The sequence below is a fragment of the Chanodichthys erythropterus genome, chromosome 13 (genome assembly GCF_024489055.1).
Source record: "Chanodichthys erythropterus isolate Z2021 chromosome 13, ASM2448905v1, whole genome shotgun sequence".
NCBI lineage: Eukaryota > Metazoa > Chordata > Actinopteri > Cypriniformes > Xenocyprididae > Chanodichthys > Chanodichthys erythropterus.
The window spans coordinates 47,441,683-47,585,861 of record NC_090233.1 but is presented as its reverse complement, the minus strand read 5'-3'; the positions used below and the strand labels follow the sequence as shown (position 1 = coordinate 47,585,861).

At 37.1% G+C, this 144,179-nt stretch overlaps 3 protein-coding genes and 1 long non-coding RNA gene across 5 annotated transcripts; 3 read left to right on the top strand and 1 right to left on the bottom strand.

The window, feature by feature from the left end:
• Nucleotides 1-83,784: 83,784 nt before the first annotated feature.
• Nucleotides 83,785-98,814, top strand: rgmb (repulsive guidance molecule BMP co-receptor b). The gene is made up of 3 exons (XM_067407716.1): nucleotides 83,785-84,244; nucleotides 92,437-92,963; nucleotides 96,083-98,814. Exons 1-3 carry the CDS (start codon nucleotides 84,139-84,141, stop codon nucleotides 96,755-96,757), a joined length of 1,308 nt encoding a protein of 435 aa, XP_067263817.1. The 5' UTR covers nucleotides 83,785-84,138; the 3' UTR covers nucleotides 96,758-98,814.
• Nucleotides 98,815-98,993: 179 nt separating this feature from the next.
• LOC137034628 (uncharacterized) lies at nucleotides 98,994-101,652 on the bottom strand. The gene is made up of 4 exons (XR_010896961.1): nucleotides 101,530-101,652; nucleotides 100,176-100,238; nucleotides 99,992-100,097; nucleotides 98,994-99,896 (listed from the first exon to the last, which is right to left on the bottom strand). It is a non-coding gene; the product is annotated as an uncharacterized lncRNA (long non-coding RNA).
• Nucleotides 101,653-105,430: 3,778 nt separating this feature from the next.
• erap2 (endoplasmic reticulum aminopeptidase 2) lies at nucleotides 105,431-119,922 on the top strand. The gene is made up of 19 exons (XM_067407234.1): nucleotides 105,431-105,544; nucleotides 106,998-107,584; nucleotides 107,665-107,803; nucleotides 108,457-108,591; nucleotides 108,731-108,851; nucleotides 108,962-109,116; nucleotides 109,202-109,315; nucleotides 110,297-110,428; nucleotides 110,529-110,660; nucleotides 110,746-110,814; nucleotides 110,978-111,153; nucleotides 111,297-111,376; nucleotides 112,431-112,614; nucleotides 112,755-112,911; nucleotides 113,112-113,296; nucleotides 113,396-113,557; nucleotides 117,525-117,665; nucleotides 117,764-117,845; nucleotides 117,936-119,922. Exons 2-19 carry the CDS (start codon nucleotides 107,091-107,093, stop codon nucleotides 118,080-118,082), a joined length of 2,805 nt encoding a protein of 934 aa, XP_067263335.1. The 5' UTR covers nucleotides 105,431-105,544; nucleotides 106,998-107,090; the 3' UTR covers nucleotides 118,083-119,922.
• A 1,481-nt stretch (nucleotides 119,923-121,403) lies between these two features.
• Nucleotides 121,404-143,273, top strand: lnpep (leucyl/cystinyl aminopeptidase). Of its 2 annotated transcripts, none has more exons than XM_067406108.1 (18): nucleotides 121,404-121,724; nucleotides 124,985-125,807; nucleotides 125,958-126,096; nucleotides 126,960-127,091; nucleotides 127,187-127,307; nucleotides 127,443-127,594; nucleotides 127,887-128,000; nucleotides 128,122-128,253; nucleotides 128,380-128,511; nucleotides 128,643-128,794; nucleotides 134,440-134,528; nucleotides 134,620-134,800; nucleotides 135,543-135,699; nucleotides 135,811-135,995; nucleotides 136,204-136,365; nucleotides 136,457-136,597; nucleotides 139,953-140,034; nucleotides 140,141-143,273. In XM_067406108.1, exons 1-18 carry the CDS (start codon nucleotides 121,706-121,708, stop codon nucleotides 140,270-140,272), a joined length of 3,045 nt encoding a protein of 1,014 aa, XP_067262209.1. In that variant the 5' UTR covers nucleotides 121,404-121,705; the 3' UTR covers nucleotides 140,273-143,273. The 2 variants fall into 2 exon arrangements, with proteins under 2 accessions (XP_067262209.1, XP_067262208.1); XM_067406107.1 differs by having other exon boundaries at nucleotides 134,437-134,528; nucleotides 140,141-143,272.
• The last annotated feature ends 906 nt before the right edge of the window (nucleotides 143,274-144,179 follow it).

Below are 144,179 nucleotides of genomic sequence, written 5' to 3'. Positions count from 1 at the left end.
TGCTGTTTGGCATTTTAGCAGTATGTAGGACATTGCAGTTTTTTGTTCAATTTTTATGTAAAGTTAACTTCAAAGGTTTCAAGCAGAAGGCCGTTAATCCTGACTGTTAATGGAAAAACATGAAGTGGCTGGTTTTTGAAGAGTTTTCTCAAGTGTACAGAATCCACTGGCACTCAGTTGAACAAAGCATGGATTGATATGGATTTGTAATCCTGCAGCAGCTGTATCCTCCTTCTGTCATCCCTGCTCATAGGGTGGAAAACCCAAACTTGCATGAGAGGATCCTTACAGATCCTAAACACTTGAGCTTCTTTAGCGATAAATATCCTCCCCCCCCCCCCCCCCTTTCCTCCCTCATCCCCCAAAAGGCTTTTTATAATGAACTGGATTTTCTGGAGGTTTAGACTCAGATCAGACACCTTATCTGTCAGAGAAGATCAAAGGATGAACTCAGGTTCAAAACTTGCTGAGCTCAACTTGAGGATTCAGCGTTTAATTAGGCTCTAATTGGCGAACGGCTAAACAGACCCACTGAGCAGGTGTAAGCAAGAGGGAATACGATCCATGTGGCAGCAGGGGGATCTCAAGGGGGGAAATGCAGGCCTGATAGTACTGGACTGACTGTCATATTATAGTTTTTAATGACTGTTTATTAAAAGAAAAAAAAAAGTTTATTTGTACAAAAACTGCATGCACATCTGTTATTCAGAGACTTAGAAGTGTGGTTGTCATGTAGATAGTGAACAATAGTGTTACAACACTTCCCAGCCTCCCCTATTATAATGCTGTAATGCGAGATGAACACGTCATGTGTGCTGAAAAAAGTCGGCTGGCTAATTAGCGAGTATGTGCTTCGCTATGCCTGGATTAGCACAAATCCGTTCCCATCATTACTGTTTTATTAAATGTTCAAAATGATGACTGTGAAATTTTTTTTGTTGAAAAGTCATCCGGTGTTTCCCAGTTCTCAGGTCATCAGTCTCTGCGTAAATCAGTGTTATTGTTAATTAAAACTAATGAAAATTGTGGTAACACTTTACAATAATGTTAAATTTGTTCTACAACACATATTAATATTAGTTAATGTTAATCGCAAGATTTGTATCTGTTAACATTAGTAAAAACATTTTTATTCACTAACATTAACAAAGGTTAATTAATGCTGTAAAAATGTATTGCTCATTGTAATTTGTGTTATAATGCATTAAAATTGTAAGATTATTAAAATAAAATTATAAGATTATTATTAGAAACTAAAACTTGTTTTTGACAACTAACTGAATAAGTTTGTTGAAGTAAAAATTAAATGAAAATAAATTAATGATAGATAGAAATTAAAAAATCCCCCAAACACAAAAAGTCAAAAGCACATTATAAAATTACTAAAACTTAAACTAAAATAAAAATACCTAATTCCTAAATATAATATATATAATATATACCTTACATAATTTTTATAATATATACCGCATACATAATTTTTGCTGTGAAAGTATTAAATATTTCAATTCAAATGAATCAATGCAGGGTTTTTCCTGGGTCAAAAATGGTAACAGTAAAAAGTGCCCTACCCACGTGATCTGCGAGCCCGATATTGACAATAAAGTACCCGTCACTCTCACTGTAATTCTTTCTTGCCCTCTTTGCAAAAAAATGAACAAAAGTGATTTTATACCTTTAAAAGAGAAGATGCTTTTTTGCTAAACCTGAAAAGTATTAAAAAGTAGCATTTAGAAGTTATTTTAACTAATAATATAATTTTCTACCATATACAATTGAATGCACCTAGCTAACAACAACTTGCTTTGTTCTGGTTTCACCTCACTCCAGTCTCTAACTGATTTTATAGGTAGGCCTAATTTACTACACATTGTCATTTAAATAACCTGAAAATATTGGGGATTATTAAGGCTAATTTTACTAACCACTCTTGCTAAATGGCGTAAGCACACTTATGTTCTCACTTCAGAGTTGTTTGAGTAAATGATTCATTATAGACCGTGTGGACAGATCTGTTGTTGTCATGATTCATTAAAATGAGTCTGTTCAAATGAGTCATTAGGTCGCGAATTGAACATTAGCGGACGTTGACGCGTTGCTTGTGAATCGCGACTGTTATTAGGACATCGCAAAAGATTTGTCAACACAGAAAACACTTCAGCACTGGATAGGATTTTCTTTTTGTTTACTGAAAGTGTGGTTTATGTCAGCTGCACGTGCAGCGCGCCTGTCAGAGAAGATGAGGTGACGTTCTTTTGAGCATTATTCACACTAGGGGTGTAACAATACGCTCAGGTCACGATACGGTACGTATCTCGATACGGAATTCACGATACGATACGTATCATGATATTTTGAACAAAATGAAACTGAAATTCAAACAAGATTTATTAAAAAAACATTAACAAATTTCAATAATTTTCCTTGTTGTACATACAAGATCACATTTCAATAAAATAAATAAATATAAAATTTTAATAAAAACCTTCTGTATTCAAATTAACAGTTGAATAGGGCTGTCTGTCACTGAAATTTTTTTTTTCAAATTTAACATGAACTTAGAATTATGAATAGGGGCCGTTCACATATCGCGTCTAAAAACACGAGGAAGGCGCGGCCGCACCGCTTCTCCTTCTTTCCAAAGCGCTTGCGCTCCCGTGGCGTCGGTCGTTGCTATGCAACCATGAACTGAGCTGTCCAAGAGGATCAGGATGTTTCTGCAAAGGATAAATGATTTCTAGCTCTTGCATTAGTTTTACTACGAGATATATTGTTGGAGATGAGATATTAAAACCACCATGTACAGCTATGATCAGCTGTTCGGCTGAGCTTTTGATGTTTTGTTACGGAAAGGCCATAGCTGATTGGTTGATTCTTGTCACACGACCTGCGGTGTGCTTGCGGCATTCTGAGAAGTTGAGAATTGCATGCGCGTCGATTCCATTATGAGCGCGCCTGCCGCGCGGCTACATTTGAAAATAATAACTGACTTGCACGCGGAAAAGACGCAGTATGTGAACGGCCCCATAGAACTTCTTAAAGCAAAGCATCGCAAGCGTCTTTTGCTTTTCAGTGAGCACAGCTGTTGCTGTGCACTGCGGTGAAAGAAAGCCACGACTTTTCTCACGCGACCATGCAAGAGACTGACATGAGAAATGTTTAAACCTGCTTGCAAGATTCAATGTGTGCCCGAAACACTTACTGAACTAGAGAGCTGATTGAGACACACCATCTACGATAAATCGTTACACCCCTAATACTTATAGTAATTTAAAAATGTGGTAGCATTGGATCTGGACAGGAAGGATAACTCTGGGAGTTGGAAGGGATGTGTCGCGATTCTGCCTTCTCACATCGCGATACAGGTTCGTGGACCTGCGTATCACGATTTCGGTTTCATATCACATATCGTTACAGCCCTATTACCCATCGGTTATTCAGGAAAAACATTCTCCGAATGCGCCTTGTGAAACATGAATTTGGTCTTACGAACTTTAAGCATTCTGTCAGTTGATTTAGATAATTATGTGTGAGGTAGAGAGAGTGCAAAGACGGTGCTACTTTGAAGAAGAAGAGAGCTCGCGCGCACGAGGGAGGAGTTCTGCTCGTTCTGTCCGTCAGTGCTGCAGTCATCTCCCTCCTTCATTTTACTGTCGAATGGTGGCTAGAACGGCTCCAGGTTCAAAGGTCAATACGGAATGGATTAATCTGGGTTATTTTTTTTTAACACGTTATTTTTTTCTCAGATTAATTAATCGAAATTAACACGTTATTTTGACAGCCCTAATATATATATATATATATATATATATATATATATATATATATATATATATATATATAGATAGATAGATAGATAGATAGATAAACATATATATATATATATATATATATATATATATATATATATATATATATATATAATGATAAAAGCTAATTCTAAATAATAATAAATACTGTAATATTATATTAATAATTAGTCTCCATGAGCTTGCTAAAACACCTCAGTGACGACCACTGAGGTGTTTTAGCAGTTTGATCGTTATTCTGGAATAATCTAACAGAGGTGAAAGGTTAAAAGCCCTCTTGCTTTTTGTTTATGGCTAACGGTATAATACAAGACGGTGATCTATTTAGAGGGCGTGAATAAACATCATCCATTGTCCTGACAAGGCTTAATGCAGACCAATCTCTTTCCTCAGTCTCTGGCTCGGGCTGAGGAAACGCTTTGAAGGCATACTTTTTATTATGGTTTGAAATGGAAATATATTGCTTTCATGAGGGATGAGCTAGTGCATTACTCAGCAAAAGTGGACAAAAGAAGTTTTTATTTGGATTAGGCCAGGTCATTTATTCGTTTTTGTGTTTAGGTAGTACTTTGGCATGATTTCAAAAGCTCTTTGGAGATTGTCCTGAGAAAGTGATCTGCATGCCAGCAGTTGAGCTGTGTTCTTTCTTTCATCAAAAGAGGGGGAAAAAAAACATCATGAGGGACACGTTTAGAAGGAAATTTTGACTGCCATTAATAATGGATTAAAGACCCATATGTTCACATTTCAATAATGTATCCCACCTAAAATTTTAAATAAACAGAATAGCAAGTAATAAACTGCAAGCAACTTTAGTTCAGAAACTTTAAAAGAGACTCATTTAGAATGAACAGCACAGAAATCTTAATTAAAAATATTTGTCTCTTGGGTCTAAAAAATGAATTTTAATTGAGGTAGGAAAACGTAGAATGGAGATTTGAATGCAAGGAAGTAAAATTAAAAAGAATCGTTTTTTTTTTTTTTTTATTAGACAATTAATGATTGCCAACATATGACTTGACAAATGTCTTGTTTGACAGTTTTGAAGGCCTAGAAAGTCTTGTGAATTGATTAGTGAAACCAATGTGAATGTTTATAGGTCATAGATAGATGATAAAAAGACAGATAGACAGACAGACAGACAGACAGATAGATAGATAGATAGATAGATAGATAGATAGATAGATAGATAGATAGATAGATAGATAGATAGATAGATAGATAGACCACACTTACATTTACTTACGTTTTCATGCACACAAAAACGTACAATATTGACGTAGTGATAGCACTAAAACATAAAACTGCTTACGTATTATAACAGCAATAATAGGTAAATCATTTACGTATCCAAGTGTGAATGTGTATGAATTCCCATGTATTACTATTAAAATCATGGCATTAATATTTTAAATCTGTTGTATTCAATTGTCATACCAATACATGTTTTTAGTTGAATTTATTGAATGCAGTTTATTCATCTACTTAATATGAAATAACATTTCTTTTTCGTGACTTGTGCTTCGGAGGATTACATAATGTTAAGACTACACTTTGAAACCTTAAAATGAATAAAATTTCTGTAATTGTTTAATCATTTTTTAATATTTCGTTTTTTTTGCTGTGCAGCACAGAAGGCTTTTTCTCCTATGCAGCGACTGACAATACAACCATAAGATCAAAACACAACATCAATTCACAAATCACATCCATTTTATTTGTTCACTGTACTCCAAATCTTTAGAATCCATATGTTTGTAAGGAACAGATCCAAATTCATCCCTTTATCCGGTGATCTTTATCTTTATCGTGCTCATTATGATTCATTAATAAGTTAAAGGGGAGCAATAATAACTGACATGATCCATGATAACATGATATTTTTAGTGATATTTGTAAATTGTCTTTCTAAATGTTTCGTTAGCATGTTGCTAATGTACTGTTAAATGTGGTTAAAGTTACCATCGTTTCTTACTGTATTCACGGAGACCAGAGCCGTCGCTATTTTCATTTTTAAACACTTGCAGTCTGTATAATTCATAAACACAACTTCATTCTTTATAAATCTCTCCAACAGTGTAGCATTAGCCATTAGCCACGGAGCATAGCCTCAAATTCATTCAGAATCAAATGTCAACATCCAAATAAATACCATACTTACTCGATTAGACATGTTGCATGATGAACACTTTGTAAAGATCCATTTTGAGGGTTATATTAGCTGTGTGAACTTTGTTTATGTAGTGACAGAGTTGAGAGCTCGGGAGGGGGCGGAGAGCACGAGCAATTAAAGGGGCCGCAGCCTGAATTGGCGCATTTCTAATTAAATGCCCCAAAATAGGCAGTTAAAAAAATTTATTAAAAAAATTTTGAGCTGCAACTTCACAGACACATTCAGGGGACACCTTAGACTTATATTACATCTTGTAAAAAAATGTTCGATGGAACCTTTAATGTTATATTTTATGTTAAAATTGTCACATTTCTGTCCATTTTGTTTTATTCTTTTAACATTCTGTATAAAATGGGTATATTTAGGTTCTGGATGGGGTTTAGGGATCTTACATTTATCTACAAAATTATAAAAGGGAAAAAATATATATATGTTTATGACATGAAAGATTTGTAAATATTTTTATAGCAAAAAAAGTAAGTATTTTTACGTTTTAGTGCTATAAATACGGCAATATTGTACGTTTCAACACCTTTATAAACGTACAAAAATGTATGTTTTGTGTCTTTGAAAGTTTACCTACCTACGTATTAACAATGGTGGATGGATGGATGGATGGATGGATGGATAGATAGATAGATAGATAGATAGATAGATAGATAGATAGATAGATAGATAGATAGATAGATAGATAGATAGATAGATAGATAGATAGATAGATAGATAGATGGATGGATGGATGGATGGATGGATGGATGGATGGATAGATAGAATGTTTGAAATAACACCTAATTTAGTTTTATCATATGTAAAAAATTAGGATATAATAAATTCTAGGTTGGTATTACCTGTGTTGCATTTCGTTAAATTACAATTCAGTAAATTCCTCTTCCTTTCATTCTTTATTTTGTTCATTTTGCACAACCCTGTTTCTACTAGACCCACAAAGTGTGATTTATTTATTTATTTTATTTTTTTATGGGATATGGGAATCTACAGTATGAAAGCTTGAGACACAATGCACAAAAAAACAGAGGTACAGGCATTAAAACAACATGTATTACAACACTCCCTGGTCTCTTCTACTTGTACTGTGCTGTTGTAATACTAGTACAGTACAATATTATTCAATTATATATTTCCTTCCCTCCCCAAAAGACATGTGCACTAAAGGAAGTCTGAAGCTCTTGTTCCCTGAGGGATTTCTTTCTCTTCCTGCTCCGTCAACACATTCATTTATTTGAAAGCCTGTGACACAGTAGCCTGAAATATCATGAGCTAATGAGTTTATTCACAACACTCCACTGCTCGTCATTGAATAATTTATTGTAAATGTGTCAGATAAGCACCTTGACTGGACAAGCATATCATTTTTCCAGATAGTAAGCAGATTCCCTTCACTTACTGTTTTGCTGATGCTGGTACTGTAGCATTTTGTTCTGAATAAAGACAGAAATTCATGCTGCCACTTCCCAGCCCAGTATATTTCAAATGTCCATTTCACAGTTAATCATCTGTAAAATTATTCACAGGACGATAGATTTTTTGAAGAAATACTTTCAGAACGTCGTTTGATTTCACTCATAAGAGCTCTAGGTTTGCCTGCAGCAGATAGGGATTCTTTTTTGATATCATTTCCAGTCACATTTGTATGCAGAGGGAGGATAAGTCTGAAGGTTTAAAGGGTTGAGTAGTGACTTAAACTCTTTGTACTAGTTGTCTCTCTTAACCCAACACTTGAAAAGAAGGATTAGAGCACTAGGCGTTCATCTGGATTTTAAACTGCTTCACACATCACAGTCACGTTGCCTTTTACACCTAGCTTTGACCTTGCAAGTGCTTTCAAATGTGTTTGAGAGTAAGTGGAGCAGACAGGGTGGTCCCCGCTTCACTCTGAGACGAGCATGTGACCGCAGCCACATGACCTGTGAACATGCGATTGCTGTTGCCCTGTAGAATCAATGTCAGTTAAAAGAATAAAGCTGTGCAGCTCTTTCTTCTTTCTTGAGAAGCAGTGTATGTTTTGTGGCTAACACTTTATTTTAATGTGTAGTTACACGTTACATGTACTTACTATAATAATAAAATTAAATATGCATAATTACAAGCAACTAACCCCAAACCTTAACCCTATGGCAATTACTAGTAGTTTGTGTAATTACATTGTAACAATGTCACCTTAAAGAAATAGTTACACTTTATTTTAAGGTGTCCATGTTAGAGTGTAATTATATATTAAGGGTGTGATGAGATCTCATGCCACGAGATCTTGTGAGATTAAAATGTGATGTGTGTGATGTGACCTGTCTCGCGATATTGCCATGACGGAGTGTAAGGGTGAAATTCGGAAAGAATATGCCACTGCTACATTTACATTATGCCTCCGCTGTCGTTTTGCTTTTTATTGAAATAAAAGCCATTTAATTCAGTTGGATAATGGTCGCTTTAATCCCATCCAGCTCAACCAACAGGAGATGCAGAGTCGTACGTAGTGCAGCAGAAATCACAAAATCACATGATGAGAGTAAGTGACGAGATGACTGACAAGACTGTGGCGGTGGATTTATTGCACAACAGAGCCTAATGGTGATGATACACGGGGCAACTTTTTGAGCAATGTTGCTGGGCAATGTTGCCGTCAACGGGCAACCTGATGAGACACAGGGCAACTAATTAGGGCAACAGACAGTTGGCAGCAACTAATCAGAGAGGAGCAAATCTATTGCTAACTCAATAAATACTTTATTATAAACACTTGTTAGGCACTTTATTTCAACTTTTCAAATATTTTCTTCATTTTTATTAAAAATAAATGCCTTTCCGAATTGATTTGTGACAGGAAAAGGGAGAAGAGCGAGTTCGGCAAAAGGCGGATTCGAACCCGCGTCGATCGCATCAAAAACTATTCAAATGTCAAACGCCCTACAGCCTACGCTACTAGAGACTTTAGAAATAATGCCGTCTTTTTAATATTTAACTGAAATCATTCAATAGCTTCATTACAGCATACACACATTACTTTCGGACAGTTGTTGGTATTTTAAGCAATATATGAGGTAAATTCCCTGTTTTGGGTTGACGCATGACAACTTACTAGCGTAAAAAGATAAAGGTTCACACTCCTTTTCTCCGCTCCACTGCCGCTGAGAGGCCGCCATCTTGTTTGAATTTTTTCTGAAATCTCCGAACCGGTCATGTGATCGGCTGCTAACATTCTGATTGGAGGATCTCAAAAAATTGCCCACGACCGATCTAACGTATCCAGATATACATTTGTTGCTCATTCTCAGTGGGAAAGTGCCCAAGCAACGTTGCTCGGCAACATTGCCCGGCAACATTGCTCAAAAAGTTGCCCCGTGTATCATCACCTTAAGCGTCTGACAGGAGCAACCTGTCTCATCAAACCCCTATTATATATTGAAGTATTGAGTAATAATAATTAACTACATGTACTTATTATAGGGTTAGGATTAGGGTATGGTTTGGGGTTAGTTGCATGTAATTATGCACAATTTATAGTAATTACTATAGTAACTACATGTAACATGTGTAACAAGGACACTGTAAAATAAAGTGTTACCAAATAAAGTGTGACCATTTTGTGTTAGATGATGCTAATATTTTTGTCTTCATATATTAATTGATTTGATACATACAGTGACACCTTCTAAAATGAACATGTTTTGAATTTCTGTATTGAAAATTATTATTATTATTATATTTTTTTGGGGGATTGGGGGAAGGCATGAAGTCAAAAATGTCAGAGTGTTGTCTTGATATCATAATCAAGAAAAAAGCCTCATTAGTATAATTATTGAAAATCGTGGTATTTTTTAATTAATTATTCATGAGATTTGTTACAAAAATGTTACTGTGAAAAATGTTTTTTAATATTTATTGAAAAAAACTTGATTTGTACACTCATGTATTCAAGGTACAAGGAAAATGTGTTATTACTTTTTACTTGATGGTTACACCACATGACATTTTTAGAGTCATTAAATTAAAACTTTTCTGGAAAATAATATACAAGTTTTTCCAAAACAATATAAAACGAACTTGAATACAAAGAGTACATTTCTAAGATGTGTTTTAAACTAATTTTTAAAAAGATTTTTCCTTCTTTTCATTGTGTAAACTCTTATTTGTCCCATTATCAGCTGGTCACAAATGCTTCACTTAGTTGTTCAAGAGCGTGTTTTTCCCCCACCAGTAAATATCTTACTCTGTGTATCATGTATGAGTTGATTTTGAGGCCAGCCCACGAGCAGCAGGTGATCCAGGAGCTGGAGGTGGAGAATATTCACCCATGTGGTGCCTGAACAGCAGGATAGATGAGATACACAGGCCCTTAACTGATCTGCCAATTATTTGGTCCTGATGGCCCAGCAGCAGGTGCATTTACCAGGAATGAGAGAAACGGAAAGAGAGAGGGAGAAAAGCAGAGAGGAATTGAGAGAAGCCCCTACCACCGAGTTAACATCTCTGCCTTTCCCTAAATCACTTGTTCTTTTTATCAGCATGGTGGCTTTGCTCCTGTCAGACCTCCCATTTAATTCCCTTCGTCTTTATATCGCTAGTCCTTAGATAGTTTCTCTTCTCTGTGGTAATCCATCCTATTCTACATGGTAATGGTCCATCAGTGGCAATCAATATTTCATACAGAAATAACCCAACTTGAGTGTTCTTGTCTAACCCGCCCTCCCCCCAGCCCCAGGGTCATCAAAACTGTTATTTCAGGAAAAAGAGCCCTGAGCATGCATTAGGACGTGGAGGAGAAGGGCCAGACATCAATCATTCATGATACACTGCTGCCTGCCAGGAGAAACACAATGATTTATGCAACACTTGTTATGACGCCTCGGTACAGTCCGGTCGCTGCGCTGCCATGCTTCGTGACTTGCAATGATGTTCCAATGAGGCATTTTTAAACACCTCTGATGACTGGCTCAGATCAGATGTGCTTTCTTTTGGTCAGAAAATTTTCTAAGTAACATTCAAGACCCCAAGTTTTTTTTATTTATAATGTTTTTTTTTTTTAAATTATTAGACCATATGTGCCATATGTTTCTTAAATTTTGTTGCACACTAAAATCATGCTAACACAAATCTTTCATTTATTATATGTGTAACCCAAATTTTATAGGGTATGTTTACATGACAACAATGTACTAAATATGAACAAGATTTCCTTTACTTTTTTTGCGTACATACAACGTTGTCAAAATGATCCCCGTTCACACGGATCCGCGAAAACGACTAAAAACGCTGTGCTATGCTTCCAGGCCAGTAGTTGGCGATGTTTGTACAGAAACACATGTGCCTTACGTAATACGCATGTACATGAGGTCACCGTTTTCACAAATTTGTGTTTTTGTTTTTTACATGGGGTCAATAATGGTATTGTTTTCAAAAACTTGCACTTTAAACCCGTTTTAAAAAACCCCCTCAAAAACAGTTGTTGTGTAAATGAATGGCCAAAATGCATAAAAATGTTTCCGTTTTAGTTGAAAGCAGTGTCACCCCAAGGTTTATTTTTTATTTTATTTAAATTAATTTTGATTTATTTAGCATTGTCACAAATGCTTTCAACTTCCTGTTTCAAAAGGTAATGCATGAGCACTGAACAGAAAACTGTGCTTGTCAAATAATTTCATGGGGTCTTTAAAGTCAAAACTTTCTTAGACCAACATAAACCTTCTCACACCATTATCCTTAGTTGAGGGCTATTAGGGAGTTAGCTAAGGGAATTTGGCAGGAATACTAGACCTTCCAAGAAAGCATCTCTCACAGATTGTATGATTCATTGCAAGGTAGCTCTAAAATAAATAATATTCTACACAATATGTATACAGTATGTATGGTAATAAATAAAATATACTGATAATATACAAACAATAATATATTATAATACTATACAATACTATTGTATACAGATAATAAACTGTACATAATAATAAAGAAACAAATATCTCCTCACACGTGGCCTTTAGAAGCAAAAGAAAAAAAAGAAACAAGGCGGGACTCAAGGTAAGATCCATCTGCAGGCTTTATTAAACAGAGTTCGAAGTTAAACAGGCAATGGTCAAACAGTGGCAAATGGGTATGGCAGAGAGCAGGCAGAATCATAGTAGAGGAACAGGCAAAGAATCAGGGCAGGCAGATAGCGTTCACAAAACCAGGAAACAGTAAACAATCCAAAGGTCCAAAGGGCAGGCGGCAGAGATACGACCACGGGGAACAGACAGGATCAGAAACAGGCAGACAGACAGGGTAAATAACGCTCAGAATTGTACACTGGGTGAAACAAGACCTCGCAATGTGTGTGTGTGTGAGTGAGAGTCCTTTATAGTCCAGGTAAAGAGCTTCAGGAGTATGTGGCAATAGGTGATTGGTGGAGTGAGTACAGGTGATAGGCAAGGAGGATGCTGGGAAGTGTAGTCTGGAACTGACAGGATTCGTGACAGGAAGATTGTTTTCAAATGAGATATTTGTGAGAATAGACACAGTTATCAGGGTAATTTCGAGTTGCACTTGTATTAACTCCAGAAGTTATGATGTCACTTTCTTTCTCAGTGGCAGATTTTAGCACCTGCTCAGATCTGTCTATTACTAGGAGTCCTTGAGAAAGTTACCAAAGAATTTATATGTGTGAAAATTTCACTGCAACCTTTTACCTCTATACAATGTGTTTTTTTAGTGACCATAATGCTTTGGGTCTTTTTCTAGAGTGGAAAATACTGTTTGTACTTCCAATTCCAATTCTAAGCACCATTATTAATTTTGCATATAATTGTTTTAGAACACGTAACTGTAAGTACTAAAGGTACTTATCAAAGGTACTAGAACACCTTATCAACCGCATAGCAACACCTTAGCAACACCTGATAAACCACCCAGTACATCTCAGAAACTGCATAACAATGTGCTAAAATCCAATAAAGACACCTTAGCAATGCACTAGAAACCACCCACTACACTTTAGAAACTGCATAGTGATGAGGCAAAAAAAAAACAAAAATCCCTCTCAGAACACCTTAGCAACCGCATAGCAAAGTCCTGCCAATCACCCACAATGCACTTATCAACACTCTAGAAGCAACCCAGTACACTTTAGAAAAAGCATAGCAACATTGCAAAAACACTCAAAAAACATTAGCAGCCCTGAAACACCCTGAGCACCCTAACCAGCACCTTAGAAACCACACAGCACTGTTCCAAAACACATTGGAAACCTCACAGCAACATCCTGGCAACCAGAACACCCTAGCAACACCCTATATAAACCACTCAGAACAACCTAGAAACTGGATAGCAACATTGAATAAAACACTCAGAACAACTTAGAAACCACATAGCAACACCCTGATAATGCTTTAGAAACCACCCAATACACCTTAGCAACCACAAAGCAACACCCTAACAACTCCCTAGAAACCACCCAGAACACCTTAGATACCACATCACAATGCTGAAAAAGACAAATCAAAAATCGTAAATATTAAACATGTCTGATCTGATCGGGGCGGCCCCGATTTGTGTGAGAGCAGATCAGGAGGTGCAAGATTCGATCTGTGAACGCCTCACATTACCAGATAATCTGCGCCGAACACTGGAACATGGAATCAGGGGAAATCGGCCTAAAACTCCTGTAGCGAGAGCCCGGCTTTAGCAACCATACGGCAACATGCTTAAAACTACTAAAATGCCTTATCATGGTGGTTTTGCACAGGTTTTGCATGAGCAAATGTTTTTTTTTTTTTAATTGTCACTTTTACACTCACATTGGATTGTAAATGAAAGTTGTACATTTCCAGCAGTACCAGCGGTATTAAGTATTAAAAGTATTAAAAATGTATGCCTTCCCAAGTCTGTAATCAGAGAGGATTAAAAACAGCTCATGTCAAACACCTCCACAGGGCTTTTTGATGTGGCAACCTTTTCTCTCCTTTTCCACATGTTCTTTCATGTATGTGAAGAGCACAGCTCTCTGCCACTTTCTGTCAAGTTTAGTCAAGAACTCTGGCAATAGAAGCCTATCAAAGTGAATTTCAGACTCTTCCTACTCTGCTCGCTCCAGACACTCGCTCACTGTTGCTCTTAAAATCTCAGAGTGACGAAGATGTTGGAGCAGTGCTGTCAAGGTCTTGGCTGTCTGACCGTCTGCAGTGAAATTAATGTCTGTGCTGCAGCCATTTGATGTCTGTCTTCTTTCAAAAGCTCGCAGGATGTCATCTTCTGCCCCATATACGCAATCCTACCCTTAAATGATCTTGGTCAGATCGAAGCTCTACAGCTGTTAAAGCAGACACATTACGGCAGACCAGAATGCACCTTCCAGAAGAGCCTGTTTTATCAAATGACTCAACAGAAACTTAACGAGTGTGTAACTTGGTTTGCATATAAACAGCCACTCGTGTCAATTGTGTGGCATTTTGACAGTGTGGTTAGTGATGTGAGTTTGTGGCATGGTGAAAGCATGTATGTGTGTGTGTGTGTGTGTTGCTCTCCGCTGTGGTGTGCGGTGATGTGGGACTGACAGGCATGGACTGTAGCCCGGACCTCCCTCTGTAGGAGGCTTTGGGCAGCATAGGCCTGATTAGGCAACATGAGGCAGGCTGAGTGTTGACATCATCCCCTTAATAACTCCTTCACCGCTCAGACACACCACCCACATGCACACATGCTTCCTGCCGATCATTACTGCATACGCCCTGGGATAATAAATGCGACACCCAGAGCCAGAGCATGGCTGATAGGACGACACCTGTCACAGATCTCCTCACTATGGCCACTATGACACATTCGACATGCAAAACCAGATGATGGACCTCAAATTAAAGGGATGTGATCATTTACTCACCCTCATGTCGTTCCATACCTGCTTTTGTCCATATACAATGACAGTCAGTGGGGTCCAAAGCATATGGACTGCACAGACAAGAAAACAGATATATATTTTTTTAAAGGTTTTTTTTTGTGTGTGTGTGTGTGTGTGTGTGTGTGTGTGTGTGTGTGTGTGTGTGTGTTCCATGAAAGAATGTACACTAACATTCAAAAGTTTTTTTTTTCTCTCATGCTCACCAAGGCTGCATTTATTTGGTCAAAAATACGGTAAAACCAGTAATATTATTACAATTTAAAATAACGTTTTCTATTTAAATATATTATAATGACAACATAAGGGAGAGTGGGGGACAACCTAACAGTATTATTAGGGGGGCAAGATCTGCTTGGTTGCAAACATTCTTCCAAATATCTTCCTTTGTGTTCAGTAGAACAATGGAAAAATGTTTGGGAGTGAATGATGACAGAATTTTCATTTTTTGGGTGAACTATCCGTTTAAAATGTTACAAGACAAACTAAAATATTTTGTACAATCATTAACTTTTTCATATAAAATAATGGCTACACAGCATAGTTCAAAGCATAATACTTATTAATCATTTCTGAACATTGATTCTCAATCTTTATTAACCGTTTTCTCATGATGTCTCAATAGAATTCATAAAAGTTGTTAATGTGAATTATATCGCTAACATCATAGAATAGAAAAGTTCTAATAGAGGCACATTGTAACGTAGTGTTACTGGGATTTAACCTCAGCTAGTGTCTTCTGCTGATTAGAAAAGCATTAAAGAACTATCTACACTGCTAAATAACAGACTGTAGATTAAAATAATAGCATTTTTGTCTCATTTTATATAAACACTAAAAACTACTTCAGGAAGAAATGTACTTTTGCTATATAAATGTTCAGTGATATCTCCCAAAGATTTTTTAATTTTGGTGCAGTTTTTTTTTCTATGAATACATTAAGTTTTGTCATGCTGGCATGTGTGGAAACCTTTAAACCATATGTGTTACAACTAGCTCCATGTTAAGTTGTGCCCCTCTCACCCCTACATCTGAAACAGAAATCTTTTGTAACAAAAATACAAAGTTCTGTCATGAAACTCTAGATGGCGCAGGCTAATAGGTCCTTAGCTCATCCTGCTCATAATCACATCATTATCTATAGGACACATATCTATTGGTTCCTGCTGTATCAGTAGCCAATGAGCTACTGAACGCTTCAGAAACCCTCCACCTTCCCCAGCTCCACCTGTATAGATCTGCTATGGGTAATTCATGTACATTATATTGTACAGCAGCTGTCACGATCACCAGTGAGAGTGCCCTATCAGCCACTAGAGGGCACTCCATCCCGGACTCTCATTTCCACCCGTTACATGGACTACAATTCCCATACACACTCACCCGACTCATTATCCATGTTCATTGCACCCAGCTGGACTGTATTATGTTATTAGTGTCTGTCTATTTATACTGAGTTGTGTCTGTCATTGGTTGTGGTTCGTTGTTTTGTTACATGCACGTTATATTTCTGGCTTTTGTTTGTGAACTGTCTACGTGGAGTTTGACCTTTGCCTTTCCGCTCCAGTGAGTCCGCTCCAGCCAGTGAGTCCGCTCCAGAGCCCGCTCCAGCCAGTGAGTCCGCTCCAGAGTCCGCTCCAGCCAGCGAGCCTGCTCCAGAACCCACTCCAGCCAGTGAGTCCATTTTGGGTGAGCCACCGCATCACCCTTGTAAGCGGAGGAGAAGGAGGAAGAGAGCTTCCTCCGTCCTACAAGGCCTGGAGACCACTCTAAGGGTGGTTCGTGGGTTCTCCAAGCGCCTTGCCCTGCCGGCGCCAACGAAGCGCCTTGCCCTGCCAGCGCCAACGAAGCGCCTTGCCCTGCCGGCGCCAACGAAGCGCCTTGCCCTGCCGGCGCCAACGAAGCGCCTTGCCCTGCCGGCGCCAACGATCCCGAGCAGCCCGAGCCCGCTGCCGTCCCAGGGCAGCCCGAGCCCGCTGCCGTCCCAGGGCAGCCCGAGCCCGCTGCCGTCCCAGGGCATCCCGAGCCCGCTGCCGTCCCAGGGCAGCCCGAGCCCGCTGCCGTCCCAGGGCAGCCCGAGCCCGCTCTCTCTGATACGGCCACGGGGGCCGTCACCGAGCTGCCCGCTCTCCCTGATACGGCCACGGGGGCCGTCACCGAGCTGCCCGCTCTCCCTGATACGGCCACGGAGGCCGTCACCGAGCTGCCCGCTCTCCCTGATACGGCCACGGAGGCCGTCACCGAGCTGCCCGCTCTCCCTGATACGACCACAGAGCACCCTTGGCTAGCCCTGCTGTCAACCAAGCCGTCTGTCCTGCCACCGTCGTCCAGGCTTCCTGCCCTGCTGCCACTGCCCCGGCCGTTGGAACCGTTGGAACCCGCCTGGTCAGTTCCGCCAGCACCGCCCTGGCACTCAGCCAGGATTCCAGAGGCGCTGGCACCAGCCTGGTCAGTTCCTCCAGCACCACCCTGGCACCCAGCCAGGACTCTAGAACCGCTGGAACCAGCCTGGTCAGTTCCTCCAGCACCACCCTGGCTATCAGTTGGGGACCCTGGATCTGGCCCGCCATCCCTCCCCCTAATCCTCCTCCTGTCCACCTCCCTCCTGAGTTTTTGTGTTTTTTTTTTTTTTTTTTTGGAGTGGTGGAGCGTCTGGTAGCTGCTCCTTTGAGGGGGGGTAATGTCACGATCACCAATGAGAGTGCCCTATCAGCCACTAGAGGGCACTCCATCCCGGACTCTCATTTCCACCCGTTACATGGACTACAATTCCCATACACACTCACCCGACTCATTATCCATGTTCATTGCACCCAGCTGGACTGTATTATGTTATTAGTGTCTGTCTATTTATACTGAGTTGTGTCTGTCCTTGGTTGTGGTTCGTTGTTTTGTTACATGCACGTTATATTTCTGGCTTTTGTTTGTGAACTGTCTACGTGGAGTTTGACCTTTGCCTTTCTTGGGATTTATGTTTTGGATTCACCAATAAATGCTGCAACTGGATCCTAACATCTTGTCTGTGTGCATCCGTGACAGCAGCAGCATGTATTACTTGCTCACAGCAGAGTGTCATGTATGTATTGACAGTAGCAAGTCTCGTATTTGCTCTGCAGCAGCGTAGCAGATCTTTTCCGCCAAGACCACACATATCATCATTGTCATACTCATTACCATGCCAAACACTCCGAGAGTTGTCATGACAGAAATGTTTTTGTTGTCGCTTTTGATCAATTTAATGCATCGTTGTTGAATAAAAGTATTAATTTCCTTCAAAAAAAGTTTTAGAATGACAAGTAGTCAGTAAATGTTGACAGTAATTTCATTATTTTGGCGAACTATCCTTTTAAAATGTTATTGTTTGTGAAATTCCTGCATTTTACACACCCCTCTCAGTTTTCACTGTGGCAATGCGATTACTTCCAGAAATAACAAACCCTCGGCCTCTGATTTAAAGGGATAGTTCACCCAAAAATGAAAATTTGATGTTTATCTGCTTACCCCCAGGGCATCCAAGATGTAGATGACTTTTTTCTTCAGTCGAACGCAAATTATGATTTTTAACTGCTGCCGTCTGTCAGTCAAATAATAGCAGTGATTGGGAACTTGAACAATAAGAGTCGAAAAAACTTCCATAGACAAATCAAAATTAAACCCTGCGGCTCGTGACGACACATTGATGTCCTAAGACACGAAACGATCGGTTTGTGCGAGAAACCGAACAGTATTTATATAATTTTTTACCTCTAATACACCACTATGTCCAATTTCGTTCAGCTTTCGGCTAGTGAGGTCTGATCGCGCTCTGACAACGGAAGTGATGTCTCGCGCTCATTGAAGTATATGGGCGAGACATCACTTCCGTCTTCAGAACGCGTTTTTTGACCTCACTAACAGGAAGCTGAACGAAGTTGGACATAGTGGGGTATTAGAGGTAAAAATTATATAAATAATGTTCGGTTTCTCGCACAAACCGATCGTTTCGTGTCTTAGGACATCAATGTGCCGTCACGAGCCGCAGGTTTTAATTTTGATTTGTCTAAGCAAGTTTTATTTACTGTTATAGTTGAAGTTCCCATCTACTGCTATTATTTGACTGACAGACGGCAGTGGTTGCAGTTAAAAATCATAATTTGCGTTCGACGGAAGAAAAAAAGTCACCTACATCTTGGATGCACTGGGGGTAAGCAGATGAACATCAAATTTTCATTTTTGGGTGAACTATCCCTTTAACTTGATTCACGTTATCGGCTCAGACTTGTCTTTATCGCATGTGCATAAAACTGATGTGTCTTGTTCAATCCAAAACTGTTTAATAATCCCTTTTACATTCCATAGCTCTCCAAGTCAAACATGTCTCCCTTTCTGCAGCTTCGTTGAGGTGGCCTGGCTTCTTTGGGCCCTTTGTGTGTGTGGTCCTTACCAGGGTGGCAACCGCACGGCTTGAGTCCGTCCTTTGTGGCGGCCCGCGTTCTGCTTCTGGGATTCGCCGTGGCGCGCTCTCTCCTGCTGCCAGGCCGCCCCTCCCTTCTCAATGAGAGACGTCGAAACCAAATATTTACACAAGGAACTGCTGGAATGCAGGGCTGTTGTAACTGTACGCTGTTCAAAAGCCTGTTGAAATAATAGCCAGAGGTGTTTTGACTCATCAGAGAACCTGAGCAGGGTTCCTTTGATGTGGCTGTGAATGGCGTTTTGTTAAATCAGCTGTATAACGTTCCTCTCTTTTGATTTGTTTAAAAGTGGTGCCCGTTTAAGAGTCTATCCTGTGTTGCTGTTGAAAAGTATCTTGCTTGTCCCTTTACAACTTTGACAATGTTTTTGACAATGAAATATTTGCAATTTGTACTGAAATCGTGCAACTGTGCTACTGACTGTATTTTATTGGTTACTTGGCTTCTATTACTGTGGTGATGGACTAGGTTGTCCTTACTTATTTTTCTACACTGTAAAAAAACCCCCCAAAAAACAGCATTTTTACAAAATATAACTGGCAGCTGTGGTTGCCAGAATAATTAAAAAAAATAAATAAATAAAAAATACAGTAAAAGTATAAATATATTTACATAACAACCTGTACATTTTACAATTTAAAACTGTAATTAAAAAGGGTAAATCCAACAGCCCTTTTCTGCTGAATTAGCAAGGCCATGCTGCAACTAAAATCGGTTTTGCACTTTTGACGTATACTCAAATCCACCATAATAACACTGCCGGGTAAAGAGAAAAACCACAAGATGAATCAAAGTTTAAAAAAGTAGCTTTTCCTCAAGCTGAGGTAAATACTAAGAAGGTGCAGACAGTGATGTCATACAGATATGACACTAAAATAATGCAGTAAACATACATTTAACAACATAAAATTTAACATAAAACCCTAATGTAACTGATGAGAAAATTGAAATTTTGAAAATTGAAAACACACAGAGAATTGTGGGATTGTCAGTTTATGGGTTTTCACTGTAAATTATAAGTTGATTTGTTCTTTTTATTTAAAAAGTAAATTTCCTGTTTGATCTATTTTTTTCTCCATATATAATATGGGAACTTACTAACCAATTACCAGGTTTTTACTGTTGCATTTTAACAGTATTTTACAGTTAAAAGTAATTATAGTCATTAAAATCATACAGTCATTTTTACAGTGTATATATAAACACTACTGTTGAAAAGTTTGGGTCAGTAAGATTTTTAATGTTTTTGAAGTCTTTTATGCTCACCAAGGCTGCATTCATTTGATCAAAAATACAGTAAAACAGTAATATCGTGAATTATTATTACAATTTTAAAATGTAAATTATTCCTGTAATGGCAAAGCTGAATTTTCACGTCATTGCTCAAGTCTTCAGTGTAACATGATTCTTCAGAAATCATTCTAATATGCTGATTTGCTGCTGAAGAAACATTTCTTAACATTATCAATGTTGAAAAGTTATGCTGCTTATATTTTTCTGGAAACCAGATTCTTTGATGAAAACAAAGTTAAAAAGAACTACATTTATTTGAAATAGAAATCTATTGTAATATTATAAATGTCTTTACTGTCACTTTTGATAAATTGAATGTGTCGTTGCTAAATAGAATTGACTAATTATCCAACAAACTCAAGGGTAAAGCAGAATATTTATATTCTTTTGAATATATAAAAATACAATGCAATGGTGAGTCTGTGAAGCAAATATGACTAAAGTGTGATTTCATGCTCCGGTCTATACTTCAAATCAGGTGGCCGAGTTGCATATCCTAATGTATTATTGAGCATCATTTACTCCCCCTCAAGTTGTTCCAAACCTGTATAAATTTCTTTGTTCTACTGAACACAAAGGAAGATATTTTAAAAACGTTTGCAACTAGGCCACTTTTGGGCACCATTGAATTCCATAGTATGAAAAAAAAAAAAAAATACTGTGAAAGTCAGTGGTGCCCAAGAACTGTTCGGTTTCCCACATTCTTCAAAGTATCTTCCTTTGTGTTCAACAGAACAAAGAAATGTATAGCGGTTTGGAACAACCGGAGGGTGAGTAAATGATGACTGAATTTTCTTTTTTGGGTGAACTATCCCTTTAAAGCCCCATCTACACTTGGTACTATCCAAATAGAGATTCAGAAAGAGATACATTTTGTCATTGCAATAGATAAAGGTACAGATACAGATAATGGTTTCATTGCACATCCTTATTACTGTATATGAAAAATCATTCAAGTTTCACAAGTTAAACAATAAAAAGTAGGCTATGGCTTCTGCAGAAGCATCATGAAAGTATAAGTTCTTAGTTTAACGCTCTTCAGCTGTGCAGTGCATTGTGTGAGAAAGAGAGCGGAGCGCTCACACGGTTCTGGTTGGCTGTTATGATGTTGCTTTCTGCGTAGACAGACAATTGTGTTTCATGAGGCCTGAATGAATAGACAGCTACCAGGCCAGACAGAAAGTGGCTACATCTGTTGGTTTATTGAAAAGCATTTTGCTCATTGGAGTCTGTCAGAGTCTGATATTACCTGAATCCCTTTTTTCTTATCTATGTGAAACATTGGTAGGGTACAAAAGGGGCTCAGTGAAACAATTTATGCTATAACAAGATAATGTCCCTCTCACTACATTCATTAAGCTTCATGTGTTGGCTGTATCTCTCCACGGCATTCCAACACAATGCTTTGTGTGTCGGTCAATTGTTCTGCTGTAAGTGACGGCAGTGACCTTTGTTATCAGCCTATTATTCCTTTGTCTTTTACCTGCCATCTTGTAGCGCTGGGTCTGACAGGAGTGTGTGGCCTAAACCATTTAATATCAGATAGTGTACCGCATTGTTATGCCACCAACTTGACATACACTCAACCAGGACTAACTAGAAATAAACTAGCCTGGAAAAGTCATGGTCTTTTCAGATAGGAAAATCTGTTTTTATTATTTTACATGTCATCTTTTGGAGACAAAACTGCACTGATATGGAAATTTTCCCCTATGCTGATTACTGATTATTTTATTTGTGTTTAAAAATAGAATAACGTGGGATGCCATTTTGATTGTGGCTATAATTTGTTGCCTTTAAAGGTGCCATTGAATATTTATTTTTGTACAAGATGTAATATAAGTCTAAGGTGTCCCCTGAATGTGTCTGTGAAGTTTCAGCTCAAAATACCCCATAGATGTTTTTAAATTAATTTTTTTAACTGCCTATTTTGAGGCATAATTGGAAATGCGCCGATTCAGGCTGCGACCCCTTTAATTGCTCGTGCTCTCCGCCCCCTCCCGAGCTCTCGACTCTGTCACTGCATAAATAAAGTTCACACAGCTAATATAACACTCAAAATGGATCTTTACAAAGTGTTCATCATGCAGCATGTCTAATTGCGTAAGTATGGTATTTATTTGGATGTTTACATATGATTCTGAATGAGTTTCAAGCTATGCTCCGTGGCTAAAGCTAACATTACACACTGTTGGAGAGAATGAAGTTGTGTTTATGAATTATACAGACTGCAAGTGTTTAATAATGAAAATAGCGACGGCTCTTGTCTCCGTGAATACAGTAAGAAACAATGGTAACTTTAACCACATTTAACAGTACATTAGCAACATGCTAACAAAACATTTAGAAAGACAATTCACAATTATCACTAAAAATATCATGTTATCATGGATCATGTCAGTTATTATTGCTCCATTTGCCATTTTTCGCTGTTGTCATTGCTTGCTTACCTAGTCTGATGATTCAGCTGTGCACAGATCCAGACGTTAATACTGGCTGCCCTTGTGTAATGCCTCGATCATGGGCTGGTATATGCAAATATTGGGGGCTGATACCAATATGGCTGCCAATGCATCTTGAATCATTGTGTAAAACAGAAAATATGTGCTTTTAAAAATAGTTCATTCAGACTACCCCCATTTCCTTCCTTCAGTTTGATTCAAACGAGGCCCAAACCTGGGATCTATGACATTCCAAACAAATGGCGTTCTACATCAGAGTGCTTTTCATTTATCAGACCCTCATTTGACACTCCCATTTCCAGAGGCCCACTCTTCCCCTCCAGCAGCTCTCACAGGACAGGAACAGGGCACATTCACCCTGCATCAACTTTACTGTAAGCCTTCTGCTTCAGTTATCTGTCAGAGAAACGTAAACACTAAGGGAGGCTCGCACGCACGTGGAACACGCTGGGAAAGCAGCTCCGCTGTGAATGTTTATAAGTGCTTATTATGGCGGTTAATGCCCCTCTGTGATTTACAGGCTGTTCTTGAAATCGAATGTTTAACTTTGGCCAATAAAGCTGTGTGAATCAGCTCATGACTCACCTTTTCTGACTGAACATATATGAGCAAATGTGTGTTTAGAGTACTTTTGGTTTACACAGCTAAGACCACCATCACATAAGGAGATATTAAAATACTGAAAGGAGTGTAAATATTCCAGAAGTTTCGTATTTGTCTTCTGTGTGTTTCAAAAAGATGGTCAGAGCATAATGGAAACACATGGTATAGTGTTGCTGTGGTTTTGCCCCTGCAGTGATGAGCTGAAGAACACCTGTATTGGGGAGTAACTAACTAAAAGTGTTGATGATATTAACAGCTACATTTTTCAATAGCGTGACAGCACTTCAGCTGTTTTCAGAGTAAACCTGTATATCTTCTCTAACAAATTGTAGTATAGCAGCTTTAATGAGACAAAATGCTACATCCTTATATTTTTAAATCTACCGCACACACAGCTGTACAGTAGAGTGTGCATACTGTCCTCTCATTTACAACGCTGAAATGCCTGATTCACTTTACTGAATTAGTTCATTCGGACACAAATTATTTTTAAAAAGTGATTCTAATTCCTGCGATGCATTTTAGATAAATGCTTTTTTTTTTTTTTTTATAACAAAGTATTTAGTTAAATTCTGCTTTTAAATGATCATATTTTTAACTTAACAATATAAATTATGGTGTATTGTAGTTTACCTGTTTAATGCTGTCAGATAACTGAGATTTTTTTTTCATTCAAAGACTGAAAAAAGTTAGTTTATTCCTTTTTTTTGTGCCATAAAAATTTGACTGATGAAATAAAAAATATATTATCTGTAGCTAAAGATATTGCACCCTTTTATAAACTTTAATGTATACTTTTATACTGTAGGCAGTAAAATTGTAGACAGTTATTGACAGTAATAAAGGAGGAAGCTGCACGTGGTCACTAGGAATTCACAGAACAGTAAAAAAATATTTTGACATTGTTTCTGGGATGACATATCAGTGCCTGTATATTATAACTGTATATGTTATCAAGTGATATAATGTTAATATACCAATTTTGAACTAACAAAATCTTATTTTTTACCTTAAAGAGGACCTATTGTGCCCTTTTCACAAGATGTTATATAAGTCTCTGATGTCCCCAAAATGTGTCTCTGAAGTTTCAGCTCAAAATACACCATAGATCATTTATTATAGCTTGTCAAATTTGCCCTTATTTGGATGTGAGCAAAAACACACCATGTTTCTGAATTGTTAGTGGATAAATATGTAGTTGCCGTGGAGTCGATTCAACTCATCGACTAGCATGTGCCGTCATGTTAATATTTTGTGCAAATCCAGCATTGATTGACCCTCGTTTGTGAAGCAGTCTGGCGTAAAATGATGGCAACACTCTACTACAACAACTCTTCCTCTTCTCTAAAGCAGCACAACATGGCCTCGCCCCCTTTGTTGTGTGTTCCTGGGGGCAGGGTTTATGTCAATTTTGGGGTTTGTGATGTCACCCCACCCCACCACAAAAGTTAAAAAAGTGAAATCATAATCAAGGACCCCTTTAAAATGTACTCATAGCCATTATGATGATACAATTGGTAAAACAGAAAGTCACATGATGAATCATAATACATTGTAAATGGCCTCTCCATGAAACATGACCAACAGTCAAATATACGGTAAATAGGGTCAAATCTGACAAAGACAAAACAAACAAGATTAAAATAATGCAATATATATTAAAGTGTAACTTCGCCGTATTTCAGCCCACTTTGTATTGTTACAATGTTGGTAGTATATGTAAATGAACAATCTTTACTCATTCTCTGTGTTACCCGGACAGAGAAATTTATTTTTTCCCCTCTGTTTTGCCTAAAGGCAGGAACACACCAAGGCTAAAGTTGGTCCTCGTTTGCTTTTTTTCAGCCGATTCGACATGTTGAATCAACGTCGGAGCTCGTCGGTCTCGTCAGTTGGGCCATCTGATCATTCTGATTAGCTGTTTAGCTACTGCCTCCTGCTGGTACGGAAAGGCATTTCATCTTGCGCAGGCGGAGAACGGACGTGCTACTTGGTCGTCGGCAGTCGAACGTCGGTTTGGTGCGTCAGTCCAAGTTTGCTGCCGACGTGAGCCAATCCCACAGTCTGCTTTCGTCGCCACTAGTTCATCGGCGTCGGCTGCCTTAAAACACTCGCAGTGTCGAAATCAAATACTTCCCCACTATATAGTATGTGAAAAACAGTACTCCAAGAGAGTAGTATGTCCGAATACATAGTAATCGGAAAAGTACCTGAATGACTTAATACTTCCGCAGAGATTCTTAAATGTGCATTTGATGGACACTTTACTATCCCATGAGGCCATGCATTCTCTCCATATTTATGATTTTTGCAGCTTTCAACCACTGCCTACTATGCATCGGATCCTTCACTGGAAATGGACAGTAATTCACTCCAGTTAAATGTTTACTCTTTAAATTCTTGCACCCGGATCAATACAAGTCAACACCATTATAACTAAAAGTTTGCTAAGAAGTATTTCCTATTAAAGCAAAATGGTATTTGACTCTGATCAAGCGTATACAGCAGACTGGTGGGAATGACCTTGGACAGCAACATTCCCAGTGCATTATGGGTGTTGTAGTTTTTATATATTCGGCAAAAGGGAAGACCATAGCCATTTTTTCTTTGTTTTCTCGGTTGCACTTTATTTTACAGTATGTGTACTTACATGTACTTACAGTGTACTTACCTAAGAAAGTACTGGGTAATATAAGGTAACTATATTGATTATAGGTTTAGGATTAGTACCTAGTTATTACCCAGTAATTGCAATTACTAAGTACATGATGGGGAACAGGTCTGTAAAATAAAGTGCTACCGTTTTCTCTAGTCAGGTACCACCGATTTCAATTTTTTCCCGCCTTTCTACTGCATAGGCAGCCAAGTTTTATAGAAAGCAAATTTTGCCAGCAGTGAAGTATCCCTGTAGTCAATAGTGTAGCAACAGAAAATGTAACACAAAACTCCTTAATGTACATTACCGATAACAAAAATAAGAAAACAATATTAATTATGTATAAAAATAATATTATGTGATGTGTCTTCTGGGAATGTCCTTTTACTATTTTTCATTGTAAATCATATGGTACTTCTCAAAAAGTTTGACTATTACAGTAAAATTACATATAACACATTTAATTACATATTTTACTGTATTTATTGTAGCTTTTAGCATAGCAGCTAAGCTGGATGAGTATTTTTCATTACATTCATTTTATTATATTTGCATCTGTGTATGTTCTCCACTTTTTTCCTTTTTTTTTTGCAAGTGTAGTTGAGATTTCCTGCAGACTGAAAAATGATTCCTGAAACACTGTCAGAAAAGGGAGACAGCAGCTAGTTGTCAGAAGCAGTACAAACAGGCTTTACACAGCCTCCAGACTGTTAGAGGTCAGCAGAGGACCAAAACACAGAATCTGTTCCTGGACCAGACTGCATGTCCTGGGGCGGCTCAGCAGGAGCTCGGTTATAATTTGTCTAAAAGTGCTGGAAGCCGTCTCAGTGGAGCTTGGCTGAACAGCCCACAGTCATGTCGTCAAAGCAGAGAGACGGCTTAGTCTGTAAGGGCCAGAGTGTGAATGTCACTCTGGCTTGTCTGAACATGGCACAGTACGTTGACATGGGACAGGAAGACACAAGGGGGTTAAGTCTGTGCAAAGGTGCAGGACTAGATACTAGAAAGCAAGAGAGAGACCAGAATATAATTCTTTGCCCTGTCTTTGGACTCCTCTCAGTTCCTTGGAGCTTCCTCTTAAGAACTGGGTCACACCGACAGAAAAAGAGAAAACGTGCACGAGAGAGAGAGTTAATAGCACATAGAAGACTCTCTAGCAGGACCTGGAGGAAATGAAAGCACTTAGGAGATAGTTTTGTCAGTGTCAGGCAAAGTCCATGTCTATTTTTATCTGTCACTGTGGTTCTGAATACAGTTTAAGAAAAAATTACATTTTGTGATTTTGGCTGTAATAGTCAGATTGTGTGTTTTTTTTTTGTTTTTTTTTTAAGCTGCAACATTTTGCATGTTGAGTATTGTAAATGATGTGCTATATGTGAATAAAGTTTTCCTTTTCAGTTTTGATAATATGAGTCATGAAGAAAAATAAATAAATTCATATTAATTTAGAGGGATGCATGTAGCAAGCTCAATTTGCATATTTGCCTATGTTTTCCTCATCATTTTGTTGTTTGTTTGCTCTGCGTCTTGAAATGGGGCATCAGGCTCATTGAATATTTATGCTTCTTAAGTGTTAATAATTGACACCGCTGGCATATTTTCCTTAGGAAGAGCTCACACACCCTGAAAAGAGAATTATTTTTCACTGATTCTTGGGTACTGGGACGAAACAAGACTAACAAAGAAAAAAAAAAAGTATATATATTTGTTCAGCAAGTACACTTTCATGTTTTTGGGTGCAATCTCTTTCTGCTTACAATTTCTTTATAAAAATGAGTGTTTTTCAATGCCATCACTCAATATGTACAGCTTCAGATACTGTACGAAAATAATGTGTTATATTGATTATAAATATATACAATCACCATTGGCGTCAATGAAGAGTGGTTTCAAAATGATTCTCATCTCCATCTATTGAATTGTCAACAAACTCAGAAAATATGGGTCAAATTGGTGTTGGCAAAATACCCATATTTTACAAATGACATGTTTACTAAATGAAATAGCCATCATCAGTTGATGAATTATGTTGGTGACACATAAAAAGCACAATTATTTATTTAAAATAACAAACATATTTAAAATATGAACATAGGTTCACAGAGGAATAATCTTTTTGTCAGGTAGTGTTTCCTTAAATATACGGAAGAGGATTAGGGCCAAGAAGTAATAAAAAAATAAAACCATCATGAGATTAAAGTTGTTAAATTTCGAGAATAAACTCATTAAATTTCCAGAAAAAAGTCGAGATAAAATGTTGAGAATAAACTTGTCAAATAACGAGAAAAAACTCATTAAATTTCGAGAAAAAAAATCGTTAAATTTCGAGAACAAATTTATTAAATTACGAGAATATATTCGTAATTTAATGACTTTATTCTCAACATTTTATCGACTTTTCTCGAAATTTAACAACATTTTTCTCATAATTTAACAAATTTGTTCATATAATTTAACAACTGTTTTCTCGTAATTTAATGACTTTATTCTCAACATTTTATCTCAACTTTTTTTTCTCGAAATGTAACGTAATTTTTCTCGTAATTTAACGAGTTTATTCTCAAAATTTTTTCTTGACTTTTTTCTTGAAATTTAATGAGTTTTTTCTCGTAATTTAACGAGTTTTTTCTCGTAATTTAACGAGTTTATTCTCAACATTTTTTCTTGACTTTTTTTTTTAAATATAACGATTTTTTTCTTGTAATTTAATGGGTTTATTCTCAACATTTTATCTCGACTTTTTTCTCGAAATTTAATGATATTTTTATCATAATTTAATGAATTTGTTCTCGTAATTGAACGACTTTTTCTCATAATTTAATGACTTTATTCTCAACATTTTATCTCGACTGATTTGAAATTTAATTCTCGAAATGTAATATTTTTTATCATAATTTAATGAATTTGTTCTCGTAATTTAACGACTTTTTTCTCGTAATTTAAGTTTATTCTCAACATTTTATCTCAAATTTTTTCTTGAAATTTAACGAGTTTATTCTCAACATTTTATCTTGACTTTTTTCTCAAAATTTAACAAGTTTTTTTGAAAATGTGATAATTTTGATGAAGAAAACCATCTGAAATGGCACATTTGTGTTAGGAATATTGTAGTAATCATCTCATGATTAAATTCAAAGTGACAATGTGGTTATTATTAAAAACTAATGGCAGGTTATAGCACATGTTTTGTCAAATTGTTCATGAATCAGTTTATTTATTTATTTATTTTTATATAACTTCCACACCCACTTTTAAGAATAAAAATGCATCATCTCCGGCATTGGCACAAATTTAATTTTCATCTCCTCTCTTTTTTCTCTTTCTCCTCTTCTCTCCGCAGACAAAAGTAGTTTCGGGATGCATTAGCCCTCGCTGCATCTGTCTTCCTCCGACAGCTCAGGAGTGAAAACAAAAGAAAGAATGAAAGAGAAGATGAGATAAGACAAGCCAAAAAGCAAGTGAAGTCATTCTTTTCTCTTTGCCTCCAGCTTTTAGTTAGAAAAGCCTTTATTCCCCAAATTCTGTCGTGATGCATTATGCATGAGCTAAACACCCCTCTCCTGCAGATGCTTCTTGCCTCCTTTCACTTTTTTTTCTGTGTACCGTTCTTCTTTTTGGCTCTCGGTATGTATCCTCCTCCTCCGCTCTCTTTTCCTTTCTCCCTCTTCCTTTGTGTCTTAGTACATTTTTTCACCCCCCCCATCCTCTCTCTCTCTCTGTCCTTGCTCTCTCATTCTATCCTCTCTGCCCTCTCGTGTTGCCTTGTTTGAAACACTAATGGCTTGGTACAAGTCATTTCCTCCCTAAGCGCTAACATGATTACTCTGTTTTTGTACTGTGTTTCTGTATGACAAATTTGTTTATGGGAAGAAAAGGCGTAAGAGAGAAAAAAAAAAAAAAAAACATCATCTAATGACCCCGCCGAACAGGCTTGCAGCACAAAGAGGCTCAAAACATCAAGCTTCTTGCAACAAAAGTCAATCTCTTTAATTACACAGTTCTAGTCAAAGGCTTTGAACATTATGCACGTCATCTGCAACTAATGTGTCTCACACAGACATGAACGCGAGTGGAGCTGAATATTAAACCAGTGATGTGGAAACTGATGATGAGCTTCAGAAACATACTCAGGCAGAAACAGAAAACAGAGTAATGGATTTAAAATGCCTACTGCATTCGCAAAAGCTTACTTAATATTCCAAGTCTTATGAAGTGAACTTAAATTTGCAGTCTGCAAGTGTAGAAGTGTAGTCAAACACAATTCCTTTCCTATGTTGCAGCTTTTACTACTTGACTAGTCGACCAATGGCTGCACAGAAATGAACATATTTCCATAGATTTACATGCAAGTTTTTCACATTGTATTTCATGATTTTCTTAATTAGTTTTGTGTTTGTTTGCTATAAAATATCTGAAGAGCATATTTTCTCAACATAAAAACTGTAGTAAGTGTTAAAATATCAAGACATTTCTAATTAAATATATTTGTCCCATTGGCAAATTAATGTTTTAAGCATAAATATACATTTATTTTGATTAAGTTTATCTGATAAAATAATAATAATAATTAATAATATATAATAAATATGGTGTCATAGCCTATATAAAGTAAATACATTTATATTTACTTATTGATTATATATGTGTATATATATATATATATATATATAATTTATTTTTTTTGCAGCTTAGTGTTAAATTATGAACTTGGCCCAACAGGCTCGGTTTTTAATTTAATAATTTTGGAACATATTCTATGCATGAAAACACTTTCTGTCATTGTCTGAACAGTTAATGAAAGTAAGATGTGTGGTGAATTAGCTTTATCACTTAGTCCAGCTATAGTATTTCTCATAAGCACATTCATACGCAAGTTCCTGACTAGATTGAATAGAGCATTCAGAAAATATATTGAAATCCTGCGGAGCCCCAGTGGTTTGAATGTTGTCTGAGCTGTATTCATACTGCCAATAGTGGATTTGCACTTTAATGAAGTGAATGGAGAAGAGGGGGGTGGAGGAAGAGTGAGAGCAGATAATGAAGGTCAGGTGTGTGTGTGTGTGTCAAAGAAGGGTTAGTGTTTGCACATCCAGACAGGACATGCCCCAGGGACCCTTAAGAATATGATTTGCAGGTAAAATCACATGCATAAAGCAGGTAAGACTGGTTACTATGGTTCAGTCAGACCTGCCAAAGACTGAAATATTAAATATAGGAAGTAATGCATAATTCCTGCAAGAGAGATTTCATTACAAACCAGTCACTACGCCAAGCTTTGTCAGGCCTTCACACCAGGTGTAATAATAGAAACAGCCTTTTTAGGTGTGTGCTTCATAGACTGACATTTTTCAGTTTGCTCTCCTAATGGAACTTATCTTGAAACATGGATGTGTGTTATCAGTTTATTTACCCCATAGCATTCCCAAGGTCTCTTCTGAATGGTAGGCCTATGTGTACCATAAGCGGTACAGTGGAATGCTAACAGGTTTAAAAAAACAAAAAAAACAAACACACATTCAGAATGCAGTTCATACATACAATGAAAATAACATTTTTGGAAAATAATAATTAAGATATGTGCAGTCACATACTATTCAAGGTGTCAATACGTTTAAACCTTTCTTAAAAATGGTATAAAAGTTTTTCAAAAACATATGAGGACATTTCTAAGAACTTGGAACATGTGTTTTGAATGACATTTTAACTTTTTTTTGGCTGATTTCAAAACACTGCTTCAGAAAGCTTCAGAGCATTATGAATCATAGCGAATCATGATTCGCATCGTGTGTCAAACTGCTGAAATCACGTGACTTTGGCGCTCCGAACAGCTGATTCGACACGCTGATTCATTATGCACCAAAATATTCTCGTCGCTTTATAATATTAATATTGTACCACTGTACTCACATGAACTGATTTAGATGTGTTTTTAGAACCTTTATGGATATTGATAGAGAAAATGTCATTGCTCCCTATGCAGGCCTCATAGAGCCATCGGATTTCAACTAAAATATCTGATGGTGGTCTGATGATTGTTATGATGATAAGTAATGACAGAATTTTCATTTTTGGGTGAACTAACCCTTTAATTATTCAGGGGTGCATTTCCCAAAAGCATCAGCCAACTAACATAGTTCAACAATTTGGTGCTTCCCAAAACCACAGTTCAAACGAACATTCGCACACTGCAACTTGTGTGTTTGGAACGACAGCTCTCGAGCTGTGGTTAGAAGCATAGTTTCTTGTTTTTATGACAAGTGGACTTAATAAATGGTTATCCTGAACATAATAAGCAAGCTGACGTTAAGTACAATGCATCTCTTATTTCAAATATATACAAATGTCACTTACATATTTTAGTTTGTACAGAAATTCAAAGCACCGTTTTTGAAGAGTGCACATGTTCTAGAACATAAGAATGAGCCTTATGATTAAATCTGGAAATAAAGGAAAATAACAGAAAAATGAGAATTAGTCCTCAGATTGTTATGTGTGCTGGTGCTATAGAGACGAGACGTAATTGGATATCCACAAACAGGGTATTTATTATTTATTTTTTCCCCTTACAAAATTGTTTAATACAGCATTCTATATGTATATATGTGTGTTTTAAATGTTTAAAAAATAATCAATATATCATAGAGTTGTTTGTGGTGGGGTAAAGTAAACGCGATATGCGGCGACGTCACAATCGTGTTGTATTGTGGGTTATGGAGCTGCCTGAAGTGTACATATGAAGTAGACTCGCTCCCTCGGTCAAAATCGAGGGAGCGAGGGTCTGTCCATATAAACTTCCCTCGTCCACTTCACGAAGTGGAACGCACTTCAAAATGGCGGCAGGGATTCCCCCAAGGGGAAGTGTTTAGGGAAGTTCGCGAGTGCGTGTCTAAAACCGAACTGAAACGCAGCCCCGGTACAGGTGATGAGTGATGATGGGGAGATGACGAGGGAAGTGAGTGCAGGTGTGGAGACAGGTGGATCTTGGGAAATGGAGTCCAGGAGACAGATGCCATGTTCATAATTTATAACAAAAAAAAAAAAAAATCTAGCATTAATTCGATCTCAAACAGATTCATTTAAAGATTTGTGATATTCACCAACATGGCTAAACAACAGGTTTGCGACAATACGGTTTCGGGAAACAATCGTGACTAGCTAGTTGAGTTGTTCAACGACGCATCGTACTATGGCAGTCAAGCAGCGAGTCACCTCATTGTATGGGAAACATCCCAGATTAGTCTATTTACTGAAATCATTTGGTCTGCTACATTATATTTATATATCAGTCTATTGTATAATCACAAATCATGAGGCAGTGGCATATTAAAATATTGATAAAAGAAGGTGTATGTGTTTCCTGGTAAACCCTACAGTATTACCAGTCATTTGACCTTGTGGTTGTTACGGACAGAGAACAGAGGAGATAAGCAGGATTTGTAGACTTGTTGGATGATAGCTTGTTACTGAAAGCAGTCTTTGTCTTACAGGTGATGATCTCGTGGATGGATTGATGACGGATGACAGCAGACACACTCAACAGAGGTAAGTAGTCACACACAGATGCCGGCGCACAGCCTGAAATATGGAGACGGGTAAGTATCAGGAAACTTTGGAGACAATAGTGGGAGAAATCCATTACGTGTAAATGAGATTGGACACTGGAGTGAGGTGAGGAGTGTGCTTAAGTGCAGCTTGTGTGATGAGGTGATGACGATCAGGTGCAGTTGATTGCTGAGGGTGAGCAGGTGAGTAGAATGAAGGATTATGGGAAATGGAGTTTAGTGAAGGCAAGACAGACGGTGACTGTGGGGACATTTATTTGTTTTTGTTTTTGAAAATGTAAAAATGCAGAAAGTTTTCTGTGATGGGTAGGTTTAGGGTTAGGGGATATAATATACAGATTGTACAGTATAAAAATCATTATGTTCATGGAAAGTCCCCATAAAACATGGAAAGCCAACTTTGTGTGTGTGTACATGTGCTCCCAGCTGCTCCCTGAACAGTTTGCATTCTGAGTCCAAATCCAGCTGTTTCATCACTTGTAATTTGAGTTGCACTAAGTGAACCATTTCCTGTTCACTGGGACCGCTGAGATTTGAATCTATTCATATGGGCATTGGAAGTTTTGGGTTCATTCCAGTTCAGTTCATGGTGCCAAAACAAGACAAGTAGAACATGGAGCAGCTGAGAGACAAATGGATAAGAGTGAAAGACACAAGGCTGTAAATGTGAAACGCAAAATGTTGTCTTGGAGATCATGTGTGACATCATGTTTGCTCACTTCGTCTCTCTAATGGAAGTAGATTACACTGAGTAGATTCATCATTCGTTAGTAGATTCAAGGATGGATATACCAGACAGTCTTTAATTGAACAAATATTAACACATTTTAGCTTCCTGTCTTTTTAAATGCACTTTTCTCTATAGGATATTGAAAGTAAACTTCATGTACTACCCTGTGAGCCGGTTGGTAATTTAGATAAGCAATAATAGACAATGGGCAGTTGAATTATTAGAAAATAATGCACACCCGAGGTGGTAATGTGGATGCAACGCGAGTCTTGAGCCACTGATATGCAGTTATAAGTGAAAGATTGGTTGGTTGGTTGGTCGGTTGGTCGATTGGTCAATTGATCGATTGATTGAAGTGCATGTGTAAGTTCCGTATGTGTTTGTACTGTATGTGTGTGCGTTTGTATGGAGAGAGAGCAGGAAAAAGAGAGCTTGTATTCTATCACTGCTGGGTATTACTTACAAATTGTATTCACTTATTGATTCCAAATTACATGACAAAAATTGTAGTTAGTAATGTAATCCATTACATTAAGGTAATACACTGCCCGGCCCCCAAAAACATCTCTGTTTGGATTTTAATAGGCAAATACTTAATAATCTATGAATGGGTCATTATTACAGTGATTATTATGTTTCTAGCAAGTTATATGTTCGGCAACGGTTCTTTTAACCCTAAAAGATGGAGTGTGTAGCTTTTCATTACTTAAACAACCATCAAGTCAAGTCACCTTTATTTATATAGTGCTTTTTACAATGTAGATTGTGTCAAAGCTGCTTTACAGTGATAACTGGTATATAATTTTGGCTGCATTGTCCAGCTTAAGTAAATTCAGTATTGATTCATTCCATTGTACGAATCGATAGTTATTAATTTAGTTATTTTATCTATATCAGCACTGGAGTAAACAGTGATGTCATCATCCAGCTCAGTTCAGTTGCATACAAGGGTGTCGATGCAGGCACATCAAAACACTGTTGAATATCAAATGTCAGGTGTCCCCAACTAAGTAAGCCAAAGGCAACGGCGGCAAGAAACCCAAACTCCAACAGGTGACATCAAGTGGCAAACAGGTGTTAAAATGGAGGAAAAAACCTTGGGAGAAACCAGGCTCAGTCGGGGGGCCAGTTCTCCTCCAGTAGCGAACAGTGCATGATTATGATTCAGGCAGCTGAAGTCCGATTGGGATCACAACAGTCAAAATATTTATTCCAGTTCCATCTAGTTGAGGACTGTATTCATCAAGCTGGAATGGGACGGTTTGTTGAGGATCTGTGCCACTGGCTGTCGTGTGAATGAGGCATTCACAGTGGATGATCTAGTTGACACAATCTCTGCGTTGTCATCGTGTCTAGGCGCAGGTCCTCGATCTCACCTGGATCTGGCCAGGTCTACTGCCAGTTTACAGTTTACTTTTTTCGTAACTTGTATATAAAAAGGCAGTCTGGCGGAAGCTCGATATTCGACTTCATAACTTGTTTAAATATGGATTTTTTTTACACAAACGCGGTACCACTTTATAATAACGTTCAGTTGTCACTTATAAATTTAGTTAATGATGATCAAATCATTTAAAAAACATGACTACATTCATTAATGATTAATAAGTGATATACTAACATTTTATGATTTTTTTATTAATTAGGTTATAAGTCATTTATAAATTATTAGTTAATGATGAACAAATCATTTACAAAACATGACAATATACGTTCCAGGTGTTGAACACTTTGTAGCATGTACTGCAGTGTGAGTGCTGACTGGTGAGGGTATAGACAGCTGTCTTCTCTGACACACTGACACTCTGTCTTTAACTCTGTGGATCTGATGTGAGCTTCAGTGGAAGGTAAAACTGGTTCAGAGGTTGAATTTATCACTAGATCCACACACTCCACACAGAACACAAGTCTGTGCTGATGAGTGAAAGGATTTAACATAACCCATTGGAATCCCCTAACTGAGAGGCATTTATAAATATTTATCCACTTCAAAAGTAAATTACTCTTCTTAAAAATGGTGCTTTAACATACCTGCATGTTTGTGCTTTCGAACACAGACCAGCTTACAACTTCATCACTAAGTCATATACTGATCATTTACTAATGGTTTGTTCATCATTTGTTTATGATTAAAAAATTTTTATTGAGATAATGATACTAAAACAATTTTGTCATAAATACTTCATTGATTTATCAGTGATAAATAATGTATCAACTAATAACTTATAAACCATCTACTAATGATCTGTTTGATTTATTTTATGATTTAAACTTTTTTTGATAACTTACAACACATTTGTAAATTGTTAGCATACCACTTATATATTAATCATTTATGAGCATATATTGTCATGTTTTGTAAATGATTTGTTTATCATTAACTAATAACTTATAAATTACTTATAACTGAATAATAAAACATTCATAAAATATTAGTATATCACTTATTAATCATTTATGAATGTATAGTCATGTCTCGTAAATGATTCGTTCATAATTAACTAATAATTTATAAGTGACATATCTGAATGTTATTATAAAGTGTTACCTAATAGGTATATGATTGTCTTCGTCAGAAACAAGGAAGTCATATACATCTAGGATGGCTTGAGGGTGAGTAAAGGTTAGGCTAATTTTAATTTCAAAGAAAATGAATCCTTTAATTTCATTGAAAGTCTTTGGGATGTGCTGGAATAGACTTTACAGAGTGCTCACATCTTGCATTGTCAATATAAGATGTTGACCAAAAAATTATGAACCTCTCGATGGAAATAACATCACAAGATTTATTTCCATCAAGAGGTGCTTCATTTATTGGTCAAGATCTTGTATTGACAATGCAAGAGGTGAGCACTCTGTAAAGTCTCCCCCAGCACATCCCAAAAACTTACACTGAGGTTAAGGTCAGTGCCAATTCATGTGTGAAAATGATTCTTCATGCTCCCTCCCAACAATTCTTTCACAATTTGAGCCTGATGAATCTTAACATTGTCATCCTGGAATATGGCCATGATACATCTTAATACATGGTTGTTTAAGAAATGAAAAGCTACCACTCCATCTTTTAGGGTTAAAAGAACCATTGCCAAACATGTAACATGCTAGAAAAAATAATAAGCACTGTAATAATGATCCATCCAGGTGGCAACTCTTAAGCATTTGCATATTAAAATCCAAATAGCGACTTTTTTGGCCGGGCAGTGTATAATCTGTCTACTTTTTGATTACTTTTGATTACTTTTGACCAAACTCATTTATTGTCTTTGTGGATTTTGGATCTTTTGCTTCATTTGTTGAAGAGAACTTTAATTTGGTCAAGACCTGCCTGAAACTGCTTTAGCTGTTCGTTTACTGGAAAATAACTGCACACCTTAGAATGTTCATCAACCATTCAGAATCAAGTATTCAACAGCCCCGCAGTATAATAAATAAATAACGAACATTTTGGGAATGGCTGGGTATTTCTATTGGAATAGTGGGTTGTATCTTACATTATGGGGCACACAAATAAAATATTGAACTTTCAACACCTTGCAGGTGTTTAAACCCAATGCGTCCCTTGAGTGAGATAGAAATGTTTAATGGTTTGTTTGGTTTGGAGTCTGTCTGGACTATTCTTAGCCACGTCTGGGGAACCTCTCAAAAAATTTCTGGTGTTACACATGTGTGGCGCTTTCTTAATCCCCCCTGTTTTATTAGTGTTTGGCGCTTTGGTTGAGCTAATGACCTCACGGATATTAGACCGGTCAGATGAAGTTCTTCAGAGTTTCAAAAAACAGTACCATACAAACAGCCGTGGGATTGTTTGGGAGGTTGCTAGATGAAGCGTTTCAACACAGTCATTCCTGCTAATGTTTCTGTAGAAAGTGTACAGTACAGAAGTTCTGCTGTCAGATCATGTTAGTCTCGATGATAAATTGAAAAATGAGCAAAGAGACTCAACATGTTGTAAGTGTTATTCCAGATGTTACTCAGAGGAAACAATGACCTGCTACAAACATCATCAGCTGTGTCTCTCTCTTTCTGCATTTTGGTTGTTTTTATGCTATTATTATGGCACTCTTGGCCCTGTGGATTTTCAAAAATATTATGTATTTAATGACCCTACATTCAATTAAAACAAAATATGAGAAAATATTTCATGTTTTTTAAACATGAGGGAAGCACAAAACACTAAACCTGGTTAAGGAAGGTATTTGACAAAATTATTTGGCAAAAAAGGCAAATTACAGCTACAGGTTTAATTTTACTATGCAAGAAATTGCATAGAAAAAACAAAAAGCTCACAGGAAAAAGCATACACTGACTACAGCATAATCAGTTTACTACATTAATATTTTGTTGGTTCTCTCTTGTTTTTGCATTGTTTTGTTTTTGTGTTCATAATTTCTTTGTATGACAACGTGACCAAAAATTATGTAAGCACAATTTGGCATGACAGTATTATAGTATATTATCACACTATAATATTTACTTTAATGACTGAAAATGCTTTTTAATAGTTTTAAAATTGGTTAACAGTGGTGTTTATGCTGATATTTTAGGACTCTGTTTCTGTGGGACAGTAATAATTTTTGAAAAAATGTATATAAAGTATTTTTAAACAAGTTTTTAGAATTATTGTAATATTTCTTTAAATAATCATAGGTGTAAACGTGCTGATACATATTTGTTATATTTCTTATTTTTGGCTTTCTTATAGTTCAAGACAAAGTCTGGTAAAACAATTGAATCTGTACATAAAAGGCATTTGAAAAGAAGCAAAAATAAATTTTGAAAGCATACAGGTTTCATACAGCATTTGCAGATGGGTGTCTTATTTTTTTACAGCTTAAAACTAATTCTGCAGAGACCAATGTAAAAAAAGAAGAATTACGCTTGATTCAGCAGTGCAGTGTTCATGTACACAATATAAACTGATACAAACTGATCTCAGAATAGTTCATCCTGTTCCAACCATATACAGGAAACTACAAAACTGGCCCCAAGTCCGTATAAATGAACAAGCTCTGCCAACGCCCATGTTTCAGCTGCAGCCATTAATGACTGCTGTGCTCTGAGTGATGCCCTGCTGGTCCAGTCCTGCTCAGCCTAATGGACTGAGCCTGACCTGGTTTCTCCAGACCCATATTCTTCTGGGAAAATGCTTCATCTGGCAGGGCCCAATCTTCCACAGCTGCAGCCAGCTTATGAGCACGAGTGTGTGTATGTGTGTGCGCGCCAATAGCCGTTAGCACAAGCTGAAGTAAGAACATCCTCCAGGGGATTTCCTTGAATATATGTGATGGAAAGAAGCTGTAAAACAGTTTGCTCCTAAAACAAGTTTCTGTGTTTTATACTATTCTATCGTCTTCGTATCACATGACATTACTATAAAAACATTATAATAAAGCCATAAAACTGTGGTTAGCTCAATTTTGTTTTGTTAATTCATGGTACATGCATGTGTAAACCTTACTGAAAAGTATTACTAAAATTAAAGATGATACTCTCATTAGAAAGTAAACTGATTCCCGATTCATCACATTTGCTCTGAATTTTTAATTTTGCCTTTTTATCTAATAATCCAGAATTCAGAATAAGACTGTCTGGAAATTTGTTTAAATGAGTATAGCATGAGTCAATGTTTCAAGGTTTTAGAGCAGGTTTGGGTTCATTCCCCTGGTGCCATGGCATGTTTGATTAGGGATGTGTTGCTGTTAAACTAGTACCTGTGCCTGCTTCCAAGTATGTATAAGTATTGGCCGATTGTGTGACACAGGAGCTCAGAGCAGATAATGAAGGCAGATAATACATTTCCCTGTAAGAAAATGTTTTGTCAGGTAACCTATGCCTCATGTGGTACAAGTAAATTAACTGGTTTTACTGTAGTTAAAAATACTATTTAATTGTCACAGTATGGCTGTAGAGAAGTGCATATGGCTGTATTGCAGCCATTTGCTAAAATCATAAATTCATTTTTTTCCTCATTCATGTACACACAGCACCCCATATTGACAGAAAAACACATAATTGTTGACATTTTTGCAGATTTATTATAAAAGAAAAACTGAAATATCACATGGTCCTAAGTATTCAGACCCTTTGCTCAGTATTTAGTAGAAGCACCCTTTTGATCTAATACAGCCATGAGTCTTTTTGGGAAAGATGCACAAAGTTTTTCACACCTGGATTTGGGGATCCTCTGCCATTCCTCCTTGCAGATCCTCTCCAGTTCTGTCAGGTTGGATGGTAAACGTTGGTGGACAGCCATTTTTAGGTCTCTCCAGAGATGCTCAATTGGGTTTAAGTCAGGGCTATGGCTGGGCCATTCAAGAACAGTCACAGAGTTGTTGTGAAGCCACTCTCTTCGTTATTTTAACTGTGTGCTTAGGGTCATTGTCTTGTTGGAAGGTAAACCTTCAGCCCAGTCTGAGATCCTGAGCAATCTGGAGAAGGCTTTCATCCAGGATATCCCTGACTTGGCCGCATTCATCTTTCCCTTGATTGCAACCAGTTGTCCTGTCCCTGCAGCTGAAAAACACCCCCACAGCATGATGCTGCCACCACCATGCTTCACTGTTGGGACTGTATTGGACAGGTGATGAGCAGTGCCTGGTTTTCTCCACACATACCGCTTAGAATTAAGGCCAAAAAGTTCTATCTTGGTCTCATCAGACCAGAGAATCTTATTTCTCACCATCTTGGAGTCCTCCATGCAGGCTTTCATGTGTCTTGCACTGAGGAGAAGCTTCCATCAGGCCACTCTGCCATAAAGCCCCAACTGGTGGAGGGCTGCAGTGATTGTTGACTTTCTACAACTTTCTCCCATCTCCCAACTGCATCTCTGGAGCTCAGCCACAGTGATCTTTGGGTTCTTCTTTACCTCTCTCACCAAGGCACTTCTCCCCTGATAGCTCAGTTTGGCCAGACGGCCAGCTATAGGAAGGGTTCTGGTTGTCCCAAACATCTTCCATTTAAGGATTATGGAGGCCACTGTGCTCTTAGGATCCTTAAGTGCAGCAGAATTTTTTTTGTAACAATGGCCAGATCTGTGCCTTGCCACAATTCTGTCTCTGAGCTCTTCAGGCAGTTCATTTGACCTCATGATTCTCATTTGCTCTGACATGCACTGTGAGCTGTAAGGTGCTATATAGACAGGTGTGTGGCTTTCCTAATCAAGTTCGAATCAGTATAATCAAACACAGCTGGACTCAAATGAAGGTGTAGAACCATCTCAAGGATTATCAGAAGAAATGGACAGCACCTGAGTTAAATATATGAGTGTCACAGCAAAGGGTCTGAATACTTAGGACCATGTGATATTTCAATTTTTCTTTTTTAATAAATCTGCAAAAATGTCAACAATTCTGTGTTTTTCTGCCAATATGTGGTGCTGTGTGTACATTAATGAGGAAAAAAAAATGAACTTAAATGATTTTAGCAAATGGCTGCAATATAACAAAGAGTGAAAAAATTAAGGGGGTCTGAATACTTTCCGTACCCACTGTAGGTGTTCACTGGCGCTGAGCGGGCGGAGCAGAGCGAGCGTTTTTAATTCATTCCTACTGAAGTTGAGCTTCACGCTCGTGAGGTACATTGTGGGATTGTGAAGCTCAACTTCCATAGGAATGAATTGAAAACGCTCGCTCTGCTCTGCCCGCTCCATGCCAGTGGACACCTACCGTATAAGGAACTGAGGAAAACGGGAACACAGAAACTAATCAAAACAGAACCTTTTTAACTCCATGGCCTTTGAAGGCCCCATGACTTTTCTAGTTGTTTGTGATTTACTGGATAAGAATTAAAGATTAGGATTTTTGCAAGTCAGCAAGAAACGGAAGTTGCAAACATCTTTTCTTCCTTATTGTGACATATATCCGAGTAAAATGGAAAAGACAAAATGTAGGGCAGGACCTGATTTTGTCCATCGGGAATTGATTGGATTGTTGTGGTTTGCTATGTGATCTCATGTGAGTGACAGGTTGTCCTTCCCTCGTGCCAGTAAACACGTCATCAGAGAAGAGTTGTCATTGCTAGAGGGAGGGGAAGATATTTTCATTAAAGACTGAGGGCACATGAATGTAAAAAAATAATGATGTGCACAGATTAATTATTTAGGCTATAATAAATACTGCAAAATTCCATAAAAAACAGGAATCATCAATTTTGATATCATGGTGACTTTAAAAATATTGAATACTCACACTTCTCACCCCAAAAAATAAAGAGCTTTGCATAACTACAAAACAAACAAACAAACAAAACATATAAAAATATAATTTTTTATATTTTTATATGTTTTGTTTGTTTGTTTGTTTTGTAGTTATGCAAAGCTCTTTATTTTTTTGGGTGAGAATTGTGAGTATTCAATATTTTTTTATCAGGTATAGAAATTGCAATTTTAAAATTAGGCTTAAAATATTATGTTTTTTTTATTTTATTTATTATTATTATTTTAAAGCTTATTTTAATGCTTGCTTTGGCTTATTTACTATAATTTTAAATAATCTTAAGGTCTCCTTGGACGTTTGCTGAGGCCTAACAAAAAAACTCACTTTAAAAGCAAATGACTTGTGTGCTATATGTCAGATCTTCTGAAGATATAAGATAACTTTGCATGATGAACAGACCAAAATTTAGGCCATTTATCACTGAAATATTTACTTCTGCTGCAGCTCTCGAATCAAATATAGCATCTATGGAGTAGGTTGAATGTGTGGAATGACATGAGGTCAGTAAATAATGACAGAATTTTCATTTAACCTTTAATGTACCACTTTTTTACTTTTTTAAACAATTTTTACAGTACAAGTAATGTTCAAGAGTATTTATTATTGAAATTTTATGTAACTCATTTCTGTAAACATTTTATAATGATTCTTAATCACATATTAAGCCTCCCTTTGTTACTTTATGTTTTGACCCTCCCCTCAGTTTTCCAGTCCGCTCTCCCAAATTAAAGTCAAAGAAAATCAATGTCCCCCAGCACTTTATAGACACACTATTGATCATCCTCCCTCACCATCCTTACCAATTATCTTCCAGATTATTCAAAAACCCACAATTTGGTTTCTCTATGGCTGTAGGTCATTAATCAAGGTCCCAGTATACGTACAGACCAACCGTCTCCTCGTGTAGCTCTTCAGTAGTTAACTATTCAATACATAATGAAGACCTGAGTTCTACACACAAACACACAACACTGCATATATTATATTATATTATATTATATTATATTATATTATATTATATTATATTATATTATATTATATTATATTATATTATATTATATTATATTATATTATATTATATTATATTATATTATATTATACAACAGTTCTTTTTGGTTTTCGAAACTGATTGGCTGAGAGCTGTGTGATATGGTGATAACAGCACTCCTACCTTTTCACCAATTGTATCACTCCACTTAACATGACTGTCATGGCAGCCGAGCAAATCCACAGAGTTTTTTTTACAAATACTGCGCTTGTTGTACCACGAACTGTAGTTTTAAGAGTTTTTTAGCTGAGAATGTAGTTGTTTAGACCTGAAATATGTGACTCATATTTAATCATAGCGCCTATTTTTATACTTTTTTTAGACGTTTTTGGAGATGAGAGCCCCAGGCCATCAGCGGCTGTTCAGTGCTCATGTACCCGCCGAGAACAGCTTCATCTCGGCCAGTGCTTCGGGGATTTGCCGCTGTCTCTTACAGTGGTTAAACATGAGATATAATTCATTTTGGGTACATAAAATGGGCAATCTTTGGTCTTATTAATTTATTACTTGTTCCTGAGCAAATCGAATTGGGCTATGTTAAATTTAATAATTTAATATTTAAGGCTATACATTTAACTTATATTCTGTGGAGCACTGCTTTTGTACGTTTGAGTGAATTGTACAATTGTGCTTATTTCCTATTGTCATTTATAAAGGCCATTGTTGTTAATTTAAATATTGTTAGTCAATAAACATTATTTTATATAAATAATATGTTGTATTTGGTATTGAGAAAGGATCCATTAGTGTATAATATGGATTGAATGAGTTACATTAATACGCCATTAGATGGCGGCAAACTTTACGAGTGAATGAGTCAGTCACAAGAGACTGTTTTAGCGCTGTTATGGAAAATTCCCTCAACTGTAAAAAGGACAAAGATCGCTGTAACACAGTTCGTATATACGGGAAGAAGGAGGTGGGAACCAGCGAACATTTAAACACTTTTAATATATAAAATAAACAAACAACAAAATGAAAGTAAAATGTCGGCAGTCCCTCACGGCCAACTGCCGGCCACACAAAAATGGTCCAGGCCTGGTCCTCTCTCGTTCTTAACTGTCATCGCTCCTCCTTTTATGCTTCCGGAGCTCTTCTGTAAAGAGATACGAGACCGGTGCAATGCGCAGCTGACGCCTGTTATCACACTTGTTATCTCGCGCCGTTCCCTTACGGCTCTTGTCCCACCCTGCTTGTCACAATCCCTTTCCTCAACGGACATTCAAATGGATTTTTATAATGGATATAGTATTATGAACATCTAATGTTATATCTGACACAGGTAATGCTCGCTCAGGCGATCTCTCTCTTTCAATAATACTGTACAAAATACAATGAGTTTCAATGAAGGGATTCAACATTCCTTCATTACCAGTTCTTATCAGAGCCTTGGTCAAACTATCAACTTGAGATTGGAATCTGTGGCGAAAGGAAGTAGTTCTGCACAAACGAGGTTTTTTAAGGACACTCCATTGTTATTTCTTTTTTATTTACACAATCATGCCATTGAACTGTTGTATAAACGCAGTATCACACTCGTAGCTGTGCGATATGGCTCTATATCAGCACGCTGTGATTACCTACAGCCGAATCACAGCCGAATCACAGCCATGAAAAACAGCCATATCGCATGTGTGTGGCTACTTGTGTGATAGTCTATTGCTCATATATTATGCAATAATATTGTTGTTCTTAATATTTATATATTACAGTATTTATATATATATATATATATATATATATATATATATATATATATATATATATATATATATATATATATATATATATATATATATATAATACAGTTTAAATGTGTCTTTGTGCATTTTAATACAGAAAAGATTTATTTAGTGATTGTACAGTTTAATAAGATTCATGTAAACACACACACACACACACACACACACACACACGCACACATGTATATATATATATATATAGAGATCCAGTTTCTGACACTTGCTTTTCGGTCTATGCAGTGAAGTGTAAATCAGACAAAGGGGAAGGTTGTCTTAATGAGCGAGGGATGAATTTTGAATTAAAGCAAGTGCTGATGATCGGCTCACTGCGCGTTCTCTCTCTTTTGTTTCTGTCTTCCCTCAGATGTGTAGCAGCCCCCTCCTGCTTGTCATACTGCCAACTAGAGGCATCAGCCACACAGCGGATCTGTCATGCTGTCAGTGCAGGGGTTCAATTAAAATCCAGGTTTGAATTAAATGATGGCACCACCAGATTTTAAGAGCGTCCGTCAGGGTCATTTATTTCCCAGTTTGACCTTGGTGCAATGACCTTTAGATGAGCAATAGGCAGCTCTTGCAGTTTTTCATTTTGACTCTCTCTGTCATATTGTGCCCTTCTGCATCTCTCCCCCACCTGTGCTGTCAGTGTTTCTAAAGACACAATAATGGTGACATCTCTGATTGAGGTTCATGGCTGCCTCTGGTCCTCTTCAGAATTGATTTCTTTGTTGTCTCTGATTCACAGTCATACCTCTGAACCTTGAATCAGCCAAACCTTTTTAGCACATCATTCTTGGGTAAATTACAATTTTTCCAGAAAGCTTTATCTCTTGTGCCCGTTCTCGCACTGCTTTTTAAATCGTAAAGATAAATAAGGTTGTTGATGGCTACAGCAATTATACAGAAAAAAAGGGAATTCCTAAGCTCAGAACAAAGAAAGCAGTGCAGCGTAACACCCATTATTCGCTGAGCGGATTTCCCTCATTTCCACAGGACAGAATGATTTTTGACCTATCTGACCATCCTTCTACCATTTTTATTGTAGTGGAGATATATTGATCTACATCACATGATGAAATTGGCTTTGGTTCAGTCAAAAAACCCATAGTGGTATGGAGAGGTCAGAAAGCCCTGGGCAATTTATTCGTGTTGGTCAAAGGGCACGGTGAAGAGCAACCTTTTGTTTGTGCACCTTTCAAGTTTAGCTCACGTCTATCAAACAAGCCCCTTCATGCATTGTTTGCACTGTATCTCATTGAACTATAGAGTTTCATATTAGTGTGCAGCTGTGATTTTTTGGTTAGGGATACCTAGAGAAAAATCTTGAATCTTGAATTCTAATCTCTCACACACTGAATATGAAACATTGATGACCTTTTTCTACTTTTTCACATTCCTTTTTTGAATGTGTTAATTTTTTTTTGGTGTGTGAAGAAAAATGGCAAAATAAATTAACAAAATGTTTATTTTTTACTTATCCAACCTAAACTAACCATAAATGTCATAAAAATGTAACCATAAAATTTTCAAATTTTCTGATAATTTGAAACCTATACCATCACAGAAAACATTCTGCATTTTTACATTTTTAATAAAACATTGTTTAGTATGTTTTTAAAGCTATTTTAAATATGAGGACTCATGAAATATTTCATGATTATGTTGTAATACCAGTGTAATAACCATGTCATTATACAAATTTGTGTCCTCATAAATCACAAAAACGCACACACAAACACACACACACATGCACGCACGCACGCACACACACACACACACACACACACACACACACACACACTTTATACCTGATGGTTACACAACATGACATTTTAAAGTCATTACATTTAAAACTTTCTTGACAATGAAACCAACCTTAACAATAAGCTCTTGATGTTTGGGAGTTGCTATTGCAGTAATAATGAATCACACATTTAATTCTGCAATATATTGTGAAATCATTTTGTTTTCACAAGATTTATTGCAAGTGATGTACACAACCAGCATTTCATAGTTCATCTATGACAACAACCAAGACCCGTGGAAAGTCTAAATCACATATAGTCTATTTGTATGTGCGAAATGCGGAGGCATTTGTACACAGCCTTATCATCTGTCTCTCCACTTGACAAATTCTGTATGTCATTAGTTTCATTTCATTCAGCTGGATGTACTTCAGTTCCATGGAAACCTCTACAGTGCCAGGAATAAGGAATGATTCAAGGTGAGGATGTCATTATGGGAGTATTATATCTGCAGATATGCTGCGGTGAACCTGTCAGGATTTATAATGCGTGCATGAGGGCTCCTCTGACACACCCTGGTCTCATCATATTTCCTAAGACTATTCCGGATATCATCCCATTGACTGGCAAGAGCGTCTGCATTTGGGATGACTTACACATACAGTGCAATTGAGCATCTTCTGCCTGTCTAAGATGAATACAGACTGTAAGGTCATGGAAACTCTCCAATACTGCCAAGGGACATCCTTCAAATTTAAGTGAGAAAGACACAGTCTCATGTTCTTTAATTTCATTGGAAGGTCGCCCGTCATGTAGCAGCAGCTATCACATAATTAGGTCGTTTGAATCATTCTTAACCCGTTTAAATGACTCCTTTGACCCTACAATGACATGCTAGCATGGCGGCTCACATGGACCACATATGTCACATTGTAGATTGATTTCTCTTTTATGCAGCAGTAATAATTGTTAAATTCTTTATTGTTGTCTAGAAACAAGTGACAACGCCCTTTATACTTACTCTACACTTTATACTACATTAAAAATGCAGTACACACATACAAAGACTTGAATATCTCTTCTATGATGGACATGTTTTGAATTTTTTATTAAAATTTATTTTGATATTTCCTTGGTGGCATAAAGTAAAAAATGTCAAGGTGATTCAACTGTCCCGATATCATAACATGCAGGGGAAAAATAAAACCATAAAAAAGGGAAATGACATCATAGAGGACCCCTACAGACCATTGTGGAAAATACTTATAAGGGGCCATTTACATGTCGTGTCTTTTGCATACTCAAGTTGCAGAAAGCACACTCATAATAGAAGCGACGTGGTCGATTTTTCCAGGAGCAATGAGATCAAAAATTGTATCTCTTTTTTTTTGAGAATGCTGCTAACGCACCGCAGGTCATGTGACAAGAACCAACCGATCATCTTCAGCCTTTCTGTAACAACATCTAACGCTCAGTCGAGATGGACGAACAGCTGATCATAGCTGTAGAGGACGTTGGAGGGTTACTTTAAAAATGTATTCCGCTACAGTTACAAATTACTTCATTAAAAAAAGTATCGTAACAGTAACGCAATGCAAGTATCACAATATAAAAGTAATGTAATCAGATTACTTTTGGATTATTTCAGGGTCACATATAATGTATAAAGAAAGAAAGTTGGGGTTCATGTTTGTTCTGCTTTAATTTTAATGTTTAGCATTTTGGACATTTCCTGAACACTCACTAAGTGGTGCCAATCACAACACACTGGGCCAGCTAACCAATCACAGCACATTTTGTATTTCATAAGGAAGGGCTTCATCAAAGCAGGAACTAAACAGCGCGTTGTATGCTGCGTTCCACTCCAATTTCAGACATGCACTCGCGAACTTCCCTAAGCACAATCCCTGCTGCCATTTTGAAGTGCATTCCACTTCGTGAAGTGGACGAGGGAAGTTTATATGGACAGACCCTCGCTCCCTCGATTTTGACTGAGGGAGCAAGTCTACTTCATATGTACACTTCAGGCAGCTCCATATACCACAATGCAACACGATTGTGACGTCACCGCATATCGCGTGTAATTTACCCCACTCTATGATATATTAATTATTTTTTTGAATATTTAAAACACCCCAAACACAACTATAGAATGCAGCATTGAACAATTTCATAAGGGGCTAAATTAAATAATAAATTAACTCAATGGGGGATTCTAAGTGAACAAGGGCTTATGATGTTCCAATTCAGCCCATTGCAAAGGTTCTGCCAGTAGTGGGCACTCGTGCAACGTAAGCAATGACGTACATCCCAGTCAACGAGACTGAGGGAAGTTAGCGAGGGAAGGGCATAAAAAAAAAAAAAAAATGAACTCGAATGCAGCCCTAGCCAGACTGGGGAGAGAGGAGCTGTATTAACATAAAATGTGAAAAATAATGCAGTTTTTGAACAATCAAGCATGAAAACATATTCTAGTACACCCCAAAATCAAACCTTCATAAAAGGGCATAATAGGACCCCTTTAAAGGGTTAGTTCACCCAAAAATGATAATAATGTCATTAATTACTCAACCTCATGTCGTTCCACACCCGTAAGACCTTCGTTCATCTTCAGAACACAAATTAAGATATTTTGGATTAAATCCGATGGCTCAGTGGGACCTGCATTTAAAGCAATGGTACTTCCTCTCTCAAGATCCATAAAGGTACTAAAAACATATTTAAAACAGTTCATGCGAGTTCAGTAGTTCTACGTTAATATTATAAAGCAATATTTTTCTGCACCAAAAAAAACAAAATAACAACTTTTCAACAATAAAGTGATGGGCCGATTTGAAAACACTGCTTCGGATCGAATCAGTGATTCAGATCTCCTATCAAATGGCTAAACTGCTGAAATCACGTGACTTTGGCGCTCCGAGTCACTAATTCGATTCACAAAGCTCCGAAGCAGTGTTTTGAAATCGGCCCATCACTATATTGTTGAAAAGTCATTATTTAGTTTTTTTTTTTTGCACACAAAAATATTCTCGTTGCTTTATAATATTAAGATAGAACCACTGAACTCACATGAACTGTTTTAAATATGTTTTTAGTACCTTTATGGATCTTGAGGCCTCACTGAGCCATCGAATTTCATCGAAAATATCTTAATTTGTGTTCTGAAGATGAATGAAGGCCTTACGGGTGTGGAGCGACATGAGGGTGAGTAATAAATTACATTATTTTCATTTTTGGGTGAACTAACCCTTTAAGATGTGTTTTTAATTTTTACCTGATGGTTACACGACATGAGATTCGATCAGTTCTTTTCTTGAAAATGGTATGAAAGCTTTTCAAAACCATATGTGTACATTTCCAAGGACTTTGCACAAGATTTTTCCTTTTCTTTATCATGGACACTCATTTTATTTGCCATTGACCATTACACTTGTGACAGCCAAATATTTAATTGATTATTTAATTAATAGTAGATTCAAGACTCATTCTTCTCAGTCTGTCTTTATATTCTCAATACCCTATTCAAACAAAAGCTTTTTCTTTCTTTCTCTTTTCTTTTTTTTTTTTTTTTAGATTAACATCCAAGCATTTTTCAGTCGTGACTCATGTGACATGTCTCATCCACCACCCTTCCAACAAAGATTGTTGTTAACCATTCAGATACCACACAGTTCTGGATTTAATAATTCTTCTTTATGAGCACATAGTATGGAAGCCTCGGTCTGGTCCCAGTGTCGTGAGTCAGTATGGAGCACCGTTTTATTCAACACATCATAGTGTCTGTGGTGGGACATTCCAGAGCGTTAGCAGAGATAAACTGAGCGCTCAGAGAAAAAGCAGACTTAGTTGCATCCTGTTGTTGGGCTACAGAGCGTGAACTACTGTCATACCAGGACTTTAATCCTTAGTGGGGCTTGGATTAACCTGTCATCACTTATATTCCAGAATATGCACTCAGCCACATGCAGTTATTTAAGAACGCTGAGGTGTTTTTCTGACCTCCATCTAGTCAATAGGTCCGGTCAACTATGAGTTATGTCCTTTTTTGGGATATTGAATATGTGTTAGCTTTGGCAACACTCAAACTCTGTGTTCTTGTTCAAATTCATGCACTGAAAATTGATTCTGACACTGGATATTAAAGTAGCCTCTTGTGAGATTTAAGTGAGCATATTTTCCACTCAGGTACAATAACGCAAATCATCTGGGGTCATGTCAAAATGATGGCTATAAACAAAGGAATATTAAAAGTGAAATGTCTAATTTTTTGAATTATGAAACTCTCTCATTTCCCAGCCTAAAATGTTGAGACAACTAAAAGTAGGTCATCTGTAGGTTAATTCTCTCTAAAAGTGTTTAAGAAGGTGCTTTTCAAAACCCTGACCACTGGCTGAAACAATGGTGTGAGTTTAAGGCGGGACTACTTGTTAATCAAACCAATGGCAGGTGAGGGGAGTGTGCAGCAGGCCTTCTTGAAAACATTTGTTTTATCATTTAATTTATTTATTTTTTATTTTGTTTTATTTCTGTTAGCAATTTTAGTACTTCAATTTAAACGTATAGCGCAAGGCAACATTTTACATTTTCATCTAATATGAACAATTTATTTTATTTTTAGTTAACAATGTTTAACACATACTTGTCTTATGTTTCCCTCTCTTTCTCCTCAGAGTTTTTAAAATGACTTTAAAACATTTCATGCTAATTCCTCCCATCAGTTTGTTGGGTAACATTTAAGTGTCGACATGGACAGGCTCTTTTGTGTAATGCATAATTGACATTTAAATGCTGAATATGGCAGCAATTTTCAAAAGAATTATCCTTTGTTAGTCCTTCTTTCATTTAATTACATACAATTTCTAGCCATGACTTTATTAGCATACATAATGAATTGAAGGTGACATCTGAGTAAAGTACCCCATATTTAAATCCTAAGTTGAGAATTAATATGCAGTGCCCTGCTTCAGTCCTTATCATGTGAAGTGCTGGTGTTCTTGTTCATCATGTAAAAAGACCTGACAGGAGTCTGAAGTGGACAGCTGGTCCAGTTTACAATGGTGTTGAGATTCAGATTCATTTAAATATGAAGTTGCTACTTTTGATTTTTCCCCCCCGCTGAGCACAAAAACAACAGGGATTCTGTTTTAATGGAAAGTATTGATACTGTAGGTTGTTTTTTTTTTTGTTTTTTTTCATGAGAAATCCTTCATCCACAAAATTATGTGTGGATGTTAAATGCTTTCCAGACGAGAAAAAAAGCAAATCAGAAAAGAAAAAAAAAACAGATATTGAAGTGGACACAGTATCACCATCATTACCTCATCAGTGTTCACAAACAGAGCGAAATGACCTCCACTCTTTACTCACTGAGAGGAAAATAGGTTGATTGCTAATGCATTTCCTCAGTATAAGGTACATATATGCACCACGAATGGAAAGACTCTGTTTGCATATCGGCCTTTGCTGTGAGAATTAACATGAGAGCGGCTCAGCTGGGCCCGAAACCTTTGTTAATATGCAAAGCGGATTTCTGCTCGCTGCGCAGTAACTCATCAAAGATATCATCAAGCTGAAAAAGCCTCTATCCCATCCTGTAATGATTGAGCTATGCTAATCTGGGCTCTCTCCACTATCAAGGACAAAAACAAAAGGGAGAGACTGCAGGGGTTTTCCCCTCCAGATGAGGAGGCGCTTAACCGAGCGGTTTGTGTCATTTAATTATCTCGGATGAAACTGAAGCTACGGCTTTTTTTAATTACTAATATGGCGGTACCTCGTTGGGGAGAGATGGATGAAACAAAAGGCATTTGCATTATTTAAAATGTTAATTTAATGTATTTGTGATGCCTAATGAACCTAATATGTTTATGTTTTCCATAGGCAATTTCACATTTGTGCTTCATTTTAAATGCTCACCAGACAGTGAGACAGGAAACTAATTATCTATGCAACAAAGGTGCATTATTGGGATTTGATAATATTGTCATGTGGAAAATTGTGCTTTATGTACTGTGAAAAGTGTACCATAATGTATATTGAGTATATATATATTTAGCGGTGATTCAGAAACACTGTGCAGTTTTGTTTAGTCTGGGCTAACAGAGCATGTATAAGCTCAGACATGGAGGGTACTATGAAAGACTACAATCAGCAGGGCTTGTCATATAACTTATTTTATAATCTTATATTAATATGTAAAACAATATATGAATGTTGCATGCACTGTAAACCAGAATAAGTTGGCAAAATTCAATCAGTTGCCTCAAAATGTTTAATTTAAAAAATTCTAAATTTAAGTTAGCAGAACTGGCAGAGTTTTATTTTATACTACTCCTACATTTTAATTGTTAACTTGAAATGTTTGACTTCACTCAGATTTTTTACTTAAAATGATCATGTAACCCAATATAAACATTTTTATTAGTGTAAAACTAGCTAGCTATAACAAGCTAATTCAGAAAATGCTAGCTTGCTAGCATGTTAATAATAACATAGCACTTGCTGAATGAGTACAGCAATATAAAACTTTTAACATACTTGTTACAAACCAAGCCGCATACTCCGCTTTCCACCATGATGGTAACTCTCCAAAAACCAACATTAACTGAAACTCTTCTAAATTAGTATAACAAAACAATAATCACTACTAAATCCCCCATTTAACATTAATCTTGCACAAAAAAAAACAAAACAACAACATTATATAACGCTTAATTTTAGCATTTACTGTCCCTTTGGAGTGCCATGGCCAAAGCATGCTGGAAAATAGAAATCCAAGCCCAGTTTCAGTTCAACTTAAGTTCGTCTAAATTAAAACAAATAAGTTCATAAAACTTAAAACAATGAAACAGTTCAGCTTACTTAAAATATATCAGTTCTATGAACTTGAAAGAAAAAGAAAGTGCTAAATACTCATAAAAGTTGTTTCATTTATGTTTGTCCTATTCAAACCAATTAATTATTTTGAGCATTGGGGTTTAAAAACTATTTAATATAATAGGTTTCCTGTCACTGAAAAAAAAAAAAAAAGAACTAAAACTATCATCACTACACATGGTACCCACTGGAGCGTATGGTAACCAGGTGTAAATACCATCTGTAATAAAAGTAAAATGCTATAGAAGTGTATTCCTGTTAAGTTTGATTTGAATTAGTCTTCATTTCATGTCTGGATCCTTGAGGTCTGTTATCTGGAGCCACAGATGGACCTTCACTGACTGCCGCAATCCTTTCAACCCCCCCTTGTGTTCCCATATCTGAGTTTAGCCAAAATGTGCTGATCTGACTTTCTAGTTGAGCTGCCTCAGTAAATATTTTGGTTGAGCAATTCTTACGGAGCCATTTGGCATAGTTTTGAGAATGGATTTGGGGAGATTTACTTAGGCTTTTGTTTAATATGCATTCAAATGTAAGAACTGATTCCGTTCTGCTACACCAAAGAACGCATTATCCCTTTTGTTTCCATTCGAGTGAAGTAATTAATCCATATTTTTTTCTTTCAGTTCAACTTGTTTAACTAGATTATTCTGTTTATGAGAGAATGTTAATAATACAATTTCAGAGGACACTGAATTATATCCCTTTAGGGGCAATGATACATACTGAGAGGAAGATTCTACTTGTGCAGCCTTCTCTTTTATAATGGTCACATTTTTATCGCTTGACTTCAACTTTTCATATTCAGCTTCATTTTCGGGCATTTATTTTTGTCAGGTGTGTAAAATTAATTTACACACACACACACACACACACACACACACACACACACACACACACACACACACACACACACACACACACACACACACACACACACACACACACACACACACACACACACACAAAATCTAAATTATTTGATGCTGTTTTTATATCATTATTGATTAGCCTACACATCTTCAGACCACCATCCACCACCTCAATGTCTCCTCTTCAGCAAACAAAGCTGATGCCTTCTAAATTCAGACCCTGCTAATTCAACATGATCCCATGTTCAGGTAATTGGTGCCAATGTTGCAGAGAGAAGGAAAGGAAGAGATAACGTTCTGTCTTTGCCCCCGTACAGCCCAGAGAAGCTGCGTTCTGATTGGCCGTTAACCTCAAGGGGCGTCAGACGGCTTAAGTTATACTCTACGGACCAATTACTACTGATGGGGGAGGTGCTACCCAGGTGTTGACCATTCACAGATGCAATTTAGGTAGCTTTGCATCATTGGAACATCACTAATGCAGCAAAAACAAGTGAAGGAGAACTCAACTCCAAAGCTCAGAAGGGATAATATGGAATTATGGTCCTGCTCCAGTGCTGATCCTGAATTTAATCCCTTCTTCTGGAAGAGACCTTCTGGCTTCTTGAAATGAATGCAGATGTATTCAGCTTATTAATTGCTGTGGTCATGTGGTAATGTTTGCCTAACAAAATATCCTGAATGGAATATATGGAATTTAAAAAAAAGGCTTAAATCCGCTGTATTCATGACAAGCTGTCTTTTTTGCCGCCTAAAATATATGTTAATCTCTTTGTAAATAGGCTTAGCAGAAAGCGTATGCTCTCGAGATAATGTCAAAAAAAGAGAAGTAGCTCGACAAGAACTTTGTCATGAATAGGTTGGAGATATTTAACAATTTCTCCACTTACATAGTTAAATCGCTGCAGGCTTCTTCCTTACTGCTGAATAAATGAATGCGGCAGTACTCAGGCTGTGAGAGAGTGTACGGTGAAGCACTCTGAGCTGAGAAGCACTCACATGGTCTATAGTCTAACTGCTTCATCATCACACCGCAGTGAATAATTCAGCCACTTACTGCAGGACATACGGTACACACTCACAGACACACACACACACACACACACACAGGGAGTATGTGTGAGTTCCTGTAGAGTTCATAGTGAATAATGAAGCAGTGCTCTCCAGGATGGCCTGTCGCAGAGGGCTTTTTCAATGAAAAAAAAATGCAACATTTGTGACATGAATTGAATTTCCTCGCCATTTTGTCTGGGTGAATTCGAGGACAAAGGCCAGAGAAGGGGGACTAGCACATGAGTGGGCTTGATTTGTGTGGACAGACATTAAAGACTGAATGTGGGTCACTCCTGCATCCTTACATTGGGGTTAAAGGCGAATTTCATGGCATTTTGCATTTATATTAATTTTAGGGATGTCAATCAATGAAAATAATGAATCAAATGAATTACACAATATGCTAATTAATTAATCAATCTATTTAACCACAATTAATTGCATATCAGGATTCGCTGCGAAAAGCCCCCAAGCGAAGATCATTTAGAGACATTACAGTGGATTTGTAGACAGGGTAAACCCAGCCTGAACTGCCGGCGATTTGATTTCGCCCGGAAACCCGTACATTCATTTCTACTGCTTCTGTTACACTTTTGCAGGAACTAATCACAGACTGGCTTGCTCGCTATTGGCGGGTATAACACGATGACGATAGAGAAGCGACGGCAAGCACGACAGTCAATCCAATTCCTTTTAACCTCTCGACGATGCTGAATGACTTCTTTAGTTTAGCAAACAAATCGCTCGACTGGGTGTAAATACCACTCACTTTCATGTTTTTTTTTTTTTTTTGCACAACCTGCAAAAATCAATCGATGCCAAACCGCTGATCAATGCTACAAACCAATACAAACTAAACCTGTCTGGAATTTTCGCATCGCTCTGCAAAAGTACGTCACCCGGATCGTTGATCTGATTGGTTGAAGGACTATCCAATTGCGTGAATAATGCTCGTTGATCTTGTGCAGTAGAAAATACATACAGACTCCCCAGACCAATGTGCAATTTTAAATTGAGCTTGGTCTGGTGATAGCCAGACAAGTGGATTTGGACAAAATGGATTTAGAAGTCTATATGGTTTGTTTTATTTCCATATGATTTAACTTAAAGGGTTAGTTCACCCAAAAATGAAAATTCTGTCAATAATTACTCACCCTCACACTGTAAAAAATGACTGTGATTTTAACAGTAAAAGACTGTAAAAATGCTGCGGTGAAAAACTGTCAATTGGTTTACAGAAAGTTTCCGTACTATATACGGTGAATAACTGTAATAGATCTAACGGTACATTTAATGTAATTTTACGGTAAAATACCGTTAAATTTAAAAAAGTTTTTGGAAGTGAAAAATAACAATTCATTGTAAAATTTACAGTGAAAAACCGTAAATTTACATTCCCACAATTCCCTGCGTGACACTTCACATTTGATATATTTTCGTTGAAATATAATTTTTTTCTAATCAGTTATGTACATTAGGGTTTTATGTTACATCTAATGTTGTTAAATTAATGTTTATTGCATTTTTAAAATTTCATGCATGGTGTTTAGTGTGTGTGTGAATGACACTGTGTGCACCTTCTATATATTAGTATTGTCCTTCTCAGCTTGTGGAAAAGCTGCTTGTGATGAACTTTGATTCATCATGTGACTCTTATCACCACTGTGTTTGGCGACTGTCAGTGTATTATAAAGGTATAAAACAGATATTAGTTCTTCATTAGGTTGGTAAATTAACATTATATCAGTTAATTAAATATGTTATTTTACCGTAAATTTAACATATTTTTTTTTTACGTTGCTATTGTATTTTTTACGGTAAAGTTCTGGCAACCACAGCTGCCGGTTTTTTACTGTAAATTTTACTGGGATTTTTTTTTTCAGTGCATGTCATTCCAAAACCATAAGACTTTATGAGGTCTATGAGGTTTGTTCTCGTGTGTCAAAGCAAGTACAGTTAAGCTTCTGTTTATGTTTGCTGATCGATGTTTATATGTGAATAAAAGCCTAAAAAAGCCTAAGCTAAACCACTCAGTTCATATAGATTAGTTTTACAATCTTTTTATTTTGAAGCCTCAAACTAGTAGGTGCATGGACTGTCAATGGAGAAACAGAAAATCTCTTAGATTTCATTAAAAATATCTTCATTTGTTTTCCAAAGATGAACAAAAGTCTTAGGGGTTTGGAATTACATGAGGGTGAGTATATGATGACCATTTTCATTTTTGGGTGAACTAACCCTTTAAGCCTGAAACAGTTTGTGGTGTCTGTCAGGAGTTAGCAAGCAATAATCAATAAAATCAATTTTGTTTACGCTTTACCTCCGTTCTCACACACATAACATCATTACACAACACTTTATAGAATAGTAGGCACATTACAATTCACGCATGAACACAACACAACATTTTACAGTTGAGTTTGACAAACTTTCTAAATGTGCGGGTGTATTTTCGTAAAAAAATCTGTTGGAAATCATCCATTATCTGTGTAGCAATGTACCAAACCGCTTTTCGTTGTTTTACACTAACTTGAACTCATTGCAAAATCTGCATAGGGAAATCTTTCGCACTCACATAAAATACATATAGATGGTGGAATGACTACATTAGTAGCATGTAGGCTGCAATGACATGATGGTGGTTCACAAGCACGAATGGCTCTGATGGTTGGAAAATTACTTATTACGGAATTTACATATGGCTTGAGGACATGATTAATTACATGAATATTTTCTTGCATCATGATTAAATAATTAATCACACTAAATTAACATGTTAAATTCACAGTGCCACTTAATTTATGCCATCTGAAAATGAGAGTGGAGAAAATTTAAAATCTAAATTATTTCGTAAATTATTTCAGGGTTCTCACTAGAAAAAAACTTAAAAAATAAGAAATGAGATAAAGGTGCAGAAAAGTCTTTAAACTTTCCACTGGTAAGAATTTGTAACTTTTTTTTTTTCTATTCAAGCAAAACAAGCTTAGATATAAATCACTTTCTTTGTGTGTTTGTTTGTTGCTATCATTGCTATCATACTTTTGGAAGTTGACCTCACCTGGCATAAAAAAATGGAGGAAAACAAGCATTTCTCTCGCTTCCTGAGGTAAATGAACATTGGCATGTGAATGATGTGAGAAGCTACAAAGAAATGCAATTATTTGTTATGTTTAAAATATCAGGAATAAATGTTCTTATAAATAGTGAGAACTGTTCTTAAAGAAAGAGAAACAGATCAAATCTAACAGTATCATTATATATCATTTAAAGGGTTAGTTCACCCAAAAATGAAAATAACGTCATTTATTACTCACCCTCATGCTGTTCCACATCCGCAAGACTATTCGTTAATCTTCGGAACAAAAATTAAGATATTTTTGATGAAATCCGATGGCTCAGTGAGAAAAACAAAACAAAATAACGACTTGTATAGTGATGGCTGATTCCAAAACACTGCTTCAGGAAGCTTCGGAGCATAATGAATCAGCGTGTCGAATCATGATTTGGATCGCGTGTCAATCATGTGACTTTGACGCTCCGAACAGAGAGGAGTTTTGAAATCGGCCATCACTATGTAAGTCTGGGTTTTTTTTTTTTTTTTTTTTGGCGCACAATCTCTCATCTCGTGGCTTTATAATATTAATATTGAACCACTGTACTCACATGAACTGATTTAAATATGTTTTAGTACATTAATGGATCTTGAGAGAGGAAATGTCATTGCTGGCAATGCAGGCCTCAATGAGCCATCGGATTTCATCAAAAATATCTTAATTTGTGTTCCGAAGATTAACAAAGGTCTTACGGGTGTGGAACGGCATGAGGGTGAGTAATAAATGACATTATTTTCATTTTTGGGTGAACTAACCCTTTAAGGTATTGCAGAAGGTATTTTCCCTCAAAGATATTAGGACTCCCCTTGACCTTGAACCTCATGCTGGAATGGTCCAGGCGGGGCAAAAGGCACCTGTCTATATACTGAGAAATTCTGCTGTCTGTGTTTACTGCCCTGTCTTGATTTATGGTGCCCAGAGGGCTCTTGAGCCCGGAGGCTGCCACTGCTGACCTCCCACTATAAACCTCAATCACACAGACATGGCTTCATTTGGACAGGAACAGGAAAACCTTCCTCCTCCACACCCAGTGCTAAGGTACATGTGAACCTCAGCAACATTTTACAGTCTCTCAATAATTTAAAAGGCATTTTTTTTCTGCCCTCATCTCACATTCTTAAAACCTACAAGTGAAATGCATATTGTAAGTCCCAAGGTCTTCACTCTTACTGTTTACAACAAGGCCATACAAAACCTACTGCTAAGAGTCACCTTGAGAAGAACATTAGCGCACTTAGAAAGCGTATCAATACAATAAACAACGTTTTCAAAATACTAAAGACTGTGATTCAGTCCAAAGATTTTAGATGATATCGGGTAACTGCTTAACATACTGCATACTAAATGTAACCAACAGACTAACTAAAGTGAAATGCTCTGATTCAGGCAAACAGATTAAACCAGTTTGACAATCATGATCATTTACTGAAGGTCTGAAATTATGCTTTATTATGAAGAAAACAAAAAAGATGAGGTGAGAGAATGAAGGTACAGTACTAGTACTTGTATTCATTTTACTCTTTATGTAAACGCAGGACTGTGGGATTCATGTCTGTCAGAGGAACTACATATATGATTCATGGCCTTTGGTAGACAGTTTAACACTATCATTTGCTGTGTAATAAGGTTGGGTTAATGTGAGTGTGAGAGAATGTGTGTTAGGGAAAACCATACAGTTCTTTGAGTCCTATACTCAGGAAGCCCGGGAAGACAAATGCCCCGAAGTGTCCTAGACAAACGCAGAAGATGTTCAAACATCTGTGGTCACCCTGAAGTGACCATAAATATTTTCAGCATGGCTGCTGGTAGTGTCAGCAGCACCCAGGTGCACAGCCTCAGGACACAATCTAAAATACAGCACTGACAGCAGCCTGAGGAATCCCAGCTTGAGCTCCACTCTTAGACATCAGGGGGATGGTGGAAAAACAACATCTAACTCATCTAACACATGCTTGTTTTTATTATTATTATTTTTAATTAAAGTGCTTTGTCATATTGCGTTGTTGCATGAGAGATAATCTATAAAATCTTAACACAAGAAAAGTAGTGCCATAAATGTTTTAATATATGGTTTGGAATCATACTAAAGAGTGTTGTGTAATGAATGCCAGGCAATTTCTTAGAACTGATTTATAATGCGCTTTAGAAATGCTGTTGCGTAACAAACTCATATTATTGTCTCAGGGATATATTACTTGTTCAAAGCCATACGGCTTACTGTGGACTGTTATAAAAGCTGTGTTTTGACCACAAGATATTGTTGTTTACAGCAGAAAAAAAACATTAATCCTATTCCTTGTGGTCACATGCTTACTGGAATCTCGTCCAGTCGATCAATTATTTGATTAACGCATGATTCATATAGACCATCGAGATTTATTCATAGTCACGGTTGGGTCGCAATGGCTGTCCAAGGCATTATAAACTGAATGAGAGGGCCTAACCTTTGAAACACAAGGGACCCTCAGAGTGTTTGGCAAAGGAAGTGAGAAACACTGCGATGTTCAGCTCGGTCAAGGCAAAATAAATATTTGGGTAAGCCCAACACTTCAAGAATGGGATTTTAAAACTGGTATAGCACAATAAATCTTGACAAGTACTGTAAACAACGTCCTAAAGAAGCTAGTAAAGAACCATCGTTTTTAGATCATATACATTACAAAGTGCACTTGCTATATCAAACATTTAAAAAAATACCAAAATCAAGTTTCTTATCCCACTTTTTGTGTACAAATTCATTTTCATCAAGGATTAGTTCACTTCAGAATAAAAATTTCCTGATAATTTACTCACCCCCATGTCATTCAAGATGTTCATGTCTTTCTTTCTTCAGTCAAAAAGAAATTAAGGTTTTTGAGGAAGACATTCCAGGATTTTTCTCCATATAGTGGACTTCACTGGGGTTCAATGGGTTGAAGGTTCAAATTGCAGTCTGTCCATCCATCCATCCATCCGTCCATCTACTATCTTTCTGTCCATCCATCCATCCATCCATCCATCCATCCATCCATCCATCCATCCATCCATCTGTCTACTATCTTTCTGTATGTCCATCCCTTTGTCCATCCATCCATCCATCCATCCACCCATCCATCCATTCATTCATCTACTATCTTTCTGTACATTCATCCATCCATCCATCCATCCATCTATCTACTATTTTTCTGTCCATCCATCCATCCATCCATCCATCCATCCATCCATCTACTATTTTTCTGTCCATCCATCCATCCATCCATCCATCCATCCATCCATTCATCTGTCTACTATCTTTCTGTATGTCCATCCCTCTGTCCATCCATCCATCCATCCATCCATCCACCCATCCATTCATTCGTCTACTATCTTTCTGTCCATTCATCCATCCATCCATCCATCCATCCATCCATCCATCTATCTACTATTTTTCTGTCCATCCATCCATCCATCCATCCATCCATCCATCCATCCATCCATTCATCTGTCTACTATCTTTCTGTATGTCCATCCCTCTGTCCATCCCTCTGTCCATCCACCCATCCATCCATTCATTCGTCTACTATCTTTCTGTATGTCCATCCCTCTGTCCATCCATCCATCCATCCATCCATCCACCCATCCATTCATTCGTCTACTATCTTTCTGTATGTCCATCCCTCTGTCCATCCATCCATCCATCCATCCATCCACCCATCCATTCATTCGTCTACTATCTTTCTGTCCATCCATCCATCCATCCATCCATCCATCCATCCATCCATCCATCCATCCATCCATCCATTCATCTGTCTACTATCTTTCTGTATGTCCATCCCTCTGTCCATCCCTCTGTCCATCCACCCATCCATCCATTCATTCGTCTACTATCTTTCTGTCCATTCATCCATCCATCCATCCATCCATCCATCCATCTATCTACTATTTTTCTGTCCATTCATCCATCCATCTATCTACTATCTTTCTGTCCATCCATCCATCCATCCATCCATCCATCCATCCATCCATCCATCCATCCATCTATCTACTATTTTTCTGTCCATCCATCCATCCATCCATCCATCCATCCATCCATCTGTTTGCTGTCTTTCTGTCTGTCCGTCCCGCCATCCTTCCGTCCATCCACTATCCATCCATCTATCCATCCATCCATTCACTATCCATCTGTCTGTCTTCTATCTTTCTGTCCGTCCATCCATCCATCCATCCGTCTGTTTGCTATCTTACTTTCTGTCCGTCCCGCCATCCTTCCGTCCATCCACTATCCATCCATCTATCCATCCATCCATTCACTATCCATCTGTCTGTCTTCTATCTTTCTGTCCGTCCATCCATCCATCCATCCATCCATCCATCCATCCATCCATCCATCCGTCTGTTTGCTATCTTACTTTCTGTCCGTCCCGCCATCCTTCCGTCCATCCATCCACTATCCATCCATCCATCCATCCGTCCATCTACTATCTTTCTGTCCATCCATCCATCCATCATCCATCCATCCATCCATCTGTCTACTATCTTTCTGTCTGTCTGTCCGTCCATCCATTCATCCATCCGTCTGTTTACTATCTTTCTGTCTGTCCGTCCTGCTATCTTTCCGTCCATCCATCTACTATCCATCCATCCATCCGTCTGTTTACTATCTTTCTGTCTGTCCGTCCCGCCATCCTTCCGTCCATCCATCCACTATCCATCCATCCATCCATCCATCCATCCATCCATCCATCCGTCTTTCTACTATCTTTCTGTCCGTCCATCCATCCAACCATCCATCCATCCATCCATCCATCCATCCATCCATCCATCCATCCATCCATCCATCCATCTGTCTACTATCTTTCTGTATGTCCATCCCTCTGTCCATCCATCCACCCATCCATCCATTCATTCATCTACTATCTTTCTGTCCATTCATCCATCCATCTATCTACTATTTTTCTGTCCATCCATCCATCCATCCATCCATCCATCCATCCATCTGTTTGCTGTCTTTCTGTCTGTCCGTCCCGCCATCCTTCCATCCATCCACTATCCATCCATCTATCCATCCATCCATTCACTATCCATCTGTCTGTCTACTATCTTTCTGTCCGTCCATCCATCCATCCATCCGTCTGTTTGCTATCTTTCTTTCTGTCCATCCCGCCATCCTTCCGTCCATCCATCCACTATCCATCCATCCATCCATCCGTCCATCTACTATCTTTCTGTCCGTCCATCCATCCATCCATCCATCCATCCGTCTGTTTGCTATCTTTCTTTCTGTCCGTCCCGCCATCCTTCCGTCCATCCATCCACTATCCATCCATCCATCCATCCATCCATCCGTCTACTATCTTTCTGTCCGTCCATCCATCTATCCATCCATCCATCCGTCTGTTTGCTATCTTTCTTTCTGTCCGTCCCGCCATCCTTCCGTCCATCCATCCACTATCCATCTACCATCCATCCATCCATCCATCTGTCTACTATCTTTCTGTCTGTCTGTCCGTCCATCCATCCATCCATCCATCCATCCATCCATCCATCCATCCATCCATCCGTCTGTTTACTATCTTTCTGTCTGTCCGTCCTGCTATCTTTCCGTCCATCCATCTACTATCCATCCATCCATCCGTCTGTTTACTATCTTTCTGTCTGTCCGTCCCGCCATCCTTCCGTCCATCCATCCACTATCGATCCATCCATCCATCCATCCATCCATCCATCCGTCTTTCTACTATCTTTCTGTCCGTCCATCCATCCATCCATCCATCCATCTGTCTACTATCTTTCTGTCTGTCTGTCCGTCCATCCATCCATCCATCCATCCATCCATCCATCTGTTTACTATCTTTCTGTCCGTCCATCCATCCATCCATCCATCCATCCATCCATCCATCTGTCTACTATCTTTCTGTCTGTCTGTCCGTCCATCCATCCATCCATCCATCCATCCATCCATCCATCCGTCTGTTTACTATCTTTCTGTCTGTCCGTCCCGCTATCTTTCCGTCCATCCTCCTACTATCCATCCATCCATCTGTCTGTCTACTATCTTTCTGTCCGTCCATCCATCCATCCATGCATCCATCCATATTTATTTATTTATTGATTGATTTATTAATTGCGTCCTTTAGTATGATACTTATGGACCAAATGTATTTGTCCAGAATTTAAAAGGCCAATCAAACTAGATTTCTCAGTTTATATTTCAGTGATGTGTTTGATGCGAGTCTTGATCCTTTAGCACGCAGGTGCAGGATTATTAATTGAGTGCTGAGTGAAGCCTCCAAGGTCCTGCTCTGCATCACCAAACCAGGACTAAATGCTGGCGCTCTCCTGCGCTGGATTCAGCTTAGACCATCTCTTTATAGCCAATTTATCTTTAAAAGGGGGATTTCAAGCAAGTTCATTCTGGCTTACTCACTACAAAATGGCATTTTTACGCTGTCTACACAGTCTCTAAGGAGTAGACTGATTCTCCAATCCAGACGCTGGATTGTGATCGGAGCATGAGTCTCAGACGGCTCTGGCAAATCACTGCATTCATACCCACATTAATTACTTCTGTCCCAGCCAGACAAGAGAATCTTAAGCCAAATGGCTGCAATTATGGTTTAATCAGACACCCACGATCTCTCCATTTAGTAAGAGGTAGAGGAAAGGGGTCTTCGCTAATTTGCAATTCACCAGGGAGTATTAATGTAAATGGGCCATCATTCACCCAGTGAAGAACAAGAAACCATTATGTGTGGTTAAATTGTCAAATATGCATTAATATGTGCCAATTCTTAGTAGCATAAATAGCAGATTTTGCAGTGATATCACATGCATAATTATCTATGGTTTCACTGGTTTAAAATAAGCTCAAATGTTCTTACATGCTGCAATTATTGGTTTAACTGAATTTAGGATGCATATTATTTGTACATTAATAAATTCAGAACATATGGTTCACATAATATTAAATATTATTTGACTATATGAATTAAATAATAATTTGTTAATTGGAAGGTTAAAAAAAATTGTTAAAACATAACTATGCCTCCTATTTAAGTAGGCTACCTAATTAATGTATGTAATGAAAATTATATTGAATAGATAATTGTGTATTAATTCATATACAAAATAGTTAACATGTTAATTATAGTTCATATTAAATGCCTAATTAATGTATGCAATGAAAACTGTATTAATTAAATAAACATTTATTTATTATTTATTAAATAATAAATTATTTAATTAATACATAAATAACAATTAGTTAAAGCATTAATTAAAGTGAATGTAATATATTACAAAAGTTTATATTAAAAAAAATTATAAAATAAATTCAAAACATATTACGTTACTAAATATTAAATATCCCTAATTAAAGTATATAATGAAAATTATATTAAAATTATTTAATTTAATAGTTAATTAATAAAATAATAATTAATAATATTATGTTTCATATTAAATACCTAATTAATGTATTTACTGTAAACTATATTAATTAAATAAACATTTTTTTTTCAAATACTCTATTATTTAATTAATACATAAATAATAATTAGTTAAAACATTAATTATATAAACAGTAATTGTATGTAATGAAAGCTAGGCTACATATAAAATAATTTGTTTTACATTAAAAGTTAAATACATTTAAAATAAATTTGTTAAAACATATTATGGTATTAAATATACCCAATTAAAGTATGTAATGAAACATTATATTAAAAAAATCGTTAAATTAATAGTTATTTATTTAAAAATAAATAATAATTTGTTAAAACATATGTTTAATGGGAATGTGTGAGTCTATCTTCTGCTGTGAAGGTTTCAAGCACATGCAATGCTAACAACTCAGTTCCCTGAAATGACCAGTGCTTCATCAACAGTCATAAGCCTTTGTTTGGTTACAGAGGCTCATAAAACACAGGCTGAAGTTTGTGTCAAGCTCAACTTACACTGCATAGCTTCAGGCAGGCCCAAAGGGTGGAGCAGTGCGAATTCCAGCCCCAGCCCCCGGTGCTCCACCGCTTGTTTTGACATCTCACTGACACTGTCTGAAGATCAGATGGGTGACCTGCTTTAAAACTTAAAATGGCAGTCTCTGAAGCAGTCAGCTTCACTGCCAAATATCAGGAGTTCGTCTCTGAAATTAGCATAGTCTGTTATGATCACCTCAGTACATCATTAACACTGATGCATGTTTGTTTAGCTTTGCTTGTCCCCATGAGAGCACAAGGTGTACGGGAGTTCAAACGCTTCTGGAAGACCTCCACAGCCTAGCAAAACAACAAAGAGACTGGTTGCAGAGTCTGTAGTCACTCCTGCCAGCGCGCATTTCACAGGCCTCGGGTCAAACGAAAAGCGTTATAAATCAACCTGCCTTTCATTTTGAAACTCTCACCAGCTTTCCAGCCTCTCTTCTTCTGCCAGTCAGGATCTTCCACACTACCTGTCATTCCCGCTTTTTCATGTAACTCATAAGATGCTACTGAACTCGATAGCCTTTCGATTTACCTTAGTCTCAAACATTTGCATAAATTATCATTTGCTGAGAGCCATAAAGCAGGAGTACTTTGGTGTTTTGAAAGTGATACTGTGCACTTTTGAGAGTCACAGACGCTGAGTAACTGTAATAGCTGCTGTGCATTTGGATTTGAGCTGTTGCGCCAGAAACAAATGATATACACATGTGTAAAAAGAGACTCAGAGTGAGAGAAAGTTCAGGAGTTTTGCTTTTAAATCAGAGTTTAAAGTGATTAAACAAACAATCCCTGTCTTAAAGTGAATTCAGGATAAAATGCTATAGGTATTGTTTCCAGAATGAACTTTTAGTTCTCTGGGAGAGCCTTTTTTGCATTTATTTATTTATGTATTTATTTATTTATTTTCACATCTTCTGCAAAGCTAAAACTACTGTAACGCTGACTCAAAGAGATAATGTCTTCAGTTTCACTTATTGTTCCAGAATCATTGATTTGAATTGACAGACTGATTAAAAATTCACATGTATTAATTATTTAAGATGTTATTTCAGCTATCAGTTCCTAGAGAATCTTATGAGACGATGTCAGCTTGTCATAATCAGCAAAGTCAAGCAAATTTCCCTGCTTTAAACTAAACTCTCTGTATGTCTGTATGTGTCCATGTGAATTTACACAAATCTGATTTTCAGAAATGAATTATAAATAAACTAAATCTTAGGAGATTTTCTGAATATACTCATTCATCATGTTCAAAAAATGAACATTTTTTGCTATGAACAGAAACACCAAATAAAATGTCTCGCTTTAATTCGTTCGCAGGTTTCATAGACGGAGCCCCAGAGGACAGAACAGCAGACGCAGACACCATAAGGGAAAACTCCCAAATGAAGCCTATAGACAACAGAGATGAGAATGATTTCTAAACAGGCACAAAATTAAGCCAATTAAACAACCTTATAAAATAATTATATATACATCTTCATCAATATGTGTGACAAAACCACACATATTATCTACATCAGGATTACTAAAACTATAATACAATTTTTGTATTGAAATAAAATAAACTTGAAAGTCGGCATGTAACGGAAGTTGTGGGCATCTTTTCTTCTGTATATTGTGCAGTATATCGTATTGAAACAGCTTCTCAGAAAAGAAAAAATGTAGGGCAGGACTTGATTGTCCATCGGGAATTGATGGCTGCGATCTCATGTGAGTGACAGGTTGTCCCACCCTCGTGCTGAAAACATGTCATCAGAAAAGACATGTCGTTGAGAGGGTGGGAGGGGAATTTTGATTAAAAGATTATGATGGCACATGAATTTAAAAAAGATACATCATTTATAATTAAAAAAAAGGTTTTGATTTCATGGTAACTGAAATAAAATATATAAGGAATTATTTTAGGAAACATTTCTCATTTTCACTGGGTCCTTCCATTTTAAAGCAATAGCGTGATTGACCTGAAACAAACTAAAATCAATTAGTTTGGGCTTTCTTGCATTCAGCTCCAAATTTACTCGATATGAAACACACAAAATTTGGGAGCAAGAGAGATATTTTCTTTAGTCAATTTATCAATCATAAGAACAATCTACTTCCAAAATCCTTGAATCTCATTTCACTCCCATTTGCATTGATGAAGGGTTCCAATTTCTTGTTTGCATTTTACACACCTGTCTGGAATATTTGGATTAAACGTATGCAGTTTGACTGGGGTAATGAAGGTCCGCAAGAGACATTTATATTGCAGCAATTTGCATCTAGTAATGACGCTGCATGTTTTGGACAAATAAAAAATATTCCATCTATTCTTTTTAGAATTGTCTTCCTGAAGATCATTCTTCCATGCTGATAAATAAGATAACAATATCTCTTTTGATCCCTCTAAAAGAATATTATAAAAGAATGACAAATTGCCCCTATTCCTTAAAGGTTCCCTAGAATCAAAATTTGAATTTATCTTGGCATAGTTGAATAACAAGAGTTCAGTACATGGAAAAGACATACAGTGAGTCTCAAACTCCACTGTTTCCTCCTCCTTATATAAATCTCATTTGTTTAAAAGACCTCTGAAGAACAGGCAAATCTCAACATAACACCGACTGTTACGTAACAGTCGGGATCATTAATATGTACGACCCCAATATTTGCATATGCCAGCCCATGTTCAAGGCATTAGACAAGGGCAGCCAGTATTAATCAGGGCTAGGTAAGCAAACAAGAACAATAGCAAAAAAATGACAGCTGGAGCAATAATAACTGACATGATCCATGCTAACATGATATTTTTAGTGATAATTGTAAATTGTCTTTATAAATGTTTCGTAACCTTGTTGCTAATGTACTGTTAAATGTGGTTAAAGTTACCATCGTTTCTTACTGTATTCACGGAGACAAGAGAGCCGTCGCTATTTTCATTATTAAACACTTGCAGTCTGTATAATTCATAAACACAACTTCATTCTTTATAAATCTCTCCAACAGTGTGTAATGGAGCATAGCCTCAAACTCATTCAGAATCAAATGTAAACATCCAAATAAATACTATACTCACATGATCCGACGCATTCATGCAGTATGCATGACAAACATCTTATAAAGATCCATTTGAGGGGTATATTAGCTGTGTGAACTTTATAAATGCACTGTATTATAGTCGAGAGCTCATGGGGGCAGGGAGCGCGGGATTTAAAGGGGCCGCAGCCTGAATCGGTGCATAGTTAATGATGCCCCAAAATTAATTTAATTAATTTAAGCTGAAACTTCACAGACACATTCAGGGAACACCTTAGACTTATATTACATCTTGTAAAAACTGGTTCTAGGGCACCTTTAAATGTTTTAAAGTGTGATTTTCTGCAGTCAACAAAGGGGATCTAAACAAGTTTTAATTTCTGAATATATAAAACTTCTTATTTGTAAATATTTAAAAAAATATATGTTTCTGAGGAATATGTTTTCTTATCAGTTGTTGGAATGACAAGATTAATCTGTATTTTACTGAATTTATCACAACCAAAAACCAGAAACAAAAGGTGCCTATAAAACTGCAACATACTGCTGAAGTGTTTTGGCTAAGAGCTCTCTAGTGCCAGCTGTGAGGAGTTCTGCTCGAGTCATTTGTTGGCTCATCTCCCTTCATGGAGCCCAGTGACAATGTGGCATGTGTTGAGGAAGTGGGCAGGCATTGCTCTGCTCAGCAGTCCTTTGGGAAGCACACTTGTCTCAACACCAGCCCCCTGGACCTGACAGACACACACACAAGGATATACACACCTCCTGTCTCTGGTGACTCCACGCATATTCCAAAAACTTGTCTGATGAATATCAAGATACATTATAAACACCTACCTCAAAAGCTTTACAGACTGATATTGTGTAAACTATGAGTCTTGACAGTAAATTTGCTCAGTTGGTTTGCTTTTGAAATCAGAGCAGAGTAAACCGGTGCAGACTGGTTATTTTCATCAGAGTGCAAACTATTCCCAAAGGGTCAGAGGAATTTTGACATCTGCCCCGGCACACATGGGAGCACAGATGTGTGGAGAACTCCTGAACAACAAATCCCACATTTCCTGTGTTTTACAGTAATGGGGGTATTTGGTGATTGGAGTTCTGGAAAAGAAATTACAATCCCAATAGACAAGAACTAAATGCAAATGGCTCCCAGGCTATTGGCACTTTCAACTAGCTAGTACAGAAAATAAGATCATTTGATGTCTGTGCTTTAAGGCTTGGGTATTGTGGTACATTATGGATTGTGGTTATGTTTATTGGATCATAGTGTAATCTACCCATCACAATAAATAAAGTTAGCGTATAAATCTTTACTGATAAAATACATTAACAACAGTTAGTTTCAGCCATTGATTTTGATTGGAGTTCCTAGAGTGCTGCTATACAGTGCAACTTCAGCATTTCACTGTTTGTATTTCAGTCTTCAAGTGGAGTCAAAATCAGATTTATGAGCTTAAAACACATGAATAATCAAGTGAAGCCATATTTACAAGTGGGAAAAATGGAATTGTAGAAGATATGTGAGTTGCCGTGTTTTGATGTTAGAAGGAGCATGAAACATGGTAGTAATCAAGTTTGTTTTCAAAAAGGTAATGAATGATTTTGCAAAGCTTTAGTGACTGTTTTAGTGAAGTTACGCTAGTAGGTTCTGACAAGTGACTGTCTTTATGAGTGAGTCATTGAATCATTTACTCACCCCATTTATTCAAAATCTGATTCACTCAGGAACAAAACACCTCTACTGTTGATTTTACTTTGAATCCTTTTGGAGCTACTATCAGTGGCAGAGAAAAAATAGACAAAGTAACACATCTGATAGAAATATTGTGTGTAAAATGCAAATTACACAACTATTTACTTCTTTTTAATTGAACTGGTAACAAAATGAAGCAATATCATGCTCCCATACCTACAATACAGATTTTACAGTCACTGGTATGCATTACACAAAATTTCAACTTGAAAATCACTGTATAGTAGTGATTTTACTATACTTTACTTTTACTTACTTTTATTTTTGAACTATTTGAAAATAAACTATTTGCATTTTACAGTTTGAGAGACCTATCAATCCATTAAAAAACACATAGGCTCCCTACCAGAGCCCCTAGCTCCATCACAAAAATCTCAGCATAGTTTTATCATTAGTACATATAAATTGGTAGAGTAAAATATTTCAACACAAGCATTTCTGTCAAATATAATCTACCCTCAGCAACAGTAAAGTAGCCCAGTTCTGCCGGAAAACCGCAGACTTAACAACCCTGAAGGTATATTGAATTTGTCAGAATAATAATGAATATGTCAGCAGTTTTTTGGAATTAATCAACGACATAAAACTCTAAGCAATAAATTGTCTTTCACACAATATCTGTCTAATGCCATTCTATGAATAATGCCATTCTATAATGGAATCTATTGAATTGTGAGAGTGAGTTTCTACTAATGGAAGTAAGCTGAAATTCACTGAAGAGTAATGCATGATGAATATGTTTGTGAATGCCACAGCTCTCTGGGAGATAGCGATGAGAGTGTGAGGCGTTATTGCTAGAGGCCCATAAAGTGGGGTGATCTTCTTATGGCTGCATATCACAAACTGGAATTCAAGCATCACCATCGGCATGATTGTTGTCATGGTCAAACAGTGAGTATTAGTAGTATCTGATACACCACTGCTGAAATATAATCTACTGTACACATCTTGCATGCTACATCTTGAAAAGTCAACCTTGAAATTCACATTCTGCAATTTCTCAAGTGTTCTGCTCCATTAATGGAAAAACAGTGATCTCAGCCCTATCCTGATCCAGATAGACAGCTGTCTTTATGCTGCTGTCATTACCCAGGCGATGGTATAATGCACACACATTTGGTGCCTGCACCCCAAATGAAAGCGATCCAATGTTGCTTCTAAAAGAGGTATTTAATATTATAATTACGACAGAGACCAAACCTCCATACAGTGCTTTAAGAATAGATGCTTGGCTCATAGTACTGAACTTATGCATTAAACATGAAACCCATATGTTGGGTTGTGGAGACGGCTCTCCCAGGAGGCAGCGGTGGATGGTACGCTGAGGCTGGGGGTGCATGAGGGGGTTTCTATTGATGCACTGGAGGAAAAAAAACAAGGATTGAAGTTGTCAGTTGTGCTATATTTGCATATCTACAGAGTCAGGGGTTTGTTTTTATTCAGACTGTGATTTTACTCAACTGAGCACCGACACAAACAAATACAGACGAATTTGTGCTGTGGGACATGGCCTGAAATCACTTGCAGATAACCCTGTTTGGTCACAATGCACTGGTTATGTGTTATACATGAGTGTTGGATAAGCTTCTGTATATCATGGAGTGAAAGGAGAACAGAAAAAGAAAGAGGTTAGTTGGTGATAAAACCAGGTATTTGGCCAAAATGCTGTGATGAAATTTATCTTGCTAACGTTTACTCCCTGAAAATCATAACAGGTTTGATGTTGTGAGTACCTTTTAATTGTCATCGATGGAAGTTACAGCCAACACTATAAAGGGATAATTTCATCCAAAAATGAATATTCTGTCATCATTTTCTTGTCATTTCTTTCAAAAACTTTCTTTCTTCAGAAGATATTTAATGAACAAACAAAATTACCTTCATTATATGGATAAAAACAGCCAAAAATACTTTTTTACTTTGTGGGTGAACTATCTCAAGTCAATGTCCAACACTATCTCACAACTAATTCGTACGTATTTTATGAGGTAGCTAATTCGTACAAATTCATACAACCTCATGGGTAGGTGATGGGTAGGTTTAGGGGCAGGGTTAGGTGTAGGTCTTTCTTACGAATTCGTACGAATTGGGCAACTCATAAAATACATATAGCAAAATTAATTAGCCACCCCGTAAAATACGTACAAATTGCTGTGAGATTGTTTTGCTATATTATGTGAGCCACACAAATGATTTGACCACATGTAATCACATGATATTCAGTATAACAGCATGTGATTGTGATGTTGCTTTTATGCAGTTCAGTGAGCAAGAAGTTAATAATTTAAAAGTTAGTAATTTATATTTCAAATAAAATTAGTTTTTTTTTTCTGTCTAAAAAATATATATATATATATATATATATATATATATATATATATATATATATATATATATATATATATATATATACATATACAGTGAACAGCATAAATGAGTACACCCCCTCAGAAACTCCTGAAAGACAACAATTACTCAATTACTTAGAAGACACGTTAGGGTTCTTTAGAGATATAATGTTCCAGCAAGTCTGCTTAATCAATTATCAAAGAAGCATGTCAAAATTATTCAGGAAAATAAGATTTTCTTATCAAGGTGATAAAATGAGTACACCCTCCTAAAAGTTACTAAATAAAATGAAATAAAAATTTTCTGGTGTAAGTTTAAGGCAATGTTTGATCAACAGGTAAGTATGTTGAACCAAAACATTTAAAGACAAGTCATTTCTTGACCATTAAAATTGTTATATAGCCCACTGAATCATTCTCAGACTTAATGCTGACAACAATGGAAGCACTTGGGAGAGAACTGTCAGGAGACTTATTTCTTAGCACAAAAGAGGACAGTGGTACAGGAGGATTACCAAATCATTGTTTTTAAGTGTGAAAATACAGCAAAAGTAACACAGAAATTCAAAAACAATGGACTTGTGACAAGGCCCCAGAAATAATCCTTCATTTTAAGCTTTCATTTAGTGATGAGGGATTTTTTTGCTAGACAAAGAGCAGGAGAAATACCAAGCGAGAATCTCAGAGCCAGCAAAAGCTATGAAAAGAGAGACTGTTTATCTCACAGAGTAAGATGCAGCCTGCAGAAATGACATGCATGGTTGTTGTTCTCCCTGGAGCTACCTACTGTAGCCAAAGCACAATAAAGTCAGTTAGCCATTTCCAAAGCCCATATTTACAAAATATAGATTCTGGGAATCAATACTCTGGTCTCATGAGACCAAATAAATCATTTTGGATCTAACAGCATCCAAAATGTTATGGTGTTGCTAGAGGAGGAGTACAGTGAGAAGTGCCTGGTTCCCACAGTAAAGTTCAGTGGTAGTAAAGCTCTTATATAGGGATGTATGAGTGCTGAAGGTATGAGGGAGTTGTGCTTTATCAGTGCTGTCATGAATTCCCACACCACTGTGTAATTTAATACACAAACTTGAAACAGAAGATGTTACCCTTTCCTCATTCCCTGCATTGTTGGGTATTTTTTCAACATGACAATGAGGATATGCATTCTCCCAAGCTGAAAAACCTTCTGTGGACATGTATTGCACTCAATCTTAACACTCTTGAGCAGCTGTGGGGAATTCTGTAGAGACGAGTTGAGCAACACTCCTCATTAAAGATCAGGGCATTTGAGGAGCTCATCATCCAGGAGTTAAACAGGACAGATGTGACAATTTGTCATGAACTTGTACACTCCATGCCAAGAAGGGTCAGAGCAGTATATTCAAAATTATGGAGGGCATACTAAGTGCTTGAATATTATACATTTGTTGAATTAAATCTAGGGTGTACTCATTTCTGCAATACTTAATTTAAACTAAATTGGCTAATTATTTTATGGCTATTAGTGACATATATTTCTCAGTTTTTATTTTCTATATGTTTAATAAATTTTAGTTTTGCCATCTTTCCATGAATTGCATTAGTGATCATAAAGAAAATACATCTTTTGTATTTGTTCAGAGGGGGTGTACTCATTTATGCTGTGCACTGTATTAGGGTACAGTGCGTTTAACAAATTTCATAATCAGCATACTAATTTGCACATACTGTCATACTGTGTGCAGCCATATTTTTCTAACATTCGAAAAAGAAATGGATGTGATATATAGTGGAAGATAAATGAGATAAATAGTTCAGACACTGGACAAGGATGAAACTTCGTAGTACACATATGTCAAGCACCTGTGTTCACACATGCTGTCAAATGGAGTATATTTTCAAAGGTTATGCATTCAGCTGTATGCATACGCTGGCGTTCGCAAAACTGAAGTATACTTTGGGCTTTAAAGTCAGCATGAATTGCAGTTTGCAACCCCTTACAAAGTGATGTATTTCTGAGTAAAACTAATTAAAGCTGAGCTTGATTTTATCCAGTAGCAACAGAGTGCTGCATGGGAGAATGTATTTTTGATTCCATCACCCTGAAGTCAATGGGTTTTTAAAAAAAACAAAAGTTTTTTCAGTTAAATACCTTAAATAAGGTCAGTGTTGAACACAAGCTCAAGATATTTTCATATTTTATTTTAAGACGTAAAACACATCAGTAATAACTCATGTGTTTTTTTTTACAAATTGTTTACTGTTCTTGAAAAAGGCAGCTGCTAGCAAGTGGCTAAATGGGACGTAAAAGTTTGTCAAAGACATAAAACTTCATCACACAGAACAGGACAACCCAACTACTCACCAGTCTGTTTACGGCCTCATTGTGTTTATAATCACACTCTTGCAACTGGTTTAAGACAAACATTCAGGGAAAAGACTGAAAGAGTTGTGAAAAGCATGTTGAAGTCATGCAACTGTGGTGTAGTTCGTTTACAGCCTATATTTTTACTTCTGGCAATTGTATTTAGGCTTCAGAATACAAACCCGATTCCAAAAAAGTTGGGACACTGTGCAAATTGTGAATAAAAACAGAATGCAATGATGTGGAAGTTTCAGATTTCAATATTTTATTCAGAGTACAACATAGATGACATATAAAAAGGTTTAAACTGAGAAAATGTATCATTTTAAGGAAAAAATAAGTTGATTTTAAATTTCATGGCATTAACACATCTCAAAAAAGTTGGGACCAGGCCTGTGTGGCATCCCCTCTTCTTTTTATAACAGTGTGCAAACATCAGGAGACAAGTTGCTCAAGTTTAGGAATATGAATGTTGTCCCATTCTTGTCTAATACAGGCTTCTAGTTGCTCAACTGTCTTAGGTCTTCTTTGTCGCATCTTCCTCTTTATGATGCACCAAATGTTTTCTAAGGGTGAAAGATCTGGACTGCAGACTGGCCATTTCAGTACCCGGATCCTTCTTCTACGCAGCCATGATGTTGTGATTGATGCAGTATGTGGTCTGGCATTGTCATGTTGGAAAATGCAAGGTCTTCCCTGAAAGAGACGATGTCTGGATGGGAGCATATGTTGTTCTAGAACTTGGATATACCTTTCAGCATTGATGGTGCCTTTCCAGATGTGTAAGCTGCCCATGCCACACGCACTCATGCAACCCCATACCATCAGAGATGCAAGCTTCTGAACTGAGCGCTGATAACAACTTGGGTTGTCCTTGTCCTCTTTAGTCCGGATGACATGGCGTCCCAGTTTTCCAAAAAGAACTTCAAATTTTGATTCGTCTGACCACAGAACAGTTTTCTACTTTGCCACAGTCCATTTTAAATGAGCCTTGGCCCAGAGAAAACGCCTGCGCTTCTGGATCATGTTTAGATATGGCTTCTTTTTTGACCTATAGAGTTTTAGCCGGCAATGGCGAATGGTACAGAGGATTGTTCACCGACAATGTTTTCTGGAAGTATTCCTGAGCCCATGTTGTGATTTCCATTACAGTAGCATTCCTGTATGTGATGCAGTGCCGTCTAAAGGCCCGAAGATCAAGGGCATCCAGTATGGCTTTTCGGCCTTGACCCTTATGCACAGAGATTGTTCCAGATTCTCTGAATCTTTGGATGATATTATGCACTGTAGATGATGATAACTTCAAACTCTTTGCAATTGTTCTCTGAGAAACTCCTTTCTGATATTGCTCCACTATTTTTCGCCACAGCATCCTCTGCCCATCTTGACTTCTGAGAGACACCGCCACCCTGAGAGGCTCTTTTTATACCCAATCATGTTGCCAATTGACCTAATAAGTTGCAAATTGGTCCTCCAGCTGTTCCTTATATGTACATTTAACTTTTCTGGCCTCTTATTGCTACCTGTCCCAACTTTTTTGGAATGTGTAGCTCTCATGAAATCCAAAATGAGCCAATATTTGCCATGACATTTCAAAATGTCTCACTTTCAACATTTGATATGTTATCTATATTCTATTGTAAATAAAATATAAGTTTATGAGATTTGTAAATTATTGCATTCCTTTTTTATTCACAATTTGTACAGTGTCCCAACTTTTTTGGAATCAGGTTTGTACATAAAAGTTATGTTCATTTGTGAAGATTATCTAGATGAAAAAAAGTAACAATCATAAACAATCATGACCATCTTTGTTGGTCATAGAGCTTTTGGCAACAGAGAGAGGATTTTTGTCGAGGGTACCAGTGTGATGGTAACAAAAAAATAAACCAAAAACAAACAGAAAAACAACAAAAAAGTATCAATAATGCAGCACTCTATTGATTGGGTGGTGAAAAGTAAGCATGGCCTTCCAGAATGGAGCCTGCTCCAATTAGGGTTTCATGCTCACAGGTGAGAGAAACAACATTACATACAAGCGATGACGGAGCGAAAGAACACACTTTCAAAAAACTCGCTCTAAAATCACTCTGCTTCAGCTCTGTTCTGGAAACTTGAGAACACCAACAAACGGAGCCATAAAAACAGTTTAAAGCAGTGAATACTAAACATAAGCACTCTTGGACCGCTGCCTCATTTAACTGTTGTATCGAAAATAATTGTTGTATGGCATTTTTATCAGCATGCAGTGACCATTTTGTAAACTTGCCAAAGAACATTCAATTTGGAAAATCACATGTCCGTGCTGAATATAACAGCACTGGATGCATTGCATATTTTCAGTAATTGCTTTGGCTGAAGTGGTGCTCACTGAATGCTACTGTCCACAGCTCAGAAGGATTTCATTTTTGCCAGGTGCTGTTGCAAAGCCAACACCTGTGGAGTTGTGTAAGGCCCTCTTGTGTGAATGTGGTAAATGTCTTTACTGCCAAAATCTGAGCAGGAATGCAAGAGATGTGCCTCATTAGCTTTTTCTTCAGCTACATTTTTTTCCGGATTTCTATGTGTGCGCTTAAGAGAGAAAGAGAGAGCTTGTGTATTCGGCGAAGCCCTCCAGGAGGAGGCGTATGCGCTGTCCAAGTACACGGGTGCGTGCTCGTGTTTTTGTATTAGCGAGTGTGCGTCCGCCATGTGCCTGCCTGTGTGTGACTGCAGTGCGACTAGCCCCACAGTACCTTCTAGAGGAACCCTGCCGCAGCACAAAGAGACCCTTGTTTTGAGGTGTCACAGAACAGTATGTATTAGACACCATATTAAATGTCCCCTAAGCATAGAGGAAGTCTGACGAGGGGTGAGGCCATGCCAGGGAGCCACCAAAGAGGCTTTTGACAGTGGCCAAAACAGATGGCTGGGAATGGAGAAACAAGGTCAAAGAACACCGAACACACTCTCTCCGCTCTTTTCTCCTCACTACATTCGATACGATTGAGCATCATCTGATGTTTGCCTCACTTTTTAATTAAAATGGATGCTTTGGAATAGGAGCTTCGTTGTTTTCCCCCCAAAGGTGCTTAAGGGGGGAAGTAAAGATAAAAGAGAGGCTTTGTGTCTGGCCGCTGAATGAAAGGAACCACTGTGTTGACTGTTCGGAACAAGCCCAATCAAAGATAACCTGTGTTGGAACGATAAGCGCTACACCGTTGGTTCAATGACATGTATCTACATGGAGGTTTGATAACTAGTGGTAACATGACCTTCGGGTGGTCCCATCGGTGTGATTATGGTCGCCACAATGCATGCAGACCCTCTTACGTGTTTTCCAGCTAATCAAACGCTCTCCTGATCCTTTCATGATAGTGTTTTCAATGCCTGTCGATCACAGTAATGGAAACTCATTAGAATGGTTAATTTAGCGTGCTTCATTTTCTTTCCATGCTGTACATTAAACACAGCAAGAGCCTTTACAAAATGAGATGCAGTAATTACTAAAGGTAAAATGAACACCGTAGGTGATTATACATCATTTATCCTTGTACATGTCAAATTAGCGTCAAGTCGGTGAGCCTGATGTTTTGTTAGATCAAAATATCCAATTTCTGAAGTAGTAACAACTAAAGCAAGATTTTGTAGGTCAACCTCAAGAGTCATTCTGACAGTAAGACGTATTATACATTAAACATGTACAGCTGCAGAGCAAGGGTGACTGCTGGGACACTGAGGGGCTGTAAGACTACCCCGTTGTCCTCTTACCATGAAGGGGAATGGTACAGGGTTCGCCTTTTTCTCTGACTGACATGAAAGTCTCAGGCAAGTTCAGCCATGTTGCATTGATGTTGTCACTGAGTTGAAATGTTAGGGTCAGAGCTTTGTGGGAGTTGGGTTCAGGCCCCGGCCCTTCCTCTTGCAGCTGTGTGGAGGGTTGTTGTCCGGAGCTGGTATGCTCTCAAGCTCGTCTATTGACGTATTAGGAGAAGCCAGCTGGACAGACAAAGCACAGTAAATAAGACTGGCCTGCAGCCCAATGCCCTACGGGACTGATAAACAAAATCTGATGTATATTTTGTTGAAACGAATGCATAGAATTAAAAATGCCGATTTCATTTTGCCCTTATAGAGAGATTGTTATCTGTGAACCATAAAGAACAGGTCACTGCCATAGAGTTTTGGGACAAACATTTCCAGCGAATTTCGTGGGCAAAAAATGTCCATTGTCTATTGCCAATATAGCGTAGTGATGTATAAAGCACAGTTAACACAGAAGTCAATTTAAAGCCAAGCAGGTTTCTGTTGGTCAGCACGGCGAATTCACGTGACCAACTTGAAAATGAGCAAAATCTGCATGGGGAACTTTTCACCCAATAGTGTGAATTCCGTGGATTTCGCCTGTAAGATTTTGCAGAAAAAAAAATTTTTTTTGGGTATTATTTGCATAATTATGCACATATGTATGTATGTTGCATATAACAAAGTTGATGTGTACATTTTAAAATTGAATAAAAAATACAGATTTCATTGAATTACCTCAGCGATCATTTAAGTGTGATTGTAATCATGGAGTTCATTTTTTTTTTAATCTTTTAATTGATTCAAAAATACAATAAAAATGCAATTTGCTAATTCTGTGATTTGAAAGCACCTGTTTTATGATGAGCATAATTTCTGTATTAATTATTCAACAAAAAATGAAAATGATCCCATAATTTACTCACCCTGAAGCCATTCTAGGTGTATGTGACTTTTCTATCAGAGTGATTTAAAAAATATATAGTGGTTATAATCTATAAAGTTAAAAATATGGATATTTGTCTTACAAAAATGCATCGCTTCACTTCAGAAGGCCTTTATTAACCCCCTGGAGTCGTATGGATTACTTTTATTATGGATGGATGTGCTTTTTTGGGCTTTCAAATCTCAGTTAATATTCACTCCCATTATGAAGCTTGGAAGAACCGGAATATTTTTTAATATAACTCTGATTGTGTTTGACTGAAAGAAGAAAATCATATACACCTAGGATGGCTTGAGGGTGATACGGGCTAATTAACATTTTTGGGTGAACTAACCCTTTAAAATTCATTTTGATATTTCTTTAGAGATCACAATGATATTTAAGAAAAGTGTTAATGAAATCTTGCACATACCATCCATCAAATTAGCTAATGACAATAATGTCAACTTGATGCCTCACAGAATTACTTTGTGGTTTGTAGGGGCACTTAGAGGTTATAATAGTGACTGCCATTGACCTATATTCAGATGTGCCAGAGGGGACCGAGCTGGGGCCCTGACACATCTGAATGCATGCTCTCCATGACCAATCAATAAGCCATTATCACTGCACTCTAAGACAATATACACTCTGTGTATCGTTTAGGCTTATGAGACACCAGCAATAGGACTTCAATATCATGCTCATGCAATTGATTTCAGCCAACTTGTTTTCCTCACCTAAAATTTTTTTAGGCTTTTTGATAATAATTCTATAATCCAGTTCCCAAGCAGCGCCACACTAAAGTGAGAACCAGGTCACTGTTATAACCAAAAGAAATCCCAAATCCCTCTAATCCTAAGGCTGGCAAAGTACTTCCAACACCTCGTCAGATTTTTGACTCACCACTTAAGCAGTGGGGGAAAATGAATTAGGTTAAAGGCAATAAAACTTAAACCGCCACACTTTACATGCTGCTATCCCATTAAACTGCTGTTCCAATACTCTAATCAACTTACAAACATACTGCTTTGCCCTCTACCACAAAAGCAACAAAACACAGAAGAATTTCCAGTGTTATCATTTGAAACATCCCTGCGAGACGTACTGTATTGCGCAGCATAACCCAATTTTGCGTATTTATATGAAAATGGGTTTATGTTTGGTCTCCTGCATTCTCTTTAAATTGATTTTGTATTGTATTGACAGTGTGGACTCGTCTTGGATTTCTAACACTGCTGCTCCCCTGCTGGACAGCAGTAGTGCTGCTTTCTCTACAGAGAGAGGGAGCTTGTTGGCCCTATAAATACCATTTTCACTGTAACTGTCCAGCACAGGAAGTAGGTCTGTATTAATGTCTTGTGGTCTTAGCATGTTCTTGCTAAGAAGCTGATGATATCATCCTATAATTGGCTCAAGTTTGATTCTCAATTTGAATTTTCATATAAAGTATGCAGCTTTAGATTACACCCTTAGAACTGTTTATATCATAACCAACCTGCAGGTTAGTCCATTACTTTATTGTCCAAGAAACATTCATTCAGTTGTCTTTTTCTAGCAATAACATTTGTACCATAATAATCCATATTTTTACTGTGCCCTTTCAATTTAGTTAGCTTTTTACTTATCAATTTTGTTAGCTTTATTATTTATTAAAGGATTAGTTCACTTTTGAATAAAATTTTCCTGATAATTTACTCACCCCTATGTCATCCAAGATGTTCATGTCTTTCTTTGTTCAGTCGAAAAGAAGTTTCATCAAAAAACCTTAATTTTTTTTTCGACTGAAGAAAGAAAGGCATCTTGGATGACATGGGGGTGAGTAAATTAACAGGAACATTTTATTTGAAAGTGAACTAATCCTTTAAGAAGATTATATATATATATATATATATATATATATATATATATATATATATATATATATATATATATATATATATATATATATATATATATGTGTGTGTGTGTATATATATATATATATATGTGTGTGTGTGTGTGTGTGTATATATATATATATATATATATATATATATATATATATATATATATATATATATATATATATATATATATATATATATATAAAAAACAATAAATTACCTAAATCTCCTTAATAAATTATCACTGTTCTGTGGTGTTATTATGATAATATTTTGCCCTGATAGTCAACTCTGCTCGCTTTTATTCTTAAAAATATAAAGGAAACAATAAACTGCATCTATTTTCTCCTCGCTGAAAGTGAGAGCTCTGCTGTCAATCTGCGGCTGGGGTGTATGGTTTAGGGGGCGGAGTTTGTGTGTCGGAGTGGGCGGGGTTTCCGCTAAACTCTGGGTTAGGTTGATTCACTATCGATCATTGGGGAAAGACGGGGCTAGATTTCCTTGTGGCGGAGAAATCTGATGTGTAGGCAACATGAATCGGGCGATCGCGGGGCGCAGATTAATTTTAGCACGTTTACAGATTTCTTTCAGACTGATTATCTTCGCCGATTAGATAAACGAATACAAATTAAATAGTTTTTCCCCCCTCCCGTGCTCCAGGAAGAAGTGTTTTGGATCGGACTTGCCAAAATCGCTACTTTGTTTCTCTTATGGACGGTGTGTGTGTGTGTGTTACCTAAAAAAGTAGCCGCGTCTTAACAGAGTTACGCATCCCTACGTTACGTGAAGTTGGGAGAAGCGAGGCCCGATCTCTTGACCCGTGGAGTACTCTTGAGTCTCTCTGGATGGATGGATGGGTATGGGGAGAGCAGGATCTTACTACCCCGGGGCTGAGCGCCTCATCTCTCCGGTACTACATCTACTAGTGCTGTGCACCCTCTCCTCTCTCACTCACATAGGTAAACATGGTCTTACCACTTTTACGATTCGTTGGACGTAAACAAGTTAGAAAATACCTTTTTAAAAGTAGCTTTTGTATTTAAGGGCTGTTTAATTGTCGCTTGTATAAATATTAAATATGATTTACGTGCGATATTATGACAGTGCTGGTTAATATTTAGTCACGGGAAAAGTGAATAGTTGTTTATGTGTCCTTCATCCTTGTCTTCTTCTTGCACACTAGGCTATCTTTATTCCCAATTCATGTAGTGCATCGATCTACGCGTCCCTCTTGCACTTCACTGGATTGGCTGCTTTTTAAAGGATATTAAATATTTATGAGTGATCATAATATTAATTAATTTCACATTATATTCATGAGTGATTGTTTGATTCGGTTTTATTTGTTGTTCGCTTTTGTTATTGCGATAGCAGGCAGCATGCTGTCAGATGCAATAAGATAGGGAAGTCATTAATATTTGTTCTCATATATCTAGATTTTGATCGGTATTTTTTATTTATTTATTTATTTTGCGTTATTGATAAATGTTTTAAAAAGTTAGCGTAATCAAGAATTATTTATTTATTTAATTACTTACTTACCCTAAATTCAGTTAATTTGGTGCCTTTGACCGCTTTGGACAAGTTGAAAATGGGTTGGCTTCTGAGCAGGAGACTGTGAATACTACACATTTGGTGCCCTGTTTTCTCTTGGCACCTTGTCAAGTGCTCCACTTTGGGTGTCCTGGCCGTAGACTGTGTTAATGCCATTGTGAATTAAGAGGATATGGAATGCTGCTGGGTGTCCATTGAGCAGTCACACCTTCATAATTAATTTAACATGGACCCCGGGCAGACAGGCATTATGCACTTCACTATTTTTCAATGAAGCAAAAAAAATATGAAATAACTCAACCTAAATATGTGTTAGTTTTCAACATAATTTCAGAAAAAAACAAAGTTATCCATAAAAGTATTAGTATTTTTATTGAATATGAAATTTCAAGTGTCATTGTCCCTTTCTTGCTTTTATATGTATATAACGCTTGATAGGACTCCTCTCCCTTTCAGCTGCAATATAATAAAGATATAATTTAATATAAAAATATCTGTTATATTTTTCAAACAGTAGTTTTATATTCAATCTTTCATTTGGCAAGAACTGAGTATTTTCTTTTAAACAACTGCATGCTTGCTGTTCTATGATTTCATTTTTGGATATTAGATCTGGCTGTATCGTCTCTCAATTGGTTTAGTCCCAAATATACATCTACCCCTTGGTGGTATTTGATTGGATTATAATCTTGGCAGAAGCAAGAGACAGTTGCAGCTGTTCGTTTTTTATTTCTCTTTCTTTCTCATGTCTGGAAGAGTGCTTTATTGTTTAGGGTTTGTAAGATTTTACAGACTACCTGTAAAAAGATGCCTTTTAAAACTGCTTTTGTGGTTAACTGTGATAAATCTTACTATAATACTTACTGAAATGACCAGAATCGTGATGTTCTTTATTTGTCTCATGCTGTAGTAAGGTTATGAAATGCTTTAAGTTGCAAATAAGAACAAAAATGAAAGGCTGATAAACTAGCATATTAAACCAGATTAGAAAGTTCAGTGCGATTCAGTCTGAGCTCTGAATTTAAGGCTGGAGATGTCATTTAGACATTGAGTCTTGTAACCCCCCCCCCCCCCCCGCTTTCTCCAGATCTTCACGTTGACTCCTGGAGAAGGCGTGGGCCTGTTGACCTCTCTGCCCTGGCCAAATTCCACATCTTGAAATTTCACTCCGCACACACTCTTTGGGCCCCTCTACAGCTGAGAATGGCTGCTCAAACGGCTGGCCACCCTGAGAAAATATTTCCAACGACTTAATAGCAACAAGGGTGTGCACTGTGCTCGAAATGAGACGGATCACCCCAACAGCAGGATCGCAGAAATGAACTGAGGCAGTGAAACAAACATTGTTTTCTCGGTCCGGTGTTTTACTGTTCGTTTGGTTTTATGATCTTGACAGGAATAATAAGCACTCCAATAGCTGTCTAATCATTTAAGTGATTTCATTAAATGTAATATTAAAGATATATTCTGAATAAAAAATGATTTGTGGATATTTTAAACATGGATGATTATTACTGTCAGTTTCTGGCATTTGTTTATTCAACCACATTAGCTTATAGACCCGCTTAGTGAGACGTTTCAGGGTTTAGGTTTAACATTTGTCAGGACACTGAGACATTCTAACACAAAGTGTGATAGTCTGAATCCCCCCCCCCCCCTCGTCTGCCAGTACTAGCTTAGGATCTGCTGCCCCCAACTGGGGGTCCCCAAGACATTCCTCAGAAGTGTTTTGCACAGAGACTGTAGTCAGCAGGATTAGAAGTTGTAAATATAACAAAGATTATTGGAGTATTTCTGTGTAATTAGTTGTGAAGTATACTAGCAATTTCTTCCTCTGCTCTTTTTGAGGCTATGGCCGTAACTTCAGTTGCATTGGGTCGCTTACACCAGCTTTTAAGGGGATTGTCTGGTGACAAGCTAATTGCATTTCAACAAGCAACCAGCAAAAACAACTCATCTCCAGGATTGTTGTGAATTGGATTACGGTTGGGTGGCAGTTTTAGTTCATGGCATACACACATGTGCTGTGCCCTTTTACATTAGTCTACATTCAAGTTCCTCAGAAAATATCAAAGATTATAAAACAGACACCCTCCCCTAGCACCTCACACCATGCTGCTGAGAAAAACAATGGAGGCACATGCGTTTGATGGGCGGCGAGGTCACATATGGCCAGTGGGACTCCATGAAAAGCCTCTCTGTTTTCCATGATATGTAGGACATACCTAGCTAATACGGTTACATTTGCAGCACAGCCTTTGTCGTTTCATACCCTTGCCCATTTACCCGGGTCACGATTCTTTATTTTCGAGCGAACCGCTGTTTGTTCACTCTTCAGTATTACTTGGTGCGCATCTGCTTTGAGCATCCGCTCGGACTATAAATGGGAATGTGCCGGAGATGGCTTTGTCTTGCATGCCTTGCCAAGTATTTGAGTTTTTTTGTTCTGGTACAGATGTCACTGGAGCCTTGCCTGATAAAACACAGCGGGAGGTGGATGGGAGCGGGGACTGCCTCTTTCCTCTCCCTTCCAGCCAATGTCTTTCTAGCACAACATCAACATGGCTTCGGCCAGGCTACCGTATTGTCTTACAGCATGTTTCTGAAACACAATCCAGCCTGTGCTTTGTCATGCCTCCTTCTCCTCCAGTGCAACGCGGATCGGCCGATCCGTTACAGCACTCTGCGCAGCAGCGCGTCATCTGATAATCAAATCAGATGCATTTGATTCCGCTGCGGTCGGAGTTATTGGCGTGGCAGGCAGAAATGGGTGGCCCTGACTGTGTAAGATAGAGTCATCACAAGCGTGTTAATGGAGAGGCTGCAGCTGATATCAGATTAGGACGGCCTCTCTCTGAGCTAATGCAATTGGGCCGCACTCAAAAGTGAGGCATTAAGACTCTAAGTGATGCAGTGTGGAGGCTGTTGTCCTTTTCTGGGAGATGTTTTTCTGGTTGTGCCATGTCATTGATGACTAATTGGGGGCGGCGCATGACACGATGACCAGATCTTGGGTGTATTTTCGACAACAAGTGTGTATAAAATAGGGCTGGGTTGAAAATTTCAGTCCGTTCTCATTTTTATGAACCGGTATGGATTTTTAACTCCCAAGAATGCATATGTTAGGCCCTGTTTCCACCTGGTATTAAGATGTGTTTTGGTCGATTGGCTCACAAGTGGGCATTGCTGAATACCGGTGTAAAAGTTTTGAACTTGTCCACTTTTGACCACTTCCAGAGCATGCATTAGTCTGGATTGCTTCTGTAGTGTAAACGCTCATGTGGTTGAATGCGTTTGAACAGCCACAAAAAAAAAAAAGCCTACTCTCTGCCTGCTTACTTAATGCATAAACATAATGGGAAGCGTGCTAGCCAGACAGGATTTAAACTTTGTCAGCTGAAGACCCAAGTTTGGTTTGAAGACGAAAAATGTACTAAGCACAATGTTCTCTCACCATTCCTGATTTCTAACACGTACTCACCCGTCTTGTGGCTATCGGAGCGGAAACGAAAGCTGGTGCTCTTCGAAAGTTTTTCTGTCATCTCCTGTCGTATTCATATGTAAATTGCACAAGCTTATTTTGTACATTTACCCGCTCGTAGACCGACCCCTCGAAGAAATCAAGACAGAAGTGGTTGAAAGTGGTTTTATCACGAAATTCTATCAGTAAATGCTGTTTTATTGTAGCGTGAAATATTACAATAGTAATTAGTACATGAACCGATCACCTCTTTACTAGTAGTTATAGCATGAAATAAACATGAATGAACATCAAATGTCAACCATATCGGTATTGGCTGATATACAGTACAGTCCAAAAGTTTGGAACCACTAAGATTTTTAATGTTTTTAAAAGAAGTTTCGTCTGCTCACCAAGGCTACATTTATTTAATTAAAAATACAGTAAAAAACAGTAATATTGTGAAATATTATTACAATTTAAAATAACTGTCTACTATTTAAATATATTTGATAAAGTAATTTATTCCTGTGATGCAAAGCTGAATTTTCAGCATCGTTACTCCAGTCTTCAGTGTCACATGATCCTTCAGAAATCATTCTAATATGCTGATTTGCTGCTCAATAAACATTTATGATTATTTTCAATGTTGAAAACAGTTGTGTACTTTTTTTTTTTATAGAAATAGAATAGAAAGTTCAAAAGAACAGCATTTATCTGAAATACAAAGCTTCTGTAGCATTATACACTACCGTTCAAAAGTTTGGGGTCAGTAAGAATTTTTATTTTTATTTTTTTGAAAAGAAATTAAAGAAATGAATACTTTTATTCAGCAAGGATGCATTAAATCAATCAAAAGTGGCAGTTAAGACATTTATAATGTTACAAAAGATTAGATTTCAGATAAACACTGTTCTTTTGAACTTTCTATTCATCAAATAATCCTGAAAAAAAAATATTGTACACAAATATTTTGTACATTTGTACACATTAAATGTTTCTTGAGCAGCAGATCAGCATATTAGAATGAAGACTGGAGTAACGATGCTGAAAATTCAGCTTTGCATCACAGGAATAAATTACTTTGTGAAATATATTTAAATAGTACACAGTTATTTTAAATTGTAATAATATTTCACAATATTACTGTTTTTACTGTATTTTGAATTAAATAAATGTAGCCTTGGTGAGCAGACGAAACTTCTTTTAAAAACATTAAAAATCTTAGTGGTTCCAAACTTTTGGACTGTACTGTATATTATATTTTTTTTAATGGCCAGATAAGAAAATTTGGCTGATCCATCAAAGCTGATAAATAATGGATAATTTCCTTCAGCTGAGACACTTCAGTTGCACACTGTTCACCATGATGGTTTTGAATTGCTTGAAAAATGATTGCAATCACTTCAAAAAAGTAAACAACGTTAAAAAAACGTTAAGTGCAACATGTGTAGCGCAAGTCTGTCATATAGGCTAGGTAAAATTATGATGAGAACACTAATGTAAAAGAATGCTGTGAATTCTTTGTACGCCCAAGCAGCTGAGACAGCAATGCACAACATTAATAACTATGACTGGGACTGTTAACATTATAAAGAGAACACTATTGTAATAAAATGTTAGAATTATTTGAGTTTAGTTGCTGACTTGCCATGTTTCAATGCTTGTTATGGGAAGAGCACATCCACAACAGGAGTTACACATTCTGCAGCACACAATAAGTTCATTTGCGTCATTTTTTGCAGATATAAGTTGTAATATTTTGTTTACGTTGCATAATTATATGGTTAATCTCATATAGGATGGGTTTGGTTGAGCTAATTAACAAAGCGCTTCAGTTTCCTGGTGTTTATTCAGCTCTTCTCATGCAATTCAAACAGTAATATTAATTTGAGATGTTTGTTTTTCAAAAACGATACATTATTAATAATAACTAGCACTTTTATTTTTCTCGTATTATTTTCATCAACAGTATGGTTTAATTAAAATCATTTCATTAGGCTATTGTCTGTGCGGAGGCTATTCCAATTTATTTATCCATGGCACATGCATTTTGATTCTTTATATGCAATGTTGTCCAGTGACTTGTTTGCATTATATAAGGACTTTTTTTTTATTATTTGTAAGGCCTTTTTTTTTTTTTTTTTGATAAACAAAGTTGGCCATAGGAGTGTAAAATTAATTTTGAAACCTACAGGGGTTCAAACTGTTCTGTATATGTTTGATTTATGTTAAAGTGCTTAGGACATGGCTTTTAACGGTGAGAACTGTGTTGATCAGGCTCGCAAAAATTATATTAAAAATTGCATTTAGATTTAGATTTATGGGCCAATGTATCGGTTATCAGCTCTCAAATATAAAGAATTATCGGTAGAAATATCGAAATACCAAAATTTTGATATCAGTGCATACCTACTACCAACTAACAGGGTTTCCTCCTGTAGACTATAGTTTACAGCATTAGTTGAGAGAGGTTTTTTCAATTGAGAAAAATGTACGTACTGTTCCTGATATGTATCCAAATGAATCAAATCAAATTGAAGGGAGACTGGAATTGAATTGAATCACAAGTTTGTCAATAGAAACCGAATCAAACTACTAAAACCATAAAAATGTTATTGAATTGACGTCAAGTGAAGCAAGTATGTAGTATTCAAAGAAAACACTTTTAATTGTTACCCTTTGACCACACCCAAAGACACTTTTAGGAGGTAAACAGTTGCATGTAGTTTGCATGCCATGACTCTTATGTGCTTACAAGCACATGTGCTGGTTATGTGTGGATAGCAGCGGGGCCAGAAAAGTGTTTTTCTCATTTGAAGTGCCGTTTTATTTGATTTTATTGCGGCCATAAGCATTCTCCTTTGTAGATAACAGGAGGTTTCACACACTCGTTGAGCCGACTGTTAATGTTTCTAGACCATAATGTAAAACACACATGGAGTCATGTTGTGAGGAAAAGCACAGTCCACTAGCACACCTTATTATGGTTAAGCAGTTTAAACTGGTTTATGACAGGAGCCACAACAATAGCTGTTTGATAAGATTCTATCTTATATTTGTGCTCCTTTGTTCATAGTTAATGTGTTTAATTGGTTAAGTCAGTATTCTATTAAATGTCTAGTTTAAAACACATGTGCCAAGTTCTTAGAAATGTATACTCTTTGAAATCATGTTGTTTCATATGGTTTTGAAAGACTTTTTTACCATTTTAAAGAACAATTTCAGTTTAATGACTTAAACTGTTGAATGCGAGTTTAAGAATGTCATGTAGTGTAACTATCAACTAAAAAGTAATAACATGTGACGTTTTCCTTACAACATCATGGATGCATATGAGTACAAAACAATTTTCACTCAGAAATTGCTGGTAAAATTCACAATTACACAGAAAAAAAAAAGTAACGCATTGAAATTTTGAAGTAGAAAAACTGAAATAGTGACATAAGACATTCCAGTTATCCACGTTTTATTCTCAACTTTTAAAAAAATATTTTTTTTTACAGTTTGTACAAATCTTTATCATCATCAGAAAGTTTTTTTTTTTTTTTTTTAAATCAAGGCAAAGAGTATGATTTTACGAATATCAGGAATTCATGAAAATGTATAATAAATATGCATTTTTATTTAACATTTACAATCTGAACATTATTTGATATTTTAATAGACTTCATGAGCATCTGCAGGTATCTTTCTTTGATATCATTTCCTGTTTAGTTTTTTTTGTACATTGCTTACACCACATGACTTTGTTGGTTGCGCCACATGACTTTTCAAATAATAATAATATTATGATATTATAAAAACTGGTTCTCTGTTTTTTTTTTTATAAATAATTAAAATTATTAATTAAAATACTGTGCAAAACTTTTTAATAAATTTTTGTTTGTTTATTTTAAGAATTTAATTCATTGAATGAGTTTTTTTCTCTGTATTATGCTGACATTTAAAAACAAATTAAACTGAAATTTAATACACAAATGGAAAAACATGCTCATCATTGAAAAGGTGTATTCAATTTGTTCATTTTATGTATGAGTTGCATTTTTGAATAAATTAATATTTATTCAAAATATTTTTTTTTTTTTTTTTTTTTAATGAAGATTGTTAAAAAACATTTTATCCTTTCTTTCTTAGGTGAGAGCCAGGTTCAAACTCCACAGTGCCGCATCCAAAAGTGCACCACCGACTTTGTCTCTCTCACTTCCCATCTTAACCCTTCACTGGATGGCTTTGATACTGAGTTTTGCAAGGCGCTGCGGGCCTACTCCGCCTGCACCCAGCGGACATCCAAGAGCTGCAGAGGCAACCTGGTCTTCCACTCTGCCATGCTGGGCATCAGTGACCTCATGAGCCAGAGAAACTGCTCCAAGGATGGGCCCACATCGTCTACCCATCCCGTCATCACCATTGAGCCGTGCAACTACCACAGCCGCCATCACCAAGTATTGCGGCCTGGGACAGGGACAGGGGCTCCAGAACACCCACGACCGACCTATCTGTTCTGTGGCCTGTTTGGGGACCCTCATCTTAGGACTTTCAAAGACCATTTTCAGACATGTAAGGTTGAAGGGGCATGGCCCCTCATTGACAACAATTACCTGTCAGTGCAGGTCACAAATGTTCCAGTGGTATATGGATCCAGTGCCACAGCAACCAATAAGGTGAGTTGTTTTTATAATTATTTTTTATGTGTAGAACTAAAATAACACTGGTTAACTTTTTTAACTAACAAAAATTTTTTTTTTTTTTACCAAATTTATTAATCTAGGTCCATATTAATTGATAGATTTTTTTTTTCAAAATATGTTAATTTAAACAAATTTAAATGTTAAAAATATTTTATTATAATTAGAAATTAATATTAAACAAGATGAATAAATCTGGAACAGGCTTTGTTCTTAGTTATTTCAGAGCTTAAAACTTTCAGATGAATTTGATCGTATGAAATTGTATTTACTTTGAAGAAAAATTGAAAATGTTTACATGTTATACAGTGTTGCATTATAAAATTTAAAAATCAATTTATCTTGATCATGAGGAGACTGAATAGCCACATTTGATTGAACAGGCATATGGTAGTTTGTTTTGTTTCATAAATAAGTTTAGCTTTTTTATGTTTAAATCACAACATGCTGCATTGTTATTATCTTTGTTTGAAGTGCATGATGTCTCTATATATGACTATATGGATAAGATTATCAGAAAGAGCTGCAGACAGTAGATAAGACCTATAACTTTCAACTTTGACCAAGTATTCACAGGTGCAAGCTAAACAAAGCAAACAGCTCCAGTCTCATGACTAACACTTGTGACCAACATGTCTGTGAAATTCTAATATCATTAATGACTGGATGTAGCCTGCGCTGTGGCGTGACCCATAATAAGGTGACTTTGAAAGAAGCCTCTGTCTTCAGTTTTCCGTGTGGGGCTTATAGTCAAACACACCCGCTTACACACAGACCCATTTCAAATGTGCTGATGCAGAATATTGACTGCTAGCAGCATGTTTACAGATTTTTGTAATGTGAAACATCTGGAAGCTTAGGAATATTACAGCCTGAACAGTCTGCGTTTGTCAGATACTCGTCGATTTTGTCCTCGAGTTAAAACAGTTCAGCTTATCGTTGGACAGATGTGGCTTCAAATGCTAAGTTTGGCCGCCCATGCTAATTACCTCTCATTTGACCCCTTGACCTTGAAGGTGGGGAGCCATTATTAAACATTTGCAAGTAATTATTAGCATACACCGTTTAACTGAGGCCTTTTCAGCTGCCTCACCTTATGGCCAACTGGTCATCATTTTTCATCCTTGTCCTGTGTACAAAGCTGCTATTCATCCACCGCTAATGTAACGCCACACTTCTTGTTAGCCAGTGCTTTTGCTTCCCACAAGTCTTAGAGTTTCACAGTCTAAGGACTGTATACTGGGTGCATTTTATGGTTAACGCTAACATGGCAAAAGGGTTTGCGGATCTGTAAATGCGTGTAATATTCTAAAGAACTGCACAAATCCAGATCTTCTTGTTTTACTGGGATGAAGTAATTCTTGTTTTCTGTGCTAGGCATAAAACCACTTTTGTAAATGTGAATGCGTTATTATTTCAGTGTTAGTAAACATTCTCTAATCCCAGTGCAATATGCAAAGACTGTAAATAGGCCATTTGTAGGTTGATTGCTCCAAAAACTAACACTGTGGTGTTAGTTAAAACATTGCTGTTTGTTTGTGCATCCTGACTGGACCAATCAATGGTGTGAATTTGTGACGAGACTATCTATTTGTCCAACCAATGGCAAAAAATGTTCAGGAAACCAGTTTGAAAACAGTCATTGTTTTTGAAATTCCCGTTTTTTTTTTTTTTTTGTAGTAGAGGTAATTGATTTATTTTAATTGGGTCTACAGATAAATGGCACCTTTTGGTGGGTCTCTGCAAGATATTTACATAAGTTTTTAAATAAAGTAATTTATTTAATGTATTTTTTGGTGAATAATTATTCAAGTTTTTAAATAACAGCCATTCAATAACAATTAGCTTTGCTAAAAAAAGAAAGATAAAATACATTTCTGATCATTTACATTGCAAAACAATTTTCAAAGTCGACTTCATTTTTAGCACATCGCATAGTGACAAAACAGTTCCTTCCTTCAGTAATAATAATAATGCAGATTTGTTATTGTTAATGATCATATATGTTATTAATGTATCAAAAAGCAGAAATAAAACAATAATTAAATGATTGATATTGCTCATAAAGCAATCTAGTGATAGAGATTATACGCACTTCACCATTACTATATGCATTAGGGATGTAACAATATATTGTCACAGTATATCGCAATACAATATGTATGGTGCATAGTGACAATATGTATTGTGTATAGTTCACCCAAAATGAAAATTAATGTATGAGAAAAACAATTCCAAGGTTACAGAGTTTTTAATGTCAGTAGTACTACATTTAATCTACTATATATAATGTTGAATATAATGTATAATAATGCAATGGGGGAATATTTGTCGGTCCTGATAATGCCAAATGTCTTGTGTTACCAGTAAAAAGTGGCCTACATTATTTTAAATATATCTAGTCAGTGACATAGTGAAAACATATTCATCTAAAATAATTCTGTATTTTCAGTGTCAGAATCATGAATATGTTATTCTGGTATCAACGTTGTCCTGTGCATTGGGTTACCAAGTCCAAGCCTATTCATTTCCACCCCCAATGTAATACCAATTACCAGTTAATTTTTTATTATCCTTTTACCATATGTCTTGGAGTATCACAATAATATCGTATCTTGAGTTCATTGTGATATATATCGAATCGTGGCATGAGGGTATCGTTACACCCCTAATATGTATTATTCACCATTAACTGTGATAAAATGGAAGCTAGCACTGTTTTATTCAGTATTGTGAGTGATGCAGATTCTTTAAAAAAGTAGGGTGGGGACTTTATTTTGCATATCCGTTGCTGACTGGATTTTAAGAGAGAGTGAAAATTCTTTTGATTGTGGAGGGCTGGGATTTAAGAGCTCTAAATTAATTCGAGAAGTCCGGCATATAGCATTAGAGAGAAGTCTGTTGTGCTACTAGTGGATAGTTAGGACATTTTGACTGCAGTAAAAAAAAAAAAAAAAGAAAGATATGAATGGATGAATCCTTCACAATAAAATCAATTACATGCATTTAGAAAATAGAAATAGGGTGAATTTTAATTTCATGCCAATCATGAGTTCATGATTGATTTCAACTATTCTCTCTGTTCTTCTTTTAAGATTACGATAATCTTCAAACCATACCAAGAATGCACGGACCAGAAGGTCTACCAGGCCGTAACAGACGACCTTCCAGCCGCCTTTGTGGACGGCACCATCAGCGGGGGCGATAGCGAAACCCGCAGCATCTGGATCCTGGAGAAGTCGCCCGGTCGGCACGTAGAAATCCACGCCGCGTACATCGGTGTCACCATCATCGTACGCCAGCAGGGCCGTTACCTGACGCTAGCCGTGCGGATGCCAGAGGAGCTTGCCATGGCCTTCGACGAAACGCAGGACCTGCAGCTTTGCATGAACGGTTGCCCCACGTCAGAGCGCATCGACCAAGAGGGACATCTTCAGCTGCCCATGCTGGGCCTCCAGCAGGCCGGCTTTCAGCCGCAGGCGAGGGTCGAGGCCCAGAGAGGCGTCTTCACCCTCGAAAGCGCCTCCAGGAAGTGCAAGGAGCAACTGGAGGTTAAGGACATCTATTTCCACTCCTGCGTGTTTGACCTGCTCACCACAGGAGATGCGAATTTCACCACTGCCGCCTACAATGCCCTGAAGGACATGGAGACTCTGCACCCCAAGAAGGAGCGCTGGCATATTTTTCCTAACTCGACCGCTGGGCTGAGGCCGTTTTCATTACTCCTCAATGCACTGCTAACCGGCTTCCTCCTCACTGTGCTTTTATAATGTGTACAGTGTTTTGATAACTGTTTCGAAGAAGAAAAACGATGGAAAACGAGACTGTAAAAAGTCGGTACTCTGGGTAAAGGGTACTTTGTATATACTGTCTGTGTGGAGAATGAATGTTAGAATACGAACCTTCATTAGACTGTACATTTTGTGTAAATGATGTTTTCAACAGAGCTGAATATTGTAGATTTTTGTGAGTGAATTTTTTGAAATTTCATGTTTTTGTCCTCAGGAGAGGAAATCTTAATGGAAGCACTTTATTTTTATTTTATTTTTTTGGTTTTTGCAGCTAGAAAACAGTGTTCCACGGAACAAGTGCTCAATAATCTTTCTTGGTACGCTCAGCGCTTTTTTTTCTTTTTATACATTTCTGTAGGTCTCTAAACAAATGGTACTTACTTCACCATTTTTCTGTGTAGAACTGTGTTAAACAAGTTTCACAATGTGGTTGGCATAGTAACTGTCATAGACGTTTAAAGAAGGATCATGTTGACTAGACATTCACCTTATCTGTATTTTTAGTTCTAGTACTCGGCACTGTTGAGTAACATTGATCAGCAAAAAACAAAGTGAAGAATTCAGGCGAACGCAGCAGACGTAGGTTGAAGTGCACTTAATTCAGAAATTCGTTGACCTTTGGAATGGATCTATTGGAAGTTCGGTCCATTCTTATAAATGACAATCAGAATTTCTTTCGTTTGGTACAAAATCTACCTAATGTACGAACACTAAACATCAATCCTGAAGAGTGCATTTTAGAGACACCAAAATATTTATGCTGAAAGTTTCATCCTCTACCAGACTAATTTCAGAGTGAGTGGCTCTCATTGAGTGAACTGGAAAATGGATGTTGCATAAGTGCTAAAGTGGGCCATGTCTCATTCCTGGTCACTCAAACGGACTTCCAGAATGGCTCCTCACAAGATTACATTTATTAGCTTTGTCCCTTTGCCAAACAAATATTGACTGTCTGTTCAAAGTGTTAAGTTCCTCTTGTCCTTGTTTTATCCTTGACCAAAGATATGACGCAGAACCAACACATTTTGCTAGACATGAGACTGTGGGCTTCCCTATAAGTTTTGCTTTTCCTAAAAAAGATTGGTATTGTCATACGTTTAGCAAGCTAGTGCCATAAATCAACTCACCTGACTTGGCTTTAAAAAGCAGAAATATGTTCAATTGAATTGTTATTTGGCCCCACGAGCATTTTAACAGTTATTTTGTCTGCCAAAAGTGCAACTTGAGCCGTGGTTCTTTTACTGAATGCACCTCAGCAGTGATTTCATTGAGAGCTTCAAAGCAAATGAAGGATGTGCAGAAACACTTATGTCTCTATTTGCTATAAATGTGGCATTTGGCCTGATGGACACATAATTCATTTGATGAAATTGAATTGTACACCTTCTGGGTCTTACTGTCCACCTGCTACAGAAGCCATGCCAACACTCCTGATATGCACGTTTCCATACCAAGACTTGCTACTGTAGAGACGTCATTGTTTAACTACTGCCAGTGCTGAAGAGCTGCTACAATACTGTGACAAGTGTAATCGATTGTATTTGGAACACTGGGAGTTTCGCTAGCAGTGATTGGCCGGATCCGAAACTGGATCATTTGATTGGCCGAATGGCCTAAATCAGTGTACAGTGGGATTTTTTTTCCCCCCACACCCTTAAAAACCAGAACAAGGCATCAGAGTGCAATTAAGTAGCTGCAAAGGAAAGCCTTCATCCTGTGTTTTTGCATTTCGCATTTGATCTTGTGATCTCTTATATTTGTTGTGAACATTGTTTTTGTGAAGAGTGACTGCTCAATGTTTATACTTAAATTATTTATGAAATATAGTGTCTTGTTAGAGAAGTTAAGCTCAATACTCTTGCTGTTGAAAAACGTTTGAGATGTGATTGTACTGCCACCTAGTGGGTCACCATTGTTACATCAGTGTTTTAGTATTGTACGGATGCTGTTTAAAAAAAAAAAGAAAAAAAAAAAGAAAAAGGAAAAATGTGTTATTTAAAACAATAAATACATAAATTCCCCTGGCTTTAATTTGTTTTTGTTTTTTTTGTTATGTACATTTACATGTATTAATTTAGCATATGCTATTGTCCAAAGCGAGAACAGCACAGTACAAGTAGCACTACCAAACCAAAAGTACCATAGTGTAACACTGTAGCAGAGATGTAAACATGCAACCAATGTTAGTCAAGTGTTTCTTAATATCATATTTCTATTTTTTTCTGTAATATACAATACCTTTCAAAATGTTTGGGTTGGTAAGATTTTTTTTTATTATTATTATTATTTATTTATTTAGAAGCTATTTTATTCAACCTGGATGCATTAAATTGTCAGTAAAGACATTTATCATTTTAAAAATATTTCCATTTCAAATCTATGATGTTCTTTTGAACTTTCTATTGATCAAAGAATCCTGAAAAAAATGTTTCCACGAAAATATTAAACAGTTTTCAAACTTGATAATAGGAAGAAATGTTTCTTGAGCAGCAAATCAGCATATTAGAATGATTTCGGAAGGATCACGTGACACTGAAGAAAATTGTATTTTAAAATTAAAATAGAAAACTCATTTAAGTTGTAATATTTCACATGATTGCTGTTTTTACAGTATTTCTGATCAAATAAATGCAGGTTACTTTCAAAAACATTAAAAAATCTTACCAGCCACAAGTTTTTGAACGGCAGTGTAACAACAAATAAACAAATGTTACAAACAAATAAATGCAAAAAAAGGCTTGATAAAGCTGTTAAGTCACATTCAAACAAACCTCCTCAATATAAACAAACTTTGTCTCAGTCTTTGATAGAGTGTTATGCACACTGATCTCGTTTCATCAAAGGTTACTATACAAAGGCGACTTTACAAAGCCATGGCCTACAAAAACAACCTTGTAGTGCAGTTCATTTGTTGTATTGTGCATATGATGTGGTTTTGAGCAGCTATCACACTGATCTGCCCATATCGAAGCACCTGTCTTGTGGCGTGATGTTGGTCTGCAGCTCATCGAGACGCTCATCAACATTCAGGTTCTCATTTACATCAACCTGAGTTCCTTCAGCAGCACGTCCAATTAACTCTGACAACCGTGACAGTTGTTTTTGAAATTCTGCAATTCTGCAGAAGAGAAATACGACAGGTTTCATTTTAATTGTGAAAAATTAAAGTGTTGCACTACTGTTCAGTTTGCATAAGCAGTAATGAGCGCTCACCACTTTATGACGGCTTGCGCTGTCATCAAAATGTTGAAAATGGTGATTTTCAGCAGGAGAATTCTGAGAGCTTGAATAAGTAATAGATCTTTGTTTGCCCGGACTTCTGCAACAGTAGAGAAAATGATTACAGCACAAACACTAAATTGAATTCCTAGGATTAACAAATTGCATCTTACTGTACCTTCCAATAAACTGCTTTGATGGTCCAAACAAATATCAGAGGTTTCTTCATCATCAGCACTTTCTGAAATGAACACCACCTTACTAATGCATTTCACAGTAACACTTTACAATAAGGTCCCTTTAGTTAATGTTATAATGCATAACAGCATTAACATTGAGCAATACGTTTGTATTAACTAATAATGAGCAATAAATGTTGAAATTAAATTTAACTAAGATTAATAAATGCTACAGAAGTATTTTCATTGTACTGGGGGAATATAAGGTACACTGTAAAAAATGACCGTGATTTTAACAGTAAAAAACTGTAAAAATGCTGCGGTGAAAAACTGTCAATTGGTTTACAGAAAGTTTCAGTACCATTTACGGTGAATAACTGTAATAGATCTAACGGTACATTTAACGTAATTTTACGGTAAAATACCGTTAAACTCACAGTTTTGGGAAGAGAAAAATAACAATTCATTGTAAAATTTACAGTGAAAAAACGTAAATTGACATTCCCACAATTCCCTGCGTGACACTTCACATTTGATATATTTTCGTTAAAATAACTGTTTCTTCTTAGTTTTTCTCATTTTTTTTCTAATCAGTTATGTACATTAGGGTTTTATGTTACATCTAATGTTGTTAAATTAATGTTTATTGCATTTTTAAAATTTCATGCATGTTACCATGATGGTGTTTAGTGTGTGTGTGAATGACACTGTGTGCACCTTCTATATATTAGTGTTGTCCTCCTCAGCTTGTGGAAAAGCTGCTTGTGATGAACTTTGATTCATCATGTGACTCTTATCACCACTGTGTTTGGTGACTGTCAGTGTATTATAAAGATACAAAACAGATATTAGTACTTCATTAGGTTGGTAAATTAACATTATATCAGTTAATGAAATATGTTATTTTACCGTAAATTTAACGGATTTTTTTTTAACGTTGCTACTGTATTTTTTTACGGTAAAGTTCTGGTAACCACAGCTACCGTTTTTTTACCGTAAATTTTACTGGGATTTTTTTTTTACAGTGTAACTACATGGGTTAGTGCCTAGTTATTACCCAGTTATTACAATTACTATAATAAGCACATGCTATAGTATGCACATGAGGAACAGGATTGTAAAATAAAGTGCTACCACATGTTTTCATGACGATGCCATTGAAGAACCATTTTTGATTCCTCAAAGAACCTTTCAGTCATCAGTTCCTAAAAGAACCTTTTTTTTCTTAGTGTGAAGAACATTTCAATATTCTAAAGAACTATAAAGAACTTTTTGTACAACTAAAAGGTTCCATTTATGTTAGAACCTTTATTTTTAAGAGTGAAGGACCCAGATAATAATTACAGAATTTACCGGTTGTCTCCTTTGGGAATCCAGCATAGTGTCTGTGCATGTGTTGATCGGAGCCTCTATGACTCACAAAGCAAGTGTAGGACGTCCATTCATTCGAAGCCACAGAGATAACAGACATTGCACTCTGAATGCCATTGTGTCCTTGGAGTAAGTTAGAGACTGCTGGATTAGTTCCTCTGGTGCCACTAGAAATCCAGGCCACCTCCATGTCTCCTTGATGAATGTCATGGACCACACACACCAGGATGGTCAAGCCGCTGTGATCAGTGTTCAGATGAAATGGTGGAGATAAGATGGCATAAGGGACAGCATCTGATCCCACTTTAGAGATTCATGAAGAGGTTAGAAACGTTCGTGTTAGTATGCATAGAAATCCAAATCAGCATATTAAAATGATTTGTGAAGGATCATGTGAAACTGAAGACTGGAGAACTGGGCTGTTGAAAAATCTGCTTTGCCATTAGAGAAATAAATTACATTTTAAAGTATATTAAAATAGAAAACAGTTATTTTAATATTTCACTCTATTAGTTTTTACTGTTTTTTTTTTTTGATCAAATATAATTATGCAGCCTTATGCGAATACTTTCAAAAACATTAAAAAATCTCACTGATCCCAAACATTTGAACAGTAATTTAAAAACAGGACAAAAACAGCCAAGTTTTAGCAGAAATACAGTATTTTTAATTCTATTATTTAATGACTTGAGCTTACTTGAGCTTTGTATTTGTTAAAAATGTTAGTAAACTCTACAACTTACTTGTAAAAAGCATGGTGGTGAGGAGGGTGGGAAGCATGATGATGTTGTTTAGCTCTATGAGTTCAGCCAGGCAGTGAAAAGGATTATCAAGTTTCAGTCATGTGATTTCACACCCGCCATGGAATCTTTCCATCGGTGTGTTGCTGTGCCAAAATACTGTATGGCTGCGCTAAAATGAGAACACAAAGGCCTGTGCCGCTAAACACGCTGATACACTTATTTTGGCGTCAGGTTTCATTCATGGGGTAGAATAACTCACTTGCAACACAACATTTAAAAAGAGTAAAGTATGTTCATTCACCTCACTGTCTCCTTCCGAGTTCCATCAGCATTTGAATTTCAGAACATTTGTTGGACAAATTATGTACTTGAAATAATGAATGTAATGAAATAGACATACAAAATGTTCTATCTGGTGTGATATGTTGTATTACTTGCGAGAATGTGATGTAGAGTGTGTTTCCAAAGATTCACACCTGTTTTATGTTGGTTTCTTCTGTGGTGAGAGAGAGATAATATCAACACCAACGGCTGTACCTGCTGCTTTGTACATCTGGATGAAATAAAACTGCACTTTCAAAGAATTTTTTGATCAGGTATATGCCAACGGTGCTTGATCTCTTCTAAAAGTATTTGTCATGAAACAAAATAGCAGTATTAATCGGCCATTTTTTGCAAGTCAGATTCAAGTCTTAAGTATTAATAGAAAGGCTTGAGTCAAGTCCTCCAATGAGAAGATACAATATTACAATTATGCAATATTATACAGTCTTTCAGACTTTTTATTATTTATTTTAAAATTTGTATTTCTTATTGTGTTGAATGTAATACAGTTTTGTTTCTAATAATTTCAAATTATATCAAAGTTTTTTTTTCCCTCACACATTTGATACTTCATCACTGAACATAATGCAAGACCAAAAAGAACAGAAATGTCCAAGTCATAATCTTAGATTTGAGTACAAATATTGCGGATACTTGTTGGTGATACGATAGCTATGTTCAATAACAACAGTGATGACAATAATAATAATAATAGTAACACTTTACAATAAGGTCTAAATTGTTGACATTAGTTCATACTTTAACATTAAATAACAATGAGCAATTTTTACAACATATTAGGTAATAAAAATGTGCATTAACTAATGTTAACAGATACAACTTTTCATCTTAATAATGTATTAGTAAATAGTAAATTGTTCATTATTTAATGTTAACAAATGAGAACTTATTGTAAAGTGTTACCATAATAATGATAATAACAGTAAAACTCCTGCAAGGCACACACACAGGACTTCTTGGATTTGTGCCATCTAGTCCACTTTGATGACTACAGCCTGTGTGTGTTTTACTCAACATGGAGGCAAGAGCGCACCTGCCCGGAGAAGATGGACACTTGTGGAATTTGTTGACTGGGTGCTTCTTCACAGTGGTTCCCCCTTTGCCATATGCAAGAGAGAGGAGTTCAGCCCACCAGCCATGCACACAGCACCCGCTGCATACACAGCCACTTTCCCAGCGAATGTTAAGCCAGAGCAGACAAGGAACCACAATGTCAGCGCCAGAGCTGATGCCTGAGCCAAATATCGTCCCCGAGCCCAAATTCTGACCAGGTGTGTGAGCCGGCAACATCATCCCTCCCCTTGGAAGCACTGATGGAATATGAGAGAATGAAGTGGAGCCCCTTTCCCTTCTACAAAGATGGATGTAAGTGCACTAAACTCAGCACCCCTTATAACTTTGCAGGAGAGCGCAGCTGGTAGCACTAAGCCTGTCTTCACTGTCTCACATCAGCCCTTTGTCTCCACCTACACTGCCTGCTTGATGCATCGTGGATCCACCTTGGGCTTATAGTTTGCCAGCTAAGCCTAGGAGTGTTGTCCCCATAAAACTCCGCTCAGACCCTCCAAGCCCATCACTCCTCCCCGGCCCGTTGACCAGTCAGCTGCACTTTGGCTCCTCGCCCCCTTGGCTTCACCTGGGACTGTCTTCCCCACAGCTCCACCGAGCTTCCTTGTCCCTCTGGCTTCACCTGAGTCAGTCATTGCTCTGTCGTCGCCATGGACTTGACAGGCCTTAGTCTCGACTCATCCCTCCACCCTTTTGGCTCCGTCGGCCTCTGCCTTCCCTCCTGCTCCACCTCAGTTCTTGGGCACACTGGCTCCACCTCAGTCCCCCGGCACCCTGGCTTCACCTCGACCACTCGTCCTCACAGCTCAACCCTGGTCTCCAAGACCTTCTGTGTTGCCTTCTTTGGCTCCTCGGCTCTGCCTGGGTCTCCACCGGCATCAGCTCTGCCTCAGTCTGTCGTCCCCCTGGTTCAGCCTGCCAAGTCTACACCATGGCTCTTCCCTCCCTAGACTCCACTGTGGGCCTGCATCCTATGATTCCTGCTGGGGATTCCGCCCTGGCTACTCCTACCTTTATCTCCTCCCTGGCTTTGGCCTCCTTTGTCTCCTTCCTACTCCAGCTGTTGTCTCCGCCTGGCTCCTGTGGTTGTCCTGTGTTTCAGCCCTGCGTCCACCTCCTAAGCCCCTTTCCGCCGTCCTCTTTTGGACTTTGTATACTGATGTAATAAGGTGCATAGCGACGCCTTTTTGAGGTGGGGGAAAGGTTACAGGTTATTTGGTCTTGTGTTTGTTTTGGGTGGATTTTGCACATGTTTAGTTCTGTTTTTAGTTCCTGTGTTTGAGTTTGTTTCTATGGTTTTTCATTGATTTGATTATGTGCTTTTTTCATTGATTAGTTTGCCTGTGTATTCATAGCCTTGGTTTTGATTCAGTCTTGGTCTGTTCTCTTCTTACTATGTTGTTTTTCCTTTCATGTTTTTGGAGATACGGTGATTGGCTACATTTTGAGGTTTTTATATATATATATATATATATATATATATATATATATATATATATATATATATATATATATATATATATATATATATATATATATATATATATATATATATATATATATAAATCTAATTACTGCTGCGACTAAATCCAGCATTTTATTTTACCTTGCTGCAATGACTCGCTGTCACAGACATGACCTGGCTGTTTGTACGTGTTGATGGCTCTAGGTCATTCCTCTGTTCGGTGGCTCGAGCCCCACTGTGTTGTCATTTGCATACAGATACACAGCCAGACAGCACATACTCGGCAGCTGCTGCTACTGCAAACCAGGAAATTGTGGGCAGGACAAATGAAAGAGAAAATGAAAGCAGCCGACACAATGATACAGCTGAAATTCAGGTAAAGACAAAACACTTAATAGTTAAGATGAGTGTGTTCTTCAACAATGCTGTTACTAGATGCTTGTCCTATTTTACAGAGACCACATTATAGTGTCACAAAAGCATGCCAGAATAGAGCTAGAGACCGTGTACTGTATAACAGCAGATGTCAATGTATTAACGTGGCTATCACATTACAGAGTGAGGTTAACAGAGAACACGCTGAGTGCTCTGTGTTGCCATGTGTGCTATTTTAAGAGCACATGATTGTTGTCTTTTATTTTAATTAGCATTTTGATCATACTAACGTGCTAGAATGTCTACAGTGCTTTCTCAATAACACATGCTCGTGTGAAATTTTAAAGTAATGATGAAATGTTCATATGGGTCATTCTCCAATTAAAGTGCCAAACGAGAGGCAGAATTTACAAATATATATGTTTAATATGCTATATTCAGTAAAATGGAAGTCTCTAATAAAGTGGGACACATGAAATTGTCAGAAATTTATGAAAATGAATGAGAAACTCACCATTCACTCTTCAGATCAACAAAATTGATGCATCCATTTTTTGTAACAGCATAGACTTGAAGTTGAGTGACAAAACATTTTCTTAAAATATAATAAATGATGTATTTTTAAAACGAATTGATTTAAGAGTACATCTTAAAATCTATGTTCACTATATAACCACTATTTTAAAAATGTTATACAGTATTGTTGTAATAACATCCCTGGATAGCTCTTTGTTTAAAGTGAGAACATGAAGATTTTGTTAATTAAATATCTATTTTAAAACAAAAATGTATCTTTTAACAGTGCATAACATGGTCTTACCTTATAGAAAATACAAATATGCAAACATTTCATGATTTTTTATGATTGTATTGAATTTTTTTATGATCGTATTTCAACTGTTGCAAAGTAAAGGGACACCACTTGTCACCGCAAATGAAGAATGACCCATATACTGTGATTTACTGGTATTAAAGGGATAGTTCACCCAAAAATGAACATTCTGTCATCATTTACTCACCCTCAAGTTGTTCCAAACCTGTATGAATTTCTGGTAACACTTTAGTTTAGGGTCCAGTTCTCAGTATTAACAAATTGCTTATTAGCATGCATATATTGGCTGTTTAGTAGCCTACTTATAAAGCACATATTAAAGCCTTATTCTGAATGACCATATTCTACATCCCTTAAGCCTACCCAATACCTAAACTTAACAACTACCTTACTAACTATTAATAAGCAGTAATTAAGTTCATTAAAATTCAGTTTATAGTTAGTTAAAAGTGAGAATTGGACCCTAATCTAAAGTGTGACCGAATTTCTTTCTTCTACTGAATACAAAAGAAGATATTTTGAAGAATATGGGTAACCGAATTCAATTATTACTTTATTAGGGTAATTAAACTTCAATTATTTACTCATCATGTGAGCCTCAATTTCACTCTTCTCTCCACAGGGTACAGTGACTGCCAATATCTAACCATTCAAAAAAGTGATCGCCATCAAATTCAATAATACCAAAAGCAATAACCACAAGTTATATTTCAATATGCATCTCTTGTTTTTAATCCTGCTCTTTCTGGAGTCCCAATGTTGTGTCCAGTCTTCTGACAGCAATAGTCCTGCTGGCGATAACATGGCCACAAATGGCCTACCTTTCCCATGGAGTAAAATGCGCCTGCCAAACTACATAGTGCCTGTACATTATCATCTGCTTATTCATCCCAATCTCACCACATTGAGGTTCAATGGCTCTGTGAAGATTGAAATTGATGTAAAAAACAACACAAACTGGGTGGTGCTACACAGCAAGAGCCTTAAGATCTTCACAGCCACTGTTCTGGATGAGCATGAGGCCCATCTGTCAGACAAAGTGCTCTCTGTGCTGGAATATCCTCCACATGAACAGATTGCCATCTTCTCCCCAAAGATTCTGACCTCAGGGGAAAAATACTTCCTGTATTTGGAATTTGGTGCACCATTAAGTGATGGGTTCTATGGATTTTATAAGAGTACATATAGGACAAAAGCAGGAGAGACAAGGTATAGTTCATATTTCTGAAATGTAACATTACATACATGCACATATTTCAAATAATTACTAAACATTTTCTTCCCTAAAGGGTCCTGGCATCCACCCACTTTGAGCCCACATCTGCCCGAATGGCATTGCCATGTTTTGATGAACCCACTTTCAAAGCTAATTACACTGTCAGAATAAGGAGAGGTCCGTCACATATAGCTTTGTCGAACATGCCATTAGTAAGCTCATTTCATACTATCAATCTACTTTACCAATGTGCACTGTAAAAAGTGAGAACTTGCAATTGTTATTGTAAAGAGTTAATCAATAAGAATTTGTTTTTGTTTGGTATAAATTAATGTATTTATGTTGATACAGTGATTGAATAAAGCCAGTTAATTTAGAATCAAAATTATTATTATTATTATTATTATAGCAAACATTTTGGAAAAATATATTGAAAAATACATAAAAGGTGGGAAAACAGTTTGAAAATATGACTTTATCAATGTATAGCCCCATTTGTAGAATCAAATTTACTTCAAAATATTAATATTAATACTGTAAATGATAATGGTATATGATTGTTTGGTAACAGTGTCCCTGTTACAGATTTTACATGTACTTACTCCAGTATAATAACAGTAAATTATGCATAATTACAAGCAACTAGACCTAAACCAAACTCTAACCCTAATAATGTAGTAAATACATACAATTAATACTCAGTACTTAATGTGTAATTACACTGTAACAAGGACACATTAAAATGAAGTGTAACAAATTGTTTTGATATGAAACCATTTTGAAAAATAATTTAACAAAAACATAAAACATAAAACACAGTTTATCATTTTGAATTTTTGAAAATATCCTTATTTTTATTTTACAGGAACAAACTGTGGAAATTGGCAACGGTCTATTTGAAGACCAGTTTGAAGCGAGTGTGAAGATGAGTTCCTATCTGTTGGCCTTCATTGTCTGCGACTTCAAATCTGTTAGTGGGTTAACTGCAACTGGAATTAATGTAAGTAACTAGAACGAAGGTTAAAAGATATGAAGTGAAAACAACAACAACAACAACAACAACGTTTTCTGCTTTGTAAGAAGTCTTCATCACAGACTCTCAAGTGATGTTGAATGAGCTGTTTTGTCTACTCCCAAAGGTCTCTATCTATGCAGTTCCAGAGAAATGGCATCAGACACACTATGCTCTTGAGGCTGCTTTGAGGCTTTTGGAGTTTTATGAACAATATTTCAACATACTCTATCCCCTGCCAAAACTGGGTGAGTGCATCTTACATTTTCCTTACCTTTCCTTCTAACATTTCAGTGCATATTTTATATGATGTGCCTTTGGATATTTACATTGTTGTTTATTTTATGATGTGTACCAGATCTGATAGCTATTCCAGACTTCCAGTCAGGCGCTATGGAGAACTGGGGTTTGACTACTTATAGGGAGACCTCTCTTCTGTATGACCCTGACATCTCATCAGCCTCCGATAAGCTCTGGGTTACCATAGTGATAGGACATGAGCTTGCCCATCAGGTTAGATATGAAATATATTCTTAACCTTATTTGTTATCTTTCTTGAGCTAAACCATACATGTAAGCCACTTTGCTTTTTTTCTAGTGGTTTGGAAACCTGGTGACTATGGAGTGGTGGAATGACATATGGCTGAATGAAGGCTTTGCACGATATATGGAATTTGTCTCAGTTGGGGCAGTATATCCAGAGCTTAAAGTTGTATGTCAAATTTTCTAATATCTCTCTCTTTATTATGTAAAGAGTAACATTAAGTCAGGCAGTTATTATTGCAAAATAAACCACAAGGAGTAATCAAGATTGTAGGTGGCTAATTTTGCAATAATGACCCGGTAACTGTATTATCCATCTTATTACACAGCTACTCACTGAGTGAATAAATACGCAGATATAAAATATCAAAATAAGTTGCAATTACTTTAACATTTTAACTATACATCATCTTAAAGCTTCTGCCAACGTTCAGCTAACTGGGAACGTTCTTAGAACTTTGGTTCTGGCAATGTTCTCTCAAAGTTCTGAACCAATGTTCGTTCAGTGTTATCTTTAATAATGTTCTCAAAACGTTAGCACAAAAACAGTATTATACATCATTCATGGAAGGTTTTTTTCCTGAAAGGTTCACGCAAAATAATGTTCCCATAATGTTTGCAAAATGATAAAATGGAACGTTTCCTTAACGTTTGCATAACCAACCTTTTCATAACTTTATAAAAACATTCTTATAACTTAATATGAACATTAGCAAAATGTTCTTAGAACATATTGTTAGCTGGGAATGTACAAAACAATCATACTTTGACCAAAGTGAATCGCAATTGACCAACACTCTTAAAAATAAGGGTTCTCTATTGGCATTGATGGAACCATGAAGGTCCTTTAACATTCATGAAATCTTTTCATTGCACAAAAGGTTCTATATAGTGGAAAAAGGTGCTTTAGATCATTAAAATGTTCTTCACACTAAGAAAAATATGGTTCTTTGAAGAACTGTTCACTGAAAGGTTCTTTGGGGAAAATGGTTTTCCTATGGCATCGCTGTGAAAGCCCCTTTTTAGAACCGTTATTTTTTTTTAGAATGAAAGTGAATCAAGTATTCTAGAGAGCAGAGTAATAAATAAATATCAACACTAATACTAGCTTGTTTTGAATAGGCTCTCACATGTTTTCTTTTACATATAGGAGGACCACTTCCTGGACACCTGCTTTGGAGCTATTGGACGGGATTCTCTAAATTCTTCCAGGCCTATTTCCAGTTTAGCCGAGAACCCTACTCAGATCAAGGAAATGTTTGATACTGTGTCATATGACAAGGTTGGAAAACACTTCAGCAATGTTAAAAGATTATCACTATTGCAGATGAAGATGAGTGCCAACTAATTTTTTTAATCTACTTTATTACTGAAATTTTAAGGGAGCATGTATTCTCCATATGCTGAGGCATTTCTTGACAGACGAAGGCTTCCAGAGTGGCATAATTCGGTATCTCCGGAGGTTTAGGTACAGTAATGCCAGAAATGAAGATCTATGGGACAGCCTTATTAAAGTACGTCACTTCTTCATCCTGCCTTTTTCTGTCATACATTTATAATTCAGCATCAAAACTTATGCCATTTTCACCTTCTGTACAGACATGTTCTGAAGAGGAATTTACAGCAGGAGAACACTGTTACAGCAGTGCGCAAGCTACTAAAAATGCGGTAAAGTGTCCCATCATAAATAAAATATTAGGTTTATGATATTTAACATTCACAGCATTCCATAAACAGAGAATACAGACCATGAAAGACATGCTTCCGAATGTTTTCTTCCACAAGGTGATCCTTAATAGTTTGAATAACTCTTTGTGTGTTTACATTGCAGTATCGTTTTGCTGGGGAGCATGTAGACCTGAAGAAAATGATGTATACATGGACTCTACAAAAGGGCATACCACTGGTCACAGTGAAGCGGAAAGAAAGGAAACTTTATATTGGACAAGAGCGCTTCTTAAAGATAGTCCTGCCTGATGATCCCTCATGGCATTCACTTCAAGATGGGTAACAACACTACAGAATCACATGTGTACATTGTTTGTACACAGTTCTTGCTGTCTTTTATGCTTTATAGTTATATGCCATAAGTTTAAGTAAAAATGTTACTAATATGACTCTTCATAACAGAAAAGATTTCTTCTCCATAGCTATCTGTGGCACATCCCTTTGACATATAAATCAAGCCATTCTAACTATGAGATGAAGCACATATTACATACAAAATCAGGTAAGATTTGGTGAAAAATCATTCAGAAATCTACATACTATATACTGTATATATAGAAGAAACTGGCTCTAGTTGCCACATGAAGAAGTCGTCGAAGATGCAAGAGCATTTTTCATCAACTATAAGATTTTGAGTAAAAAAAAGTCTAATTATATAAAATGTTTTTTTTTTCTACAGCAGTTTATATTTTCAGTTTAGTTTATTTTTCAGTTTTTAGTTTAGTTTTAGTCATTTTGTTATGTGCCGTTGTAATTTTTATGAGATTTAGTAATACCCCTGATTACCCAATATAGTGTAAAAATTGAATGTATCTTTCTTACTGGGAATATTCAACACGATCACATGAGAATGTGTATCAATAGTACGAGTTTGTAATCTCGTAGAATATATACGCCAAAATGAGTTTTGGCGTGCTTATGATACGCAGTTTTTCGCGTGCATATGATACGCACTTTATGGCGTGCATATGATACGCTCTTGGTTAAGATGGGGGTGGGGGAGTGGGGTGTTTGTACGTATAATACGCCATAAAGTGCGTATCATATGCACGCGAAAAACTACGTACCATAAGCACGCCAAAACTCATTTTGGCGTATATATTCTACGAGATTACAAACTCGTACTATTGATACGCATTTTCGTGTGATCGGGCTCGAATATTCACTGGTGTAAGAAGTGACAACTAGCCCCATTCTCCCCAACAAACATACTGTACGTTCACCATAATTTTGCCAAATAAAAACTGTTCCATATTTTGGAACGTCTCCAAGATCATCATATTTTGTTGATCCTGGAACAAAATTTCTGTCCCCTAAACCTAACCCTACCCATAACCTATCCCTAAAATTAAATAGGTGAATAACACTTATGTAGTAACACCTAACACCTAATGGTAAGCCTAAATTTCACATAAACTGAAAACTTGTCCCTCAAATCTGATTGGCTAAATTGGAAAGTTGTTCCAGGATCAACAAAGATGTTGATTCAGAAACATGTTGTACTTGAAATCACGTTCAGTCAATACATGTTATATATACCAATCTCTCAAACCCAGATGTGTTGACGCTGGATGAGGAAGTAGACTGGGTGAAGCTCAACACTGACATGAATGGATATTACATTGTTCATTATGATGAAGAGGGCTGGAATGCCCTGACGGAGCTTCTAAGAGTAAATCACACTGCTCTGAGCTTTAAGGACAGAGCCAGTCTCATTCATAACGCCTTCCAGCTGGTCACGTGAGTTACTGTTCAGTCCACTGCTTTCATATCACAGGAAAAACAGGACATTCTATAATAACTAGCATAAGGAGCATAATTGTATTATCCCATAAGCACATTTGTAATGTTATTTATTTCCTGTGTTTCATCATTTGTAGTGCAGGACGACTGTCACTAGAGAGAGCTTTAGATCTGATCAGTTACCTGAAGTCTGAGAACCACAATGTTCCTCTCCTTCAAGGGATTGGCTATCTACAATCATTCTACAAGCTGATAGAAAAGAGAAACATAGCAGACGTTACTCATAATCTGAAGGTATGACACAAACATTTCCTGCATCTAATCTAATTTACTGTCCTCATTCCTCCACATATCGGTCAAAGAGTCTTTCATTTCTGTAAGGCAGCTTGCAGACCCACCCTGAGTTCAAATGAGATCCTCTGAGATTTCTTGTCTGAGTTTATTTAGTTTTGTATGTGCATATAGCCACTTTATGTTTGGTTTTTGCCCTGCAGATGTACATCTTGCAGTATTTCAGAGATGTGATTGACAAGCAGTCGTGGAGTGATGATGGGACCGTCTCAGACCGGAGACTGCGTGAAGAGGTTCTTTCCCTTGCATGTGATTTTGGTTATCCGCCTTGTTTGGAAAAGGCTAAACAGCTCTATGATAGCTGGGTGGAATCCAATGGTACAATCAGGTGACTTGGCAACAGTATTTGTTTCTGCAATGATACTATCCAATATATCCAATCCAATATAGCAGATTTCTTAACACCTGACTAATGTTTTACATACAGCTTACCAACTGATGTGTCTGAGACGGTTTACATGATTGGAGCCCAGGATGACAGCGGCTGGGCCTACCTTCTGGAAAAGTATGGTGTTTCTATGTGTGAGACAGAGAAAAGCAAGTTTCTTTCAGCATTAGCAAGCAGCAAAGACACTGAAAAACTATTGAGGTACATTGTTATCAACACATTAAAAATCATATGTATGTATTATTATACTATCATTCAAAAGTGTGCATGGGGTCAGTAAAATTATGAATGTTTATTCAACAAGAATGCATTAAATTGATTGTGAAAAAACATTTACACCACCCCATATTTTTCCCAATGTGATCCGTCAGCTCCAGTCCACTAATTTGGAGCGGTTAAGGCCCGGGTATACTTCATTTTCCACATTTCCCTCTGTCTCACGCACAGTTGAGTGCGCAGGCCTTTCAAAGATACTCCTTTGCCCCCAGAGCGCGCTAGCCTTTCAAAGATACTCCTTTGCCCCCAGAGCGCGCGAGCCCTTCAAAGATACTCCTTTGCCCCCAGAGCGCGCAAACCTTTCAAAGATACTCCTTTGTCCCCTTATCACGCAAGCCTTTCAAAGATACTCCTTTGCCCCCTGATCGCGCAAGCCTTTCAAAGATACTCCTTTGCCCCCTGATCGCGCAAGCCTTTCAAAGATACTCCTTTGCCCCCAGAGCGCACGAGCCTTTCAAAGATACTCCTTTGCCCCCAGAGCACGCAAGCCTTTCAAAGATACTCCTTTGCCCCCTGATCGCGCAAGCCTTTCAAAGATACTCCTTTGCCCCCTGATCGCGCAAGCCTTTCAAAGATACTCCTTTGCCCCCTGATCGCGCAAGCCTTTCAAAGATACTCCTTTGCACCCAGAGTGCATGAGCCTTTCAAAGATACTCCTTTGCCCCCAGAGTGCATGAGCCTTTCAAAGATACTCCTTTGCCCCCAGAATGCACAAGCCTTTCAAAGATACTCCTTTGCCCACAAAGCGTGCAAGCCTTTCAAAGATACTCCTTTGCCCCCAGAGCGCGTGAGCCTTTCAAAGATACTCCTTTGCCCCCAGAGTGCGTGAGCCTTTCAAAGATACTCCTTTGCCCCCAGAGTGCGCAAGCCTTTCAAAGATACTCCTTTTCCCCCAGAGCACGCGAGCCTTTCAAAGATACTCCTTTGCCCCTGAGTGCGCAAGCCTTTCAAAGATACTCCTTTTCCCCCAGAGCACGCGAGCCTTTCAAAGATACTCCTTTGCCCCCTGATCGTGCGAGCCTTTCAAAGATACTCCTTTGCCCCCTGATCGCGCAAGCCTTTCAAAGATACTCCTTTGCCCCCTGATCGCGCAAGCCTTTCAAAGATACTCCTTTGCACCCAGAGTGCATGAGCCTTTCAAAGATACTCCTTTGCCCCCAGAGTGCATGAGCCTTTCAAAGATACTCCTTTGCCCCCAGAATGCACGAGCCTTTCAAAGATACTCCTTTGCCCACAAAGCGTGCAAGCCTTTCAAAGATACTCCTTTGCCCCCAGAGCGCGTGAGCCTTTCAAAGATACTCCTTTGCCCCCAGAGTGCGTGAGCCTTTCAAAGATACTCCTTTGCCCCTGAGTGCGCAAGCCTTTCAAAGATACTCCTTTTCCCCCAGAGCACGCGAGCCTTTCAAAGATACTCCTTTGCCCCTGAGTGCGCAAGCCTTTCAAAGATACTCCTTTTCCCCAGAGCACGCGAGCCTTTCAAAGATACTCCTTTGCCCTCTGATCGTGCTAGCCTTTCAAAGATACTCCTTTGCACCCAGAGCGCGCGAGCCTTTCAAAGATACTCCTTTGCCCCCTGAGCATGCGAGCCTTTCAAAGATACTCCTTTGCCCCCAGAGCGCATGAGCCTTTCAAAGATACTCCTTTGCCCCCTGATCGTGCGAGCCTTTCAAAGATACTCCTTTGCACCCAGAGCACGTGAGCCTTTCAAAGATACTCCTTTGCCCCCTGAGCATGCGAGCCTTTCAAAGATACTCCTTTGCCCCCAGAGCGCGCGAGCCTTTCAAAGATACTCCTTTGCCCCCTGAGCATGCGAGCCTTTCAAAGATACTCCTTTGCCCCCTGATCGTGCAAGCCTTTCAAAGATACTCCTTTGCCCCCAGAGCATGCGAGACTTTCAAAGATACTCCTTTGCCCCCAGAGCGCATGAGCCTTTCAAAGATACTCCTTTGCCCCCTGAGCGCGTGAGCCTTTCAAAGATACTCCTTTGCCCCCTAAGCGCGTGAGCCTTTCAAAGATACTCCTTTGCCCCCTGAGCGCGTGAGCCTTTCAAAGATACTCCTTTGCCCCCTGAGCGCGTGAGCCTTTCAAAGATACTCCTTTGCCCCCTGAGCTCGTGAGCCTTTCAAAGATACTCCTTTGCCCACAGAGCGTGCAAGCCTTTCAAAGATACTCCTTTGCCCACAGAGCGCGCAAGCCTTTCAAAGATACTCCTTTGCCCACAGAGCGCGCAAGCCTTTCAAAGATACTCCTTCGCCCACAGAGCGCATGAGCCTTTCAAAGATACTCCTTTGCCCACAGAGCACGTGAGCCTTTCAAAGGTACTCCTTTGCCCACAGAGCTCGTGAGCCTTTCAAAGATACTCCTTTGCCCACAGAGAGCGCAAGCCTTTCAAAGATACTCCTTTGCCCACAGAGCATGCGAGACTTTCAAAGATACTCCTTTGCCCCCAGAGCGCATGAGCCTTTCAAAGATACTCCTTTGCCCACAGAGCGCATGAGCCTTTCAAAGATACTCCTTTGCCCACAGAGCGCGCAAGCCTTTCAAAGATACTCCTTTGCCCCCAGAGCGCATGAGCCTTTCAAAGATACTCCTTTGCCCACAGAGCGTGCAAGCCTTTCAAAGATACTCCTTTGCACCCAGAGCATGCGAGCCTTTCAAAGATACTCCTTTGCCCACAGAGCATGCGAGACTTTCAAAGATACTCCTTTGCCCACAGAGCGCATGAGCCTTTCAAAGATACTCCTTTGCCCACAGAGCGTGCAAGCCTTTCAAAGATACTCCTTTGCCCACAGAGCGCGCAAGCCTTTCAAAGATACTCCTTCGCCCACAGAGCGCATGAGCCTTTCAAAGATACTCCTTTGCCCACAGAGCACGTGAGCCTTTCAAAGATACTCCTTTGCCCCCTGAGTGCGCAAGCCTTTCAAAGATACTCCTTTGCCCCCTGATCGCGCGAGCCTTTCAAAGATACTCATTTGCCTCCAGAGCGCGCGAGCCTTTCAAAGATACTTCTTTACCTCCAGACGTGCGAGCCTTTCAAAGATACCCCTTTGCCCATGAGCGCAGAAAGACGCGTTCGGCACATTCCTGGTGCATACAAAAGCTGTCCATGCAAATTCGGCTGCGCGGCCACTGTTCAGAGAGTCAAAGCTCTCATTGTCTCTAAGAGAATTTATGCCGTTAATGCAGCATCAGATGCCAAAAGCTCAGTCAGTTTTTACTTTCAGTTTCTGTAGTGAATAATTGACTGGCGTTTGAGACTTTTTCACACGCATAACCCTCACGCAAAGTTTGCACATTGTTTGTGTGATATCCATTAACTCGCCTTCATGGTTTAAAATTGAAATATTTTCAATATTGCGAAGTGGCATTTTTCTTTATCACCAGTTTCTCGCAAAATGATGGACACTGATTCACATATCATCCACGTCATTTCCTGTGATAATAAAATAAAATAAATTATTAAATAAATGCCTAAATAAACAACAAGCAAACTTAAACTTGTTTGCTTAAAATTTCTGTGAATAATTTGCTGATGCAGGTACAAAAAAAAAAAAAAAAATCTTGCCCCCTCTACCTCAATATATATATATACACTGTATTTATAGTATAACAATATAATAATGTAATACAACAGTTTTTTTATATATAACAGTATTTTTACAGTACATTTTACAAATTGTAATAATATTTTTGATCAAATAAATGCAGCCTTGGTGAGCACAAGAAAGTTTATTACAAAATGTTGCTGATGAAATAAACAAGAAAAATGAAATACAAAATCTGATACATGTGAAGCTGATTTTATGTGTTATTGGACACACAAACGTGTATTTAAATCTAAATGAGGTTTAACGTCATGCAATGCCTTGTATATGTCCCCATTTTCCTGTAGATTATTACAGCTTGGAATGGAAGGAACTGTAATAAAAACACAGAATTTACCCAGTCTCATATACATGGTGGCCAGAAATCCAGTGGGTCATTTTCTAGCATGGGATTTTGTGAAGAAACACTGGAATGAACTAGTAGAAAAGTAGGTGCAATGCTTCTTATTTGGGTTATAAAGCTGTTATATAGCACTGGATTTGTTCATTACTATGAATATAAGATACTCATGTCTCATTATCAAAGGTTTCCGCTGGGATCTTTTGGAATCAGAAACATAATTGTTGGCACTGTAACTCAGTTCTCATCCACAGAGGAGCTGAGAGAGGTGGGTTGTTTATTTGCGGTTTAGAGGGAATGGTCAGCTAGTTTTGATGGTTCATTTACAGTGTTTCTGTTCATTCTTTTCTGTATTAAGGTTGAGGCTTTCTTCAAGTCCATCACAGAGCAGGTATCTCAGCTGCGTGTCACACACGTGGCCATAGAAAATGTGGAGAAGAACATTGTGTGGCTCAGAAGGAATCTAGAGACCATGAGGACTTGGTTGCAGCAAAGACTCAATTAAAACTAACATTTCAGACTAGTATTATACTACTTTTTTCTAGTATAATGGTTTCGGTTTATTAATCAGTGTCTGGATCAGCTCAGAAACTCCACATGACTTTCCAAGTTTTCTATTATTTTGCATTTGCAATGGTTTTTAGATTGTGTTTTAATTATATTGAGTAATGTCTCGTATAATGCATGATGTGTTTGCTTTTTCTGGTTTACGTTTATAAGGTTTAAAAACAGCTATGCAGTTTTAAAGCTCTAATGGTTTTGCCTTTGTGTTTTTCTTTGCTTTTGATTTGTCTCTTGACTGCTGTGCCACATTTTGTAACTAATTTTAATAAGAGACTGCCTATTAATTAGTGGTACACAAACTCATACTTGAAGATGCTGAAAATTAATGAACTGAATAAGGTTTGGAATAAAAAAATAAAAATGGTTTATATAAAGCATGTTGCAACTGAGTCTAACCTAAAAACAAAAATGTGTTCTTATGAAACATTACAATGACAGGAAATGAATTCAAATTAAGTATAAACATGAACATTTGTTAAAATGACATTGTTTTTATTTTAATTGCCTACTGATATCGCATTTAGGACATTTATCACTTGACCTCCACTAAGCTTGTTTGTTATTATCACAATCACCACTATTCACTGCAAAGTGATGTATCAGCAAGAATAAGATCAAAATAGTGACACATGGTAAAAACATTACTAATGCTGCCTTCACGTGCTATCGGAAATGTGATAATTCCCACTTCTGAAGTCGTGATTACAAGCTCATCACATTCAAGTTTAGAAATGGGAGAGCGTTAATGTGCAATTTTTCACTAGGAAACTCGTATTTACAATAATGAAATTTTTGCCCAATCTTGCCTTGTACAAGACAGCTGCTCAACAGTTTGGTCGTCGTTGTCTCTGATTCTCTTTTACATGGTGGGCCAAACAGGAGACAGATTTGTGGCTGGTTGAATAAACTGCTTAGACTGAGCTTTTGGTGGATGCTTCTTTTCTACCCAAACACCTCTTTTCTACCCTCATCACCAATTACCAAATTCACCTGCTAACTGTGGACTGTTTCAAAATGGTTTAACTTGGATATTCTGTAATCTTTTCTCTTTTATTTTGCTTTTTTGCACTTTTTGGAGTGTGTTGCAGCCATTAAAATCAAATGTAAGATTTCTGTCCGCTAAAGGTCTATTCAAAACAAAGGCCTAGCTTGATGATGCCAAGTTTGAGCGCGGAATCTTGGGAGATGTGGTCTTCACTTCACAGCCGGTGCAAAAGAATTGGGATAGGACTCGGGAAGAAATCATGTTCATGGATGCGATTATTAACGTTACTGTAGTATGAAGCAGAGCAGGAGTGTTGTGGGAACTGAACGAGCAGCGGAACTTTTATTATGACACAGTCGCTGGCTGTATGAGGTAACGCAGCTCTGTTTATCATATTAGATACATTTGAGTGTGTTGAAAATGTTATAATGTTACCATGTGTGGAAACCGAGGGTAATGCGGGTATGACGCAATTAACAGGCGACTCCTCACACGTCCCGGAGCCTTGGTTGAAATTGGAATTTTCTCACGATTTACAAATAGTTGGAAACATTTGGGATATTGTGAGTACTCAAGTGAACAAAATATATAACAGGCATGGTTTTTGGATATTTTACTGCAAAAATCTTACATATTACACCTTTAATTTGGCCAGTAAAAATATTAGAATTTTTTCTTTGTACATTTGTCAGTTAAATAAAGGTTCAAGAGAATTATCATCACTGGATTTTACAACTTTTCTGGAATTGAAGTTGTACATGACATGACATTCCCTTATTCGAAACGCCTCTATGCTATTTTTATTGCAGCTGAAATGCTATTTCAGCTGCAATAAAAGTTGTTTTTGGACTAATGTTTTGAGTTCTGAATCTTACAGGATATTTTTTATAGTAGGTTACAATGACCTCTTATATGTCAAAAGATCAAGTAAGATTTGTAAATTTGTACTTTGTAAAGTTTGTTAATTGTAAACATGAAGAACGTTTCTGTTAGGGTTGTGGGTTCAGATTAATATAGCTTTATAAACAGTAGAAGTCTATGGAATTTCCCCATCGATAGCCAAGTAAACGTGTAAGTGAGAACTCTTTTAACTGTCGCTAGGAGGCAGTATTGCTTTATTTCAGTTTACAATACTCTCAAGCCAGTCATAATGGCTGACAACAGTGTCTTATTAGTCATTTAAACACAAAGTATTTAAGGATTTTTAATCTAATTATATTTTCCCTTCCATTCCCAGAGTACCTCAATCAAAAAAGCCTGTACAATACCAACTGCATAAAGTTGGTACTATTGTAATTTGTAAACAATAGCTTAATAACAAATAAAACCACAGAATTACAAACCACATGTAGGCCTAATTATTGTTATACCTATTTCTTAATCTGGTGATATGTTGGTTTATCAGTCTGGGATTGTAACTGTTTTTCAAAGTACATAGTCTGCTGTTCTTAGAATACAATGACCCAACTATTTATAACAGTTCCACTGGGGCACAAATGTGCTGCACACTGCAAGCTCTTGAGAAAACACCAGCCTATTGTAGTGTGTTTTCACAGAGTGAAATTGTTTGCATGTGATTGTCCAAAGTGCTGAACAGTGACGCTATTACAGTTGTTCTTGTTGAGCATGGCTGTCTGCCTTAGCTCATGGAACCTGCAAACCATTTAAATCAACAGGAATATGGAGCTATTGGTATGAATTAATCTTTTTATGAAATCTTGTTTTTTTATATATATATTTAGATTGTATTATTTTTAATCAAACATTTGTCATTTTTAATTCAAAGTTGTGTGCCTGTATATGCGAAGCTGTCATTAATGAGGATAAAATGGTCAATATGTCAGCCAGTCAGTTCAGTGGCTGTATTTCTTTAGGGGTGCAGCAGCAGTAGCAGTGCCGTCTTAAAGGGATAGTCCACCCAAAATGAAAGTTCCGTCATCATTTACTCATGTCGTTCCAAAACCATATGACTTTCTTTCTTCTGCGGAGCACTAAAATAGATGTTAGGCAGCATGTTAGATAATCAGAATCAGAACAATAAGAATTAGATTTATTGCCAAGTCTTGGTGAAGCTTATCAATCGCAATCCCATTCAAAGAAAAAAACAAATAAATAAATAAATAAAAAAACAACAAGACGACACAGATAATAAAATGATAAAATAAGACAGGTGATAAATATTTCTCCCATATTTATCATTAAAGTCATTCGGGTTCGGAACAGCATGACAGAATGTCCATTTTTGGGTGAACTGTCACTTTAAACGGGGCAGCTGAAGGGGGAAGTAAAACTCATGTTGCTTGTTTCGCAGCAGTGATTACCACTTTCAGCTCGTGTTCACTGTTATATCGAAAACCGCGTGCAGCGATGGCTCAATAAACCACTGATCGATGATTTTAATGCTGTGAAGTGACAGAGCTGTAGATCAGGATAACAATGCTAAGCTAGCACCAGTTGATCTGATGCCTTCCTGCGTTGAGTGAATGTGTAACTCTTCACCTTTCCCAGGATTAAACATCCGCACTTTCAGCTGAAACAGGATTTGTTTTTACTTCAGACGTACATTTAAACATTTAATCATGGATTCGTTTGAAAGCGGTAAGGCTGCAGCTAATGTGGGCTCTTCATTTAAACGCGAGGTCGTGCACCTCAAAAAAGTTATCGGCTAACATGCTACTGCTAGCCGCGTCGCTTTTTATGTATAATGCAATTTATTTTCCTCAAGTACTGCTGTTGTATTGTGATAACTTGTTTTTATCATGATTTGTGTAAATGATCTAGTTAGTTTTGGAGTTGGTTTGGTTAAGTAAGCAAAGATAACGTATGCAAAGTACAAGCTGGCTAACAGATATATGTATTTAAATTGCCATCAGCTTCACAAAGTTCATAGTGTGCTTCAACAGGTCATGACAGGACCTCTGATTAAATGGAAATGTATCAGTGTTTATGAGGGGAAGGGAATATAATCATTAAATTAGATCAGTAATTTGTTTTGTTTACTGTCATTCACGTGATGTCTCACAATGCTCTGCTGTCAGCATCCTCATTTGACATCTTTATTTTCCCTTTAGTCATCATAACCACATCTGATCTGTCAGTCTGCGTGCATCAGACTCGAATCTCCAGAGTCCCAGGGTTTATGTTTTGCCCAAAATCTTGTCATAGTCTTTGCAAGGTGACATTTGCTGATTTGTGTTTTTATGGCCTTGCGCAAGTGTGACACGCAGGCCAGCTGTCAGTCACTTTTTTAGCACCGTCTTTGCTTGCTTAGTTAGCTTAACAGAGTTTCAGCCATTTAATGGTCACTGAATACAGACTGTCTTTTCTTTCAATTTCAGAACCAAAAGCTTAAAAACACAAAACAATAACAACAAAAAAACCTTGTTGCTTGTTCTTGTTGACTTCCTGAATGAAAACTTTCTTAGCAGCCAAGTTTCGCTCACAAAACCTGTCAAGAACATATTTGACCCTTTTTTAACACCTCTTCTTTTTTTTTTTAGTGCAGTCATCACGATTTTTTTTCATAGATTACAATTAAGCACATTCCTCCCAGTTCTAATTAGCATAATGCAACAAATAAACAAAACAAAACCTCTTACTATCAAAAACGTACAGTAATGAGAATCACCACTGTGAATAATTGGGATGTGCATTTTTGTGGTAATGAGAATTTAAGTGTGAAATGTGCTTAGTTACCATGAAATCAAATATCCTTATTTTTTTATGGAATATTGCACAAAATATATCTATGATTTGTTGTGTGTTTATTGCTTTGATGTCATGTGAGTGACAGGTTGTCTCACCCTCATGCCAGTAAACATATCATTAGAGAAGAGATGTTGTTTTAGAGAAGAGGGAGTTTTTTGTTATTATTATTATTATTATTATTATTAAAAAATTGTGAGGTCACATGAAAAAAAAATAATTATTAATTAATTAATTAATGTGCATAGATAAATAATTCATAATAAGCATCACTGCACTATTCCATAAAACAACAACACCTACACCTATTCAACACCTGTCTATTTTGTTTTCATGGTGACTTTAAAGCGTTAGTTCACCCAAAAATGAAATTTCTGTCATTAATTACTCACCCTCATGTTGTTTCAATCCACACCCGTAAGTCCTTCGTTCATCTTCTGAACACAAATTAAGATATTTTTGATGAAGTCCAAGAGATGTTTTTTTTAATCCTCAATTGAAAGCAATGAAATGACCACATTCACGGTCCAGAAAAAGTAGTAAAAACATAATTAAATTAGTCAACGTGACTACAGTGGTTCAACCTTAATTTTATGAAGTGATGAGAATGCTTTTTTTTGTGCAAAAACAAAACAAAAAATAACTTTATTCAACAAATTCATCTCTCCCCATCATTCTCCTATGCTATTTACATTGCAGCGCTTTCAGGTTCTACGTCAGAACGCCGACTCAGTATCGCCCGACGCTGTTTCCGTGAGCAGCACGACATGTTTGTGATGCTGACGCATGAGCCGGCCAATACTGAGACGCGTTCGGATGTAAACACTTTATCTTTATTCACTGAGAATAAGAATTATGTAGTTTGATGCTAATTATTTAATAAGATATCACATAGCCTATGTATTTTATTATAGAAATTATAGCATAGAAAACATCCTGTTATAAAAAGGAAAAAAGCAGATCCATGTGTGAGATGACAAAATGAATACATATATTAGAATTGAATAAACATTTAAACATTACCACCGCTTTGTAATAGTGGTGTATATATATATAATATAATATAACCAAGCAAATGTACTTAATTATATAACATGCAACCTCTTAAGCAAACAAACCCTGGAACATAACCTGCTCCGGAGGTTTGGTCATATCAACAGCTCTTAATCATGTTAAATAGTCATCAAAAGCAAGTCTTGTCCTTTTTTTTTTTTTTTTTCATTCGAGAAGTCATTTCATTCAGAGATACATCACAGCAAGGAAGAAAAGACAATATCAACTTACGTTCCATATGACTTCAACTGACATAATTATAGCATCTTAAAGCAGTCTTGAAAAAATATGCAAAATATGATTTGATATGACTTGATTTGCTTTTGTGAGATTTGTTAAAGGAGCTGTAACAAGTGTTTGCTTATATATGCGTGTGTGTATATTATATATATATATATATATATATATATATATATTTGTGTGTATGTATATATGTATGTGTGTATGTATATATGTATGTTTGCTTAAGTTATGACTGAATAATTCACAAACTCTGAATGGTGCTAAACAGTAAATCAGGCATGTTATTGTTAAAAAGAAGTTGAAATTCAGGACACTTAAAGAACAAGAGTATTTGTGCAGCAGACCTGAGTTTCACCTCATGTCAGCAGATAGGACACATACATTAGTCCTTTCAAGCAATGTGTTAAACAGTAATTTGATCACTGAAAACTCAGTGCCTTGATTTGTTATTGAGTTAATTTAGTCTAATTCTCTGCTGAAGAAGTAAAAGTGGAGCACTGCGGCCAGTCACTTTATTTTCTGTCAGGGTATTGACAAATCTTATGCAGACAATAGTAGCAACATTGAATTTAGTAGTATGAAATGGGTTATGCTGTACATTGGTGGCAGCCTGTGGTCATGGGTAGAAGTATTTACTGAACCAGATCTTACCGTTTGTATGCACAGTTAGTTTCACTTTCATTTGTTTGCTTTCTTTAACACTCTGACCTAAACCACTTGTGTAGGCAGACTAGAAAATCGCTCAACTTTTTGGAAAAGTTATTTTAGATGGTATCATGCTTGTCAACAGGAAGTCACTTCAAACAACGGTGCTTTTGTATTCACTCATGATTTTCTGTTGCTATGCTAACCTACAGAAAGAGCTCCACTGCCCAGGAACATGATTGAGAACAGCATGTTTGAGGAAGAGCCAGATGTGGTGGATTTGGCGAAGGAGTCCCCATCCTACCCCATCGACTCAGACGATGTAGTCTATGAACCCCGCAGTTCACGACTGTTAGTCCGAGGCCTTGGAGAAAACGATCTGGATGAAGACGAGGAAGATTACGAATCCTCTGCCCGTCTTCTTGGCATGTCCTTCATGAACCGTAGTTCCAACCAGCGCAGCGCTTCCTCATCCTACACCCGCCAGCAGCCTTCTGGATCGTGCTCGATGCCTTCAGCTAAGACCACGGTGGTAGGTGTTCTCATCCTGGTAGTGGTGGTCTCCATTTTCATGGTCATTTACTTCGTTCCAGGCTGCACTTTCACCAGAAATGGCTGCCCAAAGACCAATTCCACCATGAACAACGTCTATCCTAATTCCACAAGCGGAGAACTTTTCCCATGGAACGAGTTGAGGTTACCGTCCAGTGTGCATCCTGTGCGTTACGAAATTTCACTCCAACCTGACCTGAAGAACATGAGCTTTCAAGGCAGTGTGTCAATCAAAGTGGAAGTGTTGCATGAAACAAAGATTATTGTCCTACACAGTTCTGACTTGAACATAATCGAGGCCACTTTTGAAGGTAAAGTGGTCAATGTCCTGGAGTACAAACCTTGGCTGCAGATTGCCATCAAATTTCCTGAAGATCTTAAGAAGGGGACATATAGTTTGAACATTCACTACACAGCAAACTTCTCCAACAGCTATGATGGCTTCTACAACAGCTCCTATGTTGATACAAATGGTACAAAAAGGTATTTGTAGTCCAATTAACCTTTGTGTAACCGTCTGAATTTATAGAATAAATTTGAAATAACTATAGCTTCAGTGTTCTGATTGACAGTTACTTAGTTATATCTTTGTCTCTCTAACACTTCTTTTAATTCACTCCATCTTTCTTCTAGAGTTTTGGCTGCTACTCAGTTTGAGCCCTTGGCAGCCCGCAAGGCTTTCCCTTGTTTTGACGAGCCAGCTTTTAAATCAACTTTTCTAATTAAGATTACCAGAGAACCCAACTATATCAGTCTTTCAAACATGCCCAAGGTAGTTTTATTTATTTATTTACTTTTTTTTTCCCCGTTTAAATTAAGTTTTTAATACATTAAAGTTTTTGTTAGATCATGTTTTTTTTTAATAACATATTTTGTTCTATTGTATTATATTGTATTCTATTGTATCTATTTTTTTGTCATATATATATATATATATATATATATATATATATATATATATATATATATATATATATATATAATGTATATAATGTATGTATATGTTTGTTTGTGTGTGTGTGTGTACTACTACTACTACTGTTCAAAAGTTTGGGGTCGATACATATATATATATATTTTTTTTTTTTTTTGAGAGAGAGAGAGAGAGAGAGAGAGAGAGAGAGAGAGAGAGAGAGAGAGAGAGAGAGAGAAATTAACTTTTATTCAGCAAGGATGCATTACATTGGTCAGAAGTGACAGTAAAGTAAAACAATAGTAAAAAAAAATGCATCACGCTTTCTACAAAAATATTAAGCAGCAAATCAGCATGTAAGAATGATTTCTGAAGGATCATGTGACACTGAAGACTGGAATAATGATGCTAAAAATTTAGCTTTGATATTGCAGGAATAAATTAAATTTTAAAATATATTACAATAGAATATCTTTATTTCAAATTGTAATAATATTTCACAGTATTACTGTTTTTATTGTATTTTTGTTCAAATCCATGCAGTCTTGGTGAGAATAAGAGTCTTCTTTCAAAAACATAAAAAAATCTTTCGGACCCCAAACCGTATTACAGCCTATATTTGTTTTATAAAAAATGGTCAGATTTTTTTCCCCCTTTATTTTTCTTTTGATAATTTTATAGATTTGTAATTGTATTATCCATAAAATGTTTTTATTTTTTAGGTCAAAACCACAGATTTAAAAAATGGGCTTCAAGAAGATGAGTTTAAGGAAAGTGATACAATGAGCACTTATCTTGTCGCATTTATTGTGGCTGAATTTATTAGTTACAGCAAGAATGTCTCTAATACTACGGTATGTATTCTTCTCAAAATCATTGTCTTGTTTTGAAAATATTCTGGAAATATATTGCATTATGGTAAAGTTTGTTTTTTTCAAATGTTGTGCAGGTGTCTGTGTATGCCATTCCAGACAAAAAGGGACAAGTGCATTATGCTCTGGACACAGCTGCAAAACTGTTGGCGTTCTACAATACGTTCTTCGAGATCGACTACCCGTTAAGAAAGTTAGGTGAGACGCCTTTCCTTGCAAAAACTCTTCAAAACAGGGATTATTGGATTCCTACAATAGCTGGATGAATAAAAAACTTAAAAGTGATTAATTCTGTCATCTTACATGATTAAGTTTTCTTTCTAAAATCAATAGATTTAGTGGCCATTCCTGACTTCCTGGCCGGAGCCATGGAGAACTGGGGACTAATCACATTCCGTGAGACAACTTTGCTGGTGGGGAATAATTCCTCCCCTATAGACAAGCAACTGGTGACTTCTGTCATTGCTCATGAACTTGCCCACCAGGTAATTAACATTATAAATTAAGCACCATTCTCATGGTAATAATAGTCACGTTCAAATGGTTCACTTTACACAAGACAGAAATGTCTGAGTTGGTGACTGGCTTACTACAGTAGGCAGTATTGTTTACATCCACCTTTGATTATATTGTGGATCTATTTCAGGTTTACTAAGCAGCAAATGACAATAGTAATATAAAATATAAATTATAAATTTGAAATGAAGTCTTTTAATTCTAATAAAAAGAAAAGGTGAGTCAGACATGCTATGTTCATTATATTGCTTTTCTCTTTAGTGGTTTGGAAATCTGGTCACTATGAGATGGTGGAATGATCTTTGGCTGAATGAAGGATTTGCAACCTACATGCAGTACATGTCTATTTCAAATGTGTTCCCACACCTTGACATAGTAAGTTTTAGACTAAATTAATTAAAATACCCTTTGTTTCTTTTAGTACGTTACTCTTGTTGTTGTTTGAATGTGTGTCATGTTAAATCTCTATTTTTGATCTTGTGTCTTTCATTTCCAGAAAACTGAATTCTTAAATGTTCGATTTAAAGCGCTAGCCAAAGATGCTTTGAACTCGTCCCACCCAGTGTCTACTGTCGTGAGCACCCCAGAGCAGGTGGAAGAGATGTTTGACTCTGTGTCTTATGAGAAGGTATATCATACATTACCTGTTGCTTATGGAGTGGCTTTAAGTAACCCTCTTTTTGAAAACTGGCACAATGTAATCATTTGTCATTGATTGTTATTGATTTGTTTCTTGATCTGCCTTTCATTCAAGGGTGCTTCAATACTGCTGATGCTCAATGCAACACTCAGAGATGGGGAATTTCGAAAAGGAGTGATTGAGTACTTACAAAAGTATAACCGATCAAACACAGAAAGTGAAGATTTATGGAACAGCCTTTCCCAGGTCAGACCTTTTTTACTAGATTGAATTTAAAATGTCCAATTCCTTTCAACATTTACGATAACAAAGCAAACAGTTGTTTTCATCTGAACCCTGTTTTTATTAGCATGCGCTGACATCCATGTTCTCCATAGGTCAGCAAACAAAATGTAAATGTATCTGAGATGATGCACACCTGGACTGTTCGTAAGGGCTTTCCTCTGGTCACAGTGAAGAGGAATGGCACTCAGGTGACATTGTCGCAAGAACATTTCCTTCTGAATGCTGAAAACGGCACGGACGACAGGTAGAACATTTGAACTGCCACTGTGAACATTGATCTAAAAAGTACCGACATTTTAAAAATGTGACGATAACCAGCATTTCCCCCTAGCATAACTGGGTGCTAGTTCAGAGCTATTGCCAGTTCGGAGTTGGTTCAATTGACGAGCCTTCTAAGAACCGGTTTGCCTTTGCTTCTCACAGACCGATCGGTGCATGACATCAAAGCACCATGAGAGCGATCCAAAAGCACAAGGAGTCATAAGCTCTACATATGCTCCCGCGGCGTGCCAGTCAGTCCGCGCAGCTCTGATGCATCTCGAATCAGCCTTTCATTAACAGTGATGGACATTTCGCTACTATTGATGCTCATGGCTTTGCGAACCTACATCGGCATCCGAAAATCCAATGCGTTCATGCAGCTCTCCGTAATTTGTATAGATGGAGATTACAGTTGACCCTTCGCTAAGCCACACCCGAAAACCGCCGCCGGCCAATCGTGGTTTAGCAACCGTAACTAGGCGTGGGAGGTCGCATAACCTGATATTCGTGGGTCAACATTTTTGTTGATCCTGGAACAACATTCAAATCAACCAATCTGATTTCAGGGACAAGTTTACAGATTATTTCAAGTTTAGGCTTAAAATCATGAATTGGTGCTTCTAAATCAGTTATTCATCTATCATTTCCCTCTGATTTTTGGGATAACTTATGGGTAGGGTTAGGTTTAGGGGTAGCAGGGACGTGCACAGGGGGGTTGCTCAGGTTGCCTGGGCAACTGCCCATATGCCCTTCTCGACTCACCTGAGCTGAGCCTGCATGAGCGGCACTAGAAGGAGATTGTCGCGGTTGTCGGGTGAGACGACTTAACATTGTCGGAAAGGTGAGTAAGGTTATAATCGTTAACGAAAACGAACGAAAACTAGGTGGGAAAAAACATCGTCGTTAACTGAAATAAAAATAAAAACGAGGCATTACAAAAAAACGATAACTAACCAAAACTGTAATGTGTGTTTGGCAAAACTAACTAAAATAAAATAAAATTATAGATTAAATGTCCTTAGTTTTCATCTTTGTCAATGTCTTTCATAGAGCAAACGTTCAGCTGCATTTCATTTCCCTGCGTCTCTCACTCACGCGTCTCTCTCACATACTCGCGCGCGCACAGCCCCACCCCTCCGTGCACACCGCGCCTCCATGAGAACGAGTGTTGGAAGCAAGTTCGCGAAAGGTTGGTATCTCGTGAAAACCTTTACACAATCACACATTAAAAAGTGGTATAAAAATATTTTTAATTCTGAATATAATTTTGTCAGTGTGTTAATGTCGACCCGAGAAGCGATTGCTAGTTAACTAGACGCAAGTTTGAGGTAAAATGCACTTGGGTTGGCGATGTCAAAACACTATTTAAGCTGTGATTCAAGTAAGGGGCCGTTGAATCATTAGAAAAATAATGCACACCTGAGGTGGTGATTCGGTCACGACTCGAAGCGGAGTCAATTATTCCGCTTATACCATATAGACCGTGTATTTTTTTTTTTTTTTGTTGACCCAGGAACGCATCTAACTCAGCAATATCAGGACGTGCCGGGAGGTCTGTCAAGCTTTTGAGTGAGGGAAACATGCCGAAGCATTGTGTGTATGGATTGTGTAAATCTGATACCCGGTATCCTAAAAGTTTGGACGGGGTGGTCGAATTTTTTCCCTTCCCGAAACCTAAAACCCAAGGGGAGAAATGCCGGTGTTCTGACAATTTGTGCTACCCTGTCAGATTTACAGTAGGTAACGTTAGCAAAATCTGACAATGAAAAATGCTAATGTTACCTATCAGATTGTGCTTCCGTTGTGATATTAACATGTTTTATGGCTTTATTAACATCTTCACCTACCCCAATCCTAAACCTACCATTATAATAATGCAAGTACAGTAGTGGTAGCACAATATGATATGGCATTAATCGTTAGAACAAGTATAACTCCATAGTGAAAAATGCTACTTCTCAGATTGTGCTTTATTAAAGGTGCCCTAGAATCAGAATTTGAATTTTCCTCGGCATAGTTGAATAACAAGAGTTCAGTACATGGAAAAGACATACATTGAGTTTCAAACCCCATTGTTTCCTCCTCCTTATGTAAATCTCATTTGTTTAAAAGACTTCCGGAAAACACACGGATCTCAACATAACACCGACTGTTACGTAACAGTTGGGATCATTAATATGTATGACCCCAATATTTGCATAATGCCAGCCCATTCGACGCATTAGACAAGGAAAGGCAGTATTAACGTTTGGATCTGTGCACAGACAAGGTAAGCAAGCAAGAACAACAGCGAAAAATGGCAGATGGAGCAATAATAACTGACATGATCCATGATATCATGATATTTTTAGTGATATTTGTAAATTGTCTTTCTTAATGTTTCATTAGCATGTTGCTAATATACTGTTAAATGAGGTTAAAGTTACCATCGTTTCTTACTGTATTCACGGAGACGAGAGCCGTCGCTATTTTCATTTTTAAACATGTGCAGTCAGTATAATTCATAAACACAACTTCATTCTTTATAAATCCAACAGTGAGCATGTTAGCTTTAGCCCGTTAGCCACAGAGCATAGCCTCAAACTAACACAGAATCAAACGTAACCATCTAAATAAATACTTTACTCACATAATTCGAAGCATGCATACAGCATGCATGACGAACATCTTGTAAAGATCCATTTGAGGGTTATATTAGCTGTGTGAACTGTGTTTATGCAATGTATATATAGTTGATAGCTCGTGTGGCAGAGGAAGTGCATCTCTTAAAGGGGCCGTGCTGAAAAAATCATAATTAATGATGCCCCAAAATAGGCAGTTAAAAAAATTAATTAAAAAAAATCTATGAGGTATTTTGAGCTGAAACTTCACAGACACATTCAGGGGACACCTAGGACTTATATTACATCTTGTAAAAAACAATCTAGGGCACCTTTAATGTCTACACCTACCCCAACACTAAACCTACCCTTACAATGATGCAAATACAGTAATTTTGTGTTATTTATCATGACAACAATAATGTAATATTGATGTGCGTACATGCAGTAAGCCCAGGAGGACAATCTGATGGGTAGGTTAGCTAGCTAGCTAACTCAGCATATCATTGCGTGGAAATAATGACGGTTCTTTGTTCATAATGCATATATTTGAACGTAAAATAATATAATTAAAGGCAAGACGGAGTAGCCTGGAATTGGAAAATGTTATCGTTGCAATGCAAAGTGGTCAGGCTAATATCTAATGTGTTTATTCCACAAGACTTATAGATAAGCTGTTTGATTTATAATTATTAGGTTATTTTCACAAATTTCACTTAACCTACTGTGGATGAACAAAGCTGTTCCTCAATTCGTGTGTGTCCGCATATGAAGCGGCTGCTGCTTGCGCTGGGACCTATAGCTTCAATTTTGATCAAATTATTTTCTAATTGGTTGCATATTATGTCGTGGATATATCCCTCTTATGTATACTGCAGTCCCTTTTGTCTCGATCTCTCAGATATTTCACCTGTTTGCCAAAAATGACTAATTATCTCCTTGAAAATGTCTGACACCGGTGCATACATACTGTAAATGACTTGCCAGGCGCGAAAGCTTGACAGGCGTAGCAACAGTAACTAAGGAGGGCAGGGCTTAGCGAAGGGTCCATTGAGCTGCTATTATGCTGCTATTAGCTGCTATTTCAAAAATAGCGGTCACAAGTTTCTTGTTGGTCACATTAAATCCAGCCCCTGAAACTAGGCTCTGGTTCTGGACCAGCACTCAAACTACCTTGGTGGAAAAGGGGTATGATTGGACGTTGTGTTCACATGCTTAACAGATATGTCTGTGATAGGCTGCAATGATCAACACTTCAAAAACATGTTGTAAATAGACCTCTTTAGCGCTCTTCACTGAGCGCCTACACAGATACACATGGGAGCATTTGAAAGCAGGCATCTATCTACAGATCCCTAATATATCTGTTGATAGACTCCTGCTCTCAAAAAATATTTTTTAAACGTTGATCATTGTAGCCAATCACAGACAAACCTGTTGAGCGTGTGAACACAGTGGCCAATCAGAGGTGTTTAAGAATCTGCTCAACAGCACAAAATGCTAGGGGAAATGCAGGTATCATCACACTTTTTAAAATTTCAGTACCTACAGTACTTGGTACTGAAGTCGGTATCCTATTGGTTAGTAACCTTTTTTTGCTACTTTAGATATCGTATTTTCCGGAAAATAAGTTGCACATCACTATCAGTTACACCAGGTCACAACTGTGTTGCTAAAAGAAAAAACAAAGATTGCATCAATGTATAGGTCATTTTTTTTATTATTACTTTCAGAAATAATGTATAATACCAGTAAATATAACGGAACGTTTACAAACATTATAAACACTATAAACAAATATACTTTGACTTTGAAATATAAGTCTCAGCATGTTTCAGATGATAAAAAAATGGAAATATTCCCCTGCGAACGTTAGTTTTTAAAATGTTTGTATCCATTCAGAAGTTTGGGCTCAGTAAGATTATTTATAACTAATACATTTATTCTGCAAGGACATATTAAATTGATCAAAAATTGATAAAAAAAAATTCTATTTCAAATAAATGCTGTTCTTTTGAACTTTTTATTCACCAAAAAATCTTAAAGAAAATGTATCCTGATTTCTACACAAATATTAAGCAGCACAGCTGTTTTAACATAGATAATAAGAAATGTTTCTTAAGCAGTAAGTCAGCATATTAGAATGATTTGTGAATGATCATGTGACACTGAAGACTGAAGTACTTCTGTGGCCAAAGTATTGGCAGTGACATAAATTTTGTTTTGCAAAGTTTTCTGCTTTAATTGTCGTGGTGATTCACATTGTTTCTAGAGTATTGTGCAGAATGGTCAGATGCATTTGCACCAAGCTTCAAAATGCACAAAATGACCAGCTAATATAATTTCAGTAATCATATCATTAGCACATGGGAAAACTGAATGAGTATTATCATTATTTTCCAGTATACTATAGAAAGGTGAAAATATAACCTACAAATACTGAAGCAGAAAAACTGTGTGAAACACAAAATTTATGTCGCTGCCAATACTTTTGGCCATCGATGTAATGGCTGTTGAAAATTCAGCTTTGACATCACAGGAATTACATTTTAAAACATTAAAATAGAAAACAGTCATTTTAAATTATAATAATATTTTACATTAAAAAAAAAAATTATCAAAATAAATGCTGCCTTTATTTGAGCAGCATTTATTTGCTTCTTCCAAAAACATTAAAAAAATATCTTACTGACCTCAAACTTCTAATCTGTACTAGTGTATGTGGTGGGATAGAGTAGTCTTACATTTACATTTATGCATTTGGCAGACGCTTTTATCCAAAGCGACTTACATTGCATTATACTATACATTTGTATCTGAGTATGTGCAATCCCTGGGATTGAACCCATGACCTTGGCATTGTTAGTGCCATGCTCTAACCACTGAGCTTTTTTTTTTTAAGTTTTAAGATGCCAGAGGTTTAAACAAGCTCTGTTATACTGATCCATTTAAACAGCAAGCTTTATGTGAAGTCCGCCTGTCTTAATGTTGAATGATAATTGATCGAATTCTGTGTTGCCTGCAGCAGCTTGTGGCATATTCCCCTGACATATGTGAACGAAAGCTGTAGTGTTCTCAGCTCCTGCAAACAAGTGTTCCATCTCAAGGACAAAACAGGTGAGTATTGTCCTTAGGACTGAGTGTACTGACATAGATGGATGATTCCAACTACTGGAAATGATAATATATTGCTTTAAATCTTCTTCAGCCATATTAAAGCTTCCAGCTAAGGTGAAGTGGTTGAAGTTCAACTTCAGGAGTGAAGGCTTCTACATAGTGCATTATGATGTGGAGGGATGGAAGGACTTGATTGAGGCTTTGCAGAATGTGACTGTCCTCCCCTGTGAAGACAGAGCAGCTCTCATCAATAACATCTTTGCTCTTTCCAGGTAGATCTGATTTTAAATGAAGGGATAAAGTTATTAGATAAGACTTTAATGCTACAGGATCACCACAATTTCATGAAAACCTGAAATTATCAGGGAATCATTCATTTATTTTTAATTATCATTAGTTTTTCTTGTTGTGATTCAGCTATAAAATATTTTTAATAGATAAAATATTCCATCATGCACATTTTTTATTATACTCAAGAATATTTTCTGCAGTCTAATACTAATTGATTTGTCTGTTTTAATTTTTTTTTTTTTTTTTTTTTTTTTTTTTGAAATACACTACCATTTAAAAGTTTGAGGTTGGTAAGGTCTCTTATGCTCACCCCGGCTGCATTCATTTGATCAAAATTACAGTAATATTCTGTTGTAATATATTATTTATTTTAAAATGTAATTTATTCCTTTGATAGCAAAGCTAAAATTTCAGCATCATTACTCCAGTCTTCGGTGTCACATGATCCTCCAGAAATCATTTTAATATGCTGATTTGGTGCTCCAGAAACATTTCTTATCAATGTTAAAAAAAGACGTGCTGCTTAATGTTTTTATAAAGTTTTTCCATTAGTCTTTGATGTATAAAAAAGTTCAAAGAACGACTTGCTGAATAAAAGTATTAATTTCTTAAAAAAAAAAAAAAAAAAATGTACAAACCTCAAACTTTTGAGAAGTCATGTAAATAAAGAATATTGTTAGTTAGATGTTTGGGATGCTTAATTATGCTTCATATTTCCTCCAGATTGGGCAAGGTGTCCTTCAGGCAGGTCTTAAACCTAATGAACTACATCAAAAACGAGACAGAGACGGCTCCTCTGACTGAAGCTCTCTTCCAGCTTGGTCAGATTTACAGATTGCTGGACAAAAGATCAGAGTTAAACTTGGCCTCTAGAATGAAGGTAGGTACATCATTTGTTTTATGTTGCTGTTGTATTCAAAAGTCTCTCTTTATTTCATATTAGGAAAATGTATTTATAGTTCTAAAACTTGTTTGAATTCAATCTTTGCAGAGTTACATTGACGATCATTTTGGAAGTTTGATGGAGAGTCAGTCATGGGAACTGGAATCTTCTGTGTCGAATATGACGCTTCGGTCTGCCCTGCTGGAGATGGCATGTTCCCTCAACAGACTCAACTGCACAACACAGGCCAAACGTCTGTTTGATCAGTGGGTCAATTCCAACAAGACTTTTCAGTAAGTTTGAGTAGCGATATACCTGTTACCCTTGGCTGAATTATTTGCTCTTTATTAGCTAATAACTTATGTGATTTGCAAAAAAGTATTTGTTGATAATCTGCAAAGAGAAGGAAAGAGCCATTGTCTAAAGCCCTTGACTCTTGTACTCCTCACTGCAGTTTTTCTCGAGAACAGAGGAAAATGTTGTAATATGCTGTTGTTTTAGGATTCCTAGTGATCTCATGACAACAGTCTTCAAAGTTGGTGCCCAAACAGAAGATGGATGGGATGTGCTTCTAAGCACATATAAACACTCCATCTGTGACGCAGAGAAGCGCAAGACACTGGAAGCATTGGCCAGCACTCAGGATGTACGGAAAATCATTTGGTAAGGCTGGGCGACATGTTCTGTTGGAGGGAAAATTCTTTCAAGCTGTCAGCACATGCAATACTGAATTTCATTTGGTGTTCCATTTTAGGATTCTACAGAAAAGTCTTGATGGAAGTGAGATTCAAACTCAGGAATTTCCTTTCGTGATCCACACAATTTGCAAGAACTTTGCTGGCTACCTCTATGCTTGGGATTTTGTGAAGGAGAATTGGGGGAAAATCACTCAAAAGTGAGTGGTGAACTTTTCATATTTAAAGAATCAAAGAACCCCTGGAAGTTTTTAGCAACATTTTGAATCCACACGTATTTAACGTGAATATCATTACACCATTTGGTCTTTACATGCATCATGTTGCATACACTGATAATGCATTAATAACAATAACATACAGTAATGACATAATAATAACAGACAAAAAGGTCATGAAGATAGTTCACCCAAAAATGAAAATTGTCCCATGATTTATTCACCTCCAATCTGCTTTCAGACGAACACAATCGGAGATATATTTAAAAATATCCTTAGTCCTCCAAGGTTTATAATGGTTGTGAATGGGGGGTGCCGCGTTTTGAAGTCAAAAGTAATGCATCCATTCATTAAAAAAAAGCAATCCATATGACTCTAGGGGGTTAATAAAGTCCTTCTGAAGTGAAGCGATGCATTTTTGTACGAAAAATATCCACATTTAAAACGTTATAAATTTAAATAACTGGCTTCTGGCGGATGACTGTACGCAGAATGCGCAGGTCGACTTATACCAAATGAATAATCCTCTGATGCGATGTATGACGCAAATTTAAGCTCCTCTTCTCTTATATTGAAATCCTCTGAAATGTCTCTTTAGAAATGATCATTTTAGTTTTATGTGACCAGTGATTTGTTTTGCTCTACCCTCTGTGCCTCCGCGTTCATCATTACGTTGTGCGTCGGGTCAAAGGATACTCTTCCACCGCAAGTCGACTAGGTAAAATGCGGCCCCCCCATTCACAACCATTATAAACCTTGGAGGACTAAGGATATTTTTAAATATATCTCCGATTGTGTTTGTCTGAAAGAAGATAGTCATATACACCTAGGATGGCTTGAGGGTGAATAAATCATGGGATCATTTTTTGGGTGAACTATCCCTTTAAACAGTGTTCTTTTAGTGAAAAAATATAAACACTATAGATATAGTTGTGGTCAGAATTATTGGTAAATATGATCAAAGATGACTATAAAAATAAATCTGCATTGTTTATCCTTTTGATCTTTAATTCATAAAATTTGCAAAAATCTAACCTTTCATTGAAGGAAAATAATTGAAAGAAATAAATGTTTTTCTCCAAAACATGCTGGCCACAATTATTGGCAGCCCTAGAAATTTTTTTATGAGCAAAATATCTCTAAAGTATATTCCCATTCATATTAACATTTTTTTTTAGCACACCAGGGTGATCATGAACATGAAATTGTCCAGCCATGACTTCCTGTTCCACAGGAGTATAAACATGAGGAAACACAAAGGCCTCATTTCTGTAATCATTCATCACAACAATAAAAACCAAAAAATATAGTCAGGGCTCTACAGTGCGAGCATTTCGCTCGCTTTTTCGCCGGAAAATAACTGCGTGCGAGTGTGAAAAAATATTTAGGCGCACTGGTGTGAGTGACCCGATCGATTCTCATGAATAGCAATATAATACAATTGGAACAAAAAGTATACCTCCTAAAATGCATCTACACTGAACAAGAGTTTCGCACAGCAATCGGCTGCTTTTCATGCTTTCATTCAAAGACGCTGCTTCAGTCAGCAGAGCAAGTGCAAGTACGTGATGGACTACACTCCAAATATTGTTTACAAGGTGAAACGAGACCGTCTCATGCTGCTGATGTTTCAGCCAAATTAACTGGAAATACTACATGTAGATTATCATAAGCAATGTTGGAAATTAACAAGGGCTTGAGGGCAAAAGTACCACCACGGTCACAGTGGGCAAGTGATATAAACAGCTGAACACCGGTAACACCATCGATCTCCGCAAGCCTAATAATTTACTATCACACGAGTATACTCCTGTTTCTCCGAGTATTGGCATGATTAAAAATTTAACCGTTTCAAACAATGCCACACCAGAGCTGTTGCGCGTCTCCAAGCAACAGTGATTGCGTTTTGAACAACTGAATGAATAACTCGCACATTGAGATTTACCGCTACCTACTGGCAGTAAATGTAATACATTTATTTTCATATTTACAATTTGCATAGGCTATTTTTACTTAAAATATCACACTTTTAAATTAATTTTTTTTACATATTTCTAAATTCAAAATAATTATATTTAAAAACATTTGTACATTATTTACCAATGAGCTGCATTAAGCAGTCTATGTAACTGTGTCTAAAAACCACTTCAGATTGAGCTTCTGTGCCACCTCTGCAGTGCAATAATTTTAGATGATTTATTTTGATTGCTAACAGCCTGACTGGGTTTATTATTTAACATTCAAAAACTATTTTTCATTTTAATTTAAGAAATTGATGAAATATGATGCATACATTTAATAAGATTATATAAAAAAAAATTGCTCTTATAATGGTAAAAATGCCTGTGGAAATTAATTTAAAGGGGCAAATATTGCCCGGTAATAGGAAAGTTAGTGTCTGTTATTGATCAGAAAGTGCTCCTAATTTTTTTATTTTTTTATTATTAGGAGCACAGGTGCTCTTAAAGAAAAATGTTACCGTAGAGCCCTGCAAAGAATATAGTTCTGATGTGCAGCAAAAGATTGTTAAGCTTCACAAAATAGAAAGTGGCTGTAAGAAAATAGCTAAACCATTGAAAATCCCCATTTCCACTATCAGGGCAATAATTAAGAATTTCCAATCAACTAAAGATGTTACAAATCTGTCTGGAAGAGGATCTGTGTCTAAATCATCCTAATGCGCAGTGTGGAGGAAAGTTTGAGTGGACAAAGACTCTCCAAGGATCACAGCTGGAGAATTGCAGAGATTAGTTGAGTCTCAGAAAGCCTAAAAAAAAAAAAAGATCAAACAGCACCTACATCCCATCAAGTTGTTTGGGAGGGTTTTAAGAAAAATCCTCTGCTCTCATCCAGAAACAATCTCCAGCACTGGAATTAATTTCCTTCAATGAAAGGTTAGATAAACAATGCAGATTAATTTTTACAGTCATCTTTGATCATATTTATCAGGGGTGCCAATAATTCTGACCACAACTGTATATACTACTAAATCAGCAAATTAGAATGAATGATTTCTGAAGTATCATGTGAAACTGAAGACTGGAGTAATGGCTGCTTTCATTACATTTTTATTACATTTTCAATTTATATTAAAATAGAAAGCAATCAGTCTTGGTGATCATAATACAGCATAATTTTGATGCCAGGACTGTATGAAAAACCTTGATAAATATGTAAATGCTAATCAATAAACCACATGAAAGAAAATGCATGTTAAACCTTTTAAATGTGTTTTTTACAATGAGCTGGTTTTGCAAAAGTATCAGTTGGTTAATTGTATGTCAAAGCATTCAATGTATAATTTAATGTTTTTTCTTTTCCATTTTCTTCATGTAAGGTTTTCTATCGGATCCTTTGCCATTCAGAACATCATCATGTCCGCAACCAGTCAATTTTCCACAAAAACGCATCTCATGGAGGTCTGGTCATCCAAAAAAAGAGCCTCATAACTTTAATAAAATGAAAAAATCGCATTTTAATTAATGTTTTTATACTAAATGATTATTTTCCACCCTTCTCATCCAGGCCCAGAACTTCTTCAGTTCTCTGGGGACGAAAGGTTCTCAGATGAGGATCGTGCAGGAAGTCACTGAGACCATTAAGCAGAACATGCGATGGATGGAGAAGAACTTGGACACGCTCCAGCACTGGTTGTAGTGCGAGGAGGAGACATGACAGCTCCTCTCTTGTGCCTCTCACTCCCTCAGGTGATGTCACCGGGCACATGCAGGTGTGAGTGATATTACCATGACAACAGCCAGAGCCATAAATGTACAAACGTTAGGTCAAACTCAAGACCGAAGGGCAGATTTACTTGGATCTAAAGGGCCGTTTAAAAACATTTCTTTTCAAGGTGTCTAATAGGGAATTTTCCTGAGTACTCCAGTGAGCTGTAACCTAGCAAGAAGCTTACTAGATATCTGCCTGAGAACATTTAGCCTTCAATACTAGCTATGTAAATGAACAAGTCTGGATATTAAGCGTAAAGCAGATATATGTTCTTTCTCCCTTCAAGTTGAGTGAAATGAAAGCGTAAAGTCAGCAGCATATGATTTCCTGTGTCATTCCTGTGTCCAGTGTTGCTGCTTGGGAAAGGTTGATGTGTTTTCTTCTTGCGGTTCACTTGGGGGGCCCCAACTCGGTATGTGTATGGCTCTGGCCTCAAGCACTATTTGCACTATTCAAAAATTCAGCTTGCTCAGGGCAAATCTGGTTCTTGTTGAAATATCATGATGCATTTAATCCCTTTTACTTAATGTCGGTGGCTACAGACCAAAACCTCCCATCAGTATCTCTTAAATATGCCCTTACCACGCATTGCCAAAAAAATAGCTGCCTAGTGAAATATTGAAATTATGCTATAGGAGAAATATCAAGACAAGCCCCATTCTTCTAAGTACAAACGTTTTATTTATGTATGTGGCCGTGATGTTTTTAATCATTTGCATAGTCTGCAATGCTTGTAATCCAGCACTGTGTAAATGTTACTGCCTGAGAAATGTTCCAAATTTCATCCTTTGCACAAGACGTATTTTGAAATTTAATTTAGAGTTGAGTGTGTATTTTATGTTTTATTTGTGCAGGCTTGGATATAGTTAAAGAGAGTTTGCTTGTTTGTTGTCATTGGAAAGATTAAGTTAGCTTTTCTAAAACATAAGTGTGGATTTTATTTTGGATTTTGCTATGCACATTCTGATGACGCTGAAATATTTTAATTTTTTTGTTTGTAAACTCTGTGGTTTTACCTATATGTTTTGCCTCAGAGAAATATGTTTGTTAGCAAGTCTTTGTGTACAGAGCTTTAATTAAGGATAATTTGGTATTTTCAAATTGCTACAAGACAAAAAAAAGGCGTCTAAAGTCACATCACTGATGGAGAGTTGTTACGTTTTCAATCCTTGCTGATCTTCACTGGTTACTACTGATTTGTACTCCTCAAGGATTGAAAGTTTTTTTGTGTGTGTGTGTGTGTGATGTGTTTTCTTCACATATTTTCCTCACTGATTTTCCAGCTATTTTTTTGCAGTATATTTCAAATGCTTTTAGTTTGTCAAAAAATATGGAGTCAAAACAGTATCACATCCTACCACAAATGCATGGGTCAAGATGCACATTTATCCACCTTTTTGTAAAGACCACAAATACATTTAATGAACAGAATCTACTGGGATATTATCATGAGATGATATGTGTGAATATTTGTGCATTTTTATGCAGGCATTTTTAATATTGATTTAACTCCATACATACAGTAGATGTTAGGTTCTTTCCATGTATGAGTGTGAAAATCTGTGCTCACTCTGTCTAAAGCTCACGTAATACCAGGTTTTTGTTTATAGCTCAGTGCTTTGACCTCATAAAATGTCAAATATGACTGGTACATAGTAATACAGCTGGTACATTGTTATTATTTTGTATGCAGCAGTTGTAATTTTACTTTTGTTCATCAGCTTTATTCATATATTTGTGATAGAAGTGAATGATAAGTCTTTGAAGGAAGGCCAATAGCAACATTGTTACACTGTAATGGACACTTCTAATGTCAGGTTGGAGCGTTACAGTTATCGATCGAATGTATTCATGTTTGTTACTATGAATCTGTTTAAACACAAACATTATGATTGTAATTCCCATGTGTCTGAATTCATCTGGATTTACAATATGGTTAATTAAACAAAATGAAGTGTTAAAAATACAGTGTATCTATCTGTTGAATCAGTTTTCTCAAATTATTTAGATGTCACCATTTCTTAATTTAGGATTCATATGAACCTTTTGATTTTTGTATTGTCCATAATGAGGTGTTTTGTGTTATTGGCTGCCATTCACAAAATAAGTATATATGTAATAATTTTCCCCCTGAAATGTTTCCTTGTGCCTGTGACAGGCTGCTTTATGGAAATGCTAGCTGTTTTGGCAAAATTCCAGATGTTAAACTGTTAAACTTGACAAATAGTTTAAAGGAGAAATATGTTTTTGCTTGTGAAACATTTGCTGTGTTAAATGGCTTGAAAAGCTTATCATGCCTGAAGAAAAACTAGATTTATTTGCTTGAACAGGTTGCAGGGGAAATTGTCTTATTTTCTGTTGTTAAACAGCTTTACACTGGGTTTGGATTCTAAGTTTTTAAGATGTTGCTTCATGAAAAACCACTGACCCATCTTTATAAAAGACGAAAAATAAAAAAAAAACATTTTGTGCACAAATTCCACACGTTTTCTTTCTAGATATGCAGTAGATGGCACTGTTCTCTCTCTTGTTCTCGTTCTTTTTTTCTAAACATTTACAAGGTGCAAGGATCAAGGAAAACAATATGTGAAATATTAATAAATTAATATATTAATAAAAAAAATAATAAAAAAATATAAATGCATATGCTCCATATAATATTTGTATTTATAAATATGTATATTATAATGATATGATTTTTGTTGGAGCTGCTGTTTAAAGCAATAGCAACTGGATGAATAAAAGAGCTTTCAGAATTTGGTTTTATTTTGGTGTTTGCAGGAAGAGTTTTGCAAGTGTTGTTTTAAGATTTAAAGTAGAGCACAAGTAGCGTAGTCATCATGAAGCATAAATTATTTGGTCAGATGAGTATCTTAAATGTTTGGCATGCCATAATCAAGTGACCTATTATTTACAGGAAATAAATCATCATCTGAGAACACAAGAAGCAATACTTGCTTATTTAGATTGCATTTGGGTTTGCTTTTAATAAAGTTGCTTATAAATATGCAGTTTTGGAGGCCTTATTTCCAAAATACAATTGTGTATTGGGGCTTTTTTTGGTAAGGCTAGTAGCTTACTTTGGGCTTGTGTGAAACCCAGGTGCTTGTTAGTAGTTGGGTTCAGTTGTAAAGCTATCATTCACTAGATATTTATATTAATTATAGCATGTGTGTGAAGACTTGCTAAATGCATAAATGTAAATTAAGACCTGCAAGTCTACCTGCGCAAGTTCATTGAGCAGGAACACTGAGCCTTCAAGTTCTCTGATATATCTCCATAGGAGCAAACCCTATTTTACAGAGGTACAGTGTACCCTATGAACCCTGGGTACAGTAAATTCTCTGTGCTGAACTCTCTTTCTTAGCGGTTAAAAATTCATTTAATTCCTTGTTTTAGTTCTATCCTTTGCTAGTTAGTCTATGTACTGGCTCTGAAACTTGGGTATATACAGAAAACAATAATTCCTGCAGCCCTCTTCTCTAATTTCACATTCTCCCACAATGCTTGCCTGACCAGGCTATAATTACTGATACTGATCCTGCTAAATTTCACTTTTTGTTATATATCTTGGTCACAAGGTCAACTGGGTAACTTAATTTAATAGCCAGACTTACTTTTTCCCCTGACGATGACACTCCAATTGTGGTTTTTGGTGATTTAAACATCCACTAGCAAACCACAAGTGACTTACAGTACACTCCAGGCCTCAAATGGCCTTTTGGCGTTCTCAGACGACACTGCATCACTCATTACAGTACATTACTAAATGGGCCCAGAGACACTTCCAGAAACCACTGTCGGTAAACACAATCCACCGTGCCATCTGCAGATG

Excerpts from the sequence above, each read along its gene's own strand:
- rgmb (XM_067407716.1), top strand. The coding sequence starts at position 84,139 with ATGGGTATGGGGAGAGCAGGATCTTACTACCCCGGGGCTGAGCGCCTC. Across the intron at positions 84,245-92,436 it reads CTCCTCTCTCACTCACATAG|GTGAGAGCCAGGTTCAAACT; the intron begins GTAAACATGGTC and ends TTTCTTTCTTAG. Across the intron at positions 92,964-96,082 it reads GTGCCACAGCAACCAATAAG|ATTACGATAATCTTCAAACC; the intron begins GTGAGTTGTTTT and ends TCTTCTTTTAAG.
- erap2 (XM_067407234.1), top strand. The coding sequence starts at position 107,091 with ATGCATCTCTTGTTTTTAATCCTGCTCTTTCTGGAGTCCCAATGTTGT. Across the intron at positions 112,615-112,754 it reads AACGCCTTCCAGCTGGTCAC|TGCAGGACGACTGTCACTAG; the intron begins GTGAGTTACTGT and ends CATCATTTGTAG. Across the intron at positions 112,912-113,111 it reads ACGTTACTCATAATCTGAAG|ATGTACATCTTGCAGTATTT; the intron begins GTATGACACAAA and ends TTTGCCCTGCAG.
- lnpep (XM_067406107.1), top strand. Across the intron at positions 136,598-139,952 it reads TGGGGGAAAATCACTCAAAA|GTTTTCTATCGGATCCTTTG; the intron begins GTGAGTGGTGAA and ends TCTTCATGTAAG. Across the intron at positions 140,035-140,140 it reads CAAAAACGCATCTCATGGAG|GCCCAGAACTTCTTCAGTTC; the intron begins GTCTGGTCATCC and ends CTTCTCATCCAG.